General features: G+C 41.8%; 1 protein-coding gene across 1 annotated transcript; it reads right to left on the bottom strand.

Moving 5' to 3' along the window:
- Positions 1 to 13,010: 13,010 nt before the first annotated feature.
- DOK7 (docking protein 7) lies at positions 13,011 to 121,243 on the bottom strand. The gene is made up of 12 exons (XM_073343207.1): positions 121,157 to 121,243; positions 120,931 to 120,976; positions 106,516 to 106,746; positions 100,211 to 100,411; positions 84,259 to 84,378; positions 73,833 to 73,940; positions 70,849 to 71,723; positions 41,657 to 41,699; positions 30,812 to 30,877; positions 29,679 to 29,750; positions 25,650 to 25,802; positions 13,011 to 13,147 (listed from the first exon to the last, which is right to left on the bottom strand). Exons 1-12 carry the CDS (start codon positions 121,208 to 121,210, stop codon positions 13,011 to 13,013), a joined length of 2,106 nt encoding a protein of 701 aa, XP_073199308.1. The 5' UTR covers positions 121,211 to 121,243.
- Positions 121,244 to 129,698: the final 8,455 nt, after the last annotated feature.

Raw genomic sequence — 129,698 nt, forward strand, 5'->3', positions numbered from 1 at the left:
CCAATCAGCTGGAGTCTCATCCAGGATCTGTTATTTTCCCCCATTTTATACGAGAGAGAGCACTGGGGCTGGCAGCAACTCCTATGACAGAAGATAGGGTATTCGCTAACCAGGAGGAATGGTACAGCCACAACACTGGAGTTTGGCAGGAGGTTTCTTTCTTTCTCCAGACTGACAACAACCCCTGAATAGCTTCTGAGCCAGCATCAATGGCCTACTTAACTTGGCATGACTATGAAGGCCCTGGATATTTTCAGTCTCAATCTGTACCAAACACAAATCCAGTCTGACTGACTTTAATTCAGTCAGAAAGCCATATTCCAGAAACTTGAATAACTTCAGCTCAACTAAATATACCCTAAAACACTCAAGTTACCCTGCTCTAAGCCAAACAAGTAAAATTTGTCATCTATACAAAAGGCATGTGTCATAACTGATGCTTACCCTAGCCTCAGTTTGGTGCTGTTCTGACAACCTTAATCCTGGTTAATTACTTCAGATCATGCCAGAGACTGACCATTTTCCTGTAGTGTGTGGAGACCCAAAACAGATTACACCTAAAAAAGACACATTTTATTCCGGTACAGGTTCACATAGACAGCTAAGTAGCCTCCAACTTCAAACATTTCCTCACACATCCACCCCACCCCACTGGAGCATGCTCAATACAGCATTAGTGCTTTTAACAGTTAATAGCTATTCTCACACTTGCCACCAGGTGACAATAAGCATAACAAAAATACCTACAACATTACACTCTTCCCCCTTTAAATTATTACTAATAATAAACTTACAACAACAAAACAAAACATCCTAAATAAGAGGCTGAGATAGACTATCCTAATCCTCAAGCAATTACAAGGGATTATTCTGCCCTGTAGTATAATTGTCTTACTATTACCAGTCCAGTCTGTTTCTAGGTTTGGGAGATCTTCTGGAATGGTGCAGTGGAAAGACCTGTGGTTCTTGATCCATAGCAGGTGCAGAAAGGTTTTCTAATAATACAATCATCTCTGCAGGTTTATCTTTCAAGTCCTCTGTAGTTGTTGGTACGGGGTCCTCACCAGTCTCACTATTTCTGGATGTAGCAGTTGGATAGTTTAATGACTCCGTAATACCTGGTATCTCAACATCTGAATAAGAATCCTCTATAGCAGTGGTTCTTAACCTGGGGTGCACGCACCCCCTGGGGGTGTGAAATGCCCTTTCTGGGAGTGCGAGACATGCCAGATTTTTTTAGAAGGTAAATCATCAAAAACAAAGTTAAGCACACGCACATAAGCACAGAAAAGAGCAACTAAAATGATTAGGGGTTTGGAATGGGTCCCATATGAGGAGAGATTAAAGAGGCTAGGACTTTTCAGCTTGGAAAAGAGTAGATTAAGGGGGGATATGATAGAGGTATATAAAATCATGAGTGGTGTGGAGAAAGTGAATAAGGAAAAGTTATTTACTTGTTCCCATAATATAAGAACTAGGGGCCACCAAATGACATTAATGGGTAGCAGGTTTAAAACAAAAGGAAGTTCTTCTGCACTCAGTGCACAGTCAACCTGTGGAACTCCTTGCCTGAGGAGGTTGTGAAGGCTAGGACTATAACAGGCTTTAAAAGAGAACTGGATAAATCCATGGAGGTTAAGTCCATTAATGGCTATTAGCCAGGATGGATAAGGAATGGTGTCCATAGCCTCTGTTTGTCAGAGGGTGGAGAAGGATGGCAGGAGAGAGATCACTAGATCATTACCTGTTAGGTTCACTCCCTCTGGGGCACCTGGCATTGGCCACGGTCGGTAGACCGGATACTGGGCTGGATGGACCTTTGGTCTGACCCAGTATGGCCATTCTTATGTACAACTACTTTGTTTAATCAAACCTACGTATTTATTAACATTATACATTTTAACAATTACTGTAATAAACAAACAAAAAATATATCTAGGTTTAAAGAACTGACCTACTTCAATGATTTTGATAAGGGGTGCGAGAACATATTTTGAGAACCCAAGGGGTTCAGGCTGCACTAAAGGTTAATAACCACCGCTCTATCGGTAACTCCTCATGGTACTGCAGATGAATTTGTTTGTGATATCTACGAATTTGCCTCACATTTGGTAACTGAGTCACCCAAGAAAGTGGTCCCACATGTGCTATGATGCAACCTGCTAACCAGCAAGGGCCATTGCAAAAATTAAGAGCATTAGGTACACTACTTACACCGCATGTCCTTGGTGATGCTTTTACATCATACTATAACTTTTGAGCTGCCTGCCTTTCCTTCACTGTAGCAGCTTCATCAGGGTCTGAGACTCCAGATGAGTTCTTAGTTTCCTTCCCATTAAGAGGTTTTGCAGGTGATTTTCCTGTTGTGGCTCGTGGTGTCACGTGATACTGGAACAGAAGCCTGGCCACCTTGGCTTCTGTGTTACCATATGCCATCTTCTTCATTCCCTCTTTTACGGTTTGCACTGCCCACTCTACTGGGCCAATTGGAGAAGTGTGGCACCATGCAGTTTTAATGTGTTCAATGCTGATTTTTTCAAATAAATTCCTGAAATCCAACACCAGTGAACTGGGTACCACGGTCACTCACCACTGGCTCAGGCACTCCAAAAATGGAAAAGGTAAGTCAAAGTTTATCAATTGTAGCCTCAGCTATAGACAAGGGCATTACGTGTGCCTCACTCCATTTTTAATGAAGATCAGTTGTTAAAAACAAATTTTCCCCATAAATGGACCAGCAGAGTCTACATGAAGCCTCATCCAGGGTCACTGAGGCCACTCCCATGGGTGCAAGGGAACTTTCAGTGGAGAATGGCAGCTGGCTTGGCAAACCACACCCTCAATACCCTGGTCCTTTCCCAGTCACCACACATTACTGCACACAAGCCTCTTCATGTGTAACATGCCAGGATGCACTTCATGTAGTGACTTTAGCACCACCAATCTATTTACTAGAGTTATGATCACAAGGGACCCTAATAATAAGCACCCATCCTGGATACAAAGACTCTTTTCAGGAATAATGAGATTGATTATCAGCCGTTTGTAACCATTCTCTGCACTTGAGACAATAATGAGTCGCTCTCTTTTTAGCTGTGCTGCGTCGATTAGGGAAGTGGACAGTAGTTCAGTAAGGCAGATGGTTTCTACAGGCTGGGGTGCTTTGAGTGGGTTATCTTGTAAAGAAGAGCATCTGCATTATCCAGTGCTTTTCCAGGTTTATAATTAAACTTGTAATCATGAGCTGGTAAGAGAAGAGCCCATATCTGAATTCTGGCAAATGCCACGGAAGGTACAGGTGTGCCCCACCAAACAGACCTTTCAGTGCTTTATGGTCTGAATGTATAACAAAATGCCTGACACACAGGTAAGAGTGGAACTTCTTTATCCCAAAAACTATGGCTAGCACTTCTTGTTCTAATTGGGAATAATTTTTTTCTGTTGGAGCTAGTGACCTTTATGCCTAACTGATGGACTGCTCAGATACACCTGTCATTCAGTGGGCTAGTACCGCTCCCACCCCATTTGATTAGGCATCACATGACAGTACTAGTTCTCTCTGAATGAACTAAAAGATTTGATAACTTTAGCAATTTCTTTGCTTCTGCAAAAGCTAATTTTTGTTTTTGAGGAGGATTTTATTCTTTTCTGTAACAGTTTGTGTAATGGAGCCAATACAGATGCCAGACTGGATAAAAATTTACTAGAATAGTTTAGCAGGCCTAGAAAGGATTTCAATTCACAGATTTTGGTGATGTTGCCTCAGTAATGGCCCATACCTCCTTCTCTACTGCAAGTAAGCTAGTTGCCGTAATTTTGTGTCCCACGTAAATAACTTCAGCAGCCTGAAAAATACACTCAAGAGAAGACGTGTACCTGTGTCAGCCAATTTTTTCAGAACCAGTTAAAGTTTTGTAAATGTTCTGATTCAGATCGCCTGTAATCAAAATATTATCAGGGTATACGTAGATATGTGGCATGGCTTGAAATAAATTGTCCATTGCCCTTTGAAAAATACCCAAAGCTGCTGACGCTAGAAATGGGAGGCAGTTGTAATGAAACAACCCTTTTGGAGTACTGATCATTACACAGGGGTTAGATCTGTTGTCCAGAGGGATCTGGAGGTACACATTACTTAAATCGATTTTTGTGAAAGTTTTTCCCCCAGATAAGGTGGTATATATGTCTTCTATCCTGGGGAGCAGATATGTAGCTAACTTGGCCACACAGTTGACCTTGCAGACTTCATTCCAATATTCGATTTCACTCCTGGAACAAAAGAAGCAGCCCAGTCTGATAATTGGACAGGCTCAATAACAATACCAGCTGCTTGTAATCAATCCACTTCTTGGTCTACCTTAGGGCACATGGCATAAGAAACTGGCCTTGGATTAAAGAAACATGGTTTATCATCTGGACCCATGTAAGTTCTGCCAGTGACTCCTTTCCAAGTACCAAGACCTTCACTGAACAGCTCCGAGTGTGTTTCAAGAAGTGCTTCTATGCTTAATGTATGAACATGATTGATGTCTGCCCAGTTAAGTTTTAATAGGTTTAACCTCTCTGCCAGTCCCAGCTGTTGTGTATTGTCCCTTGGCCACAACTGGTGATAAGGAACCTCATTGATTACAGAGAAAGAAGCTCCTGTATCAATCTCCATGGTTGGTCTTTGTCCATTAATTGTAACATCCTTTCGTGGTGGCTTTTCCCTTTGGGTTTTGCTGGTAACATTAAACATGGAATAGCTAAGTCCTCAGCTTCTGGCTCTTTCTTGTGACCCACATTTTCCCTTCCACATGTCCATTTTTTTACAGCACACTTTTGCAAGATGACCTGCTTCCAGCAAACCTGGCATTCTATTTCTCCCCACATCTAAAGCAATAGTGTATGTTCTTAGGGAGATATCTCTGTGTGCTTAAACATTCATTTGCTAGGTGTAGAATGCTGGGCAATCTGTGCATGGGTGCCCATGACTCTTAGGCTATCTACTTGCTGGTTAGTGCATCCCTGTAAATCCAAAGTCTGCTGTGCATCTACTTTCATGCCTTGTGCTATTTCCAGAGGTGTTTTTTAAAATCTAAGGTGCACTCTGCCAACAGATGTCTCTGAATTCTTTCATCACCGGTACCACAGATAAGTCTATTCTGCAACATGGCATTTAATATAGTTCCAAAAATCACAGTGCTCTGATAAATGATGCAGTTCTGCTACCAAAACTGCCACGGACATTCCAGGTTGTTGGGAGAAACTGTTAAATATAAAACTGCACAATCTGTGATGGCATGGAGTTATGATGCATGACAACTTTAACAAGCTCACCAAAGGGCACTGGGCTTTTCTGGTACTGAATCCATTCTTCCTGCTCTTCAATTTTTTCATATGTGGCCATTTTTCTTTGCAATTAAAAACAAGGTTTTCACTTATTCACATAGAACTTGCTGGTTGTTGTTTTCAGTTTATCCTCAGTGCCAAAATAGTGTTTGGAGACCCAAAGCAAATTAGAACTGAAGAAAGGAGGTCTTTCGTTCTGGTACAGGTTCATATAGACAGCAAAGCAGCATCCATCTTTGAAAAACTTCCTCACACACCTCCACAACCCTCTGGAGTATGCTCAGTACCGCGTTAGAGCTTCTAACAGTAAATAGCTATTCTCGTACTGGCCACCAGCTCGCAATACACAACAAAAATACCTACATTATTTTTCCCCTACAGAGAAATGTTGTTTGTATGGCTGCAAAACATAGTTCTCCCAAGTAATCACCTTACAATTCAGGCAGGGTGCTGATTCCTATCCCTACAAGAGGCATTCCTATACCTACTTTTCCAACTGCCATATATTTAGAGCTGAAGTCAGAGATTTACGAAAGAACATAAGGTAGTCAGATGGCCAAATCTCATTGAATTTCAGTGCAAACCAGAGTGATGTACAAGGATATTTGTGTTTTTATAATGGACAATACTTTAAGGGTAAAGAACATGATCTGCATCAAGGATGCTCAAGTATATGTGAATGAGTTAAAAATGTACAGCAGCATGAGAGTATCAAACATCTACAGGCTGAGGAACTTGCTAACCTTTCACCAAGATGCAGAGTACTGTAGCCTTGTATACCATAGGGTAGAGAAGAGACAGGAGGAGACACTAACAAATCCAGAGATAGCTTTAGTTAGCTAGCTGGACACAGTGAGATTAAATCGGTTCTCCCCAACTCCCAGAATTAGTAACATATCCTGTGCTGACGAGTGCCATCTGACAGGAAGCAGATTCTCTCACGACACTGCCATAAAGCTGGTGATTTCCAGGAAGATACCACTGATCTACACTGGTGTAAATGAGAGGAGAATCAGGTCCAGGCTCTTTATAAGACCTGGCCTGGGCTACAACTTGTGGAATGGACTGCTAACTGCACCACACCCATGGTTGTAGCTGCTGCAGTTAGCCTGAGCTTCATTTATATTTTTATACCTTTTTGACTAATATGGGGTTCTTAAGGCACCCAAGAACTGGCATGGGAATTGTCTATTCTTCTGTTCTGGAGATTCTGCTTCATTCCCAGTGCCTCTTTCCCCTGCTCACCATCAACATTCTAGTACACGTTCCATTTGACTAGGAGGGCAAAAGGTGCAGTCACCTCAGGTCACTGCCACCTGGTTTTGTCTACAAAGAAATATGGTATTCTTCAGTAATGGTCCCAAACACGACATCTTATGGGCTTGCTTGGGTGGCTCTGAAAATCCTCTACTAGAATACTATAGTATTGTTTTTTTAAGAGGTACCTGATTTCTACTGCACTGCTCTTAGCCCTGGTCTCCGTCTTGACAAGGTTAAGTGCTGCTCTTGACCACTAGGGCTTTTCAGACCTTCACTGCCAGTCCACCTGCCTGCCTGTCAGACTCCCAATACTAATTCTTAATGTATTTCTAATTTGTGCCAAGAGCTTCTAGATACAGCCTCTTCATAGTAAAAGTGTGACATGAAAGCCAAATGCAGCCCACAGGGTTCTACTGTCTCTGTTACAGAGAAACATGGGCCTGTGTACTACGCATCTATATGGTTCATTGCAAACTGGACCCTGTAGTCTCAGTGGGTTATGTCTCCCTACTAAAGATAAGAACAACCATAATCTACTACGTTTTGTACAAGTTACACTCCCTGCAGATTACCAACATAGTTCACAGATGGGTAAAACTGAATGGACCAGATGCTGGTCTTTTCTGAGGCTCTCACAATATAATATGGTACTGACCAAGAAAGAAATTACTCACACACTTACTAAATCTGCCTTCTGATCTCCCCTTCCCTGTTGCCTATCCCTCAAAGAATTTGTCACTTACTATTTTAATAAAATGCTTATATTGAATATATACACATATGCAGCAGAATAACAGACTAAAATTCTTCCTGGACTCTCTTTATGCAGCACCAGAGTAGAAGCAAATATTTTTTGAAGTTACAGTAAGAAACTAATTAGATCTCCCTTAAACTTTTATTAAAATGTAAGCTTGCTTAGCAGTTAGGCTCTTCTAAGATTTCACACAGCTTTAATAAAAAGTGTATTGTATTACAATTCGCAATATCCATTAGTTATGTTTCCCTTTGAGACATGTTCTGTCCATTCAAAGAAAGTCCAGATAAGGTTGTTTTAGTTATCTATGAAATCCTGAACATCAACAACCCAAGACTTAAAAGAATACAGTGCTGCCAAAGCTCCATCTTTCTGAAGAAATGCACTAGTGAGGTCATCAACATGTGATCATTACAGATTGCATGGCATTTTTTGTTAACCCCAGTTACTTGAGCTGACATTTGGCCAGGATGTCATATTCTGCCTACTTAACTACAACTTCAGCTCAGTATGGTATTCTTCCTTGTTCCTTACCCTAATCTGTTGCGTAGCATTGCGGGGTGAGGTTAAAGTGATGCTGTGTTGCAATCCACTCTGACTACATTTCAGCTGTGTATGCAATGACCTGTTTGTGGAACAGATTGTGTCGCAACTAGCAATCCTTCTGGATGAAAGGTGCTGTATAAATGCAAGACTATGGTATTATCTGGCAATTCACTTCCTGCTATGGCCATTTCAGCAAAGGGTAAAGAGGGTGTCCATGGACCAACGAACTGCTTATTTTACTGTACTGCATCCATTTCATGACCTGACAAAACAATGTAAATCAGGGATAAGTCAATAATAGTACAGCCCACCAAACTATATTAAGTCTTACAGAGAAAAGCATAAGCATTTGCCCAAGCTATTTGCTGAGGAGGATTCCCAGGGCCAGAGTGTCAAAGGTATTTAGGTGCCTAAAGATGTAGATAGATACTAGTGGGGATTTCAAACCTACCTAAGCAAGTTAGGTGCCTACATGCTTTAGAAAAGCCCACTAGATATCTATTTGCATTTTAAGGCAGCTAAATTCCTTTACAAATCTCGGCTCCAGTACCACAGCTCTACAATTTAGTTGAGAGAAATTTCTTCTTTCACCTGAAGGGACACACATGACAATGAATGCCACATCACTGCTTTAAAACAATGCCACTGAAGTAGTTATGTTTGAAAGTATCCTACTTGTGTAAGACCAGCAAAATCGAAGAGGTATCACACAGAGTACACATAAATGTGTGTGAAACATATCTATACTAGAGATGGACCAAATATTGGTTAGACTTCCTGATCTGTCTGACTACCATTCTGCCCACAATACTTCACCTGATGACAGGTAGTCACAGCCAGTTTTCTCTGACTTCATCCCTAGAAGCACTGCTCCATAAATTACCACTTTCGGCTTGTGTTGTTACTGTGGTGGTGGCACTACCAAGAGTAACAACATCTTCCTGGGATCAGCAGACATCATGCTGTTTTACTCTTTGGAGAATAGGTCACCTGTATGATGAGATCCTGCAAGCCCTACAGAAGTCACTGAGTGTGTGAAGAATGTAGGATCAAGGCCAAAACTTTTCACTTCTCCCAGGACAAATCAGAATGCCAAATTTGTCAGAAAAAGGGATTTACTGGTTTTTGGTATTTTGGCCACAGCTCTGAATTGAATCACAAACTGCAGTCTAGATCTCTCTCTTCTTCCCCTCTCTTTCTGTTAAGGGTATGTGTGTACCCCTATAAATGTGTGTGATAGAAGCACTGCTATATTTAACAATGGTCTGGTCACAGAATTATAGCGTGGCCTTTAAAATTTGTCTTGGTCTGGCACTGGGACCAAGATATTAGTCTGGAAACTAACTTTTTATTGTAATGCAACTTGTTGAAAGAGCTGTTTGGCCTTTACAGAAGTCTAAAAGATAAACACTTCCCATTTTTGTATGCTCCTGTGCTGTAGCTCAGGAAACCTTCTTAAAGTAAGCTTGTGTAGGTCCATAACATAGATGAGGAACATAGGAACCTCCTGCTTTGAGCAGGGGGTTCCTGCTTTGAGCAGGGGGTTGGACTAGATGACCTTCTGGGGTCCCTTCCAACCCTGATATTCTATGATTCTATGATTCTATGAGGCCTGTGTGATAGTTTAAAAATAAAACTAACAACCACCCATTTCTTTAACATAGCCAAGATATTGAGATTTGAACAGCTACTGCTCATCCCAGTACAAGATTTCTCAATATAGGAAAGTCCATATAAACATATTAAAGGGACACCAGCCAGCCCAAATTTAGCCCAGAATATATGTTTTGTTAAAAACCAGCGTTTATCAACTGAAAGGCCAATAGAAATGTTTCTGTGATTTATATATATTTCCAATTGAAACAGATTTTTCTTTTCAATAAGTTTACACTGCCATGTTGCATCTGCATCTAAATTGTACCCCGTCACACTTGTGCATGAGATCCTGACACTGAAATCAGATAGAAAAGCAGACTGATCGCATACAAAAGTGAAAAATGGTAGTCTACTTTTCATTATCCAAGCTATCTGAAAGACAAAAAGGAAACAAAGATCATGACTACTGAAAAGTAAATAAGAGGTTTAAAAATTTAATTTTTCATGCAGCCCTATAGGGTGCTATTATAATCCGCAGTACGGAGATGTATCTTTCTGGATGGATGGACAATTTTCTTTAGTAATGTTACTATATATAATCTATAAAAACACAGAGAGACATAAATTTTAACCTGACTGTCTCTCTAACATTGTAACTCAACATTTAAAGGCAGCAGCAGCTGAAGAATTTGTGGGCTCCAAAGTTGTGTGCCCCTTCTGCCCCCAAATAACCATGTTGCAATGTCCAGTGTTCAAAGAGAGTAATTTGTGTGGAGGAGGAGCATGTAGGGTAAAGCGGCCTTTACAAAGGCGCATCTTTCCCTGGGAAGGTACATTCACTATGATGGACTGTGGTACCTCTGAAAGACCATGCATGTATTGGCTCATCAGAAATATCTGAATGAACTGGCGATAAGAGTCATTCATCCATGGCTAGGTCAGTGTAGTCAAAATGTGAGAAATGAACTCTATCCAAAGCAGGGAAATGCCACCATCCTTCCTCTTCAAATTGTCTGCTGCGGGTAGCCTCATGCTGTGTCATGATATTGCAATGATTACAATCCCAATCCTGCATCAGGATTCACTAATGCAAATTCTGTCTGGGTGCAGAGTTCTGCAGTAGCAGATCCCAGTGCAGACTCAGGGCTTTGGGGGGGTTGATGTTGAATCAGTACATGACAGCACTGCCCTGTGCTGTTGTGACACAGTATTACCATTTATTAAGGTAATGTTGCAAGGTGTAAATACCAGCTTAGTATATCATGACAGAAGCTCCCCACTGGCATGACTGCTGCTATATACGTGACAGGGAAGATCAGTCTCCTCAAGTCCAAACATTGGCCTTCCGTGACACTAGTAATTATTACAAGTATTTTAATACCAGCCCTGTATCAAAAAGCCACCTTTTCAAAAAAACAGTGACTAACTACAAAGTGATGCAGTAAAACATAAAAAAACTTTTCAGTAAATCAGGTAAATAATATGCATTTTAAACATTAAATACAAATATTTACATAACTAAGGGCTCGATCCTGCAAGCCCTCTCTATGGAAAACTCTGATCAACTCCACTGGCAGTCCCATGCATGGCGGGAGAGGAAAGCTTATAGGATTGGGTGCTAACTGAAACAGGTCCCAAGAAGCAGTAAGAGTCCAGGATATCATAGTTCTTTTCAATACAAATTTACAAAATACATTATAACTGTCCATTCAGCAAAAAATAAAACATTTTTAAAATTGGGTGAACACATATTTATAAAATAGACCATCACGGTCCCTAAAGAGGTAGCACATTGATATGTACTTATACTTCCCATCCTACAATTCTATAATTCTATGTGAAAGATGACAGTAGCTATTGTCAGCTCTCATATGCTTATTTATTTGCTTAAGAGGCCTGGAGCATTTTTAATGCTAATTGTTAAACGTAAAAAAAAAAGAAATGTTGCCTTCAAATAGACACAAGGGATTGAAATCAGTGAGTAAAATTCATTTCAGTCCAAAAATTTCACTCATTGATGTTAGTTACTGCATGGATCTACAAGCAGAACTGGTTCCTAAGATTCTGATTTAAAATGATATTGTCAAAGTATTTTTCAGTAGAGTATTTTTTTAATTAACTTGCTTCTGCTAATCCTTGGAAATTCAAAACTGATATGTTACTCCTTGCCAACATTTTGTTTTCTCTAGAGTACAAACACTCTGGTTTGTTAGTCTAGGTTCTCTGGCATAGACTTAAATACAAATAATAGCATTTTGTCTCTGGACAAAAACACAAACCACAAAATATTACGTAGACTTACAAATTGATGCAATAAAGAATAGGCCAAGTTTCTGAAGCATACAGTGTCAATTTAACTATGCTAAAGCAAGACATCTCAGAAATCTAGCTAAAACTGTATTTCTATAGTACATCCCATTGTGCCTATGCATTGTAGGGTGTCAAAAGACAGTGTGATCTTACATAGCATTGGTTCTGCAATATTTAGGCATAGCATGGAATGAGTAAGTGGCAGTTTTAGTTTTAACTCTAATGGACTGATTTTGATCCTGGCTTCCATTTTTGAGGCACAGTTTTGGAGATACAAATGCAGGCCCAGATTTTCAAAAGTGACTATTAATTTGGGGTACCTTGATTTTGGACAGCTCAGCTTGAAAAAACAGGAACCAGTTCAAGGTGTTGACCACCCAAAACTTTAGTCAAAGTCAGTGGGAGGTTCAGGTACTCAATGCCTCTGAAAATAAAGCTCAAGCCTTCTGAAGTTGGGTACCCAAAAACCAAAGCACCTAAAAATAGTGGATTTTGGAAATGTTGGCCTCAATTCTCTGATTTGCAGGCACAACTAGACAGTCATGAATATGGCCCAACACTGCAAACACTTACACATATGCATAACTTGATGCACAGGAGTAGACCATTAACTTCAATAGGACTACACACCTATATAAAGTTAAGCATGTGCATAAGTGAGCCTGTATTTGGACAAAATTATGCCAGTAGAAAAAGGTTTTACATTCTGAATTTTCTTTCTTTGGAATTTAAGTAAGATCCTTAACAATATCTGAATATGTTTTTTGTGTTTTTTATGTACTCACGTGTATGTATACAAATATGTCTATTTGCACAGATCAATACTGTATGAATACACACCCACCCACAAACATACATCCTTATTTGCACACATTCAAAGTTCTTTAAATACAATGCCTCTGATCAGTAATCATTAGGCTATGGCACCACATTCTTCCAGGATTATTGAGTTACAGAAAAAGAAAACAGTAACTTACATATACTGTATATGGAAAAAAAAGAGGAACGTCTGGACATTACACTCAAAAGCTTAAAACACACACCATGCTACCAGTTTTCCAATTAGGAATAAGAATATTGGAATGAGTCTGGTATAAATATGATAAACAAGGGCAGCTTTTGTAAGAGGATATTTTAAATAATAAATATGTGGATCGTTTGAAATTTAAATTAGTACCAAGTTAGTGAGCAAAAAGTTCTTCCCCCAAACAGATCACTCCTGGGACCCTTTCCTCTTGTGTTTAAGTTCCTGCAGGCGTTCCTCACGGCCCTGAGCGTGCTGAGTTCCCACTTTGTGGGCTGTCTCTGTGGCCGCTAGGTCAATCTGTGCATATTTGGTTGAGCCGCCCCCTGAAAAAAAACACAAATACAACTGTATATACAAATATAACTGTACTATCATGCATTTCTGGGAAAGGCTGATCGAGAGGTTAACTCACTAGCCTGGGCTGTGAAAGGCCTGGGTTCAATCCCTGCCTACCACAGACTTCCTCTGTGATGTTGGGTAAGTAAGTTAGAGACGGAGGACTTGTGGCACCTTAGAGACTAACCAATTTATTAGAGCATAAGCTTTCGTGAGCTACAGCTCACTTCCTCAGATGCATATCGTGGAAACTGCAGCAGGCTTTATATATACACAGAGAATATGAAACAATACCTACTCCCACCCCACTGTCCTGCTGGTAATAGCTTATCTAAAGTGATCATCAGGTGGGCCATTTCCAGCACAAATCCAGGTTTTCTCACCCTCCACCCCCCCACACAAATTCACTCTCCTGCTGGTGATAGCCCATCCAAAGTGACAACTCTTTACACAATGTGCATGACAATCAAGTTGGGCTATTTCCTGCACAAATTCATCTGGACCCATGGAAAAGAAGCCCTTGAGGAATTCCACCATGATTTCAACAATTTCCATCCCACCACCAACCTCAGCCTGGTCCAGTCCACAGAAGAGATCCACTTCCTGGACACTACAGTGCTAATAAACAATGGTCACATAAACACCACCCTATACCGGAAACCTACTGACCGCTATTCCTACCTGCATGCCTCCAGCTTTCACCCTGACCACACCACACGATCCATCGTCTACAGCCAAGCTCTGCGATACAACCGCATTTGCTCCAACCCCTCAGACAGAGACAAACACCTACAAGATCTCTGTCAAGCTTTCTTACAACTACAATACCCACCTGCAGAAGTAAAGAAACAGATTGATAGAGCCAGAAGAGTTCCCAGAAGTTACCTACTACAGGACAGGCCTAACAAAGAAAATAACAGAACGCCGCTAGCCGTCACCTTCAGCCCCCAACTAAAACCCCTCCAACGCATTATTAAGGATCTACAACCTATCCTAAAGGATGACCCAACACTCTCACAAATCTTGGGAGACAGGCCAGTCCTTGCCTACAGACAGCCCCGCAACCTGAAGCAAATACTCACCAACAACCACATACCACACAACAGAACCACTAACCCAGGAACTTATCCTTGCAACAAAGCCCGTTGCCAATTGTACCCACATATCTATTCAGGGGACACCATCACAGGGCCTAATAACATCAGCCACACTATCAGAGGCTCGTTCACCTGCACATCCACCAATGTGATATATGCCATCATGTGCCAGCAATGCCCCTCTGCCATATACATTGGTCAAACTGGACAGTCTCTACGTAAAAGAATAAATGGACACAAATCAGATGTCAAGAATTATAACATTCATAAATCAGTCGGAGAACACTTCAATCTCTCTGGTCACGCAATCACAGACATGAAGGTCGCTATCTTAAAACAAAAAAACTTCAAATCCAGACTCCAGCGAGAAACTGCTGAATTGGAATTCATTTGCAAATTGGATACTATTAATTTAGGCTTAAATAGAGACTGGGAGTGGCTAAGTCATTATGCAAGGTAGCCTGTTTCCTCTTGTTTTTTCCTACCCCCCCCCCCCCCGATGTTCTGGTTTAACTTGGATTTAAACTTGAAGAGTGGTCAGTTTGGATGAGCTATTACCAGCAGGAGAGTGAGTTTGTGTGTGTATGGGGGTGGGGGGATGTGAGAAAACCTGGATTTGTGCAGGAAATAGCCCAACTTGATTGTCATGCACATTGTGTAAAGAGTTGTCACTTTGGATGGGCTATCACCAGCAGGAGAGTGAATTTGTGGGGGGGGGAGGGTGAGAAAACCTGGATTTGTGCTGGAAATGGCCCACCTGATGATCACTTTAGATAAGCTATTACCAGCAGGACAGTGGGGTGGGAGTAGGTATTGTTTCATATTCTCTGTGTATATATAAAGCCTGCTGCAGTTTCCACGATATGCATCTGAGGAAGTGAGCTGTAGCTCACGAAAGCTTATGCTCTAATAAATTGGTTAGTCTCTAAGGTGCCACAAGTCCTCCTTTTCTTTTTGCGAATACAGACTAACACGGCTGTTACTCTGAAACCTAAGTTAGAGACGGATTTTTAAAACGTTTTAGATGCCACTTGACTGAGGGGAGCAATGCCTCACCCCAGGCAGCCGGCCACCTCATGGAATTTTCAATCCTGCGTTGGGTGACTCCACGTAACCTAAGCTCCATGTAGCTGTCCCCTGTGCATGGAGACAGCTAAGCCCCTAAGAAAGGGATTTTTCAGAGCCAACGAGCTGAGTAGGGAGCCGGCTCAGCTAACCAAAATTGAAATGGCAGCGAGAGGAGAGGGGCTGTGACGTTTTGGGGCTTCACCCAGACCAGAAAGGGGTCGTGTCACTGCCTGCCTTGTAACCATGTGCTGTGCAGCTATGACTCAGTTCCCTGACACCAGCAGCCTGTTCACATCACAGTGGCCTCCCCCTGGCTTCCACCAGCCTAGTTGCAGGGCAACACCAACAGCCCTTCCAGTCCCACATCTCCCCAAAACCGTCTCCCCCCGCAGTGTCCAGCCTCTATCCCAGGATACTCACAGAAGTTATTAGGTTTACTGCCTCCAAAGAGACACAGAGCACACACCAGCCTGTTAGTTTAGACTTCACCCTTCAGTTTAAACACACAGCACTGAGATGGTTTTATAATAAAACAAGAATAAGTTTATTATTAACTAACAGATATTTAAGTGATAATATATAAGAATCGAAAACAAACATGGTTACAAACAAAACATGTTTCTGGTGGCTAAAACTTAATTTCAGCCAAGGTGGATTTGATTCAGACAGGTGGATAGAGCCCTCTTTAATGTTTTTAATGAAGTAAATCCTAATGGAAACTGCGTGATCATGGGAGACTTTAACTTCCCAGATATAGACTGGAGGACGAGTGCTAGTAATAATAATATGGCTCAGATTTTCCTCAATGCGATAGCTGATGGATTCCTTCATCAAGTAGTTGCTGAACCGACTTGAGGGAATGCCATTTTAGATTTGATTTTGGCGAGTAGTGAGGACCTCATAGAAGAAATGGTTGTAGGGGACAATCTTGGTTCAAGTGATCATGAGCTAATTCAGTTCAAACTGAATGGAAGGACAAACAAAAATAAATCTGTGACTAGGGTTTTTGATTTCAAATGGGCTGACTTTCAAAAATTAAGGAAATTAGTTAGGGAAGTGGATTGGACTGAAGAATTCATGGATCTAAAGGCAGAGGAGGCCTGGGATTACTTTAAGTCAAAGCTGCAGAAGCTATTGGAAGCCTGAATCCCAAGAAAGGGGAAAAAATTCATAGGCAGGAGTTTTAGACCAAGCTGGATGAGCAAGCATCTCAGAGAGGTGATTAAGAAAAAGCAGAAAGCATACAGGGAGTGGAAGATAGGAGGGATCACCAAGGAAAGCTACCTTATTGAGGTCAGAACACATAGGGATAAAATGAGACAGGCTAAAAGTCAAGTAGAGTTGGACCTTGCAAAGGGAATTAAAACCAATAGTAAAAGGTTCTATAGCCATATAAATAAGAAGAAAACAAAGAAAGAAGAAGTGGGACCGCTAAACACTGAGGATGGAGTGGAGATTAAGGATAATCTAGGCATGGCCCAATATCTAAACAAATACTTTGCCTCAGTCTTTAATAAGGCTAATGAGGATCTTAGGGATAATGGTAGCATGACAAATGGGAATGAGGCTATGGAGGTAGATATTACCACATTTGAGGTAGAAACGAAACTCGAACAGTTTAATGGGACTAAATCGGGGGGCCCAGATAATCTTCATCCAAAAATATTAAAGGAATTGGCACATGAAATTGCAAGCCCATTAGCAAGAATTTCTAATGAATCTGTAAACTCAGGGGTTGTACCGTATGATTGGAGAATTGCTAACACAGTTCCTATTTTTAAGAAAGGGAAAAAAAGTGATCCAGGTAACTACAGGCCTGTTAGTTTGACATCTGTAGTATGCAAGGTCTTGGAAAAAATTTTGAAGGAAAAAGTAGTTAAGTACATTGAGGTCAATGGTAAATGGGACAAAATAGAACATGGTTTTACAAAAGGTAGATCGTGTCAAACCAACCTGATCTCCTTTTTTGGGAAAGTAACAGATTTTTTAGACAAAGGAAACGCAGTGGATCTAATTTACCTAGATTTCAGTAAGGCGTTTGATATGGTGCCACATGGGGAATTGTTAGTTAAATGGGAAAAGATGGGGATCAATATGAACACTGAAAGGTGGATAAGGAATTGGTTAACAGGGAGACTACAGCGGGTCATACTGAAAGGTGAACTGTCAGGCTGGAGGGAGGTTACCAGTGGAGTTCCTCAGGGATCGGTTTTGGGACCAATCTTATTTAATCTTTTTATTACTGACCTTGGCACAAAAAGTGGGAGTGTGCTAATAAAGTTTGCGGATGATACAAAGCTGGGAGGTATTTCCAATTTAGAGAGAGACTGGGATCTCCTACAGGAAGATCTGGATGATCTTGTAAATTGGAGTAATAGTAATAGGATGAAATTTAATAGTGAGAAGTGTAAGGTCATGCATTTAGGGATTAATAACAAGAATTTTAGTTATAAGCTGGGGACGCATCAATTAGAAGTAACGGAGGAGGAGAAGGACCTTGGAGTATTGGTTGATCACAGGATGACTATGAGCCGCCAATGTGATATGGCCGTGAAAAAAGCTGATGCGGTCTTGGGATGCATTAGGCGAGGTATTTCCAGTAGAGATAAGGAGGTTTTAGTACCATTATACAAGGCACTGGTGAGACCTCACCTGGAATACTGTGTGCAGTTCTGGTCTCCCATGTTTAAGAAGGATGAATTCAAACTGGAACAGGTACAGAGAAGGGCTACTAGGATGATCCGAGGAATGGAAAACTTGTCTTGTGAAAGGAGACTCAAGGAGCTTGGCTTGTTTAGCCTACCCAAAAGAAGGTTGAGGGGAGATATGATTGCTCTCTATAAATATATCAGAGGGATAAATACCAGAGGGGGAGAGGAATTATTTAAGTTCAGTACCAATGTGGACACAAGAACAAATGGATATAAACTGGCCACCAGGAAGTTTAGACTTTAAATTAGACAAAGGTTTCTAACCATCAGAGGAGTGAAGTTTTGGAATAGCCTTCCAAGGGAAGCAGTGGGGGCAAAAGACCTATCTAGCTTTAAGATTAAACTCACTAAATTTATGGACGAGATGGTATGATGGGATAATAGGATTTTGGCAATTAATTGATCTTTAAATATTCATGGTAAATAGGCCCAATGGCCTGTGATGGGATGTTAGATGGGGTGGGATCTGAGTTACTACAAAGAACTCTTTCCTGGGTATCCGGTGGTGAATCTTGCCCATATGCTCAAGGTTTAACTGATCACCATATTTGGGGTCAGGAAGGAATTTTCCTCCAGGGCAGATTGAAAGAGGCCCTGGAGGTTTTTTGCCTTCCTCTGTAGCTTGGGGCACAGGTCACTTGCTGGAGGATTCTCTGCTCCTTGAAGTTTTTAAACCATGATTTGAGGACTTCAATAGCTCAGACATAGGTGAGAGATTTATCAGAGGAGTGGGTGGGTGAGATTCTGTGGCCTGCGTTGTGCAGGAGGTCAGACTAGATGATCATAATGGTCCCTTCTGACCTTAATATCTATGAATCTATGATTTAAATTACTAGTCAGGAAGACTCGATTTAATCATGGATTTCTACATAAAAGTGCATTCTTATTGGTTGTTATAACCTTAATACATATTCTTCACAACTCAGAGATAGATGTAGGTTTCATTTTTAGAAGGTACACACTATACATTTTTAAAGTGATTTATTTTGAAAACTTCTCAGATTGGTTTTACAGCTATATCAAAAAATGAATGATTGTTTAGTTATTTCATTTACCAAAGGTAATTGAAGCAGATATTTATGAAGTCATTGGGAGGTGAACTATCTCCAATTGAACAAATTTATCATTAATATTTGGAGAGTTTTCTTGCCATGCTGTATTAGGAGGAGATCACAACCAGACAGACATTTAAATTGTTTTATTTAACTAAAACAACAACATTATGTATTCTGGATTTTTTTCTTCAACAGCAAACATATAATATTTTAACGAAACAAGCATATAAATTTTTGAATTTAGTTAAACATTCAAGTTTTTTAAAATCAGGTTTGTTTTAGTTAAAATTGTTTTTAACTAAAATAGTTAAATGAAATAATTTTAAAAAAAAATTAAATCGACTATGTCAGCCAGGTCAATGTGAGAAACTTAAAATATTGGCTTCTGCAGCTAACTCAGTTGTCTTCACCTTCATTTTCCTGGTGGTTCATAATCTGGAAAAGAAAAACAAGCTTTCCTGCTTTTTCAGGTCCCAAACCATTTCTCAATTTGGAATGAATTAATCCAAAGGAAGAAAATATTCTTCCTACACTGGCAGAAGAAGTTACTGCTGTTAAAAGTGAGATTATCACTTCAACAGTCTCTTAATCCAAGTGCTTCAGTGACTTCCACCAGTTCACTGGTATGACTTTCTTTAAAACATCATCAGCAAACATATTTCTTGAATGGTTCACCCTTAGCTCTGAAGTTTTTTATAGTTGGCATTATGGAGGGGTGATTGCTGGATGTCCATGTCACAGACGACTCCTCCTCTTCAGCAGTTAAGGTTTGACCCTGGTATTGAGAATATTTGCAAAAAATGAACTGGAGATAGTGCTTGTCCCATTCATTTTTTTAAAGCTTTTAACTCTGTCATTGCATATTTCTCTTTTTAAGATCTCTCTCAGTTCCTTCCAAATTTCAACAGCGTCATCAATAAAACAGCGATTTCCCTGCATTTTGTTCAAGGCTACAGAAATATGCTTCAGGGTACTCAGCACTTGTTCAACATTTCTCTTAAGCCCAATGGTGAGAACTTTGGCTGTGACAGTGCCATCTATTTTTTCACGATTTTGTTCACAAACTGTCATCAGATTAGGCCAGTTCTTGATATAGAGCTCAAAACAGTCCACTCCTGAGTTCCATCGCACGTCTTGTGGGAGAGTTATCTTGGGTCCTCCCACTTTTTTCAGAGCAGCTGCTGCGAAATGGTTGTTACGGAAGTACTTTGCAATTTCAACAACATTAGCTTTTATTTCTGGAACACTGAAGTCTTTGGCTAGGAGGTGTAGCAAATGAGCACTGCAACCATATGTTATTAGCTTGGGACTGGTCTTAATGACTGAACCATGTTAATGAAGTGTGGGTTCTCAATCATATGGAAAGGACAGTTTGTTGCATAAACAAACCAGGCAATTTTTTCATCAATTACCTCTTTTTGTAATCTGCTGGTTCTTATCACAAACTTATTTATTGTTGTTTCTGGATAATGGAGGCTTTTTCTTCTTTTTGCTACAGGTGATATACTGTGGCTATGTGACATACATGATGTGACTGAACCACTATCATTGGCAGATAACTTTGAAACTATAGAAAATGATGGTGATCTTGAAGGTGGATAGTCTTCAGAATCCTGTATGTTGAGGATGGATTCTCCTAAACAAAATAAGTCAATGCAGTTATTTAATTATTATTACCATACTGCTCATTTAGTATTACTCATTGCATTCATTGATACTCAGTACTGCTTTAAAGGTGAAATTGTAAAAGGAGGAAGATCTGCCTATTTCAGCTATTTATTTTTTATCACAACTGCGTCTAAAATGATAGTACCATAGAGTAACAACTATATTTTTTGCTCAAACATGAGAATTCAAGAATAGTCCAGAAGGAAGACAGGCAGTCCTTAAGAAAGAAATATTAAATAAAGAAGTTTACCAACCTGAAGATCCTACATGTTCAGACATGTTCCTTTCATCATCTTCAACACAGCTTCCTCCTGAGAAGGAACTTCTCATGATGTTGTTTCATTCGTGCAACCAGGCCTTGCATTTCTTTGTTGCACTTTTTGTATTTTGGATGCATGCCTGTCTTACCTACAGGTAGAGGAACTTCATTAAAATATTCCCAAACTGGGTTTCTTTTATGGACTGCTGCCATTATAGGTTTTCCCTTCTAGTGAGAGAATGGTATGGTAGATCTCAAATCAATGAAGGCTACGCTCGGAAAGACCTCAAGACTTCTGGAATATGCTGCTCAAAAAGTTTAACTTTTGTTTCTACTGCCTGTCCCTTCCTTCTCACATTTATCTCCAGACTTCTTCTCCTTGTCCAGATCTATTCTGCCCCAACAATCTTCTACTCACTGAACTTTTTGAAACTTTGCACTTTTAGAGAGAGGTAAGGTACACAAATTTGCAGAGGGACAATAGGGTTGAGGTCTGTTATTTCTCACCTCTATATATTTTATTTATTTATTTATTATTTAAAAACATTTTTGCTGTTAACAAGCATGTTATCCGTGGAAACACAAATCCACAGTTTGAGAACTGCAAAACTAAGCATCTCTGATGGTATCTTCCATACTGAGCATTGAGTCCCATTGGGTAGATAGAAAGATTAACCTAAATAATCTATACAGAAGCTCCTGGAACCCCATAAGATTGGGTCCCTAATCCATGAACTATTGGAACTCATTTACAAATCTTTTCTTAAACATTACATGAATATATGGTCTCATACTATAGAATTAGAATTTATAATCCCTATTCAATGATGAGATATTTTTAATTAAGATACATTATAGCTCAAAGCTATCTTTAGATAGGTTTTTTTCCTCAAAAAGCATTTTATAAAAAAAATCCTATTTAAATTTAAAAAATCTGATTTTTTTTAAATCATTGATTTTTATCCACCCTGATTTCATCCAGTGACAATCTTTGTCTATGTAGGTTTCTCACCTATAGTCAGTTTCAGCTGGATCCAAGACGATCCATTTTTCATCAGCTCAAAGGGCACTGCTCCCCCTTTGGCCCCTAGGTGATGGATGCCAAAATGGCATTGTGTTTCTGCTTATATTTTCTAAAATCTATTGTGTCTGTTTCAAGAGCAGAGTGCAGGCTCCATCCCATATCATGAACATTAAGTGGTCTTCCCCTCCCAGCACAAGTTTAGCTTGATGGCTTTGTTTACCTTATATGTAGATATACTTTTCATTGTCCCCTGAGGTATTACGTGGCTCAGTTTACATTGGAGACACAGGAAAAGAGGCAAAACAACATTCCTTTGTCTGGGACAGGCTGGGTTTATGCCCTGTTTGCAAAACACCTTTTAACACTGTATTTCCAGCACACATCTTTTAATTCTTTATGCATCACCCATACATACATCACACAATAATCTTAACGACTAGAGTGTTACCGGTTTGCATACGATACCTTACCTGATACCTTTTAGATATAGATTATGACAACACTGTTGGGGCAATGAGTGTGTCAGGCCTGTTGTGAGTTATGGAATGGTGTGCCCTCTGCCAGTTGGCACAGAGGGGCTCCCTGACTCACGGAGGCTTAGATGGCTAAGTAAGTAGAGAGCAAGAACAGCTCTATAGTCTGGTGGTTAGGGCACTCATCTGGGAGGAACGACACCAGGTTCCAGTCCTTGCTTCAATGAATATTTTATTTATACGAAGCTGAACAGCATCAACAGGAGAGACTGAGAAAGAGCCACTTGTGAATACCCAATAGCCTCGTGGTTAGGTAGGAGACTGTCTTTAAGCCACTGCTCTAAATCAGACAGAGTGGGGATTTGGACCTGGGTCTCCCACATCCCAGGTGAGAGCTCTAGCATTGGGCACAAAGGGGAGTCACCTCACCTTTGTTTACTTCCAAGAATGGGTTGATCTGATTTAGGTACCTAACTTCAGGGGAGGGCTCATAGTTGAGAGTCCCAAGTGGACAGAGACATCTCCCGGAGTTTGGTTCTTAACTAGCTTTCTGGGGTGGAGCTTTAGGTAATGCCCCTCTCCTCAGCATTTCTTCCTGGCTACTTTAGGCTGCTCCCCACTCAGAGTGCTGGCTTCTGTGAATCTCATTCTTAGGCACTGAACTCTCACCATTCATTGTAAATGGAGCCTGGGCACATAACTCAGGGCTGAGATATCCACTGTGTGGCAGGGTAGTTAAATGATGCAAAGCCAGATCCTGAAAGGTATTTAGGTGCCTAGCACCCATTGATTTCAATGGGAGTTAAATACCTTTGAGGATTTGGGCCTAAGTCCTTTTGTAGATCTAGACCTCTGTGCCTCATTCCCCCCACCCCCCAAATGGCAGTATTAGCACCTCACAGTTCTGTTGTGAAGACAACTACATTAATGATTGTGAGGTGCTCAGATACTATACAGTGATAGGGGCCAGATTAGTACCTTAGATAGGCATGGAGAAACAGTGGTAACACTTAAAAGTTATAAACCTGTTTAATCAAAACTAGATTTAAAAAACACATACAGAAAATTGCAATTTCAATACTTGAAGATCTTATAGGGAAAATTTTTGGTCCTGAGTAGAAGGAATTAAATGCAAAATTCTCACTGGAATTTATCTGAATGGGGAATTAATCTTCCATATCTCCATGTATGGTGTTTATGATTTATTCTCAGGTGCCAAAGGGTTAATCCTGTAAGAGGCTGAGTAGCCCAGAGCCATATTAAGGTATATGGTCCTCTGATCTAGCAAACCACTTAAGCACATGTTTACTTTTAAGCATGTGAGTAATCCCACTGGTCAATGGGACTATACATGTGCTTAGAATTAAGCACATACTCAGGTGCTTTGCTGGATATTAGAATTCGTAAAAGTACAGAGAAAGGGAACAAAAATGTTTAGGGGTATGGAAGAACTTCCATATGAGAAGCGATTAAAATGACTGGGTCTGTTAAGCTTAGAAAAGAGACAACTGAGGTTATAAAATCATGAATGGTGTGGAGAAAATAAATAGGGAAGTGTTATTTACCCCTTCACCTAATACAATAACCAGAGGTCGCATAATGAAATATATAGGCAGCAGGTTTAAAACAAATGTAAGCAAGTACTTCTTCACACAACACACAATTAACCTGTGGAACTCATTGTCAGGGGATGCTATGAAGACAAAAAGTATAACTGGGTTCAAAAAAAAGAATGAGGTAAGTTCATGGAGGATAGGTCCATCAACAGCTATTAGCAAAGATGGTCAGAGATGCAGCCCCATGCTCTGGGTGTCCCTAAACATCTGATTGCCAGAAGCTGGGACTGGATAACAGGGGGTGGATCACTCAATAAATTGCCTTGTTCTCTTCATTCCCTCTGAAACACCTGGCACAGGCCACTGCCGGAAGACAGGATACTGTGCTAGATGGACCATTTGTCTGACCTACTGTGGGTATTCTTATGGATCATACCAGAGTATTCAGCATCTTGCAGAACTAAGTCCTATAGGTCCATGCCTCAGGCCCCAGTTCCTGGAGTCATGAAATTATATCAGGTTCTTAACTTTTGTTTATTTAAAAAGGCAAGTCTCTAAACCTCATAGACATGAAGAAAACCTTGAAACTATGAATCAAGTACAGGCAATTAAATGATATCTGCCTGAGTCTGCAGACAACCTGAAACATTTGCTCTGAAAGGGCTGAAGTCCCATTCATCTTAATGGCATCCTAATGCCAAGACCCACTACTCTGGGAGGCCCTACCAACATCGCTGCAGCAGAGGAATCTGTGCCTGGCAGGAGAGGAGTGCAGTGGACCTGAGCTACCTAAATTAGGCCAGGACAGTGCTAGATACCAGAGCAGCCCAGAATCAGGTAGGCACAAAAGCTCAGTAGGGCCTTTTTGGGGCTTGCATCTCTGAGAAGCACCAACACCAGTTTCTAGATGAAAGACTGTGGAGGCCCTGTGTGGCCTGGTTTGGCACGTTGAGGAGGTATGCTGATAGGGTTAACTTTTTTCTGTTTTATGAATTTCATGGATGTGGCCTTTTTTGCCTGCCAGAGACATTTAAATACATAGGTGATGAGCCCCTGCAGCCCTACAGAGCTGCGGGTGCTCAGTGCATCTCAAAATAAGGCTACTTTTATGTAGGTGCCTAAATATGGGCTTAGTTGTTTAACTTTATACACCTACATTTGAAAAATGTGGTTAGGCCCAGATCCACAAAGGTATTTAGCTGCTAATTTCCATTTAAATCAATGGTGGTTAATACCTTTGTGGATCTGGCCTATGTGACTCACTTTCCACATCTGTATAATGGAGAGGATAACCCTGACCTAACCCCCAAAGGGCTTTTGACAATTGCATGCTATATAAGTCCTAAAATATTATATAAAAGGCAAGGACAATCCTGCAAGGGCTGGAGACATAGCAGCCTCCAGAGCCTGAGCTTAGCAGGACAGTCCCTAATAAAATGTTTCTAAATGTTGACAGTTGCGGGCAGACCCCAGCAGAAGCAGCTGGCGGCCATGAGTACAGGACCTCCCTCTGGATGCACACACAGTTTACATTTGTTATCATTTAGTAGTAGTAATAGCCCACTTAAAGGCCCTTACCTCTTATGCCTGTGCTAGGTTCTTGAAGCTCCAGTTCCATGTAGTGGAGCTGTTTCTTCGATGTAGGAGTGACAGGAATATTAACATAGATTGTTGTCTCACTGTGCGGTCGATCAGACACAGGTAGATCTGTTGAATAACCTACTGCCCCTCCTAAAAAAATTAACATAGTACAATTATGACTGAAGTTCATAACTACTAATAATCCATTTAATAAAAGCAAACATTTCCTTCAAAAGTTCTATATGGAAATGCTCAGTAGAAAAAAGACACAAGGGATCTGCACCCTAAAGCATTCATGTACATAACTGTGGACCTGATCAGGCTGGAGCTGAGGAGAATCTTGAACTGTTCATATATATGTTATGTTGGAAGGTTGGAGAAAACCTCTTTGAAGCTGGTTGGTGTAGCTAACCACTGCACTTCATTTAGAATAAATGTAACAAACAAACAAGCTCCTTCATGGAACCAAACAGCTAGAACAGTAGAAGCCACATCCAAAGCACAGGTACATGACCCACCTGGAGTAGAAGCTGAACTAGGTGGCCCAAGGGGTTCTATAGAGAGTGATACTTTACCACCAATGCAACAGCAGAAAAGCACAGAGAAGGAGCACAGAAGCCCCAGACACAGCCAGAGAAACACTGGTAGCGTAACCCTGAGAAAAAAAGCTAAAGGGAGAGCTTTAGGGTAAACGACTGGCTAAAAGAGCCTTACAACTGTGAGCAAAGAAACTGTCTCCTGTTATGGATTTCTACTGTGTTCAGTAAACTGGACTTATTACATTATTTGTAAATAAACGGAGTGCATCAAAGAAATACCTGACTCCATCACCATTTTCTCCTACTAACAAAACCAAACCACTTGATCCGGAAAATTGGCTAACCACTTGGGTCAAAAAGTGATAACAATATATATGAAGAGAAGAAAACAGCAAAGAAATTCTAGAAAGTGGGGTAGATGGTCAGAGCAACGTGAAAGGAAGATGATTTTGGTAGCAGCTTTCTAAATTAACTGGAGGTGGAAGATGAGGGGGCTAAGGAATAGGAGTTTCACGTAGCCAGGGTGGGAGATATATGTTGGACATGAACAGACCATGAGGAACATTTGAATTCTGAAGATACTGTGGGAGAAGAATTGGCAAGATTTGGCAATTGCCTGGATGTGAGAGGAGAAAGAAAGAAGAATTAGAGATTCTGCAACCAAGACTGCAAGCTATGGAGACAGGAAGAATGGTGTTGTCAACAATCACACAGAAAGGGGGAAGATGGGATGGTTTTCAGGGCGCGGAGGGGGAAAGGCATGAATGATATGATTTACTGAGACTTCTGGGCAGTATTTTGGCATAAACTTTTCTCTTGCTGTTACCATGTTTCTGATCCCTTTGCAGACATTGTGGTGTAATGAAAATTGTGTTGAAATTGTGATTTATCACATTACATTCTCAGACATTTTCCTGGTGCTGCTTGCAGGCAGGGGGTTCTGTAGTGGAGCATATGATCAGAGTCAGTCTTCCAACAGATAGCCTACAGTAAGGAAGGATGAACTGTGCTTCTCTGTTTTAGAGAGCAGCATGCTTTGCTGCTCTCTGTTTTGGGGTTCTTGTATGTTATCATTCTGAATGATAAGAAAGTATATGTTGCAACATTCCAGCAAGAGTACTTTATGTTTTTTTCTAACTTCTCTGTTTGTATGCCATAAAATATAACAGACACCATCCTCAGCGTGTGTCTATACTACAAACATTACAGTGGAACAGCCACAGCTATGCTGCTCTAGTGTAGACACTTACAAAAGTGATGGAAAGGGTTTTTCCATCACTATAGTAAAACCACCCTCCTCAAAGGTGATAGCTAGGTAGAAAGAAGGATTCTTCTTTAAAGTGTAGACATATTTAAGTGAATTTACTACCTTCTGATAGGTTTCAGAGTAGCAGCCGTGTTAGTCTGTATTCGCAAAAGAAAAGGAGTACTTGTGGCACCTTAGAGACTAACCAATTTATTTGAGCATAAGCTTTCGTGAGCTACAGCTCACTTCATTGGATGCATACAGTGGAAAATACAGTGGGGAGATTTATATACATAGAGAACATGAAACAATGGGTGTTACCATACACACTGTAACGAGAGTGATCACTTAAGGTGAACTATTACCAGCAGGAGAGCAGGGGGGAAAAAACCTTTTGTAGTGATAATCAAAGTGGGCTATTTCCAGTAGTTGACAAGAATGCCTGAGGAACAGTGGGGAGGTGGAGGGAGGGGGAAATAAACAAGGGGAAATAGTTTTACTTTGTGTAATGACTGTGACAAAGTTCCTGAGCTGTAGCTCACGAAAGCTCATGCTCAAATAAATTGGTTAGTCTCTAAGGTGCCACAAGTACTCCTTTTCTTTTTGCGAATACAGGCTAACACGGCTGTTACTCTGAAACCTGCTCTACCTTGGTGGGTCTTGGGCTTATTTGTGGATTTGCTCTCCTTGGAGCTTCACGGCAGCCCTCAGCTTGGCCGTTTTTCTGAACCCACAGTCCAGGTTGACTCCTCCTGTGTCTGACCAGGAGTTGGGAGGATTTGGGGGAACCTGGGCCCACCCTCTACTCCAGGTCCCAGCCCAGTATGCCAACATTTTGCCCAGTATGCCAACATTTTAAGTCAGCCATAAAAATGTTGGCATACTGTGGGGCCATGTGGGTACCCATAGCAGTGCCGCTGATTTGAAGGTATACATTGACCCCAAATGTGAAATAGTTATGGGTAAGGACAAAGTCACAAAGCTCAGCCACCAGGTTTACCGTGACATTATCAGGGATACTGTTCCTGACAGCTTGTAGTCCATCTTTGTGTGGAATGTTGGTGTAGAGGGCTTCTGCATCCATAGTGGCCAGGATGGTGTTTTCAGGAAGATCACTGATGGATTGTAGTTTCCTCAGGAAGTCAGTGGTGTCTCGAAGATAGCTGGGAGTGCTGATAGCGTAGGGCCTGAGGAGGGAGTCTACATAGCCAGACAATTCTGCTGTCAGGGTGCCAATGCCTGAGATGATGGGGCGTCCAGGATTTCCAGTTTTATGGATTTTGGGTAGCAGATAGAATACCCCAGGTTGGGGTTCCATGGGTGTGTCTGTGTGGATTTGTTCTTGTGCCAGTCTTTGCTTACAGACAGCCCCCCAACCTGAAGCAAATACTCACCAGCAACCACAAACCACACAACAGAACCACTAACCCAGGAATCTATCCTTGCAACAAAGCCCATTGCCAACTGTGTCTACATATCTATTCAGGGGACACCATTGCAGGGCCTAATCACATCAGCCACACTATCAGAGGCTCGTTCACCTGCACATCTACCAATGTGATATATGCCATCATGTGCCAGCAATACCCCTCTGCCATGTACATTGGCCAAACTGGACAGTCTCTATGTAAAAGAATAAATGGACACAAATCAGATGTCAAGAATTATAACATTCAAAAACCAGTTGGAGAACACTTCAATCTCTTTGGTCATTCCATTACAGACCTAAAAGTTGCAATTCTTCAACAAAGCAACTTCAAAAACAGACTCCAATGAGAGACTGCTGAATTGGAATTAATTTGCAAACTGGATACAATTAACTTCGGCTTGAACAGAGACTGGGAGTGGATGTGTCATTACACAAAGTAAAACTATTTCCCCTTGTTTATTTCCCCGCACCCCACCCCCCACTGTTCCTCAGACATTCTTGTCAACTGCTGGAAATGGCCCACCTTGATTATCACTACAAAAGGTCCCCACCCCCTCACCGCGCCATTCTCCTGCTGGTAATAGCTCATCTTAAGTGATCACTCTCGTTACAGTGTGTATGGTAACACCCATTGTTTTATGTTCTCTATGTATGTAAATCTCCCCACTGTATTTTCCACTGAATGCATCCGATGAAGTGAGCTGTAGCTCACGAAAGCTTATGCTCAAATAAATTTGTTAGTCTCTAAGGTGCCACAAGTCCTCCTTTTCTTCTACCTTCTGATGTAATTGGTTGCCATTCTGTTTACTCACCAGGTTCTTCAGGGCCAGTAGAAGTTCCAAGTTCTGCAGGTGGTGCCATGAACCCAAAACCACCTTTAGGACCTAGAACATTGAAAAATTTCCAACATATTTGGTCCCACTGTAGCTAGTAAATTGGATGGTGACGATAATGTATACAATTGCTTTCTTTTAGTTTCTAGACACATAATCTAAATAACAATGCTAAAAACCAATTGAAGAGCTAAATACAGGCCAAGTAGAAGACATTCATATTTTCTAATGAGAACAACTGCAAGGAATAAACATTAACACAGTTTTAAAACTTCTCAACTGAGAGCTGTTGGCGTAAATGTGCATTTTACCATAAACTGCAGTAGGAGTAATATCGAGCCTTGAGTGTAGGTTTCAGTGAGGGGTGAGAGGTTGATCTTGGGAGCTCCTGGAAGGCCCTGATTAAAGTTCCATCACCAGAATGGCGGGATGATTTTCCCAACTGGGATGGAGTTCGCCTCTTCCCTGGAAATTGCTTAAGCCATCCCTCCCAGAGATGATTCTGCTTGCTGACAGGAAATTTGTCATCTTTGGAATGGACCACGTTGCACCACATCACAAGTGTTTACAAAACATACCCCAGGGAGAATACCCCCAGCTCCCTCTACAGAATCACACACCATCCCAATCAAAATTATGTAAAAGGAAGGCAACACTATACTATCAATATACTTGCATTAGGTTTTCATCTACAAATATTCCAGCTTAATGTGCTTGTTTGCCCTTGTTTGTCTCCTCCCTCCTTCGTTTTTACGGTGACGTATATTTTAAAAGGCCCTCACCGCCAGTATATAGGATTTATCACAGGCTAAGGTGGAAAATGTTTGTGGGAGCCCCTTGTTAAAATATTGGCAGCATTTCACTGACATGAATAGGATTAGTGCCTGTGCTTTGGCACACATCCCACCTGTCACTCCCTTTTCTAAACTTATCCCATCTGTCAATGCCATTTCTAACAAAATATTAATTCATCTACAAATTGAATGGAAAAATAAGCCATAAGACAGAGGAAAATATCACTATTAAACATCACTTTTTAAAATATTTTATTTTATGGGAAAAGTTACACACTTTTATGTACACACCACACCCCTTTAACTCACTATACTTACCAGCTTGCAGAGTGTGCCCTTTGGGTATTTTCAGAGATCCAGAAGCTGCCATGACAGAAGAAGCACCTGTTTTTAAAGAGAAATCTGCACATTAATACAAACTATCCTTCGTTAGGATTAGCTGTCTGTTGTGCCCACGCATTCACAGTCAATGTTTCCAAATAAATTACCCTGGAAAAAGAAATCATTGGTAAGAAACAAAAGATTGCTTTTGTCATTGGAGGTCTTTGTTCCCATAGCTCCCTTTTTCAGTTCATTGAAATCCTCATCTTGTAATTGTTGTTACATAAATTAATTCTTCTGTGTTGTTTCTTTGGAACAAAGAATCCCCCCAAAAAGTTTCCACTGGCCAGAAGCTGCCATCCCTACTCACCCAATCAATGGGCCTATTCACAGAGTAAGGTACTACTACCTAGTGTGGGTAAGAGGGACAGAATCACCCCCAAAGTTTCAGTTGTGAATTGCTGCTGCTGCAACCCTAACTGTGGTTTTGGAATAGTTTAGCCACAAAACTTGGTGCTGTAATTAATGCCTCATCAGACCTGATCCAAAACAATCGAATTGTAGGCATGATGCAATGAATAAGCAACAAATAGAGTGGGGAAGGGCCAGGCTTTGACTTCAGTGGGTTTGGATCCAGCCCTCGCTTGTGCCGATGAAACATTGTTCAGAGCTTTACTGTCTGATTTAATCACAGGAGTCTGAGATAACATGAAAAGTAGATTATCCAGACCATCTCTCCATCAATCCAGAATTGCTCAGTATGGTACAGATGTAGAAATATACATCAGATTTATACCATTTCCAAGTTATATAACCTGTTAAGACTGTTATTATGACATCTATTTAGGCAATTTAGAACAGAGTCACTTTTCATTGTGGGCACCATTACTCATGATGAGTTGCACTTACACAAATAATCCCAGTGGGGCTCGTTGTGTGTGTAAGTGCTACTCAGTTTAAGTAAGGGTGGGGGACTATGCCCTTTATTGTCTTTTTTTAATACCACACTACTGGTGACAGAACAGCTGCGCTGTGTGCTGTTTGGCAGAAGGAGACTGCATTTGGTACCTGGTATAGAATTACCATCACCTCCTAAAATTATGAAGATTCCTTGAAGAGGTGAGTGACTGAGTTTCGGAGACACAGTTTAAAAATAGCCAAGCATATCTTACCCTCACCTTGAAGAAATTATATAAAATAAACAGGCTCTCAATATTGAACTGTCAAACAAAGCTGAATAACCAAGGAATCATGCTAAATCGAAGCAATGCAAAGATGATTTAAATCAAATATGAATACAGATTAGAGGGTGGTAAACAAATACTTCACAAGTACACAGCTGGACAAAAATCTCAGCATTACAGTACTTGTGCACACAAAAGTATGTACTCTATAACCAGAGGACACAACACACATTTTAAAAAGTATCTAATACTGAGGAACTGGATTTAAAAACAAAAACAAAAACAAAAAAAACCCCTCAAATGGGGCCAGTTTATAGAGCTCTTATACACCCCGGTGAGCACTTATTCACTCAGTCACATTGGTTTCAATGGAAATACTCACATGAGTAAATGTTCCTTAGAGTGAAAAAGTGTTTCACAATCTGGCCTCCTGGTAATGACCAGCTATGTTTTCATTGTGATTGGTTTTCTTTTTCCTCCTCTAGCTTCCCAGAGGCTATAATGTGCCCCTCTGTGCGTCTTTGAGACGTAATCAACTTTATGCAAATGACAGTTTCAACTTTTTAGGAGAGACAGACACAGATGTTTCTTAACTGCATTGTAATAAGTTTCATTTTCCTGTTCATCACAAAACTGAGCTGAGTGAGTTTAATCAGGAACTCAGTGCAATTCAATAGGATTCATCCAGCAGGGCAGGTGGACTTTTAAGCAACATTCTATGAGTTGTGGAAGAAGAGAATCTGCCCTGACATTTGTAAAAAAAAAAAAACCAAAGAGAGAAAATAAACAATTAAAATTAAATATTTGAATCCATTTATGGTCAGGTTGATGTTACCCACTGGGCATAATCTGGTGACTGACGTACTTATGTTGTGGAATTTCATGTGAAGTCTTTTCATGTGGCTTTGAACTCCATATTACATCTACTTGTGCTAATGGAGAACATTAAAATAAACACATTGTCTGTTGAGACAGGATGTGATGTCCTCTTGCTTCTTTAGAACCACACATATGGTATGTCCTGTTCTTTGTTACGGACACAAGCATACATAATGCAGCAAATGAGAGGAGCTGGCTGACAAGGTAAATTTTCAAGAATTTGAAGCACCCATCTCCATGACAGGCATTCTCTTTCCCTCTCCAAGCTCTTCTGCCAAGCGACTTCATATGATGTGTTTTTGGGGGGGTTTTACAGTTCTTGGTGATGTCCATTTTTAGCATGGCTGACTCTGCCATGCCCTGTGTTCAAATGCATTAACTCATTTATAAAACTGTTTACATTTTACTTCTCATGCTAAGAGGAAAAAAATGTTCAATATGGAGCAAAGAATTGGTACCCTTCCGAGGCATTTTTCTTGTGAAAATCAAGTCCACATACATTCTATCCATAGAATTGCACTCATATAGCTCCTGCAGCTATGACAAAAAGAATCAACACTTGAAATGGCCAGCTGACCTGCTTGTAGCTTCATGTCAGTAGTCAGTCCTTTATGCCGACTCTTCAATGGTCAGAATGTTTTGCTATGTATGCAGTTAAGTAGATAATGCGTAAAAATCTCATAAAAACAAAATGAGAGATTATGGAGGTTCAAGTACAAACATTATAAACTGAGCCTTACGAGTTAAATTTTCAAACTTTGCCACCTATGTGATGGCCACTAATAGGAATGTGCACATGTTAAACAAGCGCTTACGTGCACAAGCTCCTTTTTTGCATTCACAACGTTGGCAACAAGGTCTGAATGTCTAGACTGCCTGATTGTCTGGAAAAGTCATTACCTACAGAAAAGGAAAATAGTTTAAGTTCTGCGATAAAGTTGTGTTACTTGCTGCATTAAAACTAGATGAGGCACCTAAATCTGCTCAGCACATCACTTAATTAGATGCAAATTCTTTCATCTCTTTCTTTGAAGAGAGATGTTATCTTAAATAATAGAGCATCCAAAGCATTGTGCCATTGTGACTGTTTGACGATGGGGGAAACTTTGGGCGTGTTTGTTTTTATCGAAACATATCAGAAGACTTGCTGGTGCTGTAATTCATTTATAAGATCTCCCCTGCTTGTATCTTTCTGCTATTTTAAAGTGATTTCACACCTTATTTATGTGACAAATAGTGTTTAACTATGGTGCACAAATCCGTGGACATCTACAAACATTTCTACTGTTTCTGAAGAGATCTTGCCATACTCTGAAATATTCCCCGTCTTTATAATGGGGAATTTCTACAGATAGGATAGAATCTTTCAAAACCGTATACATTTTTAAGGGCACCCCATAGTCATGATATTGTCTAAACTGTGTGACAGGGTCAGGCCAGATGCCTACAGAAGCGTGATAGAAGGCATATATATTAGTCCCAGATTAAGTAGATCCTTTTTCCCTGGGTTAGGTGACAGGGGCAGTTCCAGAACAAGCAGGAACTTGCTGGAACCAGTTTTGACAGGCAGGCTAATTACGACACCTGGAGCCAATTAAGAAGAAGCTGCTAGAATCAATTAGGACAGGCTGGCTAATCAGGGCACCTGGGTTTAAAAAGGACCTCACTTCAGTTAGGGAGAGGTGCATAAGGAGCTGGGAGTGAGAGGATGTGCTGCTGGAGGACTGAGGAGTACAAGCATTATCAGACATCAGGAGGAAGGTCCTGCGGTGAGGATAAAGAAGGTGTTGGGAGGAGGCCCTGGGGAAATAGCCCACGGAGTTGTAGCTGTCGCACAGCTGTTCCAGGAGATACTCTAGACAGCTGCAATCCACAGAGCCCTGGGCTGGAACGCGGAGTAGAGGGCGGCCCTGGGTTCCCCCCAAACCTCCCAACTCCTGATCAGACACAGGAGGAGTTGACCTGGATTGTGGGTTCCACCAAAGGGGAGGTCTCTGGGCTGTTCCCCGACCTACATGGTGGATCAGCAGAGACTGCATGAGTGGTTATTCTCTTTTTCCCCATGCTGGCCAGTGATGAGGTTATCTGAGTGAATGTCAGATATGAGCCATGAGAGTGGCCTAACCGAGGGCTGCCGTGAATCTCTGAGGCAAGCAAATCCGCCAATAAGCGCAGGACCCACCAAGGTAGAGGCTGAACTTTGTCACAACAGTTTATGATTCTTTGTGGTGCCAGGAAGAGCCAGGCAGGGGTCCCTATGACATATAAAGAATATAAAATTCCCCATGCTGATTAACCCTCTCAGGTCCAGTCCTTCGGTCCTTAAAGGTTGGAAGGTGCCAAGGCTGGCATTTTCAGTTTCCTATCTCGGGTGCCTCTCCTTATGGGCACTGTTTGACAGATGTATTTTCAAACGTGTATTAGATGTGTCTGCTGTAAACATGTTGATGCACCCCAAGTCCAGGATCTGTGTAGGCCAACGATGAAGGTCATGAGAATGGATTTCCTTAAAGGAAAAACCCTGGCACCCACACCATGCTGGCACACAAGAGTCTGCATCTGTGTTCACCACAGAGTTGAGATCTGCAGGCTCCCTGCTTCTCAGTGCTAGGGGAGCTGGGGCAGGCGAGGAATAGAGGCAGGAGAATACTAGAGCATCTTATTTGTGTAGTCACAGCTCCATCACCCTTTGCCTCCCATGGAGCAGGGACTAGGACCCATGGGCTCTACTTCCACTCTGAAGAGGAAATAGCAGCCACTGAGTGATTCTGCAAGTGCCCATGGTGTTATAGGAAGGATTCCTTCCCTTCTTGCCCCAGCACAGATCCCATTATTCAGATGTGCACTCAGGCCAAGATTTCAGGCACATTAAATAAGATATATAAACTGATTAAAATTCTGTACCAGTTTATCTACACTTTTTCTGAGCTCATTTCCTTTTTTCTAAAGGAATTTTAATTGTGTGCTCATAAGATTCAGTACAGTCAAGCAAGAGTAAGTCATATGACAGAAGACTATTTATTATTAATCAATTTCTCATCATAAAAACTCTGCTATATTAAAATCTCTATCACTGCCAAGGATGACATATTAACTGTGGACAATGTTCAAAATATAATCCTTTTTTGGTCCAATAAAATATTACAGTCTACTTTATCTTTCCCCCACCTCAAGGACTGATGATAAATTTCCTGCCATGCTTTCATGAATTATAAATTGCCTTCAGCCTTGTCAGTGGCCACCAAGTCACCATGGCACGGATTCTTCTCTTGCAGTGATCTAAGTCAGGAATAACCCCCCTGAAATCAATGAAGGTACAACAGTAACTAGCTTCAGGAGAGGGGAACGAGGCTGAACAGTTCTGCAGTAAAAGAGATGTGCTCCTAAAAAGCCTCTTCTTCTTCTTCTTCATAAGAGCTAAATTACCAGATAGTTTGGTTTAATTTCAGCACCCATTCCCTCTCCGTTATATATATCACTTTAAGCTGTCTTGGGTTTCTCTCTTCCGTTCTTTATCTACATAACAACAATTTAACCAAGATACCATGTTCATAATTAGCATCCTGACATTTCAGTGCATTCCATTCCATGGCACTGTTTTGCCTATATTCCTTTATTCATCCTCCAGAACATTTCCAAGTCAAGCTTTATGCAGCTTTTGTATAACAAGCAAAGAAGTTGTCACGTGGAGAAAGCTCTGTTGTGATGCAGATGATACCTATCATTTGAAAGATGAAAAAAAGGAACTGCATGCACAAGAAATGAAAAGTTTTAATGATGATGATACCTAATTATATTCAGGTTCACTGCTTTAGGGGGGGGTTATCTGCTACGATTCTAATTAAGTTCCTGATTTTGCACAGGCAATTAAAAAATGAAGGCAAAATTCTGTCTGACTCCTGTGAGTGCAAAAAGTGGTGGTAGAAACTGTGAGGCCACCACAACTTTGTCCCAATACATAGGTCCTGTGCAAGGCTAGAGTCACCAATGGTGCTAGTTGTTGCAAAGGATGGGGAGGTGGAGGGAATATTGGCCTATCCTTTTCAAGCACTTGCCAGCAGAGCTTCCCCTAATCAGAAGGGACTTCCTTCTTCAAAGCTGGTTCTGTGGTGGTACTACCGGCTCCTGAAGGCATCGTGCTTACTTGAGCACACATACCTACAGGGAACAGCTCCATTCCAGCTTCTCCCATAGATACTATCACAATGCCATAATGGAGCTCAGGATATCTTAGTCCTGCAAATCCAGCAGAACCAAGTTTTCCAGGGAGTCTACTTCCATCTCATTCTGCTCAGCCTTGCTGAAGTTTTTCAGACAGATACAACATATGATTTTAAAACAGAATTAAATTATTAATTTCACCAGGTTATTTTGCACTTAGTAGCAGTTCTTGAAAGACATTTAAACAAAAGCGTTATTCACTGACATATTTGTGAACACTTTTTCCACAGCATGTTTGAGTTGATATTAGAATTAAACACATTTCTTTTAAGCTGAGAAATATTTAACCTATTGTGTTCATGCCACTGGTAGCTGAACATGTAACTCCAGTTGTTCATTCAAAACTGAAGTGATTAGCAAGAGAAATGTTTTAGAGAGCACATAGAACTTCATGGCACTGCAAAGATGTCTTTGCATTTGTGCAAGGTATTTATGTGCATAGTTCAGGCAATTGTTTATGTAAATTGAGGATTAAGATGCACAGAGAAACAGGCATGTGACTAATTGGGTTGCTGCATGTTCAGGTAACAGAATTGTGCATGCAGTTACACGCACAAATTATACACGTGAATGCGTACAGCTTGCACCATGGCTTTTCGTGTGCATGGCCTATTTGGCCAATTCATTAGATCAGTTACCTCAAATTAAGTGATTTTTCTCAAAACTCCTGGTCAGAGACGGTCTTTAGTTTGGCACCAGCAAATGAAAGGCAGGGGATGAAAACGGAGATAAAAAAATATATGTAATAAAGAAATGTGGGCAAGCTCTAATGAGGCTCCCTAAGCCTGATACAATTCTTTGAAATACGATTGGAGAACAACGTGACCTGGATTAAAGATGAAGGAAGCAAGATATCAGGATAGTATTACTTTCCGAAGCATTGCAACACATCAGGTTCAGTTACATTTGATGAGTCTGCAAATACAAAGACAATACTTTAAAAGGAAGCATCTGAGAATGATAAAGATGAGACACTGAGAAAGAAGTTGTGTGGGTTTCTTATACAGAATTTAAAAAGAAATTCCAAAGATGCAGTTATAAAAAAGTAGAAGAGATGAAGATATCACAAAGGAGGCTAAGAAAATAAAAGTTAGATGAAGGAATAATTAAAAAAAAAAGATTGTTTTGGACTTTTATAGAAGTGTTCTTACCTTCCTTTGCCACTCTTGCATTTTCTGATCTTTATCACACATTCTATATCTTGCCCACTAGTTGCGTTCAAATCCCCACTTTTCTTTATCCTGCTGATTTCTTCTTCTTTCTGTCAGATGGTGAATTATATTGATCCATTTTCAATTAATATTCTTGCCATGTATTTTTGCTTGTGTCAATGACTTTCAAATCTTCTCACCCTTTAAAGAAAAGATCTATTTTCTCACTAAGTGGATATTTAATTGTAAATTTTAAGAGAGCTTTGCCTCTGTTTCCCATTTTCCTTGTGTTCAGATGGATAACAGGGAGAAGATTGTAAATTTTCAAAGAAATTTCTCTTAGTGGCACATTTATAATAATGTTGTGTGACTCTCTTTCTCTGCTGCAAAAAAATATTATAATCCCAACTAGGTTTTTCTTTATGCATACTTTTTTTTAAAATTATGGCAGAATTCTTCATCTCATGAACATCTTGATCTTCTGAACTACATCAGTGGGTTTATATAATGTACTGTTAGATTTGCTTTGCTTAGATGAGCAAACATTTCCTGTAGATATAGCCATTATACTCTCATTATGATTACATTTCCTTTGCTAAAAGATAACACGTTGAAATATACTCAGATGCAAAACCACAGCATGCTCTTCCTTTTGCCAGCTTCATTACATGCATTTATATTATTATGATCCCATTAATAATTCCACTATTGTTTTTGTTCTGTTGAAGTTGTCATTTGACTTTTAAATTACTTGGAGCTAGATTGTTACACCATTACTCATGTTAAGTAATACTCTTAGGGCTTGTCTCCACTTACCAGGGGAGTGATGCATGACGATCGATCCACCAGGGTGTCGATTTAGCGGGTCTAGTGAAGACACGCTAAATCGACTGCTGATCACTCTCCCGTTGACTTTGCTACTCCACCGGCCCGAGAAGTGTAAGGTAAGTCGACAGGAGGGTTTCCCCTGTCTACCTAGTGCAATGTAGACACCACTAAGGTATGTCAACTCCAGCTACGTTATTCACATAGCTGGAGTTTCGTAACTTAAGTCGACTTAGCCCTGTAGTGTAGACCTGCCCTTAGTATCCCTATTCATCTCAGTGTGACTACTCAAGGAGTAAGGCACTACTAACAAGAGTAACAATCCAGCCCTTTGTATTATATCCTCCTGCAATGCATTAGAATTATTCCATTACTTCTGAGTATCCTCACTGTAAGAAAATGCTTATTTGCTTAAGTAAAATGTTCTAGTGCGTAATATATAAAAAAGCCAAAAAGTATGATGTATTTTTTCAAGGGTGGCCTCCCTTTTTGCTGACCCAGCATACTCCCAGGAAATCTGCACATTAATTGTGAGCACAAATCTGTGTGCGTGTACCTCTACCTACTTGACAGCAGGCACAAATCAGGCAATTAGAGATACAAATACTCGCCAGATGAAGATATACCACAGATAAAAAGTGCAAGTTGCCACAATCAAGTGATCCTTTTCAAACCTGAAATTTACACCTACATCTTGTGCTCCTGCAAAGTATTGAAGGTGCAAATACTGGTATTTAGACAACTACTTCCTCTGCACACAAAATCATGGAGTAAGTAGTCTATGTGCTATTATTTGAACCTATAGTTTTGCAAGTTGAAATAATGGCGACCGAAATATTGCAGCTAAAAATTGCAACTACAAATAAGAGGCCTTGCTGAATTTTAATCCTTAATTAGTTTAAACTTCATTTGTTCTATTTTATAAACATTTCCATCATAAAGCAGACCTCTAATTTGTTTAGGATAACATTACTAAATATTAGAAGGAAAGAGGACAAAATTAGAAGCAGTCATCCAAATTCTGCTTTCTGTTACACCTGTATAAATCTGGAGTAACTCCACTGACTGTACTGCAGTAACAGAGGACAAGAGTTGCCATATGGTTCTAAATGAAGTTTTTCCTCCTTACACAATGCAAATCGTCCTAATAACAAGTGATCTTCATTAGAAGACTTTCTGGTGTTTGATTTGTTCATTCCAGAATCAATCTATTCGTGATATCATAAAATCCAGCTGTTAAAGAAGTAGGATAGATGGTTTAAAATGAAAAACAAATATGTAAACACAATTTTGTTTTGTTTTTTATGTATATCAGAAGCAGGAAACCTGGGACAAAATCAGTGGGTCCATGGGGCTACCAGGAAGTAAAGGGAGCAGTTAAGGAAGATAAGGATGTTGCAGAGTTGCTATACAACTTCTTTGCAACTGTCTTCACCAAAGACAATGTCGGGGTGCTACATACCTCAGATTGACTGTACTCTTTTCAGATAATAAAAATGAAATCTTATCAGAGACCAAGACGATTCATAGATTCCAAGGCTAAAAGAGAATATTATGATCATCTACTCTGACCTACATAACACAAGCCATAGAACGTCCCCAAAAATAATCCCTAAAACATGTATTTTAGAAAAACATCCAATCTTGATTTGAAAATACTTAGTGATGGAGAATCCACCACCACCCTTGGTAAATTGTTCCAATGGTTAATTATCTCACCTTTAAAAATTTACGCCTTATTTCCAGTCTGAATTTGTATAGCTTCATCTTCCAGCCATTAGATCGTGTTATACCTTTCTCTGAAAGAGAAGGTGCTGGAACAATATGGTAAATTAGACAGAGACCTTAGGGAGAGTAAGATATTTTACTGACAGACATAGTTTCCATGCAAAAGTATATAACATGTTGTCGTTACCTAAGTAACCTGAGGTCATAGTTAATCTTGTAAGCCAGATTTGTAGCTTCTTTTCCAGCTTTTGTGAATCAGTGTAGTTCCACAATGGAGCTGCACTGATTTAAACTAGCTGAGGTTCTGGCCCTATGCATCTGAATGTTATTGAGAGGACCTGGACGTGTACATTATGAATGGTTCTATGTGCGCAGCGAAAGGAAGCTTGTTGTGAAGGTGAAGAGTCTTCGGCTGCCTGGAAATATGAATGAGCTTGAGTGGAAGTCATGTGAGCTGAGTTTACTCTGGATGCTACTTAGCCTTAACCATTCACCCCAACCTTATTGATTGTATTGGTAGGAAATGCACTTGAGCAACCTTACCTCTAAATTAAATACTGTTTTTCAAGTTTGTGAACCCATGTCTTGTGTTGAACAGCAGTTGAAGACACTACAGATTTTTAATATATTTTACAAAAATGTAAATCATACAGACTGCACTAGAATAGCCAACCGCAGGGGGAATCCTTTTCCACAAAGAAACTCAGTCCCGAATGTAGTGTCCTTATATGGTCAACAATCCCGCAGACTGCAAGATTTGGCCTTCAATTTGCACCCCCACACACACCCTTTTTGGCAAATTGGGATTACAAATAGTAATATTTAGCAAACCAAACAACTAAATGGGCTCCTACCTGGGAGAGCTGGTAAGACTCCAGACTGTAAAACTGCTGTTCCCTAAACAAAACAGAAAGGGTTAGAATGAAATCTCTCTTTACATGTAACAAAGGTTACACAAAAGTACAATCAACATTGTGAAGGAGTCTTTAGTTACGCAAAAAAGCCTGTTTAAGATCCGGAACAGCAACAAAAATACCCTGGAAAAAATGTATAAACAATACCTATATGAAATGTCTACAATATACTTTTAAGGGTCACTAACTTTACTTTGACTGCTTTGAAACATACAAAAACAGCTACTCTGAAACTCAGCACTGATTATGAATTAATTATTCATTAATAGCTATTAGCCAGGATGGGTAAGGAATGGTGTCCCTAGACTCTGTTTGTCAGAGGGTGGAGATGGATGGCGGGAGAGACATCACTTGATCATTACCTGTTAGGTTCACTCCCTCTGGGGCACCTGGCACTGGCCACTATCAGTAGACAGCATACTGGGCTGGATGGACCTTTGGCCTGACCCAGTATGGCCATTCTTATGTTATGTTCTTATGTAATTATGAATTAAGTGAGAAAAAAGCAGCTCAACTCTCTAATTCAAGATTAGATAAAATCAGAGTAACAGGTTTAACGTAAGGCTGTATGTGTGCTTGAGTCTCTCCATATGCAATATAATAGATCACATTCACCTCGCCACAAGCAGAGTTAGACTTCCAAAAAAATCTGAAATAATTTTTCTCAATCAGTAGAAAACAAAATAAAACTGTCCACATTAATTATTAGCTACATCGAAATTCAAGTCACATGGAATTCCTGCAGGAAACATGCACACAGAAAATGTGTTATTTTAAAATCTAAAAACCATGATGCGATATGCCACTGGGTGACAGTGTAGTGTGGCACCAAACACTGATGACTGGGGAGAACTGTGTGGGATGATTCATTATCTGTGAGAAAAATCTAAACACTGTGGCAGATGTACAGCTCAAGTTTTTACTAGTAATCAATCTGTTAGGCGATCTTCAAAAGGCTGTTATTTTTACTCTAGCATCCCTATATCTTTTCCAATGCCTATATAATGTCAGACTTTGCTTATGCTTTTTTTGGTTGATAACACATTAATTCAGGGACAAACTCATGCAATAAAAATCTTTCAATTTATTTACTTCCTTCAAGTTCTTATTCTCAACTGCCTACCTCTGTTCAGAAGTTATATACATAAATTCAGTAAAAAATAAATAAATACAGTATTAGGGACCTGGTCCGACTCCCATTAAAGTAAATGGAAAGACTCCCATCTATTTGGATGGGAGTGGGATTGGGCCCTAAAGATAAGAAGGAAGAATATTGGTTCAGGGAATGAAGAGAAGGTTCCTTATCTTGTGTGGTAATTGAGGTTCTTCAAGATGGGTTGTCCCTGTGGATGCTCCACTTTAGGGTTTCTAGACACCTATAGTGGAGCACCCAAAAGGATGCTCCTCCAAGAAGAACTAGACAGTAGAAAGAATTCTGCTCAAGCTCTTTTAATGTTAAACAACAAGAGACAAGTATTTAGATTTGCAATGTAAAACCACCTCTACCTGTGGGAAGAGCACACAGGAGACAATTTCAGGCGTTGACTGACTCCACTACAGTCATGAAATCTAAAGCTTCAATATTTACTTGTGTAATCCTGCTTGCTATATTTTTTAACATTGGGGAGATTGACGATGAGCAATTGTTTACACTGGAAGGAAAGAAAACACCCTATAAAAAGAAGCAGAGCCAAGATTTCATTTCTGAAGGATAAATCTAGCAGCATTTCAGAAAAAGAAAAGAGCATTTGATCAAATTAAACTCAAGTGTTGCTGTTCATTTCTATAGTTACTGAGTGCCAATCTACAAGTGGATGCATTTCAGTGGCGAGTAAAATGTTTTTTTGCATATGTAAAGTCTGAAAAGTGTTTTGAGTTCTTTTGGGAGGAAAGTTGCTATTATAAGGGGAGTTGATCTATTATATCAACAATTATAAGGGGCATTGACATATTTTGGTTGCCTAACTTTTTCATTATAATAGATTCTTGCAACGATTTTTGAGAAGCTATATCATCTCCATTTTAATTCTGCAGAGGTGACTCCCTGAGGCTAGAGAAGTGCCTTTTTTTTTTCTTTTGTCCCATGGCAACTCAGGGTTGCTAGGTTATAATACGTTCACAATCACCACAGCTCTCATTTGTGTTCCTCAGGAAAGTTCTGGAAAACTGAACGTGAATATTCTAATGCTAGGCCCATGCTACCACAAGAACAGTAGCTGCCAGTTAATTTAATTAATCCAGTACCTCAAGTGACAGATTACAGTGCTGTAGATTTAGGGTTCACACCCTGCTAATGATGAAGGGTTGTGTACATATACTAATTTGTTTTTACCTTTTCCCTTTAAAAACCCCCTACATAATTATATACACAAAACCCGTGTTCAAAGAACATTTTAGTTAGCTTGCAAAGTCAAGCACTCAAAAGTGAGAAAAAGCTAGATTTAAGGTTGTCAGTGCAACTTTAATTTTTCCCCATTGTGCATATGAATTATGATATCAAGGCTGAAGTTTTTAACACCTATTTTGCTTCAGCCTTCATTAAAGTTTAATCATGATCAGATACTTAACACAGTTAATATTAACAATAAGAGAATGGAACACAAGCCGGAATAGAGAAAGATAAAGACTATTTAGATAAGTTAGATATATTCAGGTTGGCAGGGTCTGATGAAATTCACCCTAAAGTATTTAAGGAACTAGCTGAAGCAATCTCCAAACTATTAGTGATTATATTTCATAACTCATAGAGGATGGGGGAAGTCCCAAAGGACTGGAGAAGGGCAAACATAGCACATATCTTTAAAAGGGGGAACAAAGGGGACCTAGGCAATTATAGACCAGTCAACCTAACTTCAATACCTGGAAAGATACTGGAACAAATTACTAAACAATTAATTGGTAAGCACTTAGAGGATAACAGGGTAATATGTAATAGCCAACATAGATTTGTCAAGAACTAAATCATGCTTAACCAACCAGATTTCCTTCTTTGACAGGGATACTGGCCTAGTGGATAAGGTGAAAGCTGAAGACATTATATGCCTTGATTTTAATGAGGCTTTTGTCACAGTCCTACAACATTCCCATAAGCAAACTGCAGAAATGTTAAATTTCTAGGTTAAATTACTATTAAGTGGGTTCATAACTGTAACAGGGTGCTGGCCAGGAGGTCCTGAGCCAGGCCTCTGTTAGCCCAGCTCCAATTAAGAAGTATTAATTGGGGCTGGCTGAGTATGCCATGCCTAATTGCTAGAAGAGAAGCTCCTGAGGGCCTTATTAACCAGGGGGCTATATAAAGCTGGCAGGCAGGCAGGAAGTGAAGGGGGGAGAGAGAGAAAGAAAGAAAGAAAGAAAGAAAGAAAGAAAGAAAGAAAGAAAGAAAGAAAGAAAGAAAGAAAGAAAGAAAGAAAGAAAGAAAGAAAGAAAGAAAGAAAGAAAGAAAGAAAGAAAGAAAGAAAGAAAGAAAGAAAGAAAGGGAAGAGCTGCCAAAGGCTGTGCATCCCGGCTGGCTGGAGAAGTTAGCTAGCTAGCTGTCCCGCAGGTTGCTGGTTTGGAGCAGACTGTAAATAGAAGGTGGTGGGAGCTGACACTGAAAATAAAAAGCACGGGTGATTCCACTCAGAAGAAAAGGAGTACTTGTGGCACCTTAGAGACTAACGTACTCCTTTTCTTTTTGCGAATACAGACTAACACGGCTGTTACTCTGAATCCACTCAGAAGGGGTCTCTGGCTGATTTGTTGCGAGGGAAAGCAAACGCCTTGTTACAATAACTGATTGAAAGACTGTACTCAAAGAGTAGTTACCAATGGTTCTCTGGGAGGGTGTATCAAGTGGGGTCCCGCAAGAGTATGTCCTGGGTCCAGTAGTATTCAATATTTTCATTAGCGAGAGATTATGCTTATAAAATTTGTGGATAATGCCAAAATGGGGTGGTTGCAAGCACTTTAGAGGACAGGATTAGAAGTCAAAACAACCTGGACAAATTGAAGAATTGATCTGAAATCAACAAGATGAATTCCAATAAAGATAAGTGTAAAGTACTACACTTAAGACAGAACAATCAAATTTACAAATACAAGATGGGGAATAACTGGCTAGGCAGTAGTTTTAGTTTTTCAGTTTTATATTCTCGGATGTGTAAAAGAAGTGTCATTTATAAGATATGGGAGGTAACTGTCCCACTCTACTCAGCATTGGTGAGGGCTCAGCTGGAATACTGTGTCCTCGTTTTGGGTGCCACACTTTAAGAAAGATGTGGGCAAATTGGAGAGAAGCCAGAGTAAATCAACAAAAATGAGAAAAGCTTTAGAAAAACTGACGTATGAGGAAAGTAAAAAATTGGACATGTGTAGCCTTGAGAAAAGACGACTGGGGTGGGGGGCGGGGAGAGAGACCTAATAACAGTCTTAAAATATGTTAAGGGATATTTTAAAGAGGATGGTGATCAATTGCTCACCACGTCCACTGAAGGTAGGATAAAACGTAATCAGCTTATCAGCAGCAAGGGAGATTTAGGTTAGATATTAGAAAAAACTTTCTAACAATAAGGATAGTTAGTGCTGGAATAGGCTTCCAAGGAAGATTGTGGAATCCCCATCCTGAGAGGTTTTTAAGAACAGGTTAAGTCAAGGACCCTTCCTGCCCTGCATTAAAATGAGACAGCCCCTTCCTCATTCAGCATACAGGATGGATGTGTAAAGGGCCAGAATTAAATAGCAACCTGTAGAGTGTTCTTTTAACTGTTTTGTCAAAGTACAGTCATATAAATAGATAGCAAGATATTACAGGTCCTGAGTGAGAGGTAGGACGCCGGTATGGTGGTAGTAAACTGAAAGTATTCTAATATTCTGAATAGTTTACTATTAATGTATTCAGTTTTTCTTACTTGAAGTTATCATCTGAAAAGTGGCTTTGGCACCTTCTAACTCAACAGCTCTGCTCCCTGTATGTATTTAAAGTCATAACTACTCACTTAACTGACAAAAATAAGATTTTGCTCCTTTTTAGACCTGTCAGCACTGCAGAAGCTTAACACCTACAGGAGAATGAGTAGGATTCTTTGTTGGCTCATGCACCATCCATAGAATTGTTAATTAAATTTCATTTGCAGAATTGTTAGGGTTGCTGATGTGAGAGCTAGAAAGAATTCAGCTTGATTTTCAGATGTAAGGATGAGCTTGCATTCCTAGCAGTCCAGAAAACCACCTTTATACTTGTAAACTGAGCTAATTTGATATGGAAATAATTAAAAGCCTCAGATTGTACAGTGCCTAGCACAATGGGGCTGCGAGGTGCTATTACAATACAAATACTGAATAAAATAATAATAATAATAATGAGAACACTCAGTTACCATGAGGAGTGTGTTGCAAATGGGCAGATAGATTAGGAAAAATTATACAGAGAAAATCAAATAAATACCATTTTTAGATATATAATTAAAGTAGAATAGTTAGATTACAATAGTAGATATAAAGATAGAAATGGTTAATTAGAAAAGATTAGGTAAAATTAGATAAGATTTTAGATATACAGTTAAATTAGATTAGCTAGATTTGAATATCTGGACCAGATTAAGATAGATAAGATTAGATACTAGGTGGAATAAGATATAATTAGATACAACTAGACAGGTAAAAAAATTATAGAATTGGTAGACTGAATAACTAGATAATCACTGAAAAACAGCCAACATTGAACTCCATTATGACATTTTTACTGAGTAACTTTGCAGAAAAGTGCCATACTCAAACAGAATTGCATTGTCCATCCTTTTATGCAATATGCCATATTTTGCTGTTTCTACACCTTTTGGCCATAGCCTACAATCCTTATTTAGGGAAAAAAATCCACTCAGTCACTATGACTTTTGCCACAGTAATGACAACATTGTCAGACCCTTAAGTAGTATACAAAAGTTGGCGGGGCAGGGGTGTAAGGAAACAAAAAAAGGGTTCTTGTCTGTCTGCACCATTTTCAGATTATTGCATAAATTTACAAATGTAACACAACATTCTCAAATACAAAATGAAAAATATAAAGAGGTGCATAGTATAGATCTGTAAATTATAATTGAGTCAAAGCAGCAAGAAGATAATTTACCTAACTTAAATTATGTGTATCTTTGTTATGTATGGTATGAAGCGTGGACAAAGTTTATGCATAAATCCAACCATTCTGCTATGACTCATGAAATAATTTAGGTGAAGCAGCTTTCTAATGCAGGCTTTTTTATCTATGACCCAGGAGCTGGGTATTGAAATAATGTAATGCATGGACTTAGTTCAAACAACCTCACCATTACAACACCCACAGTAAACGGATATGTACCATTTGCGTATTGCACATCATGAACTTCATGTCCAAGGCTATTTTAACCCTGGTAGGGATCTGGTTGCTGTCAGATGACATTCATTTTTGATGTTCTACTTTCAAATATCTTGGGTAGGGTTCAATGATAGATGTCAGAAGGACCTACTAGGTGGATACACTGGATCATTATTCGCAGATTAGCTCGGTTACCCCCGACTAAGCGTAACCTAACTGTGGCACGCATTTCCATGTTTGCAAATCAGGACCATGGCACAAGATTTTTTATGGCCCAAAAAAGGATGCTTTTAAATGTGCCTATTCCATAGCAGTGCGTTCATCCAGTTTATATTAAGATGGTATTTGTCCACTTTAAATCCTATTAAACTACTGATTTACTTAACCAGATTTCACTTAAAACTATAAGCCAGTCAGGAACACTGTCACATGTAGAATGTGCAGCTTTTCCTTTCTTAATAGGCCTACAATCTCATTTCCAAACTACTGAAATATTAATATACAACAATTGATCTCATCACATGTATCACTTCATAGAGCCCCGATCCTGCACTGCTAAAGTTAATGGGAGCTTTGTCTTTCACTTCAGTAGATGCAGGATAAGGCTCAACAGCCCAGGTTCTCTGCTCCACCAAATAAAATGGCACACAGCAAGCTTAAACCAACTGGATATTTGTACTGGAGAATTTCCCTGCATAGGGAAATTTCTGACAGCTTTAGACTGATGTAGGTGGCATCACCACTTCCTAGGCCAGTTGTCCCCCACCTCCTCAGTATAATAAGGGGAGAAGGGAACCTGTTTGGGGCTGGGTGGGCGTGGCTGTGCCAGGAATGTGGTGAAACCAGGTTCCACTATGCCTGATCCCCGGTGATAAAAGCTCAGAAATTAGAATAGATTCCCTGTTGCTTTAACTTCCGCCTGGGCCAAGCAGCCAGGGATAAGGGAGCCACAACAATCTCTCTGCAGCCACCACACCCCACTCCATGTCCATGCTATTACTGGATGAATTGGAACCAGAGTTCCTAATTCAGGGCCATATGCACAGGAACACAGAACTGACACACTGGGTCACACGAATGTTCATATAATGTGGTGTCCTAACTCTGACAGTGGCTAGCCCCACATGCTTCAGTGACGATGCAAAAATAACCTGTGTACAAGGAAAGTTTCTTTATAGCCCCTCCCCCACACTAGTTCTCTGTTGGCATAAGCCTTGCTATATGAGGATTTATATTCCAGATAGGCTCTCATATTATGTGCAAAATGAAGAAATTTATAGCAACTGACATGAAAAACTGATCTTGAAAGCTACCAGATAGAAGATTGTGATTGCTCAGTAGGATGGCACCCAGTCTTGTCTGGAAAACAAGAATTCCATTTTGTGAAAAATGTTGAGGTTTTTGGCATTAGGTTCCACATTGGGACAAAGTTGAAACCTTTCTATATTTAAAAAAAAACAGGAAGAGCCAACTTCAAAATAGCCAATAGCTTAGTGGTTAGGGCACTCATCTGGGATATGAGAGAACCATACTCCCAAGTCCCTCCTCTGCCTGACTGAGACTAGGGACTTACACGTTGGGCCAGTGAATATTTAATTAGTTATACATAGTAGAACAGCTCCACCAGGAGAGATTGAGCCAGCCGGAGACTGGCTCTGTAGCTGGATGGTTAGGACACTCACAATGCGAGAGACCCACGGTCAAGTCCCTTGCCTACATCAGGCAGATCAGAGACTTGAACCTGGCTTTCCTGCATCCTGGTGGTAAATTCCCAACCAGCTCTAGTCAGAGATTAATTCTGCTTGGTGCGAAGAATTTCATACATAAATACAAGGTGGAAAGTATTGATGAGTGCAATGGTACCCAATCCACCATTAATTAGTGCTGCTGCACAGGTTACGCCTTACTTAGGCACAGATTGGCAATAGAACTGTTGCATGGTCCAACATCAGGCCTGCAGGAGGATAGACAATGTATTTTTTAACCCTAGCCCCCCAAAAACATGGTAGTGATTAAATGGAGTACAAAAACCAAAAGTATATTTTCAAGGTGCTAAAATGAAATCATTTAAAACATGGCTGATTAAAAACAGGAAAACTACCCTTCCAATAAGTGAATCAGCTTCTGCTGGTCATAGTAATCAAATGTCTCCAACATCACCTGTATAGGAACCAAATGTCAGCTCCCTGATACTTTTAGCATTTCTGAGACCCCTCAGCCACGACGACTTAAGTAATTAACTGTGCACAACTTTGGATAAGCAAGCCATTCTTTCTGTTCATCCTGCTTTGATGATTTTCAATGGCTCCATTATTCTGAGACTAGTGACAGTGTACTTTGTTTCTACCGTTGTACAACTTTTAAGTATAAACTACTTTTGACTAAGTAGACAGATGACGCTTTCCCAGAGTCTGGATTCTCTGACTGGAACAAGGCTTGAGACAAATTTCTGAGACACCAAGCTTTTCCGCATCACCACCAAGCAGTTGATAGTCTTCAAAATATCACAAAGAACGTTGGTGATATGCTAAGTTTTCAGAACTCTCAAAAGAAACTAGACAACCCTAAAAAAAAAATACTAAGTATCATACATTATCTTGGCATACAAGGACTTGCACTCCAGAGCCATTACACTGATCAAGCTGAAAATACACCCTTACGTGGACAGCTTGACTGCAGCTATGTTCAACTGTTTTGTCTGCAGGCAGAATGTAATCCTGATATTTCAAAGTGGTTTAAAAAAAGAGTCAAGATAAATTCACAAATGTAGTTATTCAAAATGAGATAGTGGAAACCATGAGTCTTAAATCCAGGAGGGAGATTTCTGAGAAATTTCCTGGAAAGTGGTCTACAATTATGGTAGTTGAAACAACGGAATTCTCCAACAAAGAGCAAGTGGTTTTATGGATATTATATGTGGATGATGACATGAACGTTGATGAAGAGTTCACCGGATTGTACAATATAACCTGTACATCTGCAGAGGTATATGTGTCAATAATTAAAGATACACTACTGTGTCTAAATCAGAGGCTCAGCAACTATCATGGACGTTATCAGGGTGCTGCTAATATGGCAGGCTTAGTAACAGGCGTATCAATTAGACTGCAAGAGCTACATAACTCATTGCTATGGACATGCTTTGAATTTGGCATGCTGGGACTTTTTAAAAATAATACTATCCTAATAGATACTCTTGAAACTATTTACAAAAATCACAAAATGTAATTTAAAATCACCCAAACGAAATATTACATTTCAGGACATTAAATATGAAGTGTTAAGTACATTGCCAAGCATCAATATCCTCTGTCCAAAAAAATGGACTTTCTCTGCAGAAGCACTGGCTTCAATTTCTGAGAACTACCTTTCACTTTGTGCATCTCCGAAGGTTGCAAAGCATGCTACTAAAGATCCTGAATGAGCACTCAAACTGATGGTGTAACAACTCAAATGGAAAGTTGAACTTCCTTTTTGGTATTGAACTAGCTTGAAACGTTCTAAATGTGCTAGATATGTCCAAAACTCTGCAAGTGTCAGACATTTCAGCAACAGAAGGCCAATCTTTTATGAAAATGACACTTAATTTACTTTAGTCCATCCAATCAGATGAAAGCTAGAATTTATTTTGGCAGCAAATCCCCCAGAAAAGTTTCAAGTTGGAGAGGGTCAGCACAGAAGAGAAAAGTTTCCAAGAAACTGCAAACAGGCACAGATGAACCCAGTGCAGCAAAGGAATGTTGTATGTACATCTGCTTCAAAGTAATTGATTTTACAATGTCCATTAGTCAATCAATATTTGAATAGAAAGGCTACCAAAATATTCAAAATTTTGAAACTCTCATAACTCCAAACATCATTTTTGCAAGTTCAAGGCCTGCTTCAGGTGAATGGTTTCCATTTCATCCTTGATTTTCTGATTACTCAGCTTCATCTGTTGCAAGCCAACTGTCAGCTTACAGAAAGATCACTGAAGTCAGTTCATAAATATCTCAGTTCACTAAGCCAAATCAAATGTCAGCTGTTTTCTGAAGTGATGATGTGGATGAATATCATTTTGGTGATACCAGCAACCAACACTGTGAGTGAGTGTAGTTTCAGTGCTCTCTGCTATGCTAAAACATAGCTTTGATCCACAATGGGACAATCACACCTCCAATGCTGTATGATTTTACATGTACACACAGATAAAATTTTATATGTAGGCAAGGAAAAAAGCTACAGCTTGCAGATGTTGCAGAGGAATTCATTTCAGGAAACCTAGGATAAAGATCATTTGGAACATTTTTTTGAATGTATAAGTCGTTATTTTTGTTCATGTTCAAAAAAATGAGTAATTTTTGTACCATGACTAAATTTGTCCACTTTTAATAAAGTGAGATAAACAAGCTTCTGTTCCAAACTCAGTATTTCCTTTATTTACTTATGCAATCTCTAAATTTCTGGGGAGGCTACTACTCTCCCCTGGCCCCGATTTGTCTATGCAATGAGTAGCTAGTGCATCTGTATGGCGGCAGATCCACTGGCCTCACTGTGCAGCTATCCAGAGAGTCACGCTGGTGCTGGAGAAGCGGTACACCTGAAATCATGTCTGCCTTCCCTCCCCTGCCCAATCTGTGTACATTACATATAATAGGTTGCTCTAGTGACACAAAATGGCAGTTCCATTGTGGGCACGGAAGGCCTCACACACCGGCAGCAGGTAGGATTTGACACCAAGCAAATCACCGCAGCAGTAGTACACATAGCGTTCTCTTTCAACCATGATGATTGTGAGCATTGTATTCCTGAGGAGAAGGATGGGATAGCTGGTGTCAATAGGGTAGTGGTTAGAGCACTCAACCAGAATGTGGAAGACCTGCGTTCAAGTCCCTGTTCTAATGACCATAGATTTTTATACAAAGTGGACCAACTTCAACAGGAGAGATTGAGAGAGACCCACTCCATAATACCCACTAGCCCAGTGGCTAGGGCAGTCACCCAAGAGTGGGATAGCTTGGTTCAAATCCCCGCTCCACATTAGCCAGAGGGAGAATTTGAACCTGGGTCTCTCATATCTGGTGAGAGGATGTAAGAGGATCACAGCAGCATCAGCAGCAGTATTCTGTGTGAGGCCAATTCGCCTATTGAATTGGGCCCCAGAGGCAAGATCTTTGGGAGAAATGCCTAGTCTGAAGATTCCACTGGGGTTCAGGCAAGAGCTAGGTGCCCAAACATCAGGACTTAAGCGCTATGCATATACCCAGTAGCAGAAATTTAGGTGTCTAGGGGACTTTACCAGTGGAATTTTAGGTATCTAGGGAATTCAGTTACCTGCAATGTTATTTGGGAGCTGAGTGAGGGGTTTGAGGATCTAAATTGTGGATTTAGGTGCCTAAATTCTTTTGTGGATCTAGCTCCAAATGTCCCATAAAATTATTTATTTTCCACTGACGTTTATAGCATGCCCTGTAACTGATACTGTAGTGCGGGGACAAGAGTAGAAAATCAAAACAACCTTCGATGAAAATTAAACAATATGCAAATGAGATAATGCATATTCATAATAAATGAAAACTGGGACATTTTGTTATTTGCATAAAGGCCCCAGATTTATGGACCTACAGATTTAAATGGGCATGTACCTCCATAGTGATAACAGTCACAAGGCAAACTGCATTTATCATGCACTGTTAACTGCCTCAGCTTCATTCTGCCTACCAGTCCACCTCACCTGGGAATATTTTCATAGAATCATAGGACTGGAAGGAACCTCAACAGGTCATCTAGTCCAGTCCCATGCACTCATGGCAGGACAAGTATTATCTAGACCAGTGGTTCTCAAAGCCGGTCTGCCACTTGTTCAGGGAAAGCCCCTGGCGGGCCGGGCCAGTTTGTTTACCCGCCACGTCCACAGGGCGGCCACCACATCCCTCGGCCCGCACCGCTTCCCGCAGCCCCCTTTGGCCTGGAGCGGTGAACCGCGGCCAGTGGGAGCCGCGATCAGCCGAACCTGTGGACACGGCTGATAAACAAACCGGCCCAGCCCCCCAGGGGCTTTCCCTGAATAAGCAGCGGACCGGCTTTGAGAACCACTGATCTAGACCATCCCTGGCAGGTGTTTGTCTAACCTGCTCTTAAAAATCTCCAATGATGGAGATTCCACAACCTCCCTAGGCAATTTATTCCAGTGCTTAACTCCCCTGACAGTTAGGAAGTTTTTCCTAATGTCCAACCTAAACCACCTTGACTTATTTTTTTAAACTGCCTTCTGCTGAGTTACCAGCCAAAGCACGGTCCTGTCTTCCCATTGATAGTTACACCTGACTGTGGCATTGGCAAGCTGTCTCTGCTCCCTACTCTTGAGTGTTGCTCTCTGGCTCCATCTTCCGGGTTTCCAGCCCACATATGGCGTTTATCAAAGTCTGCAGATTGTAACCCCAGCCTGATAGGTTTGCAGGCAGACAGGAGTTAGCAAGGGGCCATTTTGTTCCTTACATTCCAAACATCAGGGTGCCTTCAATCACCATTAAAACAAAAACTCCACAAAAATGGTTCCTTCTTTCTTCCAAATGTGGAATTCCACTCCAGAATTACTCAGTAAAGATTCTAGAATAGGCAATAATCAGTCCTGTCTCAATGACAAATTTAAGGTTTAATATATCATGACTCCTCGAGACTAGACAAAGAGGATCAAATCCTCAACTGGTATAAACTGATGTAGCTGCATTTATTTCAATTGAGCTATGCTGATTTACTCCACCAAAGGATCTGGACAGACGTTTTAAACCAATGGAAAGAGACAATTCCTCTGCTAACTAATAGAACATACAGCATTTTTTCCAGCCCTGATAGATGCTCCAATATCAGACTGTAAAGCATTTTTATACATAGAATGGCTATTCTGGAGATATTTTAAAATATTACTTTCAATTTTTCTCGCATCCTGAATCCTGTTCAAATGCACTCCTGATAATTAGGCATCTGATATTAGAAACGGAGAGATGCAAATAACACTTCCAATAATATATTTTAAAATTGTCTAAACATATCCCAGACAGATGACCAAAGCTCACTGTAGGGTGTAAGAAAAAAAAGTAATACTTTTAGATTGTCTTATTTGAGACATAGAATGTGACCTTCTAAATGTCATCTATGTGACTGTGCATCAGAGAAATTTTATCTGATAATAAAAGATTGCATTGTAATACATATGCAAAAAGGGGAAGTTATTAGTATGCATTCATCCTGATTTATAAGTGCACAGCAGTACAACCTTAGCATTGCATTAATTATTGCCACTTTCACGGGTAATAAGGATTCATGGAAAGAGGCTTGTTTGTTGTTTAAATAATTAATAGACCATGCATACCCATTTCCTGTTATTACTTCATAAAATAACTAAAGGAAAAGCATAACCCAGGCTGTCTATCATCTCCTGAGCCACACAAAAAGACAAGATTTGCTATGAATCATTTCTTTTTTAGAAGTGATTAAGCCCTTTTGAAGAGATACATGAATAGTAAAATCAATGTAAACTGTCCAGAATACAAATTTGTAGCCCATCTGTCTTGGTACAAAATTCAGAAAGATGGGGCAGTTGAAGAATCAATACACAAGACAACACTTGTAGCCCTTCACACACATGAAAATAGATAGTTTCAAAATAAATCCAGTTATGATGACTGGACAAAATAGCAAGTTCTTCTACATTTGTCCAAATAAATTGTGATTAGTAATTATACTAAATTCTCAACAGAGCATGGCAGCCATTTGACTATATAGGTCTCATCAGAGCCAATGGAAACTCTTGAATAGAAAGGCAAACAGCCATATACTGTCATTTCCAGCAGGAGGTAATGTCACACTACTGCAGGAATGATAGATGATTTAAAAATAAAAAGCCACTCAACGGTCCCATACTTACTGCATCAGACTTTTCTATTGCATTAAAGCTGCTAATTCACACTCATTCTATACTGAGCGAAGCTCACCTCAAGCAAAGAACTCATAGAAGGCCTCTGCACCATTCAAGACCAGCTCATCCTCAAAATAGGGCTGAAATGCGACCCAGCTAGTACCTTATGCAAACCCTCTGAACAGGGGTGATACACTGTGTGCATCTAACAAACTGTGGGTCTGACCCTGCCCTTCTTTACTCTGAATTCAATGGCAGCTGAGGTTCCACAGGACTTCACAGGCATCATTTAGCATGTCACAGGATCAACTCCGTTATTTGTTCAAATTCATAAGCATGTGCCTAATGGTGCCACACAGATTCACGGTGAGTAGCACCTTAGTATTCAACTAGGCCAGTGAAGCAATCAGACTGTGCAGAGTGAGGTACTATTCGATGTGTGTAATGGTGGAGTAACTAAGCCCCAATTTAAATAACAAATAATTTTCTATGTAGAAAACCATGACGTAGTTTCAAGGCTTAAAGACAGCCAACATAAATATAGTGCTAAGTTATAAAGTTCTATAGTTATAAAAAAGTTGGCTATCAGTAACTTTGAAAATTCAGTAATTATCCGTGGAATTATTCATTATACTCTTGTAATACTGTAATGAACAGGAATGACTTTTAGAAACAAAACAGTTTTTTTTTGACCCGATAGATATTAACAAGGCTTTTATGTGAGCACTGTGTACACTGATTGTGTAAAATTCACAGCAGGTTAGACATCATGCATAGGGTCCAGTGACTCACTTAAATCCTTCATCTAGGGCTTCAGTGGGGCATTTGTCCTTTCACAATGAAAAGGAATGAATTTCAGCCAACAGTCATAGCAGAAATTCGGAGGGAATTTCATTGTAAAGTAGTTTTTGTGCATGCATGGCAATAGGCTATTAACTTATCACAATTATTTGTACTTGTTCTAAAACATCAATAACCTAAAAGCAATTCAAGCAATTATAAAAAACTAAAACAAGATATTTTCCACTGCATGCTAAGTTATTGCCTGCGATAAAACTTTACTGATGAGTGATAGGACCCTGCAAAGCTGGGAAACCCCTGAAAATAACAAACACCGCCGCTTAATTATAGCGGCATGGCTACTGGGCACTTCTACAATAACAAACACACAGTAAAGCCAGAGGGGATCAAATGTGGAATTGCTACAAAAGCTGGTAGAGACACAGGTCTGGCATCATGCTACAACTAAAAGAACCTCTGTGTCTGAAGTGCGAACACAGCAGCAAAACTAACAATAGTTTCTGGGGTTTACAGTACGCTGTGATTACAACTTTGAAATTTGCAGCTAAGGACTATATTAGTGAGGATCTGCTCCTTGTTCTTTTCCCATTGACACTGTTCCTACAAAGTGACAGATAAAATTCTGCTTTCATGAACCAGCACTTAAAATATACTTGGGCCAGGTCGTCAGACAATGGAGCTGTGCCAGTTCATATCAGATGAGGATCTGACTCCTTCCTTCAAGCCCATTCCACATAAGGACAGAAAGTAAAAATCTTGTTATAACCTGAGTTTCTTTCACCACACAAACAGAGGAACACAAGGGGCCATAACAAAACACATGAGCAAGCCAAATCAAATAAAAATGGAAACCTTTCATGAAAAACACCTTTGTATCCATTTTCTCTCCTTTCTAACCGCTGGATGTTGCCCCTTGTTTAAAGCTGAGGTTAGTCAACTTCTCCAGAAAAAAACAACAGGTAAGGAATTTTTCTCCTGTGATCACTGAATGTGTTAAAATAATTAACTAAAATATTTTTTCTCTTCACTATATTAATTTTGCTGTTCATGACTTCTCCCCCATTCTTACTTTTACTTCTGTCCATTTCCCATTCACAGTTCCATCATGAACGGGAAACGGCCAGAAGAAAGAAAGAATGGGCGAGAAGTCATGAGCAGCAAAATTTAATATAGTGAAGACAAAAATTATTTTCAGCTCATTTGCAGCCCATCACTGAAGTTAGAAATTGGCACCAGCGATAAAACTTAATCACAAAACCTGGAGCACCTTGCAGTACTTTGATACTGACCCAGATACAGGGTCTGTCTTGCATGTTGCCTCTGCTTATGAAGAGCAGTGTTGCAAATTATTAATTACTATTATTATCAGGATTTCTATAGCAATCATCACCCGAATACCCACACGCTCTGCAACAACCCTTACTCTCACTTCAACTGGAGGAATTTTGCACAGTGCTGCACAAAATTCAGATATGCTATTTGGGGAATTTTTGGGTGGCACAGAGCAGCTAGAGTATCCCGTGCAGAGGGGATAGCTGGGAAAGAACGAACCTGGCAGGACTCTTTTATGCCCAGCTGATTCCATGCTGCTGGAACAGTACCTTGAATTCATTGGCAGCTGGCTCCTCTAATTTACACAAAGGACCAGGACCCAAATGCTCCAGGATCAAGGGAGTATAAAAGGCTCTAAAGCCACTTTTCTACCTACCCTCTGGACTTGTGTGTGCATGCTTCAACCATACCAGAGAATTGAGGCCTCCTTTTTCAGTGCTCTTCCTGCCCCTAATTTGTGCTACTGCTTCTCCTTTGCACGTTTCTGATCTGGAGCCAAAGAAGAGAATATTTCCTGCACCCTATGCATTTGTAAACTCAGAAAACATCCTGTCCTAAACAACAGTTCAATTGGGTGAAATTATTACTATTATATGGATTAAAGTGGCACCGACAACATATCTATATAATAAAATGTCCCAAAGAGCTCACAATCTAAGAACTGTTTTTTAATCCCACATAGTATTGTTACATACATTGATGGCTAAATCGAAAATTCCACAGGAGCAGATGCTGCAGAGTAGATGGAAGAGCAAAGGCTGCTCTAAGTTACCTTCCCTGCTCCACAATACCAGGCCTAGTTGGAGGCCAAATTGATCCCCAGAGTGAGTTAGAGCAGCTTAAACCCCAAGCTCCTTCAACTTGCACCAGCTTGTGATGGCGACCAACGAGCCATGAGACCGGCCAGAGCACAGTGAGTTCCTGTCATATCCCCTGCTATCTACAACATGCTCCCATACCATGAGGGAGTGGGGTGCGGCAGGCGGGACTGGAACAGAAATCAGCTATGCTGACTTTACATCAGGCAAGAATTCCCTCAGGCTGGGGGAATCCTCAACTCCTCATCTAAAGCAGCTTTCAGGTAGTTTTGTGCTGCCATGGGCCTGACCCCGGCCTTTGAAATAACTTACATATGAGCTAGCTCACAAAGAAAATCCAGCAATGACTTAATTATTGGCTTGCAAGGGGACTGGCCAACTAACAGAAATACCCTGCTAAGGCTCCTCAGCAGATTTTTGAATAGCTATAGAAGCACCGCAAGTTTAGCTGCTCTTAAGCATCTCACCATGGGCCAGATCCTGGAATCTTGACTCAGCCCTTTCTCTGGCAAAACTGCTGTTGACTTCAGAGTTTGCCTGAGAGAGGAATGAGTGAAGGGCTAGCATTTGTATATTACTTTACACAGTCAAAATGCTATACAAACATCTATTCAATCCTGCCAATAGTTCCAGGAAGGAGGTAAATATTATCATGCCTGTACTACCAGATGGGCAAAATGAGGCGTCGTTGACTTCCCTAAGGCCACAGAAGAAGAGAGAGGTAGAGCCAGGCTTAGAACTCAGGATGTCCTAAAATCTAGTCCCACTCTCAAACCGCTAGGTCCTTTCTCTCTCACACTTCCTGTGTTTTCTTTCTAGAATACGGAGGGAACAGACTCCATGTTGTCCAACTTTACCATCATAATTTGCTGCGCAAGATGTGCCTGAAAAGTGAGAATGGCTAGTTTTATGGCATTGCATTGAAGAAAATTCATGTCTTCGTATCTCTCCTAATCACGCTACATGCTCTGTGCTGACCTCTGCAAGGAGCAAACAGCCAAGCTGTTGAAATTTGTTGCTATTACTCTGGATGGGAGAAGGTAGAAGCAGCAGTGGATTGAGTCCTTACTCACTCTGCTGTGTAGAGTCTGAAGAATCACTTGAAGCTTTTCCCAAGATGCCTTCCATACAGTTCCAGTATTCCAATGGGAACATTTGTAGCAATGTGCAGAATGATCCAAGAACCATTTTTTGCAGGAAAAAAAAACTTTAATCATGTTAGTCTTAGAGCCTGCATGGCAGATGCCTGTTGATTTTCCATCCACACTAGAATGACTGATGGTTTTCTGAAACTGCCCTCATCCTATTCTGAACATATAACTCCTAGATATATTTTCTGAGTTGATATCAACTGGCACTCTGTAAAGTTGATGACAAAAATCATACTTCTATAATGCATCTACTGGCCACTCTGTAGCTATGTCTGTCACCTTCTTGAGAGCTAGCTCTGAAAAGCATATAGTCCATATAAAGATATAGGTGTGCTCCTGGATTAATAGACTTCCTAGATCAGCATGGTCAAAGTCATCATTGCAAACTTGTCCATATTGTCAACTTTAAGTGATTACATGGAAAAGGTTTTTGGTAAAAGACTCTAGGTTCATTCAGTATCCATTTTCTCTCACCTTCAGGTCCTATCTGTCCATAGTGGATTATTGCCAAGCCTCCAGACATTTCATGCATATCACTCATATCCTACTGTCATTTACAGAGTCCTTTTCTGACTCATGCAGTTACTTTGGCACTGCTGGCTAATAAATAATAATTCTTACATACCTTCTTTTAATCACAAGATCTTTGCAAATATGGCTTAAATGAGCTTCACAAGAGCCTTGTGAGGTAGGTGAACATTATACCCATTTTTCAGATGGACAAACCAAGGAAAAGAGACGTTCTTAAATTACTTGTTTATGGCCATAGAGCAACTCAAAGGTACATCTGGCTAAGGAACTAAGGAATCCTAATCCCAGCCTTCTGCTTTAATAACTAGGGCACAATGCATGCCTCTGGGTTCTGCCAGAATTTGTCATCCCTAGAACAGCCCATATTCCACAGTATATCCTTCTCATAAGAGGAGTCTCTTCTATTATCTTTTCTTTGACTGAATGGGTAAAAGGAATACTTTCTTCTGCCGTGTGATGCTGGAGTGGTGATTCTTCTTTCTGTATCTTAAAAGAAGGAAGGTATAGGATGTTGTTCTTTTTGGCAAATTCCGCCACTTCATTGTATAGTGTTCCAACTGATAATTCTTCTAGTGAGGAACGGGTTTGATTCAGAAGAAAAATGCTTTCTTTTCCTTTTTCCTGTCTTAGCCATAGTCCCAGTGTTCTGATTGTACTCTTTACCATCAATTCAGAAGACAACCATTTTTCCTGATTCTCTGTCAAGATTCCTCCTCCGTCTCCTCTAAAACAGCTAATTCTTTCTCTCTCCAGAGAAGCTCTTGCTCCCAGATGAGAAAGAGGAGGGTAGTCAGCTCTTGTAATTTTTGCTCTTATATATCGTATATCGTTCAGCTTCTTTTTCTTTCACAAGTACAAGTGGTTTTTCTCATTTACTCATTCTGACTGGGTAAAATGGATCAATATCCAAACTATCAATATCCTATTCAGCTTATCGACAGACAAATGCTTTGGCAAAAGTGTCTGCTTAGGCCATGTGGATAAATAATGATGAGCTGTCCACCCAGCACTCTAAGCAATTATTTCACTACAGGGAATTAATATACTAAAATCATCCTCAGTTGTTATCATTCTTGAGGTGTTTGATACCATTTCACTTACCAGTTCTCTTATGCCAGCCAGTTCCTTTCCAAATGTAGATCTTTGGGCAATCTAGTATGGGCCTGATCCTCAGAGGTGCTGAGCTCCTATAGTTCTTATTTATAATAACCACTTTGGATTAAGATCTCTACTCTGATGAAAAGTGCGATGGGGTCTTTCATGACAGATGGTCAGTTTATCTAATTTACATCTCATCTGAAAGATACAATAAACGGGCCCTAGTTATGCCAATGATGGTGATCAAATCAGGAACCTTCAGCACTTAATGCATGAGCCTCTACTCTCAAATTGAAGGAATAAGCCCACTCGCTGAAAGCAGCAGCAGACACAAAAAACTTCTTATATACACCAGCCATTAGAGGGAAACAAAAATCCTACCCCCCATCCCCCTTCCCACACACACAGTGTGGGTTAAAATAGCACCTCCAGTATCATGGTTGTGGTACTGACTCAGGGAAGTGCCATCCATTTATGTCACCAACATAATTTCCTACAGCATCTGTGTGTTCTTTGAATGTCTCCCATCCAAGATGGGACCCTTTTAGTAGGGCTCCAAACCAGTGTCTCAGTCTCCCTGTGCTTTTCTAGAGAAACCTTTGGTCAACCATTAAAATTGCAGGTGCTCCGCATCTCTCAAAGACTACAGGGAACCTCACCAAAACATTTTCTAACAACTCATGTGGAAGCTGGGCCTCATCTTGCTTGTTGGGGAATTGGGAGCCACGTATTATAGTATTCGCAGGGAAGACCTCCAAGGAGCACTAATAAGGTCCTGTAGGAAATGATGCTGATGATACAAGTAGAAGACTCTCTTTCTCTTTGAGTCAGTAATAAACCAATAGAGCTAGGGAACCCTGTATCACTGGAAGGACTGTCTGTGGAATGAGATATAAAAAGGTCATCATCACTTGCCATTAAGGATCCCATGGCACTTTTTATAAGAGTAAGGATGTTAACCCTGGGGTCTTGTCCAAATTCCAGCTCCAATTATTGCATTCTGGCCACCTATTTTACAGAATATCTCCCTAACAGCTTCATTTGGGAAAGTATTCTTCCCTTCCAGGCTTAGACTGGTATACTGCTGCTGTATGCCGTTTTCAGTTGATGCAAACTGCTTCAGAAGTGGCTGCAATTCAGTGGTGAGTGAAGTGATCCTCAGATTCCTTCTCTGTTTCAGGGGGATGTTATGAGGTAATTATTTAAGGTGCCCTGAGTTCATGCAAAGGATAATTGCTATTGTCACTGCCTCTGTAGAAGCTTTGTTGCCTAAGGCTACATACGCAGTACCACTTACGTCAGTATAAGTTATGTCGCTCAAGGGTCTGAATCAGCCACGCCCCGGAGCAACACGAGTTACAATGACCTAAGTGCAAGTGTGGACAGCACTAGGTCGGTGGGAGAGCTTCTCCTGCTGACATAGCTACCGCCGCTTGCGGGGCCTGGAATAGGTAAGTCAATGGAAGAGCTCTCTCCCATCAGCTTAGAGCTTCTGCACTCGAAGCACTAGAGTGGTGCAGCTGCATGCTCTGTAGTGTAGCCGTAGCCATAGCCAATAAACTGATGCAGGTGAAACGCCATGCTGGGATACCCTTGCTCATCTTCCACCATGAGTAGCCACATTTAAGTCAATGGGAAGCAAAGTACTACTCATTGTGAGTATCACAGTCTGGCCCTAACTAAGAGCACCAAATGAGATGTAATTGAAGAGAATACTATTAATAGAAATGGATAGAAATAGCCTGAAAACTGTTCTGATTTTATGCCAAATGCCAATGGCATCAAAGTCCATTCTCATAGTGAGTCAGTCAAATGTAATAGATCCCCAGACATACCTCTTCTTTGCGCAATTAAATATCATTTATTGTTGGGCTGTTATTTATTTGTATATGAGTGTGACAGTCTCTCCTTTTATAATTAGGTTACAACATGTTGCACAATAATCAGTGGGTTGGTTTTTTTTATTTGGAACTTTTGGATTTGTCTGTGTTATCAGGTATTTTAAAGCATTTGGGCTTGAAGGCTTCTTCACTGCAGCTCTGTGAAAGAAATGGTATCAAGTCAAGTTTGGCCCAATGCATTAAAGTGTTTCTAACAGAAAAAGAAACTACGTAAGACAAAGCCCACAATTTATTATGGGCCTTGTTCACTCCCATTGAAGTCAATGTCAAATCGGTCATTGATTTCAGTGGTGCAGCATCAGCGCCTATTTGTAAATGAAAAATGAGAGCAGATAAGTGGGAACACTCAGGAACTGCCTACAGCTCTGATCATGTAAGAAGAAGAGGAAGGTGTGGAGCTTTAAAAATTGAACAGTCTTTCCAGGCAGTTTAGAATTGCCCTGGAGTTTTAAAGGTAAAAGTAGTAGAATATTTTTGTTGAGGTTCAATGGAGATGTTCAAAGATGGAAAAAAGGGTTATAAAGAGTGTTGTCTGATGGTTAGACCCGGGAAATGGGAGACAGAGCTGCTTTGCTGCTGTCTCGCTGATCTGATCTAGTCAGGTCCTCTCTGTGTCTGTTTCAATATCTTTAAAATGGGTTAATTTTTTTAAGCACTTAAACTCCTCAAATGAAAAGAAAAAGTATAGAAATGCAAAGCATTCATAGCAGTATTAATCAGCAGGTGATTTACATATAGAAATAACTTCTCAGAATTGTTAAGCCTCAGAACACACTGATTTACACGCAAGGGACAGTAAGACTTTTTTTTTTAGTAGAGATTTTCTAGTACTAGCTGACTGAAAGGCAAAAAAATCTGTTTAGAACAAAGCTTACCTATCGTCATTTAGAAGAAAATGTGTATATGTGCTGATAAGAATTAAAAGTATCATATTTGTTATGTGAGCTGAGTTACACAAACCTCTGAACAAACAGAGTTTAAATATTGATAAGTGTATTTGCCAATGACATGTCTTCCTATGTTGTCCTTTATATTTGGAAATTAGAAGAGACCAAAGACATTACAAGGCACAAATGAACAGTTCTGTCTTACGTGAGATGGGAGTGTGATGACACTAGTAGAAAAATGGATGTGTATACTGATACTGTACATTATAAACAGATGTGGAAGGATTAGATTTATCAGTAAACACCGATTTCACCGTAAAAACCAATGATTAAAAATATTTCCATTGATAATAATCAAAATTTACAGATAGGCAAAGTAAGAAAAATGTTGCTTAAGAACTTATTTGAGTTTCATTTAAGATATTTACTGTGTATATATTTTGACATGTGATGTTGACAATTTGTGTTTTGAAGGTTATAAAGACTTAACTTTCTGAATCTCAGTCTACTGTCATTAAATAATTATCTGATCCCCCCATTATTTCCCACAACTCTGAAAATGTAAATAGATAAATATTGAAAAAATGCTTAAAATTTTGCACAACTGTAAACATTAAAATGGAGAATAAAAAATGCTTAAACATAATCAATATTAATCATCAACATTATTTTTAAAAAATCTAGCTTTGCCAGCCTAATTATAAAGCACCTCTATGATTTCTTTAGCATCTTTTTTTTTTTTTCCCACTAATGAAAACTTCAGTGTTAAAACAAAAAAACTGAAAAACTTCCCTTTACAGATGTAACAATGAAATTGTCTGTGGCCATCCCATTACACAAGGTTACATCCTACAGACATTCTTCTTTCACACCCATTTTATAGGCTTTTATCCCCAATGACATAGGATTCAGGAGGCCTGGGTTCAAGCCTCTTCTCTATCACAAGCTTCCTGTGTGACACTGGGTAAGTTATTTAGGACTAGATCCACAAAGGGACTTGGGCACTGCAATGTCAAACTTTTAGGTGCCTGATGCTCAGTGAAATCCTCAGCCAGGCACCCAGGTTCACTTTACAGTGCATGGACAGAGTTAGATGCCTCAGAATGGGATTCACAACAGCCAGCAAGCTGAGCAAGGTAACTACTTAAGCTAGCCAGTAGGAAATGCCAAGGAGAGGAGTGGGTAGGCACTTAAGTCCAGGCCTGAGGGAGGTGCCTGACTCTGCTCAGTCACAGCCTGTGAACCCACCCCTGGATCCACCTAAGGGCCTAAGACAGGCTAGCTCTTTCTCACAAAAAATCAGAGATACCCACCCATTGTTATCACCAATAGCCCACCAGATAGGGGCACTCACCTGGGATGTAGGAGATGTGTTTTCAAATCTCTGCTCTGCCTGATCTGAACCAGGAACTTGAAACTGGGTCTCCTATATCCCAGGTGAGTGCTCCAACCACCATGCTAGAGAGTCAGACTCTCCCTTTTGCTCTCTGGCCCAATGAATATTTAACTATTTACAAATTTCCAACAGGAGAGACTGAGAGCGCTCCACCCCAGAATACCCCAAAGCCTGGGAGTTAGGTGTTGCACCATCAACGTGCCATTTGTGAAGCTAGCCCTCTGTGCCCCAGCTCCCCATCTGTAAAATGGGATAACACCCATTTCCCTGCCTCACAGGGGTGTTGTGCAGAAGGTTGTGAGGCATTCAGATACTATGGTAATGGGAGCTATACAAGTACCATAGATGGATGAATTCAGTAGAGTCATTCCTGATTTGTACCATTGTAAGTGAATTGGGACCCTCATCTCCACAGAGGTAGTGGTATTCCAGATGATCAAGCAATCAAACTGGCTGAATATATGCTGGTATTTCATAACAGACCCATAGAAAAACAATGCTTTTTATTTTTATGCTGACTGAGTCACAAGTTAACTAGCAAAACCTTAGTCCAATCCTATACTCTTCATGCACAAAAAAACTCCCATTGAAATCAATGGTTTCAGAGTAACAGCCGTGTTAGTCTGTATTCGCAAAAAGAAAAGGAGTACTTGTGGCACCTTAGAGACTAACCAATCTATTTGAGCATAAGCTTTCGTGAGCTACAGCTCACTTCATCGGATGCATACCGTGGAAACTGCAGCAGACTTTATATACACACAGAGATCATGAAACAATACCTCTCCCACCCCACTGTCCTGCTGGTAATAGCTTATCTAAAGTGATCATCAAGTTGGGCCATTTCCAGCACAAATCCAGGTTTTCTCACCCTCCACCACCCCCACACACAAACTCACTCTCCTGCTGGTAATAGCCCATCCAAAGTGACAACTCTCTACACAATGTGCATGATAATCAAGGTGGGCCATTTCCTGCACAAATCCAGGTTCTCTCACCCCCTCACCCCCCTCCAAAAACACACACACACAAACTCACTATCCTGCTGGTAATAGCTCATCCAAAGTGACCACTCTCCCTACAATGTGCATGATAATCAAGGTGGGCCATTTCCAGCACAAATCCAGGTTTTCTCACCCCCACCTTCACTGATGTTGGTACACAAACTGAGTTTGTGTGTGTGTGTGTGTGTGTGTGTGTCCCCGGGAAAAGGTGGGGGGGGGTGAGAAAGCCTGGATTTGTGCTGGACATGGCCCACCTTGATTACCATGCACATTGTAGGGAGAGTGGTCACTTTGGATGAGCTATTACCAGCAGGATAGTGAGTTTGTGTGTGTGTTTTTTGGAGGGGGGTGAGGGGGTGAGAGAACCTGGATTTGTGCAGGAAATGGCCCACCTTGATTATCATGCACAATGTGTAGAGAGTTGTCACTTTGGATGGGCTATTACCAGCAGGAGAGTGAGTTTGTGTGTGTAGGGGGGTGGAGGGTGAGAAAACCTGGATTTGTGCTGGAAATGGCCCAACTTGATGATCACTTTAGATAAGCTATTACCAGCAGGACAGTGGGGTGGGAGGAGGTATTGTTTCATGATCTCTGTGTGTATATAAAGTCTGCTGCAGTTTCCACGGTATGCATCCGATGAAGTGAGCTGTAGCTCACGAAAGCTCATGCGCAAATAAATTGGTTAGTCTCTAAGGTGCCACAAGTACTCCTTTTGTTTTTATTGAAATCAATGAGAGTTTGGGGTAAGCCAGGAATATAAGATCGGGGCCACCATTTCCACAGTTAGGCACATTTCTTGCTACCTTCACTGATGTTGGTACACCACAAGGAAGTCAATAAAAACAGCCATATTCATTTCATATCCATTCAAAATGCAAGGGGATGACAGTTGGGGCAGGGAAAACCGTATCTGCCAGATGGAAAAGGACAAAATCAGTTGGAAAAGACAGTTTTATTTCCAGGCTTCTATGAAATTTTACAAACAATGGAGGAGTTTAAAAAAACCCAACACCAACACTCTATAAAAATCTTGACGTTATTTCCTAAACTATGGCATCAAATGAAGTTACAGAAAAAAAAATTTTGTACAGTGAAGTGCTATTCCCCATTCTAATAGTGACTAGGTAGTCGGAAACGGAATGAACATGGCCCAGTAATAAATCTATAAACCTTAATAAAAACAATCCAAGATTCTGAGCCTAAAATATGCCTGATGTATATACTATACAAGGATCTCAGCTAAAATATTTATCTGCATAACTGAAAATACCTATATGAAAATACAGTGGCAAAGGCACACACAATGCAGTTTATAATGAAGGGAATCTTGCGCACACTGGGGCAATGTACCACAGAATACAAAAGAGCTTGGACATTTACTTCCTAATCTTAAACCTCAGCTGCTAATATATTTCTAGTTCCTTTATGTTTTATTTCAATGTACAATAGATTTGCTCAGTGGTTATATTCTTCACCTTGAGTGAAACAGGAAAGCGTTACTGCCATATTTTCCGTCTGAGCATGGAAGATTCCCAGTTTACAAGCCAAATGTTGATGTCCTGCATTCTGGTCATCATCCTTCCAGTCACTAGTGGAGTGGATGAGCCTTCTCGATTTTGCTCCTTAACTAGCTACTGGAGTCACTCTTGATTAGAAAAGGCAAATATTACCCTCCACATCCAGCATTCTCCATCTTCTATCCCAGACCCATTTCAGTCCCTTGATACACAGCTCTCTGACACACAGGTGTCTACACCCCTGCACCATAACCCCAAATCTGGCCTCCCTTACTGGTTCTGTTGCCAGAGGACACCGCACACCTGTACTTGCTCCAGTCTTGACATTTTTACTCCCTTCTTTCTTGGTCAAATTACCATTGAAATAAACTTTTGCCTGAGTAAGGACTACAAGATTTGCAAAAGTTCACTAACAAGGATGAACATGAAAAACTGCTGCTGTACTTCATTACTGTTATGGACTATACTGTTCTCTCCATCTCATTTACTTAGACTAAATATCAGGAATTTAAAAACATCAACACAATTTAATTAAGAGTTTATCTGAAATTGCAAAAGCATGCAAAACATTGGCCCAATAAAGGCTTTCTGAACATCTTCAAATAGATGTGGAGAACTGATGTCAAGTAATCCATGATTCAATTCAGCTTGCTCCTAGTGGTATCCCAAATGTATCCTATTCACAGCATGTAGAATAGGAAATATTTAATTACAGAATATGGGTTTGTGCCTGCACCATTTTACATGTAAAGAAGGCACGGACAGGGTCCAGTAGTCGTTTCTAAAATAACTAATCTTGCTATAATGGTTTTGATTACTTTTAACAAAAACACAATTGTTATTTGTACAATTCAGTAAAGCATATTTTCAGAGTTCTTTAAGATGGGCAGGGAAGAAAAGCAAAAGTATTTATCCTGTACTAAAACAAGTTCAAGGGAGGGCAGCATTTCTCATGTCACTGTTTATTTTCTAGATTACCATCCATTCTGCATAAGACCTTTTCCAACATTTCCCTACTGTTAGAATGGCTGAAAGTACAGTGGCCTCACAGTTTTCCTCCTACATGATGTCTGGTCTAATGCATTTAGAATCAATCGTCCAGTCAGGGAGCGGACTGGAAAAGGGGGGAGTAGTGACTTCAGTCCTTTACAGTTTTGAAGACGTAGCGTGCCAATACCATCCTCTAGTGCCCAGAGACTTTAAAACAGACTGCACTACCAGCACATAGAGCGCTGCAGGACAAGAAAAGGCCAACAGCCCAACAAGCTGATTAACTTCTTCTGAATTTGAAAACCTGTTCTCTCCCACATACTCATTTAAAATTATACACTTAAATTACCTTATTTAACAACTGTTTCTCTAAGTGAGATAATTTTGCCTGATTTCTCAGTTTATACTTCAGTTCCTAATTTTTTACATTCTCTCTCTCTCTCTTTCCCAGGTTTTCTGTGCCTCACCAACATGAACACAGCTTTATCTAGTTCCAGTTTAGCAACCACAATAAAAACACCACAAAAAAATCTTCTAAAAAACCGGTAAAAGGAAATATTTTCTTCACATAATGCATTAATAGCACGTGGAACTCATTACCAAGATATCACTGAGGCCAAGAATTTAATAGGATTCAAAAAGGGATTAGACATTTATATGGATAACAAGAATATCCAGAATCATAATAGTAAATATTTTAAAATAAACAAAAGTGTAGGAAAGTATGCAAACCCTCATGCTTCAGTTCTTAAGTCAGCCTCTAACTATTGATGGTTAGGAAGAACTTTTCCTGAGAGCTGGCTCTCCCATAACCAGCTACTTCTGGGTTTCTTGCACCTTCTCTGAAGCATCTGACACAGGCCACTCTTAGTGTCATGATACAGATGGACCACTAGTCTGTTCCAATATAGTAGCTCTTATGTTCTCCTTCACCAGTCAGAAGCGCCACCATTCTGGCTTCCCCATGCACACAAGGTGCTCACATACTACAGTCATGAGCACAAACCAACTATCTGTCAAAATAAATATGCATTTTTAAAAAATGGCTATCCTAGCATATCATCCATCCTTTTCAGCCTCCCTTCACTCTACTCAAGGAATACCAACAGCAAGACATCCTCATTTGTACTAAATTAATTATCACGGGACAAACTCAACCCTCCGATGTGCCTGTGACATTTCTACTGAAGTCAATGGGAGTCACTCATGTGTATCCAAGGAAAGAATCTGGTCCACTGAAAGACAATGCTTGATGGTCTATATGTTTCAATGTTTTCCTGTTCCAGACATGGTTTTTAAGGAGGGGAGAGGTTGCCATCTACTGAATCTTTCAACATACCCATAAAACAGCACAAATGTCATTATCCCAAAAAGAAATAGGCTGCAATTCACAACTATTCTTACATCCTTACATCATTTAAATTAATGGTGTTAAATATGGTACTTAAGTCTTTGTTAGCATCTGCTCAGTATTAGGTATTTACCTTTAGTCCACCACAGATCGGACAAGCTGAAAAGAGAGCTCTTGCCATCCCAGGGTGGGGGCTATATATTTCACAGGGGTCAGCTGGGACTCCACTAGGTGGTGCCAGCTCACTACTTTTGGAGTCTAACACCTGTCCTTGTGGTTTTACATCTGACCACCTCGAAACAAAATCCACATATGTCTCATCACTTGAGTCTTTGGTGCTTTCTGGGAGTAAGGATGCATGCCTCCCCCTGTCTTGGCTCTGCTCAGGTGCCATCCGTGTTTCCGAGTGTGGTACCAGCACCTTAGGGTCACTAATGCCTTGAGGTGCTGGGTCCTGGTCCTTTGGTTGGGTGGAATCCGCACTCTTGTGTTGTACATCTATAGCAGCTGCCTGTAATAAACTCCTGGGTGTGTCATAAATATGTCTGACAGGGCTAGGAACCTGATATTCTGAGCCCAAGCTCCTCTGGGGTTCACTGTGCAGGCAAGTACATAAATTCTGATCTGAAGGAAGGTTCAATGGCAGGCTAAGCAATGATCCAAACTCATCACCATGGCAAATATCCAGACTCCCAGCATAGGAAGAGAAACTTCCAGAGTAAGAAGAGTGACTACCAGTAGCTATCCCACTGTCAGAAGAACTCTGACGACCTATTTCCTGTAGCTGTCTAGACCGAAGAGGCTTAGGAGGTGGTTTGGTGGTGCCACGTGCCCCTTCTGCAAGCGTTTTTTCTTCCCCAAAATGAATGCCCTTTGCAGGTACCAGTCCATGACTCTCTTGAGAGGTGCTGGCCGAAGACTGTTCAGGCCAAATTGTTAACCTACTCCCAACACTAGCGTCCGAGTGGCTGGTATCTGAAGACGAACTTGACAGGCTTCTATCATCTCCTGAAATAAAAGAAACTAGATCAACCCATGTTCAAAATATAATTAAACTAAAAGCAAGGAAAGGACAAATAAGCAGAGAGGACCATGGAATTCTATCTGTCTCAGGGGAGGGCTGGTTCTGCCATATTAACAGAGTGCATCTTACAATTTGTACCCCTGGAAAAAGATTCAAGAACAACTTGGTGCCCTTAGTGTAAATGTATTGTATCTCTGAAAATATATCACATTCTATGCTAAAATTGAAGATTATGTGCCTGAATCTCCTCTCTGGTGTAGACCAGGAATAGCTGAAGTGAAGCCAATTACATAACACTGGGGTAAAATATACATCAGCATATATTCTACTCCAGTGTTATTTCACTGGCTTCAGTTCAGCTATTCCTAACCTACACCAGAGAGGAGAAGTAGGCCAAATGACCTCAAAATATCTGAGGATGTTCCAAAATATAAACTTTTAATTCTAAATTGCCACGAGCTGTATATTAGATTTCAACATTTGTATTTGATTTGAAGCTGTTGAATGAGTTTCTGTTTCATAGAAATCCCTGAAATGTAGAGCAAGAAGGGACCTCAAGAGGTCATCTAGTCCATCACCCATGCCAAGGCTGGTTTGATGCTTTTTATCTCTTATCAATGAATTTTAATTGAACAATTGCAAAGTCAACATTTTTAAAGGCATCAGATATAAAAATCAATTGTTCAGCTCGAGATTATCTTTTAGCTGATAGACCCGAAACTAAACTCTACCACGTTCCAAAGAAAAACAAAACTATACATCACGTGAGCAGATGAAAATGTAACCGATATGGCTATGATGACAGTTTTGTATTCATAATATATACACATATCCCGCCATGATACATTTATGCATGGATTGAAAAACTATTTTTCCCCACTAGTAGCTGTAGCAAGAGTATTTGCACAGAAGGTCATACATACCTGAAGCACTCACTGGAAGTGGAAAACTAAGAAAAGGCTATGAATTGTCATGGTAAGGACAGCCAGGCATTTTCATCCCATTTTAGGTATTATGGTATAGAAAGTGATTTTCTGCCCTTTTACTTAAGAATGGAAATTAATGGGTAGACAATGGGTCATTTTGTTAGTATTAATTTTAGACTTGGTGGAACAGATTCTTAGCTGGTGTAAATAGGTATACCTCTGCTGAAATCATTGGTGCTGTGTCCATTTGCATCACTCAATGCTCTGAGCATGAATCAAATTCTATTCTCAGTTACAATGGTAACCTCATTGGACTCTGTGGTGTCACTTTGGATTTGCACGGATGCAAAGGAAATCAAAATATAGCCCCCTAAATCTAACCTTTTTTTCCCCACTATGTTCATTGACTCTTGACTGTTGTTTTTCATGTTCTTTGGCTCCAGATGGGAAGATCTAGTTTTATTACCAGAAGGTATATAATAAGTAAAAATCAGAACAATAAATCCAGAGCATAGCACAAGAAATACACCCTGGAATGTGTGAATCTATTTACAAAGAAGATTTTTACTGAGGACAAAGCAAGTTATAATGGTTATTGGCTTTTAAAAATATTTGGAAGTAAATGTATATTTAGAAACACTAAGCACCAAATTATGCCTCCACATGTAAATGTCTTTAAGACTGACATGCATACACGCGCCCAAAGACACAGAAAAAGGAAGGGTTTAACGTCAAAGGACAGGAAACCAAGGTTCTGTTCCTCACCATGCCAGAGATTTGCTGTGTGACTTATGCAAGTCACTTCATGCCATAGGCCTTAATTCAGCAAGGTACTTAATCACATATCTGACTTCAACGAGACTGCTCACTTCAATGTGACTACTCACATGCTTAAAGTTATGCACATGCTTACGTACCTTCCTGACTTGGGGCTCTGGAGCCTGATCCAAAACCCACTGAAGACAACAGAAATAGTCCCACGGACTTCAGTGGACTTTTGATCATGCCCTTAAAGCAAAGGGAGCTAAGAGAGTGACCTTGTCCAATACATTTGGAAGACTCAATATTTTAAAAAGCTATGGTTTTCTTATGTCAAAAGCCTCAAGAAAAAGACCGTTGAAATAAAATCCAGACTTGTATCATAGCTTGATCGTAGGCACTTCTTACCTCCACTGCCCTGGCGACTTGAATGGGATAGTAGGCTCAGACGCTTTTCTAATTGCAAAGCTTCGTGGGCCACTCTCTCCTCCATGTAGGCTGGATTTGCGCTTGGATCTTTAAGAAAGGAACAAATGGGTAAGTTTTTGAAAAAGTCAGTGAAACTACTGAGAGAAAAACAACAAAATGTTATACTGCATCTTCTACTGTAGGGCTTTAGCAAACCTTGTCATGTGTTTGCATAGGCTACCTTCCTAAGTAACATCTCACTGACAAACTTTTTATCTTGTTATTTCCCCTCTCCAAAAGGTCATAGGATATGGGACAAGTGACCTTTAGGCCTGACCTGGAGAGGCACTGAGCAATCAGTGGGAGTTCTGAGTGCCCAGTACCTTTCAGGATCTAACCTAAAGTCAGCAAAAGTAGTAACTAGGGGACTGATCCTGAAAGGTACTGCACTGGAATCAAGGGCAGTTGAGTGCCCAGATGAGAACCTAGATCTGGGGGATTAAGAAGAGAGTATGTGACCTTTAAAATTAAGGGTGAAATCCTGGCCTCACTGAAGTCAATGGGAGTTTTGCCATTAACTTCAGTGGGGGCTGGGTTTTCACTCTGAGAGTTTCTGGTGTGGATTTATAAACTAATTCAAAGACAGTAATATTTTTGCTACCATGCAAGTTAGAATAATAGAAATACGAGGTTGGAAGGGACTTCAAGAGGTCATCTGGGCCAGCTATTTAAAAGGATACCAGCATACGTGTTTTTTTAAAACCTTGTAAAAATTAGACAGAGAAAAGGTCAATTAGACCTTGCCTATAAAGGACTATTGCTTATATGCTTATAGTATATTTTCTACTGGTTTAGCCAGTCTAGCTCAATGAAATGTCACAATGAGAGAGGATCCCACCACCTCCTGTGGTAGGGGAGAAGGTATTGAACACTTCACAAACTTGAGTGTACACCTTCCTCGGAAAACATGCCATTCTTCTCTGTATCGCTTCATTTTCCAGCCACGCATGATAAAACCAGATGTTGGTAGCAATCATTATTATATTCTTGAGAATAATTTGACAAGATTACTGTAAACATCTTAAAAATGTACGGCATGTTTAACAGCTGCAGTGTATATGGGCTGCTAACTCATTCTCATAGAAGTTTCAGTTGGTCTCATAATTACACAGGAAAAGAAGCAAATGTGAGATACAATACAGATTAGCTTTGGCACAGCTGCAGTTACCACATTCCTGCTCACACTGATAGTCACAGCATCTGTAACAAATATATACGGAATCATTTAACAAGAGAGGAAGGATAAACAGAGAAATACATTGCTGTTCATGGGCTGGTTGAGATTATGAACAATTTCTAACTGTGGAAACCAAGATTTCCATGTTTTTACATTGTGTTTCTCCATTCTCAAAGACTCGGGCTTGGTTCATTCCTACAGTGCAGATGCATCAATGGAGACATTCACAACCATGTGACAGCTATTACTGGCCACCTTTGGAGACAGTAGGCTTAGCAATTCAGCCAGGGTTGTATAGGACCAGCCAAGGACATCCAGGAGATCATAGAGACGTACGACTGGAAGGACCTGGAGAGATCGTCTAGTCCAGTCCCCTGCACTCATGGCAGGATCAAGTATTATCTTCTAGACCATCCCTGACAAGTGTTTGTTTAACCTGCTCTTAAAAATCTCCAGTGATGGAGATTCCACAACCTCCCTGGGCAATTTATTCCAGTGTTTAATCACCATGACAGGAAGTTTTTCCTAATGTCTAACCAAAACCACCCCTGTTGCAATTGAAGTCCATTGCTTCTTGTCCTATCCTCAGAGGTTAAAGAGAACAATTTTTATTCCCCTCCTTGTAACAACCTTTTAAGTACTTGAATGAGCTCAATCAAAATATCTCACAGATCCCTTGCCCTGACCCTCACCACTGACTTTCTGGGCTGCATCAGCTGGCCCTAAGCCCTTTGGTGGAAAAGAGGTTACAGTCACGACGCACTCTTTAGCTTTCCTCCCCATCCAGGTGGGCTTTTCATTTCTGCAGATCAGTAGCCTGGTTCCCACTGACAGAATGAATTGGGTATACTAGGTATTAGTTATAGATACTTATATTGAACATTAAAGCTGCTCTGCAAGTGACAGGGCTTAAAGTGTTCTCAAAGAAATGCTGGGTCTATCAATGATCATGACTGGAACAAAGTCAGCGTCACTCCCATTTCACAACTCCAGGCCATCCTGAGGTCCACTGACTTTATAACCCTCTTTGCTAGTGACATGTCTCAGAGGCATCGCCAAAGACTTTTTTTTTTTTTTTTTTGGAGGCTGGGTCTGTGACCCCACCCTTATCCCCCTGCAACCCATCCCATTTTAGGCATTGATTAGGACCAAATCCTGCACATCTTTACTTAAGCAAAACTCCAGTTGCATACAGTGGGAACCTTGCTAGTGTAAATTGCAAGATTTCTCCATCAGTCCTCATGGCTCAACTCAGACATATCTAAACGAGGAGTTGGCTCTTTGTATACCAGGTTGCAAATTGCTGCTTGTATCTGTCCACGACCTGAGGGTGCAGAGCTGTTAGCTGTAACGCCCCTCCATTTTGGCATGCTCTTCATGCTGTGGTTTCTTCTGCTGTCTCTATTCACGTGCTCTCACATCCAAAAGGGGATGTAGTTCAGCAGAGATAAGTTTTACAAAGCACTTCAAGTGCAAGACTGGTATAGTGAGTGAGTGAACAAAACCAGACTGAATCTATATGAAAGAACCGATTAAGATGGGCTAGGAGGAAACGTGGGTTAAAGTGCATTAAGGCTTCTGATCTCCGGAGAATTGTTTGTTTGTTTTTTTAAAAATACTGGTTTAGGTCACAAGACAAAACGGGTTGGTGGTGTCATCCTACACCCCATTTGTGCACAATACAAAACCACTAAACAATGTGTAATAACTTGCCATGACAGGCAGTCTCTGCTCCAGAGAATCCCAGGACAGCGATAGGATGACCGGTCTGGACATAGCTGTCTGAGGAAGTTTTTACAGCATCTTCCCACGCAACATCTTATTAGAGCTCTAGCCAGAGAATCATTTCACGAACACTAGCTCGCTCTCTCTCTCTCTCTCCCCCCCCCACCCAGGTTGTCCATACACCTGAGCCCATAGTATCTAAGCACTTAGATTCATGCAAACATTCAAATTAAGAAAAATACTTCATCATTTCCAAACAGAAATGGATCCCCTTGTGTAAAGAAAGCTGCGCATCAGCTGCTGAAATCTTCCCCTGGCCCTACTTTCCTGGTCAATTAGCAGGGGGTTATGTGAAGGTTGAATTGACTGAGATACCTATGATGGAGGGATTTTATTTTTATCATGAGCGTTGGTGGGTATTCATTAGAACCAGCTGAGCAGTCCATTGTGGGATATTTTGAATACTTTCATACTGTGACATTTTATTCATGTATTTAAAAGCTCCAAGACCATGGAATGAGCACTATGTAGAATCACAGAAATGTAGGATTGCCAGGGACCTCGAGAGGTCATCTAGTCCAGCTCCCTACACTGAGGTGGGACCAAGTAAACCTAGACCATCCTTGAGAGGTGTTTGTCCAACCTGGTCTTAAAAACCTCCAAAGATGGGGATTCCACAAACTCCCTTGAAAGCCTATTCCAGGATTCAATTTGTGATCCACTATAACCCCCAGATCCTTTTCAGCTGTATTACTACCGAGACAGTTACTCCCCGTTTTGCATTTGATTTTTCCTTCCTAACTTCAGTACTTTGCACTTGTCTCTACTGAATTTTTTATTTTGTTCATTTCAGACTAATTCTCCAATTTATCAAGGTTGTTTTGACTTCTAACCCTCTCTCCAAAGTGTTTGCAATGCCTCACAACTTGGTGTCATCTGCAAATGTTATAAGCATACTCTCCACTCCATTATCCAAGTCATTAATGAAAATATTGTGGAGTGCTGGACCCAGGACTGACTCCTGCTGGACCCTACCAGCTATGGGAACCATTGATAACTACTCTTTGACTGTGGCCTTTCAAGCAGATGTGCACACCCTTTATAGTAATTTTATTTAGACCACATTTCCCTAGTTTGTTTAGGAGAAGGTCATGTGGGACATGTCAAAAGCCTTAATAAAATCAATTATTTTAAAATTAGTCATTTATTTTGATCCATAAAAGATGAATCCGTAACTTTTTGAGATGTCCTTGCATTATAGGTGCCATAAAAATGTATTACTGTGTTATGTTACATTGTTTTACAAAAATCAGTCAAGGATGGAGCAGCAGCCTTAATCTCTGCATTTCCTTCCTTTGCATGTGTCAGTCAGATCCTTGCTGTTACAAGTGTAGGGTGATCTTACACCTGGTTCAGCCCCTTTACATCATGTAAAAAGGGACAGAGAGTGTAAATGGGACCTAAGAAGCTCCATGTCTGATTGAAGGAGGATTCCCTCAGCACAGGCACCGTGGACAACAGCCATAAAGCTAACAACCATAAGCCCATGCACATCATCACTCACGAGCCCTGACACAGTAAGTGTACCAAGGGCATGCTGAAATGGGGCCGTAACACTGCAGACATTCCAGTTATAGGGCAGCCTGGGGATGCTGCTGCAATTTAAAATGCTGCAGGATCAAGCTCTTTGACTGTAACATCTTCATGGCTGGGGTTGTGTCTTTAATGCTCACATGTTGCTCCATCAACAAATACTATATGTAATAATAATTAATAATAAATGTGAACTATCACATCTTTTCCTTCTAAATTTTATTTTGGATTGATGTATAATGGGTTAATTATTATAGAGATGTGTGTATTTGTTTGAATGATCCATTCCAAAGCATCACAGTGGTTATTCAAATGTAGAACAAGTTTCATATACACCAGATTTCTTAAAGTATGTATATTAGAAAAGAAAGCATGGATCAGGAAAATACTTTTGTACCAAAAGTTCATTATATTTTCTACACAACTGAACTATACTTTTCAAAACTGAATACCTAAACTACCCATGCAAATCCTGCATTTGAGCAAACAAGTATGCACCTAAACATATAATGGCCACGTTTGCGTAGCTATGTGCCCACTTATGCATGCAATTAAGGCCACCACCTTTGGAAATTGGATGTTTTTTAATTAGACAAATTATCACTATTGTGAATAAAAACAAGACAATATGCTAGTTTTCCAATTTATACTTTCCCCTGTGCCCCTACACTTTCTTAGGGTTAATATTTAATAATGACAGAGCACCATTTAGCAAAGATGCTCTGTGAACTTTGCACATAAAAGGCTACGAGAGGTGTACATCATCATTTCCTCCTATCCATAGACATACTGGAAGGAAGCTTGGGGAAGCTGACTTGCTGCTTCCCCAGTCTATACCTATTCTGTGGATAGTGGAAAATTCAATCTGACTCCTTTCACTGCACTAAATTCTCTCTCTCTTCGCAAAAACGCCTTTGTTACATTAAGCAAACATTACGGACCCTTTTCCTTCTTGAGGCTGTCAAGGAGGCATGTCTCTAAGTTCTAAGTAGTCAGAGAGGGGTGGTCAAAGGCAAAAATCCAAAATCCATCAGCAAATTGTGGAAAGAAATTCTAGTTCATACTTAAACTTCTAAACCAACCAAATTACGCCATTCAGAAGATTTCATAAATAAAGCCCCAAGAAAGAATGTATTAACATGACTTTGCATTAATTAATGTAAATGTAAATAATATTAATAACTTGAGTATTTCTGAGTATAATCCACTACAAGGAAGTTTAGATCTAGTTAGCTAAAGTGCAGGGCTGATTTATCTATTTAACATATTCCTTTCAACAGACTGGGTGGATTTTGATACTCTTGCCAGATACAGTATGCAGCTGCTGGCAACCTGACCTTTTCAAGTAATACAGTACATTCTGTGTAATAGAATACTTGATAAGGAAAACTAGTCTGCACATGAATCTCCAGCACTACACAGAAGTTAGGATAGGTTGTGTCATTTTAACACACGTCTTAAACTTTTGAATGGCACCTGATAAACACAAGTCTGAAATGCAGTTGCATGCAAAGATATGCCTCTTACAATAATACAAGCTAGTCAGGTCACCTTTTTTTAATTTGCTTTCCATATGTCCACATACAGTCATCCGTATATTGTTCTGCCATTCACTGCTGATTACAGCCATGTACATTTTCCAATCTACTATGACAATATTACATGTATCTGTGAAGCATTCAAAATTCATAGGTGGGAGAATAAATTTTAAAACCATATATTGGCTGCGGCTGACGATGAGGCCGTAGAAAAATCTATAGATGCATTTTTTGGAACATTAGATGGATATATTAGCTGAAGTGTTGATGTGGGAGGTGAAGAATGGTAGATCACAATTTGATTTCTGTACAGGAATGATGACAGTGGAAAGCTAGGAAAATCAGGGAAAAGACAGAAAAACGGCCCACAGATGCTTAGGCATCCAGAGTGATTGATATAGTATAAATCCTGAAACAACAGATAGAGAACAGAGGGAAGTATACATACTTATCTATATCCACAGAGGATTTTTTATACCAAAGTACAATTACGCCCAAGTTTTGGGAGATAGCAGGCCACTAAAAATATCAAAAAAGCGCAATCCAGTGTAGCCCTATTGGCTTCAATGGGACTACACCATTTACACCATGTGAGGGTCTGGCCCTTTTAATTAAAGGGGGAGTTTGGCAGCAGGATGAGCTGCAATGGCAGTGTCTGAATCGATTAGTCAACAAAGCGACAATTTTCTATAACCACATTCAATCTTCAGGGGGAAAAAAAAGAAAAAATTGAGAGCGTTTCTGTCACCGTCCCCGCAGTCTGACACGTTTCAAGTGCCTCAAGAGATCTATGTACTTTTGTTTCCCTCTGTCTGCCCAACATCTTTATCAGCAGGAATATGGCCAGCTCTAAGAATAATGTTTATTAGTGAACCACTGCTGCAGAGCATACAGGAGGAGCGGACATTCCCTAGTGCTCTGTGTGGGTCGGTGGGGGAGTTTAACAGCAAGAACAACAGACAACGCATCACACTGACTCTTGTCAGTTTTAATCATTTCACTGGTGGTTTTTATATTATAATTCTTTGATTTGTATTAGCTTAATGAAAAAAGTACCCCATTGTTCACAGATATATATGCTTTGCAATCCTCAGTTCTGGCTGCCTGCATAAGGAGTAGCCAATTCTGATGCTTCAGTAGAAGACAAAACAGCCAAATAAGCTGTAAACGCACCCAAATCAATTCTGCAATGCTATGACATGGGTAAAATACTTCTCCCAGTTCTCATAAGCTCCTGTCTGTCATTAGAGACCCTGATTATTCCTGCTTTCTCGTTTTGCTTCTTGTTCACGTCTTGTAGCTGCACATTTTATTCTCTCAAAGAAGAGTATGAACTACACTGTAGACAACAGACAACGGTAGCTGCTGTTCTGTACTTTCTAGACAATAAAAAACTAGTGGGGAAAACTACTATTTACTCAACCTATTGGATTACCTCTTTCAAATCTGTTCCAATATGGGTCTCGTATGTATTCCTCGCACACCGAAAACTCCCATTAAAGCCAAAGGGAGATTTGGGCATGCAACTAATGCAGAACTGGCTCCTAGACATGTAAATCCTAATATACTGTACAAAGCCAACACAGGGCCAAATTCTGCTCCCTGTTACACTAATATAAATCTAAAAAACTCCCCTGAAGTTAGTGTCACTCCAGTGGAGCAGGTTATGATCAATCTGGACTAACAGAGGGCGGCACCATTTGTCTCAAAATTTATTATAGGCAGCACAGGGAGTGGCACTTTCCATTATAAGAACCAGTTTTCAGTTGCTGATAACTTTGCCCAACTTAAACAATTCAGGGTGGAATTTACCATTCCAGAAGTTTGCCTCAATTTGGAACTTAATGATTATCAGTAATTTGTTTGGATTATTTTGTAAAGTTTCAGATAAAATGGTTAAGCTGTTTCCAAGAATGAGATCAGGGGAAAAGAGGTTGCTTCGCCCGTGTTAAAAAAAAATTCTTACAACCACTTTGTTGAGAAGCTATAGCTGTCTTATCAGCCTCTGAAAATACAGCAGTTCACACGTGCTCAGTAGCGACTTGTTAGAGTTTGACAGCTAAATTCTCTGAAGACTCCATCTACACTGAGCATAGTTGACCCAGGCCTTCCTGCAGTTGCTGTTCCAGGCAGCTAGGGACTGCTCTGACACCACGCACAGGAATCGAGAACAGGGAAATCATCTTTCTTGTACTCTTAGTGCTCCCCAAGGCAACATGGTGGAGAAGGAGGAAACAGCCTAACTGGAATGCAGAGGGGTATGAGAAGCAACATGAGGCATAGGAAGAGGTGCAGGGTTAGGGAACAGGGGCTGGAGCTCAAGGGTGAGAAAGGGTTAGAAACTGGAGCCAGGAAAGGTGGCCAAAAAATAGGGTTATCATAGTTCTACATGATGGAATTTTTGTTTATAACTTTTAATTTTTTTTTTTAAAAAAGGAAATTATATAAAAAAAATATGTTAAAAGAATATGAAATTTGCAAAAGTCAAGCACTCAAAAGTTAGAATTAAGGTTTCTTTCTTTAGTAGTCATAATTCTTTATCAAATTGAACCTCTTTTGGAGACCAAATAAGTTTGTATGTAATTAAATAATTTGTTTTTGCCTGTCCATAATAAAAGTCTTTATGTAAATTACAATTTTCTGAGTATACCCTAACTGACAAAATTATAAATCTGAACATCCCAACCACTTTTGTACATGTCAAAAAGACTTAATTATGAATTAATTGTTTGGCATTTTTAAATGAATTAATGTTTACATTATAAATGCAAAAAACAGCATATAAAATTAGTGAGCTGTTATGAGCCTGATTTGCCTTTCTCTCACTGGTTTTATTTACAGTAGCATAGAAGCATTGATTTCAAGGAAGCAAAAGATTAATCAAGTGCTGTATACAATATGCATCTAATTTTAAAGTGGTAGGACTGAGAGGTTTTTTCTATCTTTCCAAAAATTTCACATCCAAACTACAGGAGAACCTCAGAGTTACGAACACCTCGGGAATGGAGCTTGTTTGTAACTCTGAAATATTCGCAAAAAGAAAAGGAGTACTTGTGGCACCTTAGAGACTAACCAATTTATTTGAGCATAAGCTTTCGTGAACTACAGCTCACTTCATCGGAAGCTTATGCTCAAATAAATTGGTTAGTCTCTAAGGTGCCACAAGTCCTCCTTTTCTTTTTGCGAATATAGACTAACACGGCTGCTACTCTGAAATCTGAAATGTTCGTAACCCTGAAAAAAATGTTATAACTTTCAAAAGTTTACAACATTGACTTAATACAGCTTTGAAACTTGCCTATGCAGAAGAAAAATGCTGTGTGTGTCTCTCTCTCGCTGCTGCTGCCTGATTGTGTACATCTGGTTCCAAATGAGGTGGGTGGTAACTCATGTTTGCAACTCTGAGGTTCTACTGTAAATCTTTCATATCACATTTCAACACAAGAGATTGGTTTGTTTGCATGTTTACAGCAATGATAAAAATCCTGTAAAATTATTCTTATCATGAAAGCCATTAAATACCCCTAACTATGGACGTACAAACATTTGCTAAAAATGTGAAAGCCCCCCCGCCCTCCACCATTTTAAAAGTTTCCTCCTTCACCACAGACACTGCACAGCTATTGTTCTACAGGCTCATCTTCCACCTTCCTGCCCTGCTTGACATACTCCTTCTAACTGCGTATTACATTTCCTCACCTACTAAAACCAAAAGGTGATAGACCTCCCGCAAGATCACATCTAATTTCTCTCTCAACATTACAGTGCATGCAGCATATACCACAAAACAGAAAAAGGAATTTAATCCTTACTCACCAGAGAAGAGCCTGAACTGCAAGAGTGAGATCAGGATGAACGGGCCTGGTCCAAAGCGCTAGAAGTTCATTGGGAGTTTTTCCAATGATTTCAGTGGGCTTTGGAATGGGCTTGAGAGGTCATCTAGCCCCAAAATTAGTATTCTAGGGGTTTGGCTCAGCAAAATTTTCAATATTACAACCAGCAGCCTGATTTAGATATGGATCTAGGTTCAAACTGGGACTATTCAAACCGCAGATTTGGTTTGGGCCCATCCCTATTCAGAATATTATATTTTGGTGCAGTTAGATAAGACCAGGCAAAGGCCAGCAGCAGCAGAAATATGAATGAGCTAGAGCAGCAAGGGAATCTGGGACATTCAACTGATAAATCTGTAATGTGACATTTCAGAATGAAAATCACTTTGCACTGTCCATGCCCATCAAGTGTCTGCAAGCTGTAATTCCAATCTGAGCAATAAGTGCTAGACATGGCAAGTTCCTACTTTGCACGGTTACTCTATACTTCCTATATTAACCTGGTAGGACTGGACGCAACCCAAAAGGGCCTTTCGTCGGGGAGATGCCACGAACGATACAGTCGAACAGAAAGCTGATCTGCTCTCCTTCGGCACAAGAAAGGAAAAAAACACCAGCCCCTGAAAGAAAGCACAACATTAATACAGACTTTTCATCTGCACGTATAACAGAAACAAAGATTAAACATTTATATGTGATGATCAAAAGAATGTTGTGTGCTGTCATGAAAGAAATCAGTGAGATATATTCTGAGCAAAAAAATAAAAGGAACAAATTTAATGGCAACACATTTTGATCCGAGAAACTGTAAGCAGCAGACTCAATCATTTCTACCTTCTCAGTTAGCTTTCTGAGAGTCATGCAACCAAAAACAAATTAAACCAAGGCAAAATACAAGCGGTGGAAAACAACAGCTGTCTGTTTCTTATATTTTTATTTATACATCAACTTTCTCAGGTCAGAGCTGCATCAGTCATCTGCTTTAGAATTTAGGAGATTTGTTTACATATCAAGTATTTACTGTAGAAATCTAAGTCGTAGTTAGAGATGGGGCTGAGCAGTAAATTTCAGACCTGAACCTCTCCCAAGTTTAGGATTGTTTGGATTTGGAACATAGGAATTGCCATGCTGGATCAGAACCAAGATCCATCTAGTCCAGTATCATATCTCCAATAGTGACCAGTGCCAGCTACTTCAGAGGAAAGTGAAAGGACCCCACAGTAGGCAAATGTGGGATAATCTGCTCCCCCACATTAGGTCTCAACCTGACCTCTAATAGTTAGAGATGGCTTAAGTACTGAAGCACGGAGGTTAAACCTCCCTTCTTAAATTTTTGCTAGCATTAAGGTTTGATTAAACTGAACTGAGACAGGCCTGAGTCTTGAAGCTCAGGTATGAATTTTCCCATAGTTTAAGGGGTGCTTTTTAAAGTTATATACACAACACCTACATATTGTGATGATTGGTGAGCTATGAATACCGATAGATAAACAGATCTGTCCACCGTTCTTCAGGCCCAAAACTGACCACAATCAAAGTGCAACTAAAATGCCTGTAACTGCTGGTGGTTCAAGAGCAGAAATTGGAAGAGACTCAGTATGTGTTGAGTCAGCCATGAAGGAGCAGGCTGCAGTGTGGTCTGCTCAAATGTTTGGGCTGCAACCTGCCCCTGCACTTGTTGCTGTTTAGAATTCCACAGTCTGAGATCTATAAATACACAGAAGACTTGTGGCTTTAATGAAACAATGTTTTCATTTTAAAAAGTTCAGAAAACAATAAAAAGGTACAGGACATTTCTTTACTGATTAAGGTTGAATCCAGTGAAGTCAATGACAAACTCCCATTGGGCCAAATTCTCTTTTCAGTGACGCCAGTGTATAGCCAAAGTAACTCCACTGAAATTAGTTAAGTTACTCCACATTCAGCCCATCTTAATTAAGAGCAGAACCTGACCTATTATTTTCAAACAGATCAGGACTTGGTCCTCAAAGAGTTATTTTTCTGCACAGTATTATAAGCTAAGAATTCTTTTACCCATTTTCCTGCGTACCCAAACAACTAGTATCAGTTCTGTGTGCCTATTATTAACAGAATGTAAGGTGATCCCATGAGTTGTCATCAGATCTTTACCCTTCATTCTGTTCTCGTATTTTGCTTTCCATTCATTAAGAATAGCACTCAGCAAACTTAGAATGAGAATCATAAATAAGTAAATAAATAAGCAAGCTTTGAGCTGAGTGTTGTGCAGAGGCTAGATAGCTCAGGGATTGCAGATGCCATACAGAATCCTTTACTTCTAGGTTGCCAGTATAAATCCAACTCAGGTCAGACATAACCAAAAAATTATCTTCTGTTGCTGGTTTTTTGCTGATCTCAGTCCAGTTCCCACTGGACAAGTGCCCACATTAGAAAAGGCTCTGCCATGACTGACAACCTCAGCAGAGACAACAATGACTGAACGGGCATCAAGACTGAACTTATTGTATGCACCACCATGAAGTGTTCCTGCAAGTTGGATTTGAGACACACTAGAAGGGCAACATGTGGAAGTTTGTGCCCTGCAGTATGGATAAACAGAAGATTTCAGCCATTATCCTCCCTGTGACACAGGCCCATAATCTGGGCATAATCTTTGACTCGGCCCTCTTGACACCCTTCCAGTCTGTATGTAAATCCTGTCACCTCTTGCCACAGAACATGCTCTTGTCCAAGCCCTCATCATCTCATACCATAGCTACTGTCATTTCCTTCGTTCTGTCCTTGCCTCCTCCTTCCTTGCCCCACTCAAGTCCGTTCAAAACACTGCTGCTAGAATCATCTTCCTGACTTGTTGCTCTGGGATGCCACCCCTGATAGTGCCCCTCCATGGGCTCCCACTTCCCCATCACAATAAGCAAAACACCTCTGTACTCATCTTCAAGGCCCTTCACCTTTTAGTGCCATCCTGTCTATGAGATCTAGTACATAAGAACATAAGTAAGTATTCTATGGCAACGTCATCCTCCATCTTTGTTCAACAGCAGCCTTTAATAGCTGTTAGTGCACATCTCACTTAAGCACTTTTGTGTTTTCACCCATGCTGCGCTTTAGATATGGGATCTTAAATAAAGATTTCATTGTCTCTTTCAGGCACTGGCCTCTATGTGGGTTATGCAGAGTCATACCGGGGGGATGTATTGTGCTTCAGGGTGGAGGGGAAGCTCACCTTCAGGGGTTGCATTCTCCCCCTTGCATGCTAGTCCTGCTGTGTGCAAGCTTTGGGTGGGATTCAGGTGAGAATACTCCTTGCTTCCAAGGTCCTGTAGTGGCACCAAATCTTGTATAAAGGGTGTCAAATAAGGTGTCTAAGACAAGGTTATGTTTTGCTGGTTATGATTATGCTATCTATAAATACAAAAATGATCCATGCATAAAGTTATAAGTATTGGCTCTATACCAGGGGTGGGCAAACTTTTTGGCCCGAGGGCCACATTGGGGTTGTGCAACTGTATGGAGGGCAGGGTGTGCGTCCCCAAACAGCCTGGCCCCTGTTTCTGCCCCCCCCACTTCCCACCCCCTGACTGCCCCCCTCAGAACCTCCAACCCCTATCCAACCCCCCTGCTCCATGTCCCCTGACAGCCCCCCTGGGACTTCCACCCCCTATTCAACCCCCCTCTGCTCCTTGTCCCCTGACCACCCCCGCCCGGGACGCCCCACCCCTAACTACCCCCTGGGATCCCACCCCCTTATACAGCCCCCCCTGCTCCCTGTCCCCTGACTGCCCTCCAGACCCCTATCCACACCCCTGCCCCATGACAGGCCCCCTGGGACTTCCACTCCCAACCCTCCCTGTTCCCCATCCCCTGACTGCCCCCCCCCAAGTACCTCCTCCCCATCCAACCGCTCCCTGACTGCCCCCCAGGACTCCCTGCTCCCTGACACAACCCCCCGCTCCCTACCCTCTTACCAGCAGCAGGAGCTCGCAGCCGCGCCACCCAGCCAGAGCCAGCCACGATCCCCATGCTGCCCAGTAGGAGCGGTGGGCCAGAGCACTGCCTGCACGGCAATGTGGCTGTGGGGGAAGATGGACAGTGGGGGAGGGGCCAGGGACTAGCCACCCAAGCCGGGAGCTCAGGGGCCGGACAGGACGGTCCCGCGGGCCGAATGTGGCCACGGGCCGTAGTTTGCCCACATCTGCTCTATACTGTCTGTAGTTCAAACTTGTGCTATGCTTCTGGGTGACACCCCAGACAAGTTGGTGTCAGCTCTGCCTAGCCTGCTTGATGGCCCATTAAGGACCATCAGCCATACAAGTGACCCATTGAGAGAAGGCAGACACGCCTTGTGACTCAGCAAGGTATACAGGGACATGCCTACGGACAGAACTCTGAAGTTTTTCCAGGCCATGTGATGGATAGCTTGTCTGTGGGACAAAGAAAGAAAGACCACATGGCAAGAGAATATAAAAAGCTGCTGCAGCTCCTCCATCTTGTCTTCAATCCTCCTTCATACCTCGGGAGGAACTATGCTACACTGAAGCTTTGAACAAAGGACTGATGACCCATCCCAGGTGTGGATGTTTGTACTCCAGAGACTTGATTTGAACCTGCAATTTATTGTATCGTTGCAAGCCTGAACCAAGAACTTTGCCATTATTGTATGTAATTGATTCCTGTCAAGGTTCCTTCCCCACTCTGAACGCTAGGGTACAGATGTGGGGACCTGCATGAAAAACCTCCTAAGCTTATCTTTACCAGCTTAGGTCAAAACTTCCCCAAGGTACAAAATATTCCACCCTTTGTCCTTGGATTGGCCGCTACCACCACCAAACAAATACTGGTTACTGGGGAAGAGCTGTTTGGAAACGTCTTTCCCCCCAAAATACTTCCCAAAACCTTGCACCCCACTTCCTGGACAAGGTTGGGTAAAAAGCCTCACCAATTTGCCTAGGTGACTACAGACCCAGACCCTTGGATCTTAAGAACAATGAACAATCCTCCCAACACTTGCACCTCCCTTTCCTGGGAAATGTTGGATAAAAAGCCTCACCAATTTGCATAGACCCAAACCCTTGGATCTGAGAACAATGAAAAAGCATTCAGTTTTCTTACAAGAAGACTTTTAATAGAAATAGAAGTAAATAGAAGGAAAGAAATCACCTCTGTAAAATCAGGATGGTAGATACCTTACAGGGTAATTAGATTCAAAACATAGAGAATCCCTCTAGGCAAAAACTTAAGTTACAAAAAGGATACACAGACAGAAATAGTTATTCTATTCAGCACAATTCTTTTCTCAGCCATTTAAAGAAATCATAATCTAACACATACCTAGCTAGATTACTTACTAAAAGTTCTAAGACTCCATTCCTGGTCTATCCCCGGCAAAAGCAGCATATAGACAGACACAGACCCTTTGTTTCTCTCCCTCCTCCCAGCTTTTGAAAGTATCTTGTCTCCTCATTGGTCATTTTGGTCAGGTGCCAGCGAGGTTACCTTTAGCTTCTTAACCCTTTACAGGTGAGAGGAGCTTTCCCCTGGCCAGGAGGGATTTCAAAGGGGTTTACCCTTCCCTTTATATTTATGACAATTCCATTTAACCAATTCTAGCTCTCTTCTATATCTTTTTCCATTTATGAATAAACCTTTAGATTTTAGATTCTAAAGGATTGGCAACAACGTGATTTGTGGATAAGATCTGATTTGTATATTGACCTGGATCTGGGGGTTGGTCCTTTGGGATCGAGAGAACCTTTTTTCTTTCACTGAGGTATTGGTTTTCATAATCATTTGTCCCCGTAACGAGTGGCACTGGTGGTGATACTGGGAAACTGGAGTGTCTAAGGGAATTGCTTGTGTGACTTGTGGTTAGACAGTGGGGTAAAACCAAAGTCCTCTCTGTCTGTCTGGTTTGGTTTGCCTTAGAGGTGGAAAAATCCCAGCCTTGGGCTGTAACTGCCAGGCTTTAAGCAATTTGTCCTGAATTGTCACTCTCAGTTGGGTCCCGCCAGAACCAGCATCATTACAAGGGGGTCAGACAATTATTTAATGATGGTAGATGTTGAGATTCAAAAAGTCAAAGCTTTATAACCGTTAAAACACAAATGGCCAACATCACACATCAAAATATACAAAGTCAATAACCTTAAATCAAACTCTAGGAAGTTCTCAAGCAGCACTTTTCTTACTTTGCTGATCTGTAAATTTCTATTATTTTTGAGGGAAATATTTTAGTTGGTTTGTGTATGTACAATTAAATCGATGTTACCAACATTTACCAATCGAAATCTAATCCTTTCAAGCCTAATTATTTACAAATACATCACCTCCAAACAGGCAATTTCTCAAGATACAAAAAATTTTGCAGGGTCAAACTTATTAACACTTTGCTAGAATATGAAATTAAATAGTAATAATGTGGTCAGTTTGTCAAAAAGATGAAAAATGTCCAAGAAGTCTAACTTACAGAGCAGCCTAAATTCTGAGTAAGTGAACACTTCACTGCTATTCATCATTAGGCTCTCGCATGTCTCAGGCACCTTAGTCATGCCTTAGGTTAAATAAATATTAACACACTAACATTGTATAAATAACATGAAGGTTGATATGCAGACTAAAGATGTGAAGGCAGGCCAAAGTCAAAGCTGATTTACTCTGTGCTACTCAGTGGCATAACAAGATTGCCAGTGATGGGCATAGTCTGATTGTAGATTCAGTTTATCTTAAGCACCTCACCGGAGGTTGATTCAGGTGGCACTCAATTTGAAAAGAGGCCACATCCTTTTGGGCTTTGCCACACTGATGAACCTCAACAAATTTTATTTGTTTAGTGATCCCCTTGCATGTCTCTGACTGCATGTATACAGATACAGAATCAGACACCAAAATCAGTCAGGGGAGACTAAAACACACTCTTGTCATGTCTGCTGAAAGGTGCTAATGCCTGCCCTCAAGAGTGTTGGATACTAGGTAAATCACTGAATAAAATAAAGGGGCATGCCTAAGAGCAGACACAACTGAGACTCTTTTATAGTAAAAAAGCTGGACACAAAGTAGGGGGTTGATGCAGGAAGCCAGAGAACAAGCCTGTCTGAGGGAAAGAGTGGTGGTAATGGGTCACTAATTAGATTCCAAAAGCAGGGGGTAGGTATTGGTTCCAAGCTGTGAGAGTGAGCAGAATCAGTGTGACCCTAAAATAAAGCAGAGCTGGAGGGACAGCCATGCAGGGGACATGAAGTCCCTTCCTATCCTACACTTCTATGATTTTATGATTTCTTGGCACAAGGCTGGAGTGTCTGTCTTGGGATTTCTACAGAAGCCCGGGTGATGTAAGTTCCTACTGCAGTTCAGGAAAACACATCTCTAACGTGTATATTTCTGTAGCTAAAACAGAAGAGATCAAGGATTACTCTAACTCTGTGCCACCGATTTCTCATCCTAACGCAATCACCGCAAAATGGTCCAGAATACTGGCTTTCCATTTGGCCAAAGGAGCAAACAACAAGAACTACAGAGGGTGAAATTCACCACTCCGCTTACAGAACCCCAGTAAAAAGGCTACAGGTGGGTAATGTACCAGGGGTTACAGACTAAACTAATCCCACAATCTGAAGACACAATTTGAGTTAATGGGGCGAAACAGTGTCCACTGTCACTCCACACTCACCTGGCCAGGCTTCTGTGCATGGATTCTTGTAAGTGTGGATAAAACACTCCCCGTCTTCCTCACCCTCTGCAAGGTTATCAGATGCTTTAGTGGAGGTTCCTACTGCCTACCCACCAAATACTCCTTCCACTGCCATGCAGGAGTACAACAGAGCTTCCATGACATGGAGGGCCTTCTGAAAGGGGGAGAACTTCCACCAATTGCATAAAATTGGACTCAACAACCTAAAACTTAATTTAAAAATAAATCAATTCCTACCTGTGCTCCTGAGGGCTCCGATACAACAGCTACTAAATAGCCTTTTGACTTTACTAGAAGTGAAAGCAATGAATTCAGAGACCCAGTGAGAGAAAAACAGAAAGGCAATCATGTTGGCTTCTGCAGCAAAATAAATATTGATCTATTTAGGTTCTCTTAGGTGCCCTTTCACAATACTGTTTGATCCCCTCCCTTAAGAATAAGTGACAACAGTGATCTCTGTCTCTTGCTTTACCAATTAAAGCTAGATTGACAATAGAGAAAATAGTAGTTTATGAGTCCTGGTAAGATGCTACATGGTGGATGGATGGACTTGCAGTGTGTTTCTAAATGTTAAATATGTATATGCAGGTGACTACTACTTATTTATTTCTGGTGTGTTAAATTTCTAATTGAGAAGTTCTCTGCTACTAGAAATTATACAGCTCAGTCGTCCGTTGGAACAGAGTTCACTGCACAAGCATTTGGAAGCTCAGGAATATGTGGTATGCATCACTGTAATACCATGCAGCTGTTTACTAGATTGAAGAGCTCTCTCTTCATGGGTAAGGGACTTAGTGGAAAGCAGCCTGCAGCCAATCATGCAAGACTGAAACACTAAGCCAGTCGTTAGTGACAGTTGGCAGTATGATACTGTACAATCAGTCCCCAAATGTTAAAGAGAAAGTACGATCGGGAAACCGGTGGTGAAACTAAATAATATCTTACTGAACTTTGCTTAGTGTTATTTTAATTCTACACACAAAAGCCCACAGAAGTTGTTCTGTAATCGTACTGTGGAATGGTATGCACCAGCAAACTATTTACATGGAACCCCACAACAAATAAGACTCTGTGTGTCTGTCTGTGTAGGAGGAAGGTTCATAAGATTTCAGTGAATTTACTACACATGAAAGGTGCCATGTAGACAATCCTGGAGACCGAAGTCCACAGAAAAAGTACCACACTGCAGCAATGCAAGTTTCTTCATGCTTTCCCATCAATGTGCCTTAATCCTAACCTTGAAGGACCCCCTGTAGAGATGAGATAGCTCATTCAGGCCGTGTCCTCTCTTTTGAAACTGCATCCATTCAGAATAGGATAGTCAGCTTAACCCAGCTCACATATCCTAGACTTGCACAAAACCTCCAGGGCCCAGTCTGCAAAAGGCTAGCCATGGTAAAATGCCTGCAAGTTGGCATGGAGACTCTACACAAACCAGAACTGCCCAGAAAAGTCTTTAGCCATTACACACAATCTATGCCTCAATGATCCCCTCCTTATCATCTGTCTTCAAGAAAAGGTCTAGTGACCTCCCCATGCGGGGCTCCTCTGGTTAAATGGCCCCTTCTGCTCTCCCTTGAGCTTTATGGGGGTGCCAGCAGGCTTTTCAAGGGGCACCCACTGTAGTGGAGAAGATAGGAAGCACCCACTTCCCTTCCCCAAAATGTCAGTAAGATAACGGAAAACACTCCTGCTCCCATTGCCAGCCAGCTGCACACACCCTAGCACAGTAGCTGGCATCCTCTTAAGGGTTCTCCTCCTAGGAGATGCACTTGTGGGGAAGGTAGGGCAGCTTCAGACCTGGTTCAGGAACATTTTCCTCAGTCTTGGGCTGAAGTACACAAATGTAATAGAACCTGAGCCCATGTTGAATCTTAGTGGCTTTTTGCGCATACTACATGAATTTTTCACAGCGCCCTCGAAATCAAAAAATCTCTCGTAAAGGGTAACAATTTGTGGTCACTACAAATCTACACTATATTTGAACTAGTCATTACCAAACATGTGAGCAATTCCTTCCCTAGATAATTCTTTCAACGTATTTTGAGCCAAAACACATTTACAAAAAAATGTGGTGTGTCTGAACTTCAGCTATGGATGGATATTGTGCATGCAGTACCCCTGGCCTGAACGTACACTTGTTTGCAGCTCCTGGAAACAGAACAAGAAAGTACTTTCTACTCTCCGGAACTGTAGTACAAAAATAGTGCTGTTCAGGGTAAACAAATCAGAAATTAAGGAAAACTGGAGTTGGGTAGATGTTTTGTTTTGCAACTTTAAGAATAATCAGTTAGTCCCATGGAAATGCTGTTTAATTTAAAATACATTGGCAGCATATTCTTGAATATTGTCCCACCTATCTGAACTGGGCTTTTAAATCTTCTTCATGCTGGCAATTTAGTTGTGCTAAAGTGGGCTGGGTTCAAACTCCCACCTGAATCAATAATTATCATCGAAGTACACTTGTTTTAGGTTCTTCTATAGCACCTGCCAGCACAAGTTATTAGTGCCTTACCATATCAATTTATCTTCACAGGGGGAAATTATTAGGAGGAAGAAAGGCACAGAGAGTCTGTGGTAATATTCAGACCCTCTGTGTCTCAGGTCTGATGGTAACATCCAGAAATGAACTGTGTTCTCCTGAAAACCTGATGGTCCAGTGCTTTAACCGCAAGACCATCTCCTCCTCCTAATAATGAATATGTTATTGTGGAATCTATTAATAAAACCTTAAACTCACTCTTCCTCCCCAGTCAGAACTATAATCTGAGGGAACAAAAATGGATTAACAAAAAGCAAGACTACATTAGAAGACTCTACATAACACAGAGCACCATTGTTACGATGACCTAACAATTAATATTAGAATGTAGGACTTATCATAGTAACCCAAACAAAAGCACACTTCCCAATACTCTTCTTAAGGTGAGTTTATGGAGGTTTTGGAGAACATAGGCAGCCAACTTGTGTAAATATACACTTTCAGCTCTTTTTGTAACCAGATTTCTTGTTCTATAAAATTAATATGTCCCTTTAACTGGTTGTCTTCATTAACTAGCCCAGTTTTGATAGTACAGGACAGTAAAAAAGAATAAGGGATAAGGAGATGGAGAGTTAAATATATGCATGAGGATGGTCTCTTCTGTGCCACCATTTTTTCCTACAACAATCAATTAGAGTAACATTCTACGTAGGTAGCGATTCAGAAAAGCATCCCTGCTTGGGACAGCACTTAAGCACATTCTTAACTCAGACTTAAAATTAAGCATATGCTTAAATGCTGTTGTGTGTAGGGATGTTCTTAAGTGCTGTTCTGAACCAGGGTCTCACTGGGTATGTCTACTCTGGAATTAGACACCCACGGCTGACTTGGGCTCACAGGGCTCAGGCTAAAGGACTGTTTAATTGCAGCATAAACATTTGGGCTCAGGCTGTAGCCCGAGCTCTGGGACCCTCCCCTCCCACAGAGTCCCAGAGCCTGGGCTCTAGCCCAAGCCCAAATGTCTACACTGCAATTAAACAGCCCCTTAGTCCAAGCCTCACAAGCCCAAGGTTTTTAATTGCAGTATAGACATACTGTTGATAATGTTTTGAATGTTGCTAATGGCAGATAATAGAAATATGGCATTTATTTATTTATTTTATTTACAATGGCAGATTTTTTTTTGTGCAACTTATGACAAATGAATGCACAAGTTCTTGCTCTTTAATAGCACATGTACGACTTGCAGATCATGGCACATCTTTCAGTGGGAATTGTGGGCATTCGGGACCTGGATATATCAGCTGAACACTCTTGATAATAGATCAGTGTCCCCCCGCCCTGCCCAGCAAAAACACCAAAATAAAAATATATGTAAATATTACTTTTAAAAATAAAAATGAAAAAAGTCTACAGGGTTCTTCTTAGCCTGGTCTCCCACTGATTATTTTCCAACATATTCAGTAAACGTGGATACTGCTCATGGCGGACTCTGCATCAGATGACATACTGCACATTCAGTTACACCAATAAAACTCATACTAGATTAAGGCTAAAATATACTTTGTGGGTTTTTTTTTAACATGGATTACAGAGCCATAGCAACACTAACATTCACAACACCAGACATTGATAAATAGTTGACGACCATCCAGAACTCAGACACTTCACCTGCACAGACTTAACCATGTGTTTAAAGACCATTTTAATCAACATCATATCAAGAAGTACAGCATATCTTCCTGGGTCTGTGAAAATGCCCCTTTCAATAGGGGACAGCAGGCCTATTTCTTTTCTCACTGATAACAGTTTTACGCTAACTTCAGTGGCAATACTTCTGATTTACCCTGTGTAAGTGGGGAAAATCAAGCCCTTTATGTATCCTAGGACACTCACGTGGCTAAAGGTATAAACACCAATCGTTAAACTAAAAGTTTATTTACTATGTGATAGACCCTCAGTAATAATCACTTTGCTAACTGTGCAAAAAATTAGTGGCCTACACCTTTCTTTTGAAAGACTCAAGAGATGATGTAGCAAATTCTATATTGCTGAAATGTCATTCTTGAAAAATAAACTACAACGCGTTTACTTCTACTGTATGAAGTATACACATAAAACTAAACTCCAATTGACAAAAAAGAATACATTACATTTTGAGATGCTTTATATCCTTAAGTTATCATTTTTGTTTATTTTGTTCATTAATTTTCACCATTTTAGTGAGTCTGTATTTTATTGAATAAAGCAATAGTGCATGAAATATATATAGCACAGATTCTTGATTAATAACATCTCATTAATAAGAAATGTCTGAGCATCTCCTATATATCCTTAGTAATATACTATGACATTAATATACACTTCATTATTCACTACAAACAAACCCACAATATTTGCTACTTCCTACACAATATATTTAATAAAGTGGACAATACAAAACTTGTAAGGTCTATACACACTTACACAGTCATGTTTCAACATCAACATATTAAATAACATCACAAAGATCAATCACTCTGACTCTGTCCTTTTCTATCAGTACATCACACTGAGAAAATACATAGAACTCTTAAATAATGTACCCTGGGACTATATTCCTTTTCAAATTGTAACTAAAGATTATTAATACACTATAGATAATAAACAGTATATATCCATTTCCATTACAGAACATAACAAGGGGGAAAGGTTAAGGCTGGCTTGGTACTACAGATCAGGTACTGGAGTGGATTATGTGGTACTAGGAATTGGCTGGTCCAATTGTCTATTCATTTCTAGTCTTTCTAACGTTTAGGGGAATATTTCTTACAGGTATATAATTTTTGTAAAGAAAGTTTAATTTAAATTCTGTGGCCTTTGGGTGTGAATTTCTCCCCACCCTCTCTGGGGAGCTCATCAGTGACCAGTCAAGTCCTCGTGCTGAACATCAATGACTGGATTGTCCCCTAACTCAGTGGTTCTCAACCAGGGGTCCGGGGCTCCCTGGAGGGCCACGAGCAGGTTTCAGGGGGTCTACCAAGCAGGGCTGGCATTCGACTTGCTGTGGCCCAGGGCAGAAAGCTGAAGCCCCAACACATGAGGCTGAAGCCTGGGGCCCCATGCCCCACCGCCAGGGGCTGAATCTGAAGAGTGAGCAACTTAACTTCATGGGGCCCCCTGTGGTGTGGGGCCACAAGCAGTTGTCCTCTTTGCTACCTCCTAAACACTGGTTCTGGCTTTTATATGCAGAAAAATGGTTGTTGGGGCACAGCTGGGCTGTGGAATTTTTAAAGCACGTTGGGGGGGCCTCAGAAGGAGAAAGGTTGAGAACCCCTACCCTAACTGAAGGGACATTCACTATTCCTTACAGAGCTGCACTCTGGGAACGCTTCATGTCCTTGTACGTCCTCTTGTAGCAGCAATGTTACACAATGAGGTGGTTTGACCGCAGGAGTAAACAGCACAATGGCATAAATTTACTGGCCAGCTATGAGACAACCAGCACAAATGCCTTCCACAAAGTACTCAACTCCTTGCATTTCCCAGATTTCTTGGCTTAGTCAGGCAGCCAATGAAGAAACATCCTTCCAGAGCAGGATGGCTGCTAAGTAAGCATTTTCATTTTGGTCTTCACTTACCCCTAACATTTCTACTGTCAAGAAAGAAAACTACAAATGGAATTGCATTCAGTCATTCTCTTCTCATGTACACTAAGTAGCAGTAAATCTCTCTGCTTTACACCCATGGTAATAACATTCTCCTCTTCTCAGCTAAGCAAAGCACCAAACAAATCAACCTTTTAAACAATGCAGATTTCAGATACATTTTTAGTGGTTACTGGAGACTCTCTGTGGGAAAGGGAGGGGAAGGCACCAAAGAGAAGTGCTGAGGTTTTGTTAGTTACAGGCATGTGAGGCCTGGACTTCATATTAGTTTTCTATTAGCCAGTAAGGTACAAAAACTGCCATTTTCACTTTTGAGAAATTTCAGGAAAATATTCGGTTTTTTTCCAGTGAAATTTGCAGAAAACAAAACACTCTGAAGCCAACATGTTCCAATAGCAACATCCCACAAACCACAGAACTGCTCATCAAGACAACATTTAAAGCCCCCATTGCTCAGAGAGGGAAGGAGAATGTCTTCTCCTGAGGCATCTGTTTGAAGAGTCAGGGGGGAAAATTGAAGCCAAAGCATCACATCACTTTTGTACCATTTATCTAGTACAAATCACAGCATTTCTTATCTCCAAGAGAGCCTTAGTTCTAAGTGAATACAGTACTCCGTTCAAACAGTGAAATGATATACTCTCTCTTTTGAGGTGCTTATGTTAATAAAGATTAATACCTGATTTAATCTACCAATCTGTTACTAAATTTATTTAAAGGTTGCTTGGCATTTCCATGATAATTCCCTGCAGTGTGGGGATGAGGAGCTAAATATTGCAGTTGTTTCATATTTCATCAGTTCAAAACTTGGTACTCTGTACAAATGGTCAGGAAACAGCAACAGCTTCTAAAGGACTTTTCACTCCATTTTAGATGCTTGTGCAGAAACTCTACACAGTAAACTGCTCCATTCAAAACCTAAATACATTTAGCATTTTCAACAAGTAACTAAGGGCCACATTTTCTAATGCAAACTCTGAAATTACTCCTGCAGTGCAGCATACACGTATGTTTAAACACACAACCATCAACTGCATATGAACAGTTTTTTGCACATGCAAATCAAGTAGCTGCACCTGTGATTTCATGACCTGAAAGTGAAAATGGATATGCACATAACTGACAAGCACAGTTCCAAAGTTTGCTTTTGAAAATATGATGCTAAAGGACTATTTGGATTTGGCATCCTGCAAAATTATATTAGAGTGATTGATGTAATTTTGATCAACTGATAGATTTGAATGGATAGATTGATATGATAGTTTAGTAAAATAAATAATACACTGAGACTTGGTTCCAGTGGTGGATTAATGCACAGGCCCACAGGGCCCATGTTCCAGGGCCCCAGCAAATTTGAGGGCTCCTGCAGGAGCACCAGAACCTGGGTAGAAGTAGGGGAGGGGCCGCCAGCAACAGAATCGTGTCCCCTCCCCCTGCTCCTCCTCGTCCCCCTGAGGCCCTGCCCCCTGTCCAGGCTGGAGCCTGACCATGGTAAGAACCGCCCAGGGAGCATGGGCCACTGTGAGGAGCCCCTGGCCCGTGTCTCCACCACCCAGGGCAGCTGGAGGGTCCAGGGCTCCCTACAGAGTGGCCCAGGCTCCCTGGGTGGCTCTTACCACAGCCCAGCTCTGCCGGTCTCCAGCTCGGCCAGGAGGCAGGGCCTCAGGGAGGAGGAGCAGGGGCAGGGCCCCATAGCGAGGGGGGCTAAGGGCCACCTCAGGCCCCCCACTGGGAAGAGGCTGGCGCCACTAGCAGGGGCTACACTTCACAGTGCGGGGAGCTGATCACCTTATCTCCCCCCACTGCGAAGCACCCTGCCACTGCTGCTCCGAGCCTGCACAAAGCTACTACACCCATGTCAAAAATGGGTGGGTGGGCATGGCCCCTCTGACTCCCCTGCCCCCCTGCCCTGCCCAGTTCTGGTGCCCCAAGACCCCCCATAGTGTGGGGAGCCCCAATGTTCTTTGTGCCCAGGGCCCTAATAAATCTTAATCTGCTTTTGATTGGTTCCGAAGACATTTCTCTGAAATACCCAGAATCACTAAGTTGTGTAATAACTAACGTATATAACCACAGGATTTTATTTTCATTATCCTTGTCCTCCCTCCCCCTTTCCTTCTTTTGTTTCTTACATGCCTTTGTTTTTTCTCATCTCAAATTAGACTATAAAACTCTTCAAGGCAAGGACTGTCTCTTACTTATTGTCTGCAAAAACAGAACCTTGATTCTGGTTGTACTGAGTCCTAGAGGAAACAACTATCCTCTACTACAATACAAATGATAATATAATCTTAGTTTAATAGATTTAAGGCCAGAAGGGATCATCTAGTCTGATCCACAGCACAGGCCATAGAATTTCATTCAGTTATTCTTGAACTGAGAGCAAAAAGTTGTGTTTGACTGAAGTATACCTTTCAGAAAGGCATCCAGCAATATTCACGCAACATCCATCACACCGATACTATTTTTGTCTGCATAACAGTGCTCAGTCCTGCAGCTTCTTGCATACATGAGTAGTCCCACTGAAGTCAATGGGACTACTCATACAAGAAGAGCTTCAGGATTAGGTCCCTAACTTGCACATTAATCAGACTGGTATTTATTTATCTGCAAATAGATTTTAAAAAACTAGAATGACAGTTTCCATTTGTACTTACAGAAGCCGCACCTGGTGCCCCCTTCAAAGATGAATCCATTAGGGACCGCTCCATATCGGCGCAAATCTGAGAGCTTCCACTGCCCCATGACCGTGGGTGGAAGGTCTTTTACAAGGACTAGAATGTCATTGCAGAAGTGAAGAGTAGCCGGTCCACTCTCCAGCTTAGTGCCAGGTGCTACAGCAACATGAAACCTATGAACTATTCGTGGGCAAAAAAAAAAAAAAAATACAAATAAACCAATTAATTATGGTAGCAAGCAGGAAAAAAAACAAGCATGTTTGTAACAGAAACCAGTTTATTTAATAGTATTGTGTAGACTGAGTCCTAGCTACTATGCCATTTGGATCTACTATTATCAGATAAGGAACTCAGAGCATTTTTTTCCCCTCTAATAGTTCTGGGTAGCACCCAGATATCTTGGCAATGGCAGTATGGTTGCCAACCCTACAGGATTGGTCTGGCGTCTCCAGAAATTAAAGATTATGTCGTGTGATTAAATCTCCAGGAATAAGTCCAACCAAAACTGGCAACCCTAAATGGCAGTCATGGATCACTTGCACAGATATTAGGCCAATTTAGCTTTTGGAGCAATGCATTTAGGCTGTGAGCCATAGTTCAGCAACATGACTGATTAGAGACAGCTTTTTCCAAACATCCTTAAAGGGTGATGTGTTCCTCAGTGGTCTCGTTTCCTACCCCTGTTGCCTTCCCCAAATGATTCACCTCATGTTTAACCATCAGGACTCAAGGACAAATATATTCATCCCCAGATAACTGCATTCCAATAGGGAGTAGAATCCTCCAGACATCTTGGCCACACCCTACCTCAATTCCATTGAGAAAAGGAGTACTTGTGGCACCTTAGAGACTAACAAATTTATTTGAGCATAAGCTTTCGTGAGCTACAGCTCACTTCATTAGATGCAGTCCATTCCATTCCACTGATTGCTCAACTCTTTGCTGAACCTCTCCCCACCTCCTTTACCCTCCTTCTTCAAAATGAACCCTCCTCCTCCGCCATGTCAGGCCTCCATAGGCACTTGCGTTGCTGCTGAAATTGGAGGGTGTGAATGGAGGGCCTCACTTTGACATTTCCTGCTCTCACCCTCCAGCCTGCTCTTTAGAAAGAAGCCACTGAGTGTTGACCCCTCTCTGGCTGTTCTGAGTTGCTCTGACGTTTCCTAGGCTGAAGGCAGGACTAGGAGCTGACTGATCAGGAGGATACCCCAAGAACTAGATAGGGGTTCACTTTAGGCACGGGGTTCTACCCATCCTATTCTCACAACAGTCACAGACTCTCCTCCCCACACGTACTATCCATGTGGTTCAGTAGACAGGGCAGCAGGCTAGGTTCTATTCCCAGCTATGCCACTGACTCACTCTGCCACCTTTGACAAGTCATCCCCAATCTTAGTGCCTTGGTTTTCCTACATGTAAAATGGGGATAATGACGCTTACCCACTTTTGTGAAGCGCTTCGCGATCTATGGATGAAAGGTGCTGAGTACTGTTGTTATTGCTGTATCCCAGGAAGTTAGTGGATTCTCAGGTGACAGATACCTCAAAACTGACCAACTTCCTAAGGATTACCTTGATCTAAAGTATTACTACATATTTAAAATATTAAAATATTTAAAATTTCCTCTGCATCAGAGGTGCACACTAAGCCCAAAAACTGCCTACTCATCACTAAAATCCACAGGGAAAGCACTAAAGAACCAATTCTTATAACTATTCTTCCCTTCTCCTTGACTAGATTTTCTCACCTTTAAAATGTCAGGAAATTTAACAGCATCTGATCTTTGCTTCTCATATAAGTATTCTGCTGTGTTCTTCAATAAATTACCATCTAGCTATCAGACAACTCCTCATCTATACCTGCATTTGATAATTTCCCTAAGGTCCTAGCAGAATTAGCCAGAAAGTAATTCAAGAGAAATGTAAAAGGAAGCCAGAGAGAGAACTCACCATAGCTCTACTTATGGCGTGGCTCCAAAACACTGCTGGGGAACAAATCTGTGTTCAGGTGATATTGCTTGTCTGCTGTGTGATTATTACCACTTATTTAGAAAAATCCAATACACTACCAAAGTGAAACCAAATCATCGCTGATTATAGAATGTTCCTTATTCAGTCTTACATCAACTTAGACATCACTCGGACGTTACTTCTGTTTGTACAAGATGGAGCTTTGTAAGTAGCCCTAGTTTAGAGGCTACCAGACTATGAGCTTAGTGGTTCTGTTCCACCACATCTAAATGATGAACAGGGTAACTAATGGTTGCAAGCTCCAATTGCTGCATAAATTGCATAAATAAAAAATTGACAGCTAGAGTTCCAGAATCACCCCTAAAATGTGCCAAGTCAACACCTAGATTTAAACACACCCAAATTTGAGGAAAGTTTAGATCTGGATAGAAACTTTGTGGTATAGGCCCAACTCTGATGTAGCTGTAGAAAGCAGCAGTCTTTCCTTCCTGAAATGTAACTTTTACAGTGTAGTCCCCAAACCTCCACTCTACACAGGAATACAGGCATTGGCACCCTGACACCAGGACTGTCTGGCTATGTAGACTCCCTCCTCAGGCCCTACTCTACCAGCACTCCCAGCTATGACTCCCAGACACCACTGACTTCCTGAGGAAACTACAATCCATCGGTGATCTTCCTGAAAACACCATCCTGGCCACTATGGATGTAGAAGCCCTCTATACCAACATTCCACTCAAAGATGGACTATAGGCCATCAGGAGCAGTATCCCCGATAATCTCATGGCAAACCTGGTGGCTGAACTTTGTGACTTTGTCCTCACCCATAACTATTTCACATTTGGGGACAATGTATACCTTCAAATCAGCGGCACTGCTATGGGTACCCGCATGGCCCCACAGCATGCCAACATTTTTATTGCTGACTTAGAACAATGCTTCCTCAGCTCTCGTCCCCTAATGCCCCTACTCTACTTGCGCTACACTGATGACATCTTCATCATCTGCACCCATGGAAAAGAAGCCCTTGAGGAATTCCACCAGGATTTCAACAATTTCCAACCCACCATCAATCCCAGCCTGGACCAGTCCACACAAGAGATCCACTTCCTGGACACTACGGTGCTAATAAGCGATGGTCACATAAACACCACCCTATACCGGCAACCTACTGACCGCTATTCCTATCTACATGCCTCCAGCTAGACCATACCACACGATCCATTGTCTACAGCCAAACTCTACGATACAACCGCATTTGCTCCAACCCCTCAGACAGAGACAAACGCCTACAAGATCTCTGTCAAGCGTTCTTACAACTACAGTACCCACCTGCTGAAGTGAAGAAACAGATTGACAGAGCCAGAAGAGTACCCAGAAGTTACCTACTACAGGACAGGCACAACAAAGAAAATAACAGAATGCCACTAGCCATCACCTTTAGCCCCCAACTAAAACCTCTCCAATGCATCATCAAGGATCTACTACCTATCCGGAAGGACGACCCATCGCTCTCACAAATCTTGGGAAACAGGCCAGTCCTTGCCTACAGACAGCCCCCCAACCTGAAGCAAATACACACCAGCAACCACACACCACACAACAGAACCACAAACCCAGGAACCTATCCTTGCAACAAAGCCCGTTGCCAACTGTGTCCACATATATATTCAGGGGACACCATCATAGGGCCTAATCACATCAGCCACACTATCAGAGGCTCGTTCACCTGCACATCTATCAATGTGATATATGCCATCATGTGCCAGCAATGCCCCTCTGCCATGTACATTGGCCAAACTGGACAGTCTCTACGTAAAAGAATAAATGGACACAAATCAGATGTCAAGAATTATAACATTCAAAAACCAGTTGGAGAACACTTCAGTCTGTTCGGTCACTCGATTACAGACCTAAAAGTGGCAATTCTTCAACAAAAAGACTTCAAAAACAGACTCTAGCGAGAGACTGCTGAATTGGAATTAATTTGCAAATTGGATACAATTAACTTAGGCTTGAATAAAGACTGGGAGTGGATGTGTCATTACACAAAGTAAAACTATTTCCCCATGGTTATTTCCCCCCTTTCCTCCCCTGCTACTGTTCCTCAGATGTTCTTGTCAACTGCTGGAAATAGCCCATCTTGATTATCACTACAAAAGGTTTTCCCCTCCCCCGCTCGCCTGCTGGTAATAGCTCACCTTACCTGATCACTCTTGTTACAGTGTGTATGGTAACACCCATTGTTTCATGTTCTCTGTGTATATAAATCTCCCCACAGTATTTTCCACTGCATGCATCTGATGAAGTAAGTTGTAGCTCACGAAAGCTTATGCTCAAATAAATTGGTTAGTCTCTAAGGTGTCACAAATACTCCTTTTCTTTTTGCGAATACAGACTAACACGGCTGTTACTCTGAAATCTCTCATTTCCCTCAGTTTTATAGTTGGCTCCCTTAATTCCACTGGATCCTCTAACCCTGCCTCTCTTGCCTCTCTCTCCCACCATCATCTCACTAGCTCCCTCTGTATCTACTCCCTCTGCAGAACACTTCTGGAGGAAACTCTCCACTTCAAGTTCACCCACTCCTCATTCTGTTCTGCCATCTTCCTTGAAAAATAGCTCCAGTCCTCCTCCCTAATGGTATCCCATACCTACAACCACCAATGCTCATTTGCCACCTTTTACTGCCCCCTCAAGTCCTTAACCACCATCCTTAAATTCATAGATTCCAAGGCCAGAAGGGACCCCGGTGATCATGTAGTTTGACCTCCTGCATAACACAGGCCATACTACCTCCCCCTCAGCCCAGGAGCTCGTTGACTTCAAGGAGAAAATTGTCAGGTTCTCTTGTAAGTTTCCTCCATCCCCTCCTAATATCCTTTTCTCCTTTACCTCAGTCAGACTCAGGTATCTTGCTCACTGTCTATTTCCAAACCGCCCACCCCTCCCCGTTTTGCCCCATGGCATACAAACACATTTTACTGTCCCCATCGTCAAAGAACCAAACCTCAAACAACTACTGTCCCATTTCCCTGGTTTCCTTCACATCTAAACTGAATGGACTGTGTACACCCACTACCTTAACTCCCTCTCCTCTAAATCCCTCCTGAATTGCCTCCTGTCTTGCTTCTGCACTCCACTGAAACTGTTCTCCCCAAGGTCTCCAAAGAGCTCTTCCTGACCAAGTTTTACGTACTCCATTCTGTCCTTTCAATAAGCCCTGTCCTTGCTCTGCCAACTGTGCCAACCTTCATGCCTCTCCAGTTCTTTCCCCAACTCCTATCTCCATGCCTTCCACACTGCCCCCTATGCCTGAAACAACTTCTCTATCCTGATACAGCAGGTTCCCCCTACACCTCATTCAGCTCACTTCTACCACACATACACACCCCATGCACACAAACTTATACTACATGTTTTCCCCACCCCAACACTGCATTAGAATGAAATCAGGAAAACAAAACAAACCCTGCCAAGCTTGCACCCTCCTCCACAATTCTCAGTGCATCTAGAGTTATCTGCATCTGTCTTTTAGACCATAAGCTTCTGAGGCAAGGGTGTCTTTGTATAGTGACACGCCCATCGTCAACACTTAACAGGTGATAAATTATACATAAATAATAATGATCATCAGTAATAATAAATGTATGTCCTAATGCTTTACCAAACACTAAAAGCCAATTACCCTGGATTATCCCCATATAATAAATTGTCGGCCACTACAACGCATTTCAGAGCTACAGATCTGAAAATGAAGGACATAGTAGATTAAAGTTAAACGTACAGGTGAGAATGGCATCTTTACTATGAGATTCTCCCATTACATGTATTTGAGAGGGGATGTTCAGCAGCACTGCTCATTATCTAGTCTATCAGACAGAACTGGGAGTGGGTATTAATTCCTGGGTTCTAATCATGGCTCTAACACTCATAGTTTTTGTCCTCCCTGAGCACAAGGATTTGTCATGAATCCATGTGCTATAGACACAATTAAAAGCTAAAGTTGACAAACCTCTGACTTGGATAGCTAGGACTAGAGCCCTGGCCCCTCAGCCCCACAAAACACAAGCCTTTAATACCTGAGCCAAAGAAGATAGTAGAAGCACGTTGCAGTTATTACCTTACCCTCTCTGTGGCACACCTCTAGTGGGCAGTACACACACATTACACACTGCATGTGACAGCTGACCTGGAGCACACAAGGAAGTGAAGGCTGTTGGCTCCAAGGCCAGTGACAATCTGGACCCTTTCAACTAAGGGTTTTGTTTGCATTCTTTCCAAAAGAGAAGAATGTGACAAGACAAAGGTTACCTTCCCCCAAACTGTAGCGAATCCGTACATCCCATGCATACATAGTTTCCTTGTTGTCAAATCCCAGCATCACGACTTGAGATAGACAGATGATAGCAAGTGTGTGATTTAAGCCCTCATAGGAGAGCCCAGGATCCAGGCCACAGATGTCTTCTAAGGTCACACTGCTCCTCTCCTTATGTCCTTTGGCTCGCTCAGATTTATCCTTGTACACCAACATGACTAAACAATCTGAAAGAAGCAGAGCTGTCAGAGAACCTGACGCGTAACGGAACACAATTCTCAGTACTCGACTTGAGAAAACACATTTGCCAACTGTGCCATAGGCTGGCTCAATTCAGTTTTCACTCCGTGGAAACTACTAAAAAAAATTGTAAAAAGTGAATATTTTCCAGGCTGTTTTTAAGGTGACTTAAGACAGACAGAGAAGAATATTTCTTGCAGATGACTGTCTCTCTCCAGAATTCTGCCCTTCAGCTTAATTTCCTGTCAAAACTATGCTTAAATCGTGATTTTTAAAGTTATAATCTTACTTTTAGAACGATAAACAAGATCAAGGGTAAAGAATCTCTTCTGGATAATGCCAATAATGGATCAGGTAGAGAATCACTTAAAGCTATGCCCTCTCATTTTTACCTAGCATTCACACTCATATTTCCTTTCTTAGAATTCACTGTGTTCTGAAGTGCAGGATTTGATGTAGGGCCCAAATCCTGCAATTCCCTGTGTGCAAATGGACTGCTGAGCCTGGGCAGAGCCCCACTGACTTCAGGGGGCACCATGCAGGCACATCAGCTCACTCTTGCACAAGAAGTTGCAGGCTTTGGGCTTAAATTGTATAAGTCAACATTTGATGCTTTATGTTCAATTTCTTTTTATTCATGGTGTCTGTGTGAGCCCCCGTAGGATGTGTCCAGGACTTGTATTATTTGTTTAAGATTTGACATTTGTGTTTTTATTTTGATGCTATTATACTGTTGGTGCTCTTTTGATAACAGTAATTGTTACACTTTTTACATTATGTTTTAAAATCTAGTCTCACTGTAAGTTCCATCATTATGACGCTCTTCCTTATCTCAGGCTTATGTGGGTGCAACAGACTGTACACCCCTGTATTCACCCCTTGCACACTACTGTAATAATCTTTGTACAAAGTATGCCTTGTGGGGTATCATTTGAAAACTTAATTTGCTGGTCATTATGGTCCTGGTAAAATACATCTAGCAACATTGTATGTAAATTACAAAATTCCACTTTATGGTATTACTAAAACATATTCCAAGTCTGGGTAGTGGTCAAACCAGTTCCTCAGAGACAAAAGGCAAGCTGATGCCTCAGGCCAGGTGATAACAAGGTCAATGGGCCATTACTTACTAAATGGTCATTCTTTGGCAGGAAAGGGGGCATGAGCGAAAAATGTTCCCATCCACACAAACTTTTTGTCTCCTGAATCTCAGCTGCAGATGCTTCTCAAAGGAGGAAGAGAACTATAAAAAGAAAGGGGAAGACATCCAAAGAGCACCCCTCTCTCTGTCCATTGAGTCACTGCACCAGAAGGAACAAAGGAAGTAGCTGTTAAACAGCAGAAGGGGTCCTGGCCTAACAAGTTTGGCCAGTAAGACTGTTGAGAGCATGTGGCCCGGAAAACATTTACTTCGAATATAACATTGCTTGTTAAATGAGACATGAGTTGTGTTTTATCTTTGTTTTGCTTGTAAGTGTTTCTGATTTGTATGCCTCATTAATTGTAGTCACTTAAAATTCATCTCTTTGTTGTTTTATCTAAACCAGAGTGTTTGCATTGAAGAGTTTGGGAAACTCCACTTGGGATAACAGGATTTGTTCACATCATTTCTATTAATAAAATGATGGTCTATTAATAAAATGATGAGCATGTCCAGGAGAGGACTGGGCAATACAAGACGTACATTTCTGGGGAAATATCTGGGACTGGGAGTTTGCTGCAGTATATTTCAGGCTGGTAAAAACCTGGGCGCAACTGGCAGTAAAGTGCATGTAAAAAAAAAAAGGAATACTTGTGGCACCTTAGAGACTAACCAATTTATTTGAGCATAAGCTTTCGTGAGCTACAGCTCACTTCATCAGATGCATTCAGTGGAAAATACAGTGAGGAGATTTATATACACACAGAACATGAAAAAATGGGTGTTTATCATGCACACTGTAAGGAGAGTGATCACTTAAGATGAGCTATTGCCAGCACGAAGGGGGGGAGAAAACCCTTTGTAGTGATAATCAAGGTGGGCCATTTCCAGCAGTTAGCAAGAACGTCTGAGGAACAGTGGGGAGGGGAGGGAAATAAACAAGGGGAAATAATTTTACTTTGTGTAATGACACATCCACTCCCAGTCTTTATTCAAGCCTAAGTTAATTGTATCCAATTTGCAAATTTTAATTCCAATTCAGCAGTCTCTCGCTAGAGTCTGTTTTTGAAGTCTTTTTGTTGAAGAATAGCCACTTTTAGGTCAGAAATCGAGTGACCAGAGAGATTGAAGTGTTCTCCAACTGGTTTTGAATGTTATAATTCTTGACATCTGATTTGTGTCCATTTATTCTTTTACGTAGAGAAAGTCCAGTTTGACCAATGTACATGGCAGAGGGGCATTGCTGGCACATGATGGCATATATCACATTGATAGATGTGCAGGTGAACGAGCCTCTGATAGTGTGGCTGATGTGATTAGGCCCTATGATGGTGTCCCCTGAATAGATATGTGGACACAGTTGGCAACGGGCTTTGTTGCAAGGATAGGTTCCTGGGTTAGTGGCTCTGTTGTGTGGTTGCTGGTGAGTATTTGCTTCAGGTTGGGGGGCTGTCTGTAGGCAAGGACTGGCCTGTTTCCCAAGATTTGTGAGAGTGATGGGTCGTCCTTCAGGATAGGTAGTAGATCCTTGATGATGTGTTGGAGAGGTTTTAGTTGGGGGCTGAAGGTGATGGCTAGTGGTGTTCTGTTATTTTCTTTGTTGGGCCTGTCCTGTAGTAGGTAACTTCTGGGTACTCTTCTGGCTCTGTCAATCTGTTTCTTCACTTCAGTAGGTGGGTACTGTAGTTGTAAGAACGCTTGATAGAGATCTTGTAGGTGTTTGTCTCTGTCTGAGGGGTTGGAGCAAATGCGGTTGTATCGCAGAGCTTGGCTGTAGACAATGGATCGTGTGGTATGGTCTAGGTGAAAGCTGGAGGCATGTAGATAGGAATAGCGGTCAGTAGGTTGCCGGTTTAGGGTGGTGTTTATGTGACCATCGCTTATTAGCACCGTAGTGTCCAGGAAGTGGATCTCTTGTGTGGACTGGTCCAGGCTGAGATTGATGGTGGGATGGAAATTGTTGAAATCCTGGTGGAATTCCTCAAGGGCTTCTTTTCCATGGGTCCAGATCATAGAATCATAGAATATCAGGGTTGGAAGGGACCTCAGGAGGTCATCTAGTCCAACCCCCTGCTCAAAGCAGGACCAATCCCCAATTTTTACCCCATATCCCGAAGTGGCCCCCTGGAGGATTGAACTCACAACCCTGGGTTTAGCAGGCCAATGCTCAAACCACTGAGCTATCCCTCCTGATGAAGATGTCATCAGTGTAGCGCAAGTAGAGTAGGGGCATTAGGGGACGAGAGCTGAGGAAGCATTGTTCTAAGTCAGCAATAAAAATGTTGGCATACTGTGGGGCCATGCGGGTACCCATAGCAGTGCCGCTGATTTGAAGGTATACATTGTCCCCAAATGTAAAATAGTTATGGGTAAGGACAAAGTCACAAAGTTCAGCCACCAGGTTTGCCGTGACATTATCGGGGATAGCGTTCCTGACGGCTTGTAGTCCATCTTTGTGTGGAATGTTGGTGTAGAGGGCTTCTACATCCATAGTGGCCAGGATGGTGTTATTAGGAAGATCACCGATGGATTGAAGTTTCCTCAGGAAGTCAGTGGTGTCTCGAAGATAGCTGGGAGTGCTGGTAGAGTAGGGCCTGAGGAGGGAGTCTACATAGCCAGACAATCCTGCTGTCAGGGTGACAATGCCTGAGATGATGGGGCGCCCAGGATTTCCAGGTTTATGGATCTTGGGTAGCAGATAGCATACCCCAGGTCGGGGTTCCAGGGATGTGTCTGTGCGGATTTGTTCTTGTGCTTTTTCAGGGAGTTTCTTGAGCAAATGCTGTAGTTTCTTTTGGTAACCCTCAGTGGGATCGGAGGGTAATGGCTTGTAGAAAGTGGTGCTGGAGAGCTGCCGAGCAGCCTCTTGTTCATATTCCGACCTATTCATGATGACAACAGCACCTCCTTTGTCAGCCTTTTTGATTATGATGTCAGAGTTGTTTCTGAGGCTGTGGATGGCATTGTGTTCTGCACGGCTGAGGTTATGGGGCAAGTGATGCTGCTTTTCCACAATTTCATCCCGTGCACGTCGGCGGAAGCACTCTATGTAGAAGTCCAGTCTGTTGTTCACTCTCCTTACAGTGTGCATGATAAACACCCATTTTTTTGTGTTCCGTGTGTATATAAATCTCCTCACTGTATTTTCCAGTGAATGCATCCGATGAAGTGAGCTGTAGCTCACGAAAGCTTAGGCTCAAATAAATTGGTTAGTCTCTAAGGTGCCACAAGTACTCCTTTTCTTTTTGCGAATACAGATTAACATGGCTGCTACTCTGAAAAGTGCATGTAAGTCATTCCCAGCTATTGATGAGCAGTCCAGAAGTGCAGGCAACACCAGAAAGCAGTGTAAAAGACACCACAGGTTAGAGAGCACAGGTGATAGAGCTACTCACCAGTCTAGATTATACCCTGGGTATGGCAATGGCATAGCGTCAGGACAATGGGATGGCCAGCTATGACTGGAGCTGGAACAGGCACAAGCAGGGTCAGGAGCACTGCATCAGAGCTACCAGGCAGCAGGGAGTATCCCTGACAATTTAGTGACATTGAGTGTCTGCTTTCATTAGGAGCCTAGCTAGCTATCTTGGGGTCACCTGATTAGACTCCTGCTTGTGGATTCGCTGGATCCCTAGGACTCCCAAGTAATTACCTCAGATGACTCATCAGACTCAGGCTCATGATGACTCATCACACAAAGGCATCAACTCCTTGCAGGGCTAACCACTGCTGTAATTTATAATGTGCAAGTGGGCAGTTACACCTGCTTGCAGCCCCACGGACATCAAGGGGGCTTTTTATAGGCACATCAGCCCATCTATGCATTGTAAAGTGCAGGTCCAGGGCCTAACTCAACTGAATTTCATGACCCTAGGATTAACACACATTAACGTACGCATTTTGTATGCATTATAGACATGCATATGGTTTTCCATGTGCTTCATGTCATAGCCAGCAATTTCCTTAATTTCCTAAAATTAAGGTATTAAATATTAAAAGAGCTAGTGTTGACATCAGTAGTAAAAGTACTGTTGTCTCATATTAAGTCATCTTTGTGATACTCTAAATTTAATGAAAAACATGTTTTTAACTTGATACTGTAAAAATCCCTACAACATTCCTTATCTATGTTACAAATAACACCACTGTTGTCAACTCCATGCAGTCAAAATTCATGAATTAGGCCTCCAATCATGAGATTTTAAATATAATAAATGTGGGATTATTTTTGTTTGCTTTCTGGTTTCTGAAATGTTAGGCTTCACTTGAATAACACTTCCAAGCTTTTTCTCCACAACCATGAAATATACTTTAAAAAAGAAAAAGAAAATGAAAAAGAAGAGAAAGAATGAGTTGTTTTAGAGTAGCAGCCATGTTAGTCTGTATTCGCAAAAAGAAAAGGAGTACTTGTGGCACCTTAGAGACTAACAAATTTATTTGAGCATAAGCTTTCATGAGCTACAGCTCACTTCATCGGATGCATTTGTTAGTCTCTAAGGTGCCACAAGTACTCCTTTATTAAAGAATGAGTTGTAATCATATGATTCCAGGACCTAAGGGTTCAAGAAAAACACCCAATATGATCAATCTCACAATAAAAACCAAAAGTGAGCAAGACTGTAACACCATAGTTGATAAAAATGAAAAGGATTCTTTTTTAAAAAAAATTTACTTTTCCCTACTTATGAGATTCAATTTGTCACTCCCCTGTTTCTCAGACTAAATTTCCATTAACTTCATTAGGAACGTTGCCTGAGTGAGGGCTGCAAGGTTAGGACCATATCATTCATTTATTATTTGCATTTATTTCAGTTTGGACAGTGAAAACGGATGAGCCAGTAGTAACCATTTTGTTCATGGTCAGCGTCACTCTTTTTGAGTTCTAGCAGAACACTGCAATGTTTGAATTATAAACACTTCAGGGGGATATTTCTTTGTTTAAAAAAAATCTAGTGGATCTTCTTAATATCATAGAAACATTTGTTTTGGTTTTAAATTTTGTAAATTCTTCAGGTTTACAAAATGTAAAATTGGCAGCAGTTTGTCCCAACACTCTCTGGGGTGGAAATGGAAACAAACCCCAATCCTGCAATCCGATTCTCCTGGGCAGACTCCTAAACCTGCATGCAGTCCTGTTGACCCCCATAAGACACTAGTTCCAGGGTTAAAAGTGTCCAGGATTTGTCTGTGCTATCAGATTGCAAGATGGGGGCCACTGTTATTAAGAAGTATTATAGTTGCCATGTTGTCAACTTCCATTATTTTAATCATAATTCTTGTGGTATTTGGAGACAGCTCATGAAGACAATGACTATGTGAGACACTCAGCTTTTTTTCTTAAGTACATTTCTACCTAGAGCTGGCGGGACACACAAACACACACACTATTGTCCCAACCTGTGAAAAATTTTGAGATTTTAAAAAGTTTCCCATTGTGCAAAGAAACAAAAGCAAGATCTTTCTCAGATTTTTGTGAAGCACGAGAGAGAGAGAGAGGGTATGTCTACACTGCATCGGGGCAAGAGCCTCCCCATCTGGTTCCACAGACTCATGCTAGCAGGTCTCACACTACCATGCTAAAATAGCTGGGCAGATGTTGCGGCCTGGACAGGAGCTCAGACTCTGAAGCTGGGCAGGGCCTCCAGATCCTGAGCTGAAAATGCCATCATGACTAAACAGAGTAAAAGAGACAGTGAGAGACAAAAAGACATCTTTTAAAATTGGAAGTCAAAGCCTTCTGGGGAAAACAGAAAGGAGAATAAATTCTGGCAAGTCAAATGCAGAAGGATAATTAAGCAGCCCAAAAAGAAATTTGAAGAACAATTAGCAAAAGACACAAAATGTAACACCAAAAAAATGGTAAGTACATGAGAAGCAGGAAGCCCCACAAGCAATCAGTGGGGCTACTGAATGATCAAGTTGCTAAAGCAGCACTCAAGGAAGACAAGGTTGTTACAGAGAAGCTAAATGAATTCTTTGCATCAGATTCCCACACCTCCCTCAGCCATTCTTTTCAGGTGACAAATTGAGGACCTGTCCCAGGTTGAGTTGTCAACAGAGGACATTTGGGAACAAACTGATAAAGTGAACAGCAATAAATCACCAGGACCACAGAATCATAGACTATCAGGGTTAGAAGGGACCTCAGGAGGTCATCTAGTCCAACCCTCTGCTCGAAGCAGGACCAATCCCCATCCCAGCCAGGGATTTGTCAAGCCTGACCTTAAAAACTTCAAAGGAAGGAGATTCCACCACCTCCCTAGGTAACGCATTCCAGTGTTTCACCACCCTCCTATGAAAAAGTTTTTCCTAATATCCAACCTGAACCTCCCCCACTGCAACTTGAGACCATTACTCCTCGTTCTGTCATCTGCTACCACTGAGAACAGTCTAGATCCATCCTCTTTGGAACCCCCTTTCAGGTAGTTGAAAGCAGCTATCAAATCCCCCCTCATTCTTCTCTTTCGCAGACTAAACAATCCCAGTTCCCTCAGCCTCTCCTCATAAGTCATTTGCTCCAGCCTTCTGATCATTTTTGTTGCCCTCCACTGGACGCTTTCCAATTTTTCCACATCCTTCTTCTAGTGTGGGGCCCAAAACTGGACACAGTACTCCAGATGAGGCCTCACCAATGTCGAATACAGGGGAACGATCACGTCCCTCGATCTGCTGGCAATGCCCCTACTTATACATCCCAAAATGCCATTGGCCTTCTTGGCAACAAGGGCAAACTGTTGACTCATATCCAGCTTCTCGTCCACTGTAGTCCCTAGGTCCTTTTCTGCAGAACTACTGCCTAGCCATTCGGTCCCTAGTCTGTAGCAGTGCACGGGATTCTTCCGTCCTAAGTGCAGGACTCTGCACTTGTCCTTCTTGAACCTCATCACATTTCTTTTGGCCCAATCCTCTAATTTGTCAAGGGTCCTCAGTATCCTATCCCTAGCCTCCAGCATATCTATCTCTCCTCCCAGTTTAGTGTCATCTGCAAACTTGCTGAGGGTGCAATCCACACCATCCTCCAGATCATTAATGAAGATATTGAACAAAACCAGTCCCAGGACCGACCCTTGGGGCACTTGATACCGGCTGCCAACTAGACATGGAGCCATTGATCACTACATGTTGAGCCCGACAATCTAGTCAGTTTTCTATCCACCTTCTAGTCCATTCATCTAGCCCATAGTTCTTTAACTTGCTGGCAAGAATACTGTGGGAGACCATTGCAAAAGCTTTGCTAAAGTCAAGGAACAACACGTCCACTGCTTTCCCCTCATCAACAGAGCCAGTTATCTCATCATAGAAGGCAATTAGATTAGCCAAGCATGACTTGCCCTTGGTGAATCCATGCTGACTGTTCCTGATCACTTTCCTCTACTCTCAGTGCTTCAGAATTTAGGACCTGCTTCATGATATTTCCAGGGACTGAGGTGAGGCTGACTGGCCTGTAGTTCCCCGGATCCTCCTTCCTCCCTTTCTTAAAGATGGGCACGACATTAGCCTTTTTCCAGTCATCCGGGACCTCCCCCGATCACCATGAGTTTTCAAAGATAATGGCCAATGGCTCTGCAATCACATCCACCAACTCCTTTAGCACTCTCGAATGCAGCGCATCCGGCCCCATGGACTTGTGCTCATCCAGCGTTTCTAAATAGTCCCGAACCACTTCTTTCTTCACAGAGGGCTGGTCGCCTCCTCCCCATGCTGTGCTGCCCAGTGCAGCAGTCTGGGAGCTGACCCTCTTCGTGAAGATAGAGGCAAAAGAAGCATTGAGTAATTAGCTTTTTCCACATCGTCTGTCAACTAGGTTGCCTACCCCATTCAGTAAGGGGCCCACACTTTCCTTGACTTTCTTCGTGTTGCTAACATACCTGAAGAAACCCTTCTTGTTACTCTTAACATCTCTTGCTAGCTGCAACTCCAGGTGTGATTTGGCCTTCCTGATTTCACTCCTGCATGCCCGAGCAATATTTTTATACTCTTCCCTGGTCATTTGTCCAATCTTCCACTTCTTGTAAGCTTCTTTTTTGTGATTAAGATCAGCAAGAATTTCACTGTTAAGCCAAGCTGGTCGCCTGCCATGTTTACTATTCTTTCTACACATCGGGATGGTTTGTCCCTGTAACCTCAATAAGGGTTCTTTAAATTACAGCCAAGCTCTCCTGGACTCCTTTCCCCCTCATGTTATTCTCCCAGGGGATCCTGCCCATCAGTTCCCTGAGGTTGTCAAAGTCTGCTTTTCTGAAGTCCAGGGTCCGTATTCTGCTGCTCTCCTTTCTTCCTTGTGTCAGGATTCTGAACTCGACCATCTCATGGTCGCTGCCTCCCAGGTTCCCATGCACTTTTGCTTTCCCAACTAATTCTTCCCGGTTTGTGAGCAGCAGGTCAAGAAGAGCTCTGCCCCTAGTTGGTTCCTCCAGCACTTGCACCAGGAAATTTTCCCCTTCATTTTCCAAAAACTTCCTGGATTGTCTGTGCACCGCTGTATTGCTCTCCCAGCAGATATCCCATAAGAACCAGGGCCTGCGATCTAGTAACTTCCATTAGTTGCCGGAAGAAAGCCTCGTCCACCTCATCCCCCTGATCCGGTGGTCTATAGCAGACTCTCACCATGACATCACCCTTGTTGCTCACGCTTCTAAACTTAATCCAGAGACACTCAGGTTTTTCTGCAGTTTCATACCGGAGCTCTGAGCAGTCATACTGCTCTCTTACATACAATGCAACTCCCTCAACTTTTCTGCCCTGCCTGTCCTTCCTGAACAGTTTATATCCATCCATGACAGTACTCCAGTCATGTGAGGTATCCCACCAAGTCTCTGTTATTCCAATCACATCATAATTCCTTGACTGTGCCAGGACTTCCAGTTCTCCCTGCTTGTTTCCCAGGCTTCTTGCATTTGTTTATAGGCACTTGAGATAACTTGCTGTTTGTCCTGCTTTCTTAGTATGAGGGAGGAGCCTCCCCTTTTGCGCTCTCCTGCTTGTGCTTCCTCCCGGTATCCCACATCCCCACTTACCTCTGGGCTTTGGTCTCCTTCCCCCGGTGAACTTAGTTTAAAGCCCTCCTCACTAGGTTAGCCAGCCTGCTTGCAAAGATGCTCTTCTCTCTCTTTGTTAGGTGGAGCCCATCTCTGCCAAGCACTCCTCCTTCTTGGAACACCATCCCATGATCAAAGAATCCAAAGCCTTCACTCCAACACCATCTGTGTAGCCATTCGTTGACTTCCACAATTCGACAGTATTTACGCAGGCCTTTTCCTTCCACAGGGAGGATGGACGAGAACACCACTTGCACCTCAAACTCCTTTATCCTTCTTCCCAGAGCCACGTAGCCTGCAGTGATCTGCTCAAGGTCATTCTTGGCAGCGTCATTGGTGCCCATCTGGAGAAGCAGGAAGGGATAGCGATCCGAGGGCTTGATGAGTCTCGGCAGTCTCTCTGTCACATCGTGAATCGTGAATACCATTGTGACCAGATGGTATTCAGCCAAGAGTTCTGCAGTTTCATATTTGAGTTCCTTCAGAACTTCTAACTATGACATGTAACTTATCACTTAAATCAGCCTCTGTACCAGATGACTAGAGGATAGCTAATGTAACGCCAATTTTTTAAAAATCCTCCAGAGGCTATACTGGCAATTACAGGCCAGTAAGCCTTAACTTCAATACCAGGCAAATTGGTTGAAACAAATAGTAAAGAACAGCATGATAAGAGACATAGATGAACACAGTATGTTGGGGAAGAGTCAACACTGCTCTAGTAAAGGAAATCATGCCTCACCAACATACTAGAATTCTTTGAGGGGTTCATAAATATGTGAACCAGCGTGGTCCATTTGATGGAGTGTACTTGGACTTTCAGAAAGCCTTTGGCAAGGTCCCTCACCAAAGCTCTAAAGTAAGCAGTCATGGGACAAGGAAGGAAGGTTCTCTCATGGATCCATAACTGATTAAAAGATAGGAATAAAGGGTCAGTTTTCACAGTGGAGAGAGGTGAATAGTGGAGTCACCCAAAGATCTGTACTAGGACCTGTGCTGTTCAACATAGTCAAAAATGATCTGGAAAAAATGATAAACAGTGAGGGGGCAAGGTTTGCAAACAATAAGAAGTTACTAAAGATAGTTAACTTCAAAGCAGACTGTGAAGAGTTACAAAGGGATTTCACAAAACTGGGCGAGTGGGCAACAAAATGGCAGTTGAAATTCAATATTGAAAAGTGCAAAGTAATGCACACTGGAAAACATAATCCCAACTATACATACAAAATGATAGGGTCTAAATTAGCTGTTACCACTAAAGAAAGAGATCTTGGAGTCACCATAGATAGTTTGCTCATCCGCTCAGTGTGCGCTGGCAATCAAAAAAAGCTAACGGAACGTTAGGTACCATTTGGAAAGGGATTGATAATAAGACAGCAAATATCATAGTGCCACCATATAAATCCACTGTAAGCCCACACCCTGAATACCGTGTGTAGGTCTCGTCATCCTATCTCAGAAAAGATATTAGAATTGGCAGAGAAGGCAACAAAAATGATATGGAGTATGAAACAGCTTCCACATAAGCAGAGATTAAGAAGACAAACCGTTCAGCTTGGAAAAGGGACAACTGAGGGGAGATAAGATAGAGGTTTATAAAATCATGAATGGTGTGGAGAAAGTGAACAAGTGTTTTTTTTACCCCTTCATATAACACACAAAACGGGGTCCCCAATATAATTAATAGGCAGGAAGTTTAAAATAAATAAAGGAAGTACTTCTTCACACAACACACAGTCAACCTGGAACTCATTGCCAGGGGATGTTGTGAAGGCCAAAAGTGTAATTGGGTTAAAAAAAAATTAGATAAGTTCATGGAGGATAGGTCCATCAATGACTATTAGCCAAAATCAGCAGGGATGTAATCCCATGCTCTGGGTGTCCCTAAACCTCTGATTGCTAGAAGCTGGGACTGGACGACAGGGGTAGGTAGATCATTCTATAAATTGTCCTGTTCTGTTCACCACCTCTGAAGCACCTGGCACTGGTCACTGTCGGAAGACAGGATACCGGACTAGATTTACATTGGTCTGACCTCGTATGGCTGTTCTTATGTTCATTAGAACATATCGAACCATAAATGAAATTCTTACAGTAGTTGACAGCTTAGTCAAATACGAAACAGTGTGGTCTACACTGCCAAATTGTAAATCTCAGCTCAGGTTTCCTAGCTGAACGCTTCACAGTAGCTACTATTGCATAATCATTGTGTGTCCCACCTTTGGTTTTCAATGTTTGGTTTTGTGACCTTTTGTTTTAACCTCTTCCTAAAGATGTTTTAATAGACAACATCTATACAACAAAATGAAACATCACAATATCAGGGTTTCACTGGGGGAGTGCATTTCACAAAAGTATCAGGACCCACAAGGAAGATTAGTGCAATTTACCACCTCCTTTCTCCTTGATACAGAAATGCACCCCAGCCCCATCTACAGGGTGCAGATTCCCTTCCCAGCATGCTGTGCTGTCTCTTAAGTGAAATACATGGATAATCTCAAGCAGGGATCTTTAGCTTTAACTTCCATAGCTCACACTTACTTCCAAGCGAAACAACAGGAGCTGCATGTGCTCGTTTTTTATGAATGTTAGGTGTGGCGCTCTGACGCCTGGCAAGTTGCCGTTATAGGGCTCAGTTGGGCAAAGAATGGGCGTCCCTCCAAAGAGGTGAAAAACAGCTGAAAAAACTGCATTGTACATTAACTAACAGAAAGCCTCACAGACATTTTGGATTGCATTCTTGCACCTGTTAGCAGAAACAGCTGCAAACGCAAAGTTGAAGAGCTTTACCGTAGAACTGTTTAAAGAAATGAAAACTAAAAACACATCAAAGCAAGAGCACCCTGGTTTATGGGCATTCAACAATCATGGTTGATTTTAAATAATAAAAATAATACATTTTAAAGTGTAGAATAAGCATTCATGTTTTATTGATCTGCCACTTTCTGAAGAATCTAGTTTCCTACTTTGAGTACCTAAAGTCAGGAATCTAAATTCATATTCGGAAGCCTGAACATTAGCTTTATGAACAACAGACTTTGGGTGCTAAATAGAGACGTAATCAGCATGTAAATATTAATAAAAACAAAAATTTAGATTACTTAAACAATGATACATGTACCTAACTTTAGGCATGTTCATGTGAAAAACGGACCCTAAAGAAGATAAGATATAAACTAAAGTCCAAAGCCAACCAATAGTTCATAGTGATTCCAAAATCAGCTTTCAGGTGATGCAGGCTCACATACATATGCACAAGACAAAAACATGACTTTGCAGTCCATGTGACACTGAAAAATATTTCCAGACTTGAAAACATAACAACACAGTTCTGTGGGAGCCTTCAACTACATGATTTTCAAACTGCCCCAATAAGTTCACTAACAATTCAGGAACCACCCCTTCCACCAGGGGAAAAAGGCCACCTCGGAAGTGGTCAGATATTACAAGAGAGGAGGCCCAGATCAGATGGATCGAACAACCCAGCTGCTGTTGAACAGGGAACAGCTCCAACCCGAGTTGGAGCCAAGGGGGTAGCAAGCAGCCCCGAACAGATGAGATGTGGGAACTTGAAAAGAGAGAGTCCCGCGCCGCTGCACCAGCTTGGAGCCGGCAGTGACCCCCAAGAGGTTAAAGCCAGCCAGCCAGCCCTCCAGGGGAGGAACCACGAAGCCCGCCAGGTCCCCGCGCTAGCCCGTTGCCTTTCCCCTTCTCTCTTTCAGTTACACTTTGGGGCGCCCTCCATATCCTCTCTTGCTATTTCTAGCTGCTGGGCGCCCTGCCAAGTGACTGGCTGCTAGAAAAGGAGGGAAGAAGGAGAAACCAGCCCAGCCCCGTGTCTGGGGCGCGGGGAGAGTTTAATCTCCACACACCCGGCCCCCGGCGGGGCGCGCTCCCAGGTCTGGCTCTTCTGCCAGGAGCCCGGGGGAGGGGGATCTGTCTCCCCAGAGGAGCTGCCCACTCCCCCGCCCACAGCCCGCGGCGGCACCTACCTGCTACCGGGGAGGGTTTGCGCAGCACCAGCCACCTATTCTTCCACTGCGGAGAAACAAGGAGACATCAGCGTTAGCCCGCGGCCAGCTCTCCCCTCCCCCGCCAGCCAAGCAGCCCCCGGGGCTCGGCGCCCTGCCGGGGTGGGGAGAGAGGGGGCAGTCCCTGGGGGTGGGGGGGTAGGGGTAGGGCCCCCCCTGCAAAGCGGGAAGGCTGCAAAGCGGGGACCTTTTTTCCATCTCTCAATTTGACATGACCCTCCACCACCACGGAATCCGTCATCTTCAGTCATGATTCCGGAGCCAGACAGCTGCTCCCGGCGCGGCGCGGCGCGGCGCTCGCTCGCTCCCGGGGCCGGGGCCGCGGGGTCACTTTCAAAATAGCTTTATTAGCTCGCCGCTGCACGCGGACAGCCCGGGGGCCGGGGGGGGGGCGCCAGCCGCAGCCCCGCGCTCCCTGCGGCGGCACGGCCGAGCCAGTGCACCCCCCCCCGCGCACCCCCTCTTGCCTCAGGGGGGCTGGCCGCGCTCTGGCCCGGCCGGACTCAAGGGCTCGGACCGGTGCTTAGACACGTTTTGAAAGATCCCCCTTGTCCCGAGCATCAGGGGGTGGCCGTGTTAGCCTGTTCCCACGAAAACAAGGAGGCGGCCGGTGGCACCTTTAAGACTAAGAGATTTTCGTGGGTAAAAAAAAAAAAAAACCACTTTTTTCACCTCTGAAGAAGTGGGGTGGGGAGGGGGGTTACCCACAAAAGCTTATGCCCAAATAAATCTGCTAGTCTTAAAGGTGCCACCGGCCTCCTTTCCCTTAGCGCAGGGGTGGCCGGCCTGTGGCTTCGGAGCCACATGTGGCCCTTCAGACGTTAACATGCGGCTCCCTGCATAGGCACCGACTCCGGGGCTGAGCGTCAGGCGCCAACTTTCCAATGTGCCAGGGGGGCACTCACTGCTCAACCCCTGGCTCTGCCCCCACTCCACCCCTTCCTGCCCCCTCCTCTGAGCCAGCCATGCCCTCGCTCCTCCCCCTTCCCCAGAGTTTCCTGCACACCACAAAACAGCTGATCGGGAGGGAGGGGAGGTGCTGATCCGTGGGTAGGAGGCCCTGGGAACGGAGCGGTGTGGGGCGGGGGAATGCTGACGTATTACTGTGGCTCTTTCGCAATGTACATTGGTAAATTCTGGCTCCTTCTCAGGCTCAGGTTGGCCACCCCTGCCCTAGCGTTGTGAGCAGGGGGCAAATACGCAGCTTGCCACAGCCCTGAACTTTGGGAGAGGCGCTTGGCTGTTTAATGGGCCAGGGTGAAACACTAGATTGCCACCTACCCTAAGGCAACTTAACCGCTGATCCATGGGATGAAGCGGTGCACCGGTCCCAACACCCCACAGGAACCCTGAGAACTGGGTTTGGACCTTGAGCTAACCCAGCGTTGAGCTCTGGGCATCGCATCAAGCACTCGCATAGTCCCGTGAAAGGCCAGCGGGAGTCCTCATGTGTTCAGCATTGTGCACAGGCATAATGGGCTGGGCTGGGCTGGGTCAAAACCAGGGCGCTGAACTCTGCCGTGGAGAGTCATCGCTACTTTTCATAGCCAGGAAGATCAGCCTAACGGACAAGAATCAGGATTAAGACATAAATACTTACTTCGTTATCCTAATGAGCGTGAGCAATGCTCCCTACTGCCACTCTAGCTCCATCCCCTTAGATTAGAACTTGGGCACGTTCATTATGTTAGAAACCGAAACGTTTTGTGCTTCATCTCAACCCAGAGGTGAATTTTCCCAGTAAGTCTGAGCAAACTAGCTACGCCGTGCCATTGAGGTACAGGCACTACATAATTGCTGTACATGTTTATTATTTATACTGGAGCAGATTTCCCAAGGCACAAAAGGCAGTTGAGCACCAGCTCCCATTTAAAACGAAGGGGAGTTAAGCAGTTGTGTCTCCGAACTCCCTCACAGTGCCCAACAGTGTGTTAGGTACCTTAAATTCAGACTAAGACAGGTCTGCCCCTGGAAGAGTTTACAGTGTCAAACCTCCCTCTTGCAATCCAGTGCAAAGATCCATTATAATCAGTGGGGCACTGCACAGGTGCAAGGATCCACAGCTCATCGAGATCCGTTGCAGGACAGAGGGCAATATGAACAAAAGGTAAATTCAGAATAGGTAAATTATACCAAACAAAGAGAAGCTCTCCTCTCCCTTGAAGGAATATACAGCCCAGTGTGCTATAGCTTGACTCCTTACAAGAGGAATTATCTGCCACCAGATTAGTGGAAAACAATAAACACAGAATCATAGAATATCAGGGTTGGAAGGGACCTCAGGAGGTCATCTAGTCCAACCCCCTGCTCAAAGCAGGACCAATCCCCAACTAAATCATCCCAGCCAGGGCTTTGTCAAGCCTGACCTTAAAACTTCAAAGGAATTAGATTCCACCACCTCCCTAGGTAACGCATTCCAGTGCTTCACCACACTCCTGTCAAGGTTCCTTCCCCACTCTGAACTCTAGGGTACAGATGTGGGGACCTGCATGAAAACCTCCTAAGCTTACTTTTACCAGCTTAGGTTAAAACTTCCCCAAGGTACAAATTAATTTTATCCTTTGTCCTTGGAATATCCACTGCCACCACCAAACTCTAACTCAGTTTACAGGGAAACATAGTTTGGACACGTCTTTCCCCCCCAAAATCCTCCCAACCCTTGCACCCCACTTCCTGGGAAAGGTTTGGTAAAAATCCTCACCAATTTGCATAGGTGACCACAGACCCAAACCCTTGGATCTGAGAACAATGAAAAAGCATTCAGTTTTCTTACAAGAAGACTTTTAATAGAAATAGAAGTAAACAAAAGTAAAGGAATCACCTCTGTAAAATCAGGATGGTAGATACCTTACAGGGTAATTAGATTCAAAACATAGAGAATCCCTCTAGGCAAAACCTTAAGTTACAAAAAAGACACACAGACAGAGATAGTCATTCTACTCAGCACAATTCTTTTCTCAGCCATTTAAAGAAATCATAATCTAACACATACCTAGCTAGATTACTTACTAAAAGTTCTAAGACTCCATTCCTGGTCTATCCCCGGCAAAAGCAGCATATAGACAGACACAGACCCTTTGTTTCTCTCCCTCCTCCCAGCTTTTGAAAGTATCTGGTCTCCTCATTGGTCATTTTGGTCAGGTGCCAGCAAGGTTACCTTTAGCTTCTTAACCCTTTACAGGTGAGAGGATTTTTCCTCTGGCCAGGAGGGATTTTAAAGGGGTTTACCCTTCCCTTTATATTTATGACACCTCCTATGAAAAAGTTTTTCCTAATATCCAACCTAAACCTCCCCCACTGCAACTTGAGACCATACTCCTCGTTCTGTCATCTGCTACCACTGAGAACAGTCTAGATCCATCCTCTTTGGAACTCCATTTCAGGTAGTTGAAAGCAGCTATCAAATCCCCCCTCATTCTTCTCTTCCGCAGACTAAACAATCCCAGTTCCCTCAGCCTCTCCTCATAAGTCATGTGCTCCAGACCCCTGATCATTTTTGTTGCCCTCCGCTGGATGTTTTTCAATTTTTCCACATCCTTCTTCTAGTGTGGGGCCCAAAACTGGACACAGTACTCCAGATGAGGCCTCACCAATGTCGAAAAGAGGGGAACAATCACGTCCCTCGATCTGCTGGCAATGCCCCTACTTATACAGCCCAAAATGCCATTGGCCTTCTTGGCAACAAGGGCACACTGTTGACTCATATCCAGCTTCTCATCCACTGTAACCCCTAGGTCCTTTTCTGCAGAACTGCTGCCGAGCCATTTGGTCCCTAGTCTGTAGCAGTGCATGGGATTCTTCCGTCCTAAGTGCAGGACTCTGCACTTATCCTTGTTGAACCTCATCAGATTTCTTTTGGCCCCATCCTCTAATTTGTCTAGGGCCCTCTGTATCCTATCCCTACCCTCCAAAGTATCTACCTCTCCTTCCAGTTTAATGTCATCTGCAAACTTGCTGAGGATGCAATCCACGCCATTCTCCAGATCATTAATGAAGATATTGAACAAAACCAGTCCCAGGACCGACCCTTGGGGCACTCCACTTGATACCGGCTGCCAACAAGACATGGAGCCATTGATCACTACCCGTTGATCCCAACAATCTAGCCAGCTTTCTATCCACCTTATAGTCCATTCATCTAGCCCATAGTTCTTTAACTTGCTGGCAAGAATACTGTGGGAGACCATTGCAAAAGCTTTGCTAAAGTCAAGGAACAACATGTCCACTGCTTTCCCCTCATCAACAGAGCCAGTATCTCATCATAGAAGGCAATTAGATTAGTCAGGCATGACTTGCCCTTGGTGAATCCATGCTGACTGTTCCTGGTCACTTTCCTCTCCTCTAAGTGCTTCAGAATTGGTTCCTTGAGGACCTGCTCCATGATTTTTCCAGGGACCGAGGTGAGGCTGACTGGCCTGTAGTTCCCCGGATCCTCCTCCTTCCCTTTTTTAAAGATGGGCACAACATTAGCCTTTTTCCAGTCATCCGGGACCTCCCCCGATCGCCGTGAGTTTTCAAAGATAATGGCCAATGGCTCTGCAATCACATACACCAACTCCTTCAGCACTCTCGAATGCAGCGCATCCGGCCCCATGGACTTGTGCTCATCCAACTTTTCTAAATAGTCCCGAACCACTTCTTTCTTCACAGAGGGCTGGTCGCCTCCTCCCCATGCTGTGCTGCCCAGTGCAGCAGTCTGGGAGCTGACCCTCTTCGTGAAGATAGAGGCAAAAAAAGCATTGAGTAATTAGCTTTTTCCACATCGTCTGTCAACTAGGTTGCCTACCCCATTCAGTAAGGGGCCCACACTTTCCTTGACTTTCTTCTCGTTGCTAACATACCTGAAGAAACCCTTCTTGTTACTCTTAACATCTCTTGCTAGCTGCAACTCCAGGTGTGATTTGGCCTTCCTGATTTCACTCCTGCATGCCCGAGCAATATTTTTATACTCTTCCCTAGTCATTTGTCCAATCTTCCACTTCTTGTAAGCTTCTTTTTTGTGTTTAAGATCAGCAAGGATTTCACTGTTAAGCCAAGCTGGTCACTTGCCATATTTACAATTCTTTCTACACATCGGGATGGTTTGTCCCCATAACCTCAATAAGGATTCTTTAAAATACAGCCAGCTCTCCTGGAATCCTTTTCCCCCTCATGATATTCTCCCAGGGGATCCTGCCCATCAGTTCCCTGAGGGAGTCAAAGTCTGCTTTTCTGAAGTCCAGGGTCCGTATTCTGCTGCTCTCCTTTCTTCCTTGTGTCAGGATCCTGAACTCGACCATCTCATGGTCACTGCCTCCCAGGTTCCCATCCACTTTTGCTTCCCTTACTAATTCTTCCCGGTTTGTGAGCAGCAGGTCAAGAAGAGCTCTGCCCCTAGTTGGTTCCTCCAGCACTTGCACCAGGAAATTGTCCCCTATACTTTCCATCACCCTTGTAGCTCACACTTCTAAACTTAATCCAGAGACTCTCAGGTTTTTCTGCAGTTTCATACCGGAGCTCTGAGCAGTCATACTGCTCTCTTACATACAATGCAACTCCCTCACATTTCTGCCCTGCCTGTCCTTCCTGAACAGTTTATATCCATCCATGACAGTACTCCAGTCATGTGAGTTATCCCACCAAGTCTCTGTTATTCCAATCACATCATAATTCCTTGACTGTGCCAGGACTTCCAGTTCTCCCTGCTTGTTTCCCAGGCTTCTTCCATTTGTGTATGGGCACTTAAGATAACTCGCTGATCTTCCCTCTTTCTCAGTATGAGGCAGGAGCCCTCCCCTTTTGCGCTCTCCTGCTTGTGCTTCCTCCCAGTATCCCACATCCCCACTTACCTCTGGGCTTTGGTCTCCTTCCCCCGGTGAACCTAGTTTAAAGCCCTCCTCACTAGGTTAGCCAGCCTGCTTGCGAAGATGCTCTTCCCTCTCTTTGTTAGGTGGAGCCCATCTCTGCCTAGCACTCCTCCTTCTTGGAACACCATCCCATGATCAAAGAATCCAAAGCCTTCTCTCCGATACCACCTGCATAGCCATTCATTAACTTCCACAATTCGACGGTCTCTACCCCGGCCTTTTCCTTTCACGGGGCGGATGGACGAGAACACCACTTGCACCTCAAACTCCTTTATCCTTCTTCCCAGAGCCACGTAGTCTGCAGTGATCTGCTCAAGGTCATTCTTGGCAGTGTCATTGGTGCCCACGTGGAGAAGCAGGAAGGGGTAGCAATCCGAGGGCTTGATGAGTCTCGGCAGTCTCTCTGTCACATCATGAATCCTAGCTCCTGGCAAGCAGCAGACTTCTTGGTTTTCCCGGTCGTGGCAGCAGATAGATGACTCAGTCCCCCTGAGAAGAGAGTCCCCGACCACCACCACCCGCCTCCTTCTCTTGAGCATGGTGGTCGTGGAACCCCTATCCCTAGGACAGTGCATTCCATCTCATGCCTTTCAAACTTCCCTCCATTATAAGATAATGCAAAATTTCTAAACTAGGAGGAGTGGTAGATTCGCTGGAGGGCAGGGATAGGATACAGAGGGACCTAGACAAATTGGAGGATTGGGCCAAAAGAAATCGGATGAGGTTCAATAAGGATAAGTGCAGGGTCCTGCACTTAGGACGGAAGAACCCAATGCACCGCTACAGACTAGGGACCGAATGGCTAGGCAGCAGTTCTGCGGAAAAGGACCTAGGGGTGACAGTGGACGAGAAGCTGGATATGAGTCAACAGTGTGCCCTTGTTGCCAAGAAGGCCAATGGCATTTTGAGGTGCATAAGTAGGGGCATTGCCAGCAGATCGAGGGACGTGATCGTCCCCCTCTATTCGACATTGATGAGGCCTCATCTGGAGTACTGTGTCCAGTTTTGGGCCCCACACTACAAGAAGAATGTGGATAAATTGGAGAGAGTCCAGCAAAGGGCAATAAAAATGATTAGGGGTCTGGAACACATGACTTATGAGGAGAGGCTTAGGGAACTGGGATTGTTTAGTCTGCAGAAGAGAAGAATGAGGGGGGATTTGATAGCTGCTTTCAACTACCTGAGAGGTGGTTCCAGTGAGGATGGTTCTAGACTATTCTCAGTGGTAGAAGAGGACAGGACAAGGAGTAATGGTCTCAAGTTGCAGTGGGGGAGGTTTAGGTTAGATATTAGGAAAAAAATTTTCACTAGGAGGGTGGTGAAACACTGGAATGCGTTAGCTGTAGCTCACGAAAGGTCATGCTCAAATAAATTGGTTAGTCTCTAAGGTGCCACAAGTACTCCTTTTCTTTTTACCTAGGGAGGTGGTAGAATCTCCTTCCTTAGAAGTTTTTAAGGTCAGGCTTGACAAAGCCCTGGCTGGGATGATTTAGTTGGGGATTGGTCCTGCTCTGGGCAGGGGTTGGACTAGATGACCTCCAGAGGTCCCTTCCAACTCTGATAGTCTATGATTCTATGATTCTTAAATCCACCCCGTTCAGCAAAGGATGTCCTTAACTTTAAGTACTTTACTTTACTGATTCATGGCTCAAGTCCTCTGTTTTTCCATGGAACTGATTTGGCACAAGCAGCTACAATGCACATTTTCCTGTAATGCTCTGCCAATGTGTCTCAACATTGACCTGCAGGGAACACCTGTAAAGCTGTGAGAGTATTTCAGTCTCCATGCTCATTCAGTTCTTGAACTCTGTGCTGGGATTAGCAACAAGGATGCCAGTTTTGAGGGTGAGTTTTGTGATGGGGCCATCCCTCCACCAGGGACTAGCTGAAGACCACCAACTAACATTTCACCAGAAGCGCCGACTTTGAGATTTCCCTGAGGGTGCTGGACCCCCACTCCTCCCTAGGCCATGCCCCTACTCTGCCCCCTTCTGCAAGCCCCACTTCACCCCCTCCCCTGAGCATGCTCTGCCCTCACTCCTCCCGCTCCCCCCACAGAGCCTCCTGTACACTGCGGAACAGCTGATCGCAGTGGGCAGGAGGTGCTAGGAGGGAGCGGGAGGAACTGATCAGTGGGACTGCCAATTTCTGCTGAGCACTCACTATTTTTTCCCCGTGGGTTCTCCAGCCCCGGAGCACCCATGGAGTCAGCACCTCTGCATTTCACACAGATCATCAAGCAGGCACCAGATAGCCACGACTTTTGGTACATACCTGCTTGGGATATATATTTCAATTAATGGCGTAAATGTGAAAGGCTCTGTGATAAATAAAGGGGGGGGTGGGGTTGTAGCTCCCTTTGATGGACACCCAGCCAGCCAGTTAGCTATAAAATCCCTCTTGGTAGCTGTTCTCTACTTGCTTTACCTGTAAAGGATTAAAAAGTCCCCCAGGTAAAGGGGAAAAAAAGTGGGCACCTGACCAAAAGAGCCAATGGGAAGGCTAGAACTTTTTAAAATGGGGAAAGAAACTTTCCCTTTGTCTGTGGTTGCTCTCTCTGGGCTGCAAGGACACGGAGCAGTATGGCTATAAGCAGGAATGCTGTGTAAGGTTTGAACCAGGTATGAAACATTATTTTCCATACCTGGAAGGAATCATTTGGATAGGGAATGTTTAGATAAACGCAATGAGGTTTATTTTTTTATTTTGGCTTGTAGATCTCCTCTGTGCTAACTCCAGACACTTTTGTTTGCTTGTAACCTTTAAGCTGAACCCCCAAGAAGCTATTTTGGGTGCTTAATTTTTGGAATTTCTCTTTTAAAATCTAGCAAAACCCTAAGTTCCAAATGTATTTTCTCTCTTTTTGTTTTTAATAACATTTAC

The sequence above is a fragment of the Lepidochelys kempii genome, chromosome 4 (genome assembly GCF_965140265.1).
Source record: "Lepidochelys kempii isolate rLepKem1 chromosome 4, rLepKem1.hap2, whole genome shotgun sequence".
Taxonomy (NCBI): domain Eukaryota; kingdom Metazoa; phylum Chordata; order Testudines; family Cheloniidae; genus Lepidochelys; species Lepidochelys kempii.

What these genes read in the sequence shown, in the direction of transcription:
- DOK7 (XM_073343207.1), bottom strand. Translation starts at nt 121,210, where the DNA reads ATGACGGATTCCGTGGTGGTGGAGGGTCATGTCAAATTGAGAGATGGA. An exon ending in AATTGAGAGATGGAAAAAAG is followed by an intron (nt 120,977 to 121,156) that starts GTCCCCGCTTTG and finishes GTTTCTCCGCAG; the next exon opens with TGGAAGAATAGGTGGCTGGT. An exon ending in GGGCACCAGGTGCGGCTTCT is followed by an intron (nt 84,379 to 100,210) that starts GTAAGTACAAAT and finishes GCTTTCTTTCAG; the next exon opens with GGGCTGGTGTTTTTTTCCTT.